At 44.3% G+C, this 141,658-nt stretch overlaps 5 protein-coding genes and 1 long non-coding RNA gene across 10 annotated transcripts; 4 read left to right on the top strand and 2 right to left on the bottom strand.

Annotated features, from left to right (window-relative positions):
- Positions 1–7,293: 7,293 nt before the first annotated feature.
- Positions 7,294–38,335, top strand: CSRNP1 (cysteine and serine rich nuclear protein 1). Its single transcript, XM_033165546.1, has 5 exons — positions 7,294–7,460; positions 27,693–27,900; positions 34,634–34,893; positions 36,039–36,335; positions 37,082–38,335. The coding sequence occupies exons 2-5, from the start codon at positions 27,717–27,719 to the stop codon at positions 38,129–38,131; spliced, it is 1,791 nt and encodes a 596-aa protein (XP_033021437.1). The 5' UTR covers positions 7,294–7,460; positions 27,693–27,716; the 3' UTR covers positions 38,132–38,335.
- A 14,554-nt stretch (positions 38,336–52,889) lies between these two features.
- Positions 52,890–84,488, bottom strand: TTC21A (tetratricopeptide repeat domain 21A). 3 transcript variants are annotated; one of them, XM_033165230.1, is made up of 29 exons: positions 84,254–84,488; positions 83,068–83,197; positions 82,615–82,728; positions 81,926–82,092; positions 79,366–79,488; positions 77,843–78,000; positions 76,762–76,846; positions 76,276–76,374; positions 75,761–75,956; positions 74,537–74,634; positions 73,171–73,368; positions 72,151–72,280; positions 70,654–70,823; positions 69,488–69,700; positions 67,703–67,941; positions 65,807–65,879; positions 65,432–65,542; positions 63,835–63,973; positions 63,077–63,183; positions 62,545–62,733; positions 61,774–61,884; positions 59,199–59,280; positions 58,765–58,915; positions 57,464–57,628; positions 56,377–56,572; positions 55,588–55,812; positions 55,327–55,447; positions 53,544–53,611; positions 52,890–53,065 (listed from the first exon to the last, which is right to left on the bottom strand). In XM_033165230.1, the coding sequence occupies exons 1-29, from the start codon at positions 84,278–84,280 to the stop codon at positions 52,988–52,990; spliced, it is 3,963 nt and encodes a 1,320-aa protein (XP_033021121.1). In that variant the 5' UTR covers positions 84,281–84,488; the 3' UTR covers positions 52,890–52,987. The 3 variants fall into 3 exon arrangements, with proteins under 3 accessions (XP_033021121.1, XP_033021119.1, XP_033021120.1); XM_033165228.1 differs by having other exon boundaries at positions 70,654–70,811; positions 84,254–84,366; XM_033165229.1 differs by lacking the exons at positions 81,926–82,092; positions 83,068–83,197; positions 84,254–84,488 and having other exon boundaries at positions 82,615–82,720.
- Positions 53,555–56,049, top strand: LOC117055603. The gene is made up of 2 exons (XR_004427656.1): positions 53,555–53,631; positions 55,899–56,049. It is a non-coding gene; the product is annotated as an uncharacterized LOC117055603 (long non-coding RNA).
- A 143-nt stretch (positions 84,489–84,631) lies between the features above and the next one.
- On the top strand, positions 84,632–98,917 carry GORASP1 (golgi reassembly stacking protein 1). The gene is made up of 9 exons (XM_033165234.1): positions 84,632–84,796; positions 89,445–89,525; positions 91,358–91,561; positions 92,193–92,279; positions 93,494–93,624; positions 95,240–95,384; positions 95,828–95,963; positions 96,519–96,668; positions 97,457–98,917. Exons 1-9 carry the CDS (start codon positions 84,734–84,736, stop codon positions 97,726–97,728), a joined length of 1,269 nt encoding a protein of 422 aa, XP_033021125.1. The 5' UTR covers positions 84,632–84,733; the 3' UTR covers positions 97,729–98,917.
- A 1,501-nt stretch (positions 98,918–100,418) lies between these two features.
- Positions 100,419–129,490, bottom strand: WDR48 (WD repeat domain 48). Of its 2 annotated transcripts, XM_033165231.1 has the most exons (19): positions 129,347–129,490; positions 121,612–121,752; positions 120,531–120,609; positions 118,788–118,870; positions 118,396–118,525; positions 117,274–117,362; positions 115,532–115,633; positions 114,864–115,088; positions 113,575–113,649; positions 112,935–113,037; positions 112,208–112,305; positions 110,894–111,001; positions 109,104–109,200; positions 108,057–108,152; positions 106,957–107,062; positions 105,014–105,101; positions 104,304–104,380; positions 103,996–104,188; positions 100,419–102,665 (listed from the first exon to the last, which is right to left on the bottom strand). In XM_033165231.1, exons 1-19 carry the CDS (start codon positions 129,392–129,394, stop codon positions 102,570–102,572), a joined length of 2,034 nt encoding a protein of 677 aa, XP_033021122.1. In that variant the 5' UTR covers positions 129,395–129,490; the 3' UTR covers positions 100,419–102,569. The 2 variants fall into 2 exon arrangements, with proteins under 2 accessions (XP_033021122.1, XP_033021123.1); XM_033165232.1 differs by lacking the exons at positions 100,419–102,665; positions 103,996–104,188; positions 104,304–104,380; positions 105,014–105,101 and adding an exon at positions 106,350–106,468.
- A 5,942-nt stretch (positions 129,491–135,432) lies between these two features.
- Positions 135,433–140,784, top strand: LOC117055689 (sodium channel protein type 5 subunit alpha-like). Of its 2 annotated transcripts, XR_004427666.1 has the most exons (3): positions 135,433–135,978; positions 138,393–138,668; positions 140,599–140,784. XR_004427666.1 is itself a non-coding variant. In XM_033165419.1 (2 exons), the coding sequence occupies exons 1-2, from the start codon at positions 138,402–138,404 to the stop codon at positions 140,746–140,748; spliced, it is 417 nt and encodes a 138-aa protein (XP_033021310.1). In that variant the 5' UTR covers positions 138,300–138,401; the 3' UTR covers positions 140,749–140,784. The 2 variants fall into 2 exon arrangements, 1 of the variants encoding a protein (XP_033021310.1); XM_033165419.1 differs by lacking the exon at positions 135,433–135,978 and having other exon boundaries at positions 138,300–138,668.
- The last annotated feature ends 874 nt before the right edge of the window (positions 140,785–141,658 follow it).

Genomic DNA, 141,658 nt, shown 5'->3' with positions numbered 1-141,658 from the left:
ACAATAGTGTACTTTTGTTATGTTTTTCTTTTGTTCTGTTTTAAAGATGCAAAAACAATAAAGAAATTTAAAAAAAAAAGAATGCTGGACTATAAACTGGGAGAACAGGTTTCAAATCCCCCATCAGTTGTGAAGGCTATTGGGTGACCTTGGGCTAATCTCTGACTCTCAGCCTAACCTACCTCTCAGGGTTGTTGTGTGCATAAAACAGGCAGGGGGCGAGACATATCTGCCGTACTGAGCTCCTTGGAGGAAAGGTAGGGTATACATGAAATAATAAAATAAATAATAATAACTCTGATGGGGTGGAAGAAGAGGGCGGGCAGGAAAGAGTGTGGTGGTGGGGGTGGGGGTAAAATAATGTTGCAGCCCCTGGGTCGCAGGTTAGGCAACCTGTGCTATGCACCGGTGGTTATTCTCAGCAAATATGCATGGGGCTGAGTGGTCTGTATAGATGCGGTCTTGCAAAACTTGTTTCTCTGGAGAGGACAGTGGGGCAAAAGATAAGGATGCAGATTAATAGATTTGCATCCCCTGTAACAGCAAAGCTGCTTTCAGCTCTGCCTCCCTCCAGCCTGAGACTGAATGGTCTCCCGCATGAAAGTAGGCCTCCCCATATCTAGGTGAACGTGCCAAGTAAGCACAAGGTAGCCTCGCACGAATTCTCATTCCGCCTGAGATTTGCAGGGTGGGCTGGGGAGACTGCGCCGGCTTAGCTGGATCCAACCAACCAGAAATGGGATTTTCCCTGTTGAGGTTGGTCGGGTTAGGGGGAGGAGGACCCTTTCCTTTGCCCTCTCTGCTGACCAGCCCCTATGTTGCCAAAGGTTTCTAAGCAGGAAAAAGTCAGAGCATACCTTAGATCCTATCTTGCATGCACTCACATGCATATTTGCCACCGGCCCAGCTGGAAAAGTTATTTAAAGACAAATCGGGAGTTTCCAAAGGCAGAGCAACTTGGACCTTCTTCACAGTTGCAGCACTGCAGACACCCACAAAGAGAAAAACGGCATCCGACCTCGCTGACTTGGACCATTTCAGAGCGCCAGACTGGCAGTCCACCAACAAAGGGGAATGCCTGGGAGAGATGAGCCCCACGGCCAACATCCTTTGCTTGAGGCTTAGGGGACACAGGGCTGGCCATTGACACAGCTCTGCCCACGCATGCACGCTGCGGAACCACTTGCCGCCACCGCTCCGTAGTGCGCATGCGTCACTACGTAGCGACGCCACTCCCTGGCCCGCCCCTCACCTCCGCCAGAAAAAGGAATGCGCGCGCCAAGCAGGTTTGCGAGCAAGCCGTCGGTATGCGCTTTTTACCTGGCGGCGGGGCTCGGCTTGGGCGTCGCAGGGGGGGGCGCCGAGTGTCACCCGCCCTCCAGGGTGTCACCGAGGGCGAACCGCCCCCAACACACACCCTTGCTCCGCCCCTGGCTCTGTCCTCCAACACTTTGCTCTATTTCCCCCACTCGCACCCTGGTCGGTGGTGCCTTGACAGCTGCTTCCCTCTGCCTAAGGACAGGGCCGTCCCATTCAATGTTTCTGAGCAGGAATCTGAACCCTATACAGTGGTACCTTGGTTCTCAAACGCTTTGGTACTCAAACAACTTGGAACCCAAAGACTGCAAACCCGGAAGTAAGTGTTTGCAAACTTTTTTTGGGAAGCCGAACATGCTCCGTTTTTAGTGCTGCACTGAGGTCTGTCTGTTTTTGCTATTTGTTTTGCGTTTTTGTTTTCGCGGCTCTTTTTTGTTTTTTTTTGTGACTGTGTGGAACCCAGTTCAGCTACTGATTGATTGATTGTGTGACTGCAGTACATTGTTTATTCCTTTCATTTTATGGATCAATGGTCTTGTTAGATACCGTAGTCAAATTCATGTTAAATTGCTGTTTTAAGGGTTGTTTATAAAAGTCTGGAACGAATTAATCCGTTTTGCATCACTTTCTATGGGAAAGCGTGCCTTGGTTTTGGAAAGCTTTGGTTTAGGAATGGACTTCTGCAACGGATTAAGTTTGAGAACCAAAGTACCACTGTATCGGGACAGCTTCTGAATGTGCTCTCAGGCTGCGTGTAGAATCATAGAATTGTAGAGAGGGAAGGGACAACGAGGGTCATCAAGTCCAACCCCCTGCACTGCAGGAATCTTATCGCCCAAAGAGGGACTCAAACCCACGCCCCGGAGATTAATAGCCAGTCATGCTCTACTGACTGAGCTAGGCTGGTGAACCCACGGCCGCTTTTGTGTGTTTCACTGTCCTTCCTTTCCCCCTCCCGCTCCCAACCATTCCTCTCGCCGATCGGCCTCAATTAAACTCGGGCTTCAGCAAATGTACATTAGCAAGCTGTGCCCGAGTGTAACGTACAGGCTGCACATAGCTTATCAATGAATCACTTTTTCCTGATGTACGTTTCCAAGGAAGCCACTTGGGAGAGGGTGAATGGGGAAGGAGCGGGCCGTGTGTGTATGTGTGTGTGTGTGTGCGCAGTGCAGTGCAGGGACTGCCTTGGCCCAAGTCCAGCGAGCTCACAAATGACGGCAAGAGGCGGCACGGTCTGTCCCGTTCACGCAACAGGTTGTTAAATAACAGTAATAATAAAGGCTAAGTGCCTCCTTTTGTCCCAAAACGGAGAGGGACTGGTTCCAGCTGGCAGAGCTGCAAAACCAGGATTGAACAAGATGTATCTACACACACACACACACACACTTGCTTTCCTCCTGCCCTCTTCCTTGCTCTTGTTATTTCTGTTTGGAAATCACACACACACACACACACACAGTTACTCCAGGAGCTTATTTGCAATGGAAGCTTTAAAAGGGATCCAGAGGACAAGGGGAAACCGTTTATGAGAAAAGGGGGGCTGTCCCAGGTTGTCACTATTTAGGGGTGGCACTGTTGTAGTTGGTTCAGGTCTAACGCAACAAACCCACTTCCCCAAAGATCAGATTTTTATTTTTATGATGAGGAAAGTGACATAACTGTCACCTCCCCTCCCAGAAAGTTTTCGGAGAGGCTGAAACTAGGGATTTCTAACCAGAACTTCCCAGCATCTTGGGTGATGTTTTTTACTGGCACTGAGATGAAGTGGCAGGGCCTCCTTGGTGCCTGTTTGTCAGGCTTCTTTTAAATGCATAGGCACAGGGAGATGAAAAATAGTTGGCAGGTTTAATTCTGTAAGGAGGCAGCTTTAACTGAGAGAGCTCTCGACAAACTGTCTTTCCTTGTCCCCTGCCTCTCCAGACGATTTATTTTATATACTGCACTGTTCTTTCCCTTTTGTAAGTTTACTCCAAATCCTGTAGCGTTGAAGGAAGTTCAGAACGTAAAAGTTGTAATGCGGCTGAAATAGCTAGTTACAGATTCCTGATCAAAGAACTTGAGATAGCTTTATAGCTTGAAAGTTATGCCTGTTTACTTAGAAGGGTGCTTCCAGACAAGGGCTTAACATTGCAAACAGCTTGCAAGTTTTTTATGGGTTGTTTTTTTTTTTAAACTTACTGCATTTTCGGCAGACGGTGTAAATCAGATTAAATGTGCAAAAAAGATGGGCTGGTATTTTGATGCCAATGATGTCAGATGCTGCAAAAACAAACAAACAAACAAGAACAAACCAAACTAAGTTATGTGCATGAGAAGCATTGAACCTAGGATAAACACTGAGTTCATTGGCGCTTATGCCAAGTAAGAATGTGTAAAAAGGTAAAGGGACCCCTGACCATTAGGTCCAGCCATGTCCAACTCTGGGTTTGCGCGGCGCTCATCTCACGTTACTGGCCGAGGGAGCCGGCATACAACTTCTGGGTCATGTGGCGAGCATGACAAAGCTGCTTCTTGCGAACCTGAGCAGTGCACGGAAATGACGTTTACCTTCCCGCCGGAGCGGTACCTATTTATCTACTTGCACTTTGACGTGCTTTCGAACTGCTAGGTGGGCAGGAGCTGGGACCGAGCAACGGGAGCTCACCCCATCGCGGGGATTCGAACCGCCGACCTTCTGATCAGCAAACCCTAGGCTCAAGTGGTTTAACCCACAGTGCCACCCACGTCCCAAGAATGTACATACCCACATTTATTCTGCATCCTATGTGCTCCCCTTAATGGTTTAGGTAGCTGTGTACTCACAAGACGTTAGACACAATCCATAACTACCCTGCAGCTTCTTGTGAAAAGCTGCATTTTGAGGCATCTTCCGCCCCCAAACCAGTTTTGATCTGAATTGAGAACGGCTCAAAGACACTGTTGTGGACAAACGGCGGGGGACTTAGATACACATCATACAGTGCTGATGTATACAACATCGTTGGCGTCCTGTTTTCATTGGCTTGAGCAATAAAATTTACATCTTAAAAAATGTGTACGGCAACTTGCAAAACACAGCAAAAACAACAACCACCTCACGGTGTTTTATGCCCGTAATGTTTGCAAGCCTAAGCACACAGAGGATCTTAGTGAGGTTGGGCAGTTGGCAAGTAAACCAGGGTGGCCTTTGGATAAAGGGGCACACTCTAATCCTATGAAGCATCCTTCTGGCGCTATCCAGATGTTTAGGACTACATGGGAGTTGCCACCCACAACATCTGGAAGGTGGCAGACCAGGGAAGGGCCCCGTGAAGTTTCACGTTCCAGTTCAACCAAAGTAACTCCTTTGGTGGTGGGGTTCTCTGCCGATGTGCCGGGCATAGTCCTCCAGAACCTGCACCGCCAGATCCATGTGAGGATAAAAAGAAAACGGTCATTCCCCGTTCTGTGTTTGAACACTGCATGTTTGTGCTGCGCAAGCATGATTAATCTTCCCTCCTAGCACAGGCTCCTCGATGCAAATTGCCCCCCAGAGCTGCAATTAGCCATGGAAGGGGAAAACATATTGGCACCATACAGGAAGGAGACTGTAAGTTTTCCTCTCCTCGGTTTATAGGAACTGGTGTGTGTGGTTTGAATCAGGAGAGTCAGCACTGGGAGAGAGAGATTCCTGGCTTGTTAATTTTTAAGCCGTGCTAAGAAGGCCTGGCCTGATCCAATCTGGAGTGCCTGAGGCACTGAGGTCCTGTGGGACGAGGGTGGAGCTGTGAGTTAAACCACAGAGCCTAGGGCTTGCCGATCAGAAGGTTGGGGGTTCGAATCCCCGCGATGGGGTGAGCTCCCGTTGCTCAGTCCCTGCTCCTGCCAACCTAGCAGTTCGAAAGCACATCAAAGTGCAAGTAGATAAATAGGTACCACTCCGGCGGGAAGGTAAACGGCATTTCCGTGCGCCGCTCTGGTTCGCCAGAAGCGGCTTTGTCATGCTGGCCACATGACCTGCAAGCTGTACGCCGGCTCCCTCGGCCAGTAAAGCGAGATGAGCGCCGCAACCCCAGAGTCGTCCGCAAGTGGACCTAAAGGTCAGGGGGCCCTTTACCTTTAAGAAGGCCTGGCCTGATCCAATCCGGAGTGCCTGAGGCTGCTGTTGACACAGGCAACTCACACAACACATCCAGTTCCGTCCTCCTTGGTACTGGGGCCAGATTCAGAATCCAGAGATTCACATGAAAAGAAAAAAGTTTATGTCAACGCAGCTAAACCTGAAAATGTATGCTTGAAAATGTAATCTTGGAAGCAAAAGGCTGAATTGGCCAGGTATTCCATGTGCTACGTGTGTAAATGGATGCCAGAGCAGACCTTCCCCTATATCACTAGAGATGAAATTATGCAGGGTAAATTGAAAAACATACGTGTGTGTGTGTATATATATAATATGCAGGCCCCAGATATGTGGACTACCTCAAAGCAGGGTTTTTTTTTAAAGGACAAAGGAGACAACAGGTTTGCCTTAAGCTTTGGAGATGAGGTAGGTGATCTTTATTTCCTGCGATATGGAATCATAGAATTGTAGAGTTGGAGGGGGCCACTAGGGTCATTTAGTCCAACCCCCTGCAATGCAGGAACCTTTTGTTCAATGTGGGGCTTGAACCCATGACCCTGAGATTATGAGACTCCTGATCTACCAACAGAGCTACCAACATAGCCTGGCTCAGCCTAGGCTAAAGGCAGGTAAAGTTAGCCACCAAAAAAAACACCCAGCTTTCTAGTTAACTGGCCCCTGGTTAACTGGTCAATGCTGTGCATATTTTCCTAGGAAGAAGCCCCAATGTTTGGACTTCTGTTCCTAGTAAACGGGCATAGGGCAAGGCCTATCACTGGCACCTGTGAGGCTTATGTGTGTTTGGTAGGAAAAGCCCCATCGCAGAAGGTGTAGATGACATCAACTACAACTCCCAGTGCCGAGCCGGGGTTGATGGGAGTCATAGTCCAAAAATACCTGGAGGGCACCAGGTTGGCTCAAAGGCAGCAAGCTGTAAAAAACAAACAAACCCAATGATTTTGTTAAAAACAAACAAATTTGTGTGTTTTTAATCCTTTAAAAAAAAAGAATAAAAATTATATAAGCATAGCCACGAAAAACCACTAAAGCACTACCCTATGCGTGTTTACACAGAAGCAAGTCCCACCGAGTTATATGACACTTGCTCTCAAATAAAATGCGTATATGGGCTCATGAACAAGAATTATCATCTGCCCAAAATGCTTGTTAACTCTCTGATGGGCTTCAGAGCTCTCCATTTGGAAGCTGGCTTGGGCTGAAACCAGTAAAACTTACTTCCGAGTAAACTCGATGCAACTCAGCCGAAAATGGAGTGGTGGTGGTGGGGATTTTGTAGGTACATCATCTGCTTATAACCCTCCCCGCCCCCTCCCATTCCCCTCCTGCAATCCCGTGCAAACGCTGCGTTTTACTCGAAAGTAAATCCCGCGAGCGCTGAGCACACCCAAACCTCGCCCAGCTTCGCAGCCAGTCAGCAACTCGGGCCGAAGCGCGCACGTGCGCACACGCAGCGGGCGCCTTCCCCAGTTCACGTGTGAATCCGCACACAGCAGCAGCAGCAGCAAGCAGCAGCAGGCGCCGCTCCACCAATCCGGGAGCTTTTTTCCCCGGGAGAAAAAAAAGGAGGGAGGCGACTGGGCTGCTCGTCTGCTCCTGCTCCTCCTCCTCCTCCCTGGCGCTGGGTTAGACAGGGGAAGGAAGGAGGGCGGGCGGGCCGGGAGGAAGCGGCGTGTGGGCTGGGAGCGGGCCGGGCTCCGGCTCGCTGTCTCTGGCTGAGGCTCCCTTGTCACCGCCTGCGTCAGAGCGCAGGAGTTTTCCACTGACGAAAAAGGGCAGCGCAGCAGCTGAGCCGGGAAGGAGGAGGAGCGACGGCGGCGGCAGAGCAGTTCAGCGCCAGGCACAGCCAGCCAGCCAGTCTCTCCGCAGCCTCGGACGCAGCAGCAGCCGCTGCCGCCGCCGCCGCCAGTCTCGACGGCGATGCAAGCCTGAGCGGCGCCGTCTCCTCCTCCTCCTCCTCCTCTTTCTCCAGCCGAGCCTCCTTCCTCCGAAGCCGGCTTGCCTTCCTTCCCCGCCGCCGTCCGAGGAGCCCCCAGCGGCGCCGGTGAGTGTCTGCTGCGTCCGCTCGGCTAGTCGCCGCCGTCGGGGCCCGCGCTGCGCTGCGCTCTCGGGGGTTAGAGCGCTGGCGGTGGGGTGAGGGGGACGCGGCGCCCCGAAGAAGGGTTGGGGGGGCGTGCTTGCGTGGCTGGGGGGCGTGTTCCCGCGGGGTAGGAACTTAGGGGCGAGGGGCGATAACGAGACTGGCGACTGCCCCCCACCCCGGCGGCTGCAGTCGTTGGATAAAGGGAGAGGGGGCGCTAGAGAGGCGGGAGTTGGGGCTCGTCCAGGTTGGATCGCGGGCGCGGAGGGTTTCGGTTCAGAGTGCCCGACAGGGGGCGCCCTGGAGAATGGGTGGAAGAGAGGGGCAGATTCATAGAGCGCCGGCCGGGACTCTCCGTTGGGTCTCGCTCGGGACCTCTGACTATGATGTATATGGGAGCAGTTCACGGCCAGGGTAGAAAATGAGGTTGATTTAAAGTGAAACGGAGTTAAGTCGGGTTTGGAAAAGCAGGCATCGGAGCGGGCGGAGGAGCGAGGGTCGTTGGGGAGGCGATGCCCACCCTCTAGGGGGCGCTGTAGAGCGGGCGAGGAATTCCGATGGTCGGAAGGGGGCGCGCAGTGTCCAAATGGTGCGCCGAGGCGCGTAGGTGGGTCTGGGGGTCGGAAAAGTGGCTCGCCTCTGGCTGTCACACCTCCGATCTTGTTAAGTGGGCGCTTCCGGAGGCATTTCTCCTTCTTAGGAGTAGAAACCGAGGCGTTGAGAAGATTCCGGACTCGTGCTGTGCTCACGTCGAGGTTCCTCGCCGTCCAGGCGCTGACTTCCCCCGGCTGGGGATCTGGGGAGCGCCTCTCCTTCCTTTCCCTTATTGTCTAGTGGCAGCCTGGATCGTATCCTGATTCCCACCCCCCCACCCCCGCCACCATCTTACTCCTCGCTTTTTCGTTTCCCTCCTTGCACCTGATCTCTGCCGAGGCGCCTGCGGTTTCGATTCCTGCCGCTCACGTTGATCTGGCCACCGTGTGTTTATTATAACCTCGACTCTTGCGAGCATCTGTTTAGGGAGCCAACCCCGCGCTTGCTTCCCACCATTCCCCCCCCCTTATCCCCCCCTTTAAGGTCCTGGAGTGATGGGTTGTAAAACAGTTCAAAAGAAGTTAATTGAGTTGCCCAAAATTCTCCAGCCCTGGGAGATAATGGATATTTGGCTCCTCGCTGGGCTATCTCTTAAGGGACTGGTAACATCTCTCCCTGGGGCGATCTTAGCAAAGAATGTGAGGCAGATTGTGTTCGACAGCAACAACCCAAAACAAGAATGCCTGATACTGTATTATAAAATGTGTTCTTTCTTGGTCTCAGCCTTCCTGGAACCAGAGAGAGAGACACTCCACCATTGTGGAAATAGCCCCCGCTTTTGGAAAACGTAACTAGTTTTGGAATTTTTGTTTTCCATGTTCTCAGGATTTTCTTTCTTACAGTTCCCCCCACCCCACCCAGGTTTGTTGTCATCAGTTCTTCCTCCTCCTCCTCCTCCTCATGTGTCATAGTTACGCTGGGGAAATACTGTGCTTTAGCAGGAGTTTGATGCCAGGGATGTGAGTCACACACACGGCAGCTTAAATATAGGTTCTTGGGGTTTTCTTTGAAACATCACAGTTGCTTGTCAATGGCATTGCATCAACGGCAGCCTGTCTGGTTTGCATCACTGAATAACGTAGTTGGAATTCAAAGCCTTGTCATAGCAGTGTTTTCCAAATGTCTCGCGATGGAGGCATGCACTCCCCCAAATTAAAACTGGACGCTCTGTGCTCACAAACACACTCGGAAGCTGAATCTTGTTCCCATGTAACCCCAACCCCCTTGCTGTTCAGCACAAGCCACTCCAGGGAATGTCTCTTGGCTCCAGGGCAAGCTTGGGGGCAGGCACTCATCCAGAGACACAGCAGGCAACCTCCTTCTGGGCATAGCTATCAACCTTCCCTTTTTTGCAGTGGGAAACGGCGCTGGAATAAGGGAATTTCCCGCAAAAAAAAAGGGAAAGTTGACGGCTATGCTTCTGGGGTTTTGTGGCCAATTCTACTACGCCTCTGTGTTGGGAGTGATTGAATGGTCTGAATGCACACGGTGCAGAGCCACAGTAGCATTTCTCCCCACCCCCATCATAGGCAAGGTCAGAACAGGACATCATTCAGTGATGCGGCAGGCAGACTCTTTTTGTGGGTGGCAAACCATATTCCTGCACTGCAGGGGGTTGGACTAGATGACCCCTGGGGTCCCTTCCAATTCTACAATTCTGTGGAAATTAACATTTCTTTTGCAGCATATTAGTACGCCCTGGCATATACGGTTCAGCAGACAGTAGGATTACGTCGCATCGGGTTCATATCCCCGGTCACAGTTGTTTCTTATGAAGTTACTTACCCTTTTGTCACAAACGCATATTGTTGTTGCAGCAAGGGAAAAACTCACACTTGAGCTGCGCACAGTCGCTTTTCAACTTGTAAGTAGATTGTGCGCAAGTTAAAATGTAGCTGCAAATGCTCGATCTTAGTTTTGCTGTTGGTGCTGCTGCTGCGACGGTCTGTTTTTCTCTGCTCTTCTCCTTTCGTGGTAGCTTGCAGAGTTTTGAGTTTGAGGCTGCGTACTTGCAAGGGCCCAAGTCCATTGAACTTGGAATAATGTAGCTCCTCGTAAATATGCATTGGGCTGGGCTGCCCAGCTGTCCTGAGGCATGCACTCGTTTCTTTTGTGATGTGCTAAGTGACTCATTTATGACTCCCATAGCATTTCTGCATCTCTGAGGACACATGACTCCTCCTGCCTGTCAGAGCTCTGCTCAGCCTGCAAGTTTGCATCCTTGGATGGGAGCAGAACCAGACAAAGAAGGCTGCCGCCGCCACCTCCTCCTTTTCTTGCTTCTGCATTTCTTGCTCTCCTAGACCAAGAAAGCAATAGCAGTTTCTGTTCCGGTTGCTGTTTGATGAAGGAGCCACAGGGAAGCTACAGCAACACCTACTGGTGCAAAGGCAGGACTGATCAGGAGGAGTTTTCTTGGTGAAACTCCTGTGGGTGGGAGACAGAGAGAGAGAGAGGCAGACTTGAGACCAGAGAAGGATGTGGGCTCATGTTTTTACTTGCCTTCTCAAAGCTAATAATAATAATAATAGTAATAATAATAATAATAATAGTAATAATAATAATCATGCTGTTCTGACAGTCCTGGAGGCCAAAAGTTGATATGGATGACATTTCGTGCTTTCTCTTGCAAGGATGGGGAGGGGGCAGGTTACCTGTGGAAGCTCCTGCTTCTGCCCCACTGCCAATTTTCCTGCACTGTAACTCTCAAAATCCCTAAACATGGTTAAAGGTAAAGGACACCTGGACGGTTAAGTCCTGTCAAAGGTAACTATGGGGTGCAGTGCTCATCTCGCTTTCAGTCTAAGGGAGCCGGTGTTTGTCCACAGACAGCTTTCCAGGTCACGTGGCCAGCAAGACTAAACTGCTTCTAGTGCAATGGAACACCGTGACAGAAGCCAGAGCGCATGGAAACGCCGTTTACCTTTCCGTCACAGCGGTACCTGTTTATCTACTTGCACTGGTATGCTTTCGAAATGCTAGGTTGGCAGGAGCTGGGACAGAGCAGCGGGAGCTCACCCTGTTGCATGGATTCGAACTGCTGACTTTCCGATCGGCAAGCCCAAGAGGCTCAGTGGTTTAGACCACAGCGCCATGAACAACATTTGGAGTTTCTATAGGTTCCTCTTTCTCTTTCTCAGTCTTTTTATTTTTGCATGTACATACCCCACCTGTCCTCCAAGGTGCGCTCAAGGTTAGCCTGCGTAGTTCCTCTCCCCATTTTATCCTCACAGCAACCCTGTGAGGTAGGCTAGTCTAAGAGACAGCGACTGGTCTCACCCAGTGAGCTTTGTGGCTGAGTGGGGATTTGAACCCTGGTGGTCTCCTGCGTCGTAGTCCAACACTCATAACTCAGCGGTTCCCAAACTTTCCCCCATCTGGGTCGCACTTTCAGATTTACAATTTGCTTGCGCCACACCAAATTTTTTATTTTATTGGAAAACAAACTAGGATTGTCCTGGATATCACTTGTTTCTCTTGCTCACCACACCCTTTGAGAACCACTGCTCTAACTGTTACACCACACTGTCTGTGTTACACCGAAGCAGCAGGAGCAGCCTGCGCAATGACTTGGTTTCCAGCACATCTTCCTCTTTTGCTTATTTTCAGTCCCAGCCGTTGCTTTAGTGTGGAAGCATTAATTTGCAATTATAAGGGGGGTTGTTTATTATTATTATTATTATTATTATTATTATTATTATTTTAAAGAAAGCTTTTTCTTTCCAAGTGCCCTCATCGCCCTCCCCACCGAGGAATATAATATGCTGGAGGAAAGAACGGTTAACACGGTTCCCTCTCGAGTTACGAGCGCACACCCTTTTGGCATCTGTTGCTGCAGAAAACAGATGTCTATGTCGGGACGACGGCATTGTCCGTTTGGCCCAATGGTGCACATACTATTGATGCCTACAGAGCTTTGGCAGGGGGGACTTAAGTTGGAGCAGCAAGCAGAAGATATTGATTATGTCTACTAGGGAATGAATCGTCTGTCGTTGTGCAGCCCAGTCAATTTGCAAAGCCTTTCACGAGCGCCTGCCCCTCACCACTCTGTCCTGTGAGGGCTGTTCCCATTTTACAGGGAGTAGAATAGAGGCTGAGATTGGATGGCAAAGTCTTGTAGACTGTCCACAGCAGAGGAGTGGAATCTCGAACCCAAGTCTGCCTCCGATCCAAGTTGCCCCCCCCTTCCCCGCAATCTCAGAGGACTCGCTATTTCTCTTGACATGGTTGTTGTTGGTGTGGTGGTTTAGAGCGCGATTGGAATGTTGCTCTTCCAGATCTCAGCCCAGCAATCAACTTGGAATCATCAAATCGTAGAGTTGGAAGGGGGGACCCCCGAGGGTCATCTAGTCCAACCCCCTGCAAGGCAGGGACCTCAGCTAAAGCATCCATGTCAGATGGCCATCCGACCTCTTCCTAAAATCCCTCCAGGGAAGGAGAGTCCACAACCACCTGAGGGAGTCTGTTCCACTGTCAAACAGCTCTTACTGTCACAAAATTCTTCCTGATGTTTAGTCGGAATCTCCTTTCTTGTAACTTTAAACCATTGGTGAGATATTTGAAAATGGCCATTAATTCTCCTCTCAGTCGCCTCTTTTCCAGGCTAAAGTTGCCCAGCTTCCTCAACAGTTCCTCATAAGGCTTGGTTTCCAGACCCTTGGATCATTTAGGTTGCCCGTTTTTGTAAACACTCCAGCTTGTCAACATCCTTCCTAAATTTTGGCGCTCAGAATTGGACACAGTATATTCCAGGTGCGGTCTGCCCAAGGCAGAATGGAGCAGAACTATTACTTCCCTTGATCTGGACACTATACTTCTGTTGATGCAACCCAGAAGAGCATTCGTGTTTTTGCTGCTGCATCACACTGTTGACTCATGTTAAGCTTGTGGTCCACCAAGACCCCTAGACCCTTTCCACATGTAATACTTGCAAGCCAGGTGGCCCCCAGGTGACCAACCCCCCCTGCTTTCTTACTTACAACCAATCAATCAGGGGATGGTCCTGCCTGCCTTTGGCTCCAGCTCCACCTCCAGTACTTTGGCCACCTCATGAGAGGAGAAGACTCCCTGGAAAAGACCCTGATGTTGGGAAAGATGGAGGGCACAAGGAGAAGGGGACGACAGAGGATGAGATGGTTGGACAGTGTTCTTGTAGCGACTGGCATGAGTTTGTCCAAACTGCGGGAAGCAGTGAAAGATAGGCGTGCCTGGCGTGCTCTGGTCCATGGGGTCACGAAGAGTCGGACACGACTGAACAACAACAACCACCTCCTGTGGGTCTCTGTGCGTTCTGCCCTACCAGGCCCAAATGAGCATTGAAGTAGTCAGAGCACCTCATTAGGATTATCTCGCCAACAGAACAACCCTGTGAGTTGCGCCAGTAGTAAGTGACATACCCCCTCAAGTGATTTTGTTGCTGTTTCACTTCTGTACTCCTTTATTATTTTAAAGGACAAATCTCAAAGCGCTTTACGACACATTGAACACCAAATGGAACAGTCCAGAACAAAACGAATTCAAGCTTGCAGGAAAATATTTCAGATCTTTCTCCAAGTCACTTTATGCTTTCCCCTGACATCCAGGGGAAATTCATATACAATGGTACCTCTAGTTGCGGACACGATCCGTTCCGGGGTGCCGTTTGCACCCCGAAAAGTCTGCAACTAGAGCAGCGCTTCTGTGCATGTGTGAAGTGTGTAGAATGCCTCTGCGCATACGGCGAAACCCGGAAGTATACATTTCCGGTATGCACTTCTGGGATTGCCGCGTTCGCAACCCGGAAAGCTGCAACGTGAAGCAAACACAAGTTAACGAGGTATGACTGGGGTCCCAATTGGACCCGTGCCTGTCTGATGTGTAACACTGCTTCCTGGGTTCATGACTCGATCTCTTCAAGCACCCCCATTGTAGCTTTCCTGTTCTACTCCATGCGTAAAAGTGTAGATCACCAAAAAAGAAATCGAGACCCAGTAGAAATGTCCATCGCCTTTTCCTGTAAATCTGTAGGGATCCAGGGATTGATTGCATGTATCTTCCGATGCAGATTCTCCTCCTCCTCCTTATATTCCACCTGCCCGATTGCTTTTCAGTTCTTTTTTTTCTGGAAGGAAAGTAATAATAATAATAATAATATTTATTATTTGTACCCCGCCCATCTGGCTGGATTTCCCCAGCCACTCTGGGCGGCTTCCAACAAAAATCAGATACAAAAATATCACACATTAAAAACTTCCCTAAAAAGGGCTGCCTTCAGGTATTTTCTGAATGTCAGGTAGTTGCTTATCTCCTTGACCTGTGATGGGAGGGCGTTCCACAGGGCGGGCGCCACTACTGAGAAGGCCCTCTGCCTGGTTCCCTGTAGCTCTGCTTCTCGCAGTGAGGGAACCGCCAGAAGGCCCTCGGCACTGGATCTCAGTAGCGAATCTCATTCAGATTCAGGGACTTGTAGAATGCAGTAAGTAGATGGCTAGACACCCCCAGTCTTACTGCATTATTAAGAACAGGAGGCCGACGCGTCAGAGGTAAAACAGAGTGTTCCCACCAGAGGACAAACAAGGTAACCGGCTCTGCATTATTCATCAGGTGTAATCAAATAGAGGATTTGCTTAGACACCGAGGGCAGTTTGTATCTTTTGTCTTCCGTACGCGAAGCTCCCCGCTTGAATTTGATTTAAAAGAATTAACAACCAAGTCACTTGCTTCTGCTGCCGGCATCTTTAACACGGCCGTTCGCCTTTATCAATAATGTTGAGGGTTGTTTCACGCAGGTGCCTGCAAACCACCGCCACGCCTTTCTCTGTGTAAACGGAAGCCTCTGGGTGATGGTAGTGGCTCCCGGGAGTTGCTGCGGGCACTCAGGTTGCTTCATAAATCCAGTGCAGGCGGAGAGATGAGTAGGCAAGAAGGGTGGCACTGGGGAAACTGCAGAGAGGGGTGGAGGGAGCCTGTCAGGCTGAGTGTTAGAACCAGGGGCTGCTCTATGTGTGAGCACCCTGGGGTGCCTGCGAACCGGCTCAGGAAATGCAGGCCGATCAAACTGTAGCCTGGGGGCTTTGTGTGCAGGGTAAGCACACAAGCAGGCACTCACTAGGTTTTGCAAAACATCTAGCTCTGTGTTGCCTGAAGGGCTTCATTTGGGAGCTTATGTTCCCACCCCCCTGCCCCCCCCACCCCCACCCCTTTGCTGCAGGGAAAACTGAGGTGTCTACATTTGCTGGAGCCATGAGTACCTGTTGCACGTGGCGGTTCTGCTGTTAAGCTTGATGCCTCTTAAGTCCTGCAGCAAGAAAAGCTGGATCCTGTGACCTGAATGAATTATGGAAATGAAAGCAAATTAGCATCGACACTCTTTGCATAATGCATTCTGCTTCAGTGATTCAAGAGGAGGGGTGGAGTGTTAAGAGAGTGAACCCTGTCGGCCAGAAATTCCTGAATAAAAACCCTTTCCTTTCTGAGATTTCACCAGGTACTGCTAGAAACTTCATTTCCTGTTTTGATGAAAGCTGGGGTTCCCAGGAAGTGGAATTCTGATCCTGAGGATAAACCAAAACCCTGGGCTTCCTTGCATAGGTCTACAGGGTCCCAAAGTGTTTTCTCAGTTTTTGTTTTTTTGCTGGATTTGGAAAGAGGAAGATTTATCCTAGTGACTGCGGCTGGTTGCAGGGAAAGCTTTGAGGTCTTGTAGAAAGATGTGCTGAGTGTTCCCAATGCAGAGAGCAAATTTTAAAATGGAATTAATGTCATATGGCATCTTAAGCTTGTTCTATGGTTGTAAGAACGTTTCAGGGGTTCTCCCTCCTTATTTTTGCATTGGCACAGCCTGCAACTAAGGTGTAGGGGGCTCCAAGAGAAAGAAGCAGTACGTTCCTTTGCTAAGTTACATATCTTGTTTACTGGTCACCTGGAAGTTTTCCAACCTCGCCACAGGCAACCAGAAGTCGTTTGTTGCTCCCACCTTCCTTCCTTCCTTCATTTCTTTTTTTGCAAAACTAGATAAGCAATTCCTGCCTTTTAAAAAACAAATTTGTGCACCCATACAGCTTAATATTCATATCAGTGTACTGGAAGAAGCAAAGATCACCAGTGCTGAAGCAATGATTCTTCAACATCAACTTTGTTGGGCTGGTCATGTTGTGCGGATGCCTGATAATCGTCTTCCAAAGCAACCACTCTATTCCGAACTTAAAAATGGAAAGCGTAATGCTGGTGGTCAACAAAAGAGGTTTAAAGACTGTCTCAAGGCAAATCTAAAAAAATGTAGTATAAGCACCAACAATTGTATAAGCCTGCGAGCGCTCCAATTGGAGAACAGCTTTTACCAAAGGTGTCATGGGCTTTGAAGACACTCAAACTCAGGACACAAGGGAGAAATGTGCTAAGAGGAAGGCACGCTTGGCAAATCCACACTGTGATCATCTCCCGCCCAGAAACCAATGTCCCCACTGTGGAAGGACATGTGGATCCAGAATTGGCCTCTACAGTCAGAGCCGTCTCATCCATTGGGGCTCGTGGCGCGGCGCACCAGGGCGCAATGGCCTGGAGGGCGCCTCCGCCCTCCAGCCCCGCTGGCAGCGCCTGCCGGCAGCACCCTCTGACTGCCCAGCGGAGCAGGGGAGCTGGCCGGCCACGCCACGCCCTCCGGGTGCTCGCGGAGCGCGAGCCGGGCGCCATCCTGCTGCGCGCGGGAACGTGAGCCGGCCGGCAGAGCACAAGAGTGCGAACCGCCCGCCCGCCCGGCGGAGCGCGAGCTGGCCAGCCGCGCCGCGCCCTCTGGGTGCTCGCGGAGCGCAAGCTGCCCGGCTGCGCGCGGGAGCGCGAGCCAGCTGCCCTCGCCTCCCGTCCCAGAAGCGCTGGATGGGCGTGCAGAGCCCCGCGCTGCTCCAGCGCCACGCCCCTCATCCCCCGCTCGCCCACCCCCCTCCCAAGGGGCGGCAAGTGCGGGAGGGAGGCGGCATGGCGGGGGCGCCGGAGGGATAGCCGCGCCAGGGCGGCAGATCCCCTTAAGATGGCTCTGTCTACAGTCACTTACGGACTCATTGTTAAAACCATGTTTATGGAAGACAATCTTTACTCGGCTACGAGTGATCGCCAAAGAAGAAGAAGAAGACGACGACTCCAGGTTATTTCCTCAAGAGCCCTGAGAGTAAGGTGGATGAGCTGAGTGTGTAACTGGTGAGGATTTGAACTTACTATTATTTGTTAAATTTATACCCCACTTATTCTCCAGGGAGCTCAAAGTGGCCTACAACTCTTTCCACTTCCCAGTCTAACCTGACAATAATCCTGTGGGGTATAAGCTAAGCTAAGAGCGGGTGACAGGCTCAAGGCGACCCAGTGAGTTTCATGGCCAAGTGGGAATATGAACCCTGCTCTCCCAGGTCCTAGTCTGGCACTCTAACCGCTACACCACACTGCTTCTCCTGCACCTGAACAGTAAGAGCTGTTTGACAATGGAATGGACTCCCTCGGAATGTGGTGGACTCTTCTTCCTTGGAGGTTTTTAAGCAGAGATTGGGTGGCCACCTGTCATGGATGATTTAGCTGAGGTTCCTGCGTTGCAGGGGGTTGGACTGGATGACCCTGGGGTTCCCTTCCAACTCTACAATTCTATGATTCTGTGAAATCCAGCACCTGGACCGCAACAGTACTCTGTCTCCCTTGCCTAGCCCTAACTGGGCACTTGCCATCTTCATTTGATCTAACGATGCTCAGATGATCGATGCGCCCCCCTTCCAAGTCGCCCGGCGTGGTCGTGTGACTCCCATTCGTCTCGGCAGGGCTTGTGCCAGGGAGCCTCTGCGAGGATTGCACCCTGTGTGACTCTGGGGCATGCGGCTGAATTACGGCCATGGACTGTTTTCTCTCGTGGTGCGTGTTCCCATCGTGGCTTCCTGGGCACTCGGTCAGTCTCCTTGGACAAAGCGCCTGCATTTTCTGGCGGGTGGGGTTGGTTGTCTCACCAGTCTCTTGCATGCAACTGATTCATGCTTTTTTTCTGGGATGTGAAACGTACGTGTGCTTCCTAGCCTTTGCTGTCCCGGGTCTATTTTTAGCAGCAGAGAGAGATTATGAAACCTTATAGTCGGCTTAAGTTAACAAAAAAAAAAAAAGTTTTAAAAAAAGAGGAACCGCTTGAAGGAGCGGGAATCCCAAATTACTGTTCCTTGAAATAAGGTTGCTGAGTCCCTTTCTTAAAGTCCTGTGTGCACAAAGGGGACTTCTTGAATCTCGCCTCTTCTGTGCAGTCATTTCTGGTGATTTCCCAATGTGGTGTCTACATGGGAAATCACAGGGTGAAGGTAGGAAAAAAGCAAGTTTACTGCTGTGGAAATCCCCCCCCCCACACTTTTCCCAGCACACACACACACATATACAAAGTATTGTATGAAGTAGCCTGGAATATTTTAAAGGAAAGCACCAGAATTATTCCGTCTCTCGACTTTTTATGTGTTGCTCCAGTGTGTATTTCAGGCCTGGAAAGAATATCTTACATTCACGGGCATCAGCTTCACATTTCTAGGTGTGCAAGCAGGCTGAGAACATTTAAAAAACCAAATACTTGGCATGACACACACACTGAATCATTGGTCTATGAATGTGACAAGAGAAGCTTTTCAGTATAACCTCTCCCCTGCTCACCTATGGTGAGTCTGTAGAACCTCCAGGTAACCAGGAAACGAAGCTTCTTTCTTTCTAATCGGAAAAGGGTGTCCTTTTTTGTGTGGGCTAAATTGCAAGGTTGGCAAAGATGGTCGCTGTGGGTCAAACCACAGAGCCTAGGGCTTGCTGATCGGAAGGTCGGCGTTTCGAATCCCCACAACGGGGTGACTTCCCGTTGCTCGGTCCCAGCTCCTGCCAAACTAGCAGTTCAAAAGCATGTCACGGTGCAAGTAGATAAATAGGTACCGCTCCGGCAGGAAGGTAAACGGCGTTTCCGTGCGCTCCTCTGGTTTGCCAGAAGCAGCTTTGTCATGCTGGCCACATGACCCGGAAGCTGTACGCCGGCTCCCTCAGCCAGTAACGCGAGCCCAGTGCCACAACTCCAGAGTCGGACACGCCTGGAAGTGCGTGCCTGAGGCTCCTTGGATCTGGACTGTTTCCGCACACAAGCAACACATCCTGTAGGATTCTACCCGTTGTATTTAACCTGTGCAATCGGAATGAATTTCAGGAACCAAAATCCTTTCTCTGTGCAGCCTGAGCAGGAGCAGTCACTGTTAAGAAAAAGAGGTTCGGAAAAGGCCAATATATATATGCGGACCGTCCCTGGATCAAGTGACTTTTCTTTAAGCTCTCAAAAGTTCTTCGCTGAACTAGCCAGATGTTTGAACTGAGAATCAATCACAGTCCATCATTTGAAAAATAAGACTTTATAGCCACCTTTCCCAAAAATGGCAACTAGGAATTCCGTTTTGGCAACTGCAACCTTGGTTTCACTTTAAGGAACCATTTGGTGCAGTGGTCAGTAACCTTTTTCAGCCGTGGGCCGTTCCACCGTCCCTCAGACCATTTTGGGGTGTGTGTGTGTGGAAATGAACAAATTCCTATGCCCCACAAATAACCCAGAGATGCATTTTAAATAAAAGGACACATTTGACTCAAGTAAAAACATGCCAATTCCCGGACCGTCCATGGGCCGGATTGAGAAGGCGATTGGGCCGCATCCGGCCCACGGGCCTTAGGTTGCCTACCCCTGATTTGGTGCCTAGTTTATATATCAGCTTCTACCATTGCAAGAGAATTCTCTTAATCCTCTGAACGTTTTCTTCGAGTGTGTTCTTGAAAGTGGTTCTCTTCCCTCCCCCCCCCCCGCCGCCTCACTTCAGGAAACTGCATGCTGTTATTTATGGCACCAGGGTCTGAAAATAACTCGCATGTAGGTGGGTGTTAACAGCCCAGAAGACTGGGGAGACGCGGGCGGGTGTTTTGGTGCCATCGACTCTCAGATCGCTTGTTTCTCAGAGTAGCACTCCACTGTAAATCATCTCTCTCTGCCTCTCTGCCCAATCTGAGCACCCACAGACTTGGCACCCGCTCTGCAGACGCGAAGCCAGCTTTTGGAGAAGGCTGCTGCAGGCTTGGTTGCAAAGGTTGCTCTGTAGCGTTTTGGCTCTCCTTTTTAAAACACCGGATCCCAGAGCCCTCTGGCCAAATGTCCTTGGCTTCACTTTTGGCAAACAATGACCTTTACCCAAATCAAGGCTGCCAGGCCTGGCAGGAGCTGAGCTTGAGAGGTGGGCAAGCAGCAACCTGGAGCTCAGGTGTTCTCTGGGGAGGGGGGAGGTGGGCCGACGTGGTTGCCCCGTGGTGAGGGGAAAGGCACTCTGCACGCGGCTCAGAGGCACCATTTTTCGGTTGCTCTGCGTGCTGCAGAAGCCCGAGCCCTTTCACGTCGAAACAGGTTTGGGGTTACGTGAGCTTAAAACCGATCTCCGTTGATGAAGCACTCTTTAGAGCAGTGTTAGAAACTCAGCGATAAATGAGCTAATTGCCTGATGGCACCTTAAACCTGCGTTGCGGTCGCCACAGTGGAAAGTCTAGATGCTGTGTTTCTTTTTACAATGGAATTTGTTGCTTGTTTCTATATCGCTTTATGTTTTAAAGGGGAAAAAATCTCAAAGCGGTGTACAATACATTAAAACAAATCCAGAATAAATTGTATTCAAGCTTCAAGGAAGGAAGTTCAGATCCTTCTCTTATTTTGCTTTCTCCATATTTATTTATTTACCTACTTAATTTATATAGCCGCCCCATAGGAAGCCAATGTGGGGTAGTGGTTAGAGTGTCGGACTAGGACCTGGGAGGTCAGGGTTCAAATCCCCACTCAGTCAGGAGACTCAAGGCCTCTTAGCCTATTTCACAGGGTCAAGCTGGAGCTTTGGCCTGATCCAGTGTGCAGCCAAGGTTTACGTTCGTCCCCAACCCCACATGAAGCAACCTGAGCGCAAGCTTCTTTCTAGCTTTTCTCAGCCTGGATGCTTAGAGAAGGCCGTAACTCGCCATAGGCGAGCAGCTGCTTATGCGCTTGTTCTGCAAGCTGCAGGGTTCTGTACTCCTCTTGACAGAATTGGAATTCACCTCTGGGGAAGTATGCTTTCTGTTCCCTAATTCTGCGGAAGGTGGCAAGGTGCGGGTTCAGGTGGTATTGTTGTGTTTTTGTGGCCTCAGGCTCCCCTGTGAAACTTTTATATCCTGTGTTATAGGGTACTTCCGCCTTCTGAGTGGCTTAAATGAATCAAACTTCCTTAGAGCTACCTTACTCCAAAGTTAACTTTGTTTTCACACCTCGGAGCAGGTTAGCAAGCTTGTCTCTCCCCTTTTAGCCCCATCTCTCTCTCCCCGCCCCCAATTCCTTCCTGCACGCTTCAGAGATTTCCAAGAGAGCTAGCGGTTTCTGCTCAGTGCCTCTCCCCACCCCCCCAAAAATATTTCCTTTTGTGTGCCACGACCTCCACCCCTCTTTTTTGAAAGCTGGATGTTCAGATCGGAGTGGAATGCACATCTGGGCTGAATATTTGTTAGAAAGTATTCCCAGGATAACGCCAAGTTGGCTGTGCCAAAGAGGAATTCCTGCGGGTTTGATCCGCTCCGTGATGTACTTTTTGTTAACGGGAAGAACAAAAAATGGGTTGTGGAGTGTCTCTTTTTGGTAAAAGAGATGAGTAACGGGAGCTGAAGCCCAGAACAAAATGTCAGTTTTTGGGCAATTTTGCAAGGGGAGATGAGATGCAAAAATCTATTTCTATGCAATACCATGCTCAGTCTTTTCCACCCCAGCCTGACCCGTTTCTACATTTTTTTAAAAAAAAAGACGAGTGTTTTCCAAATTTTTAATAACTGAAGAAACTTTTAGTTTGCTCTGAATTAAGATTGAAGGTGTTCGTGCGGCGATATCAAGCCACACCCTGCTCCAAGGTGGCCTGCTGAAATCGACGGACAGGCACATCTGTTTGGGGGTCTTCTCTGAATCATGATCAACATTGAGCATCACTGTTACGACTCCCAAATAATTTCGGTTTTAGAGCACCTTAAGAAGGGCCAGTAGTTTGTTTCGGTATGAGCAGCTGTTCTAGGTGTTTCTTCGGGTCCAATAGGATCATACTCTCACCTGTTGCAGGTGGAGGGAGGCAGAATTGCTGCCCCCACTCCGAGAGAGGCTGAGTGGGAAGCCAGAGCAGTAGATCATGCAGAGTGGCGACGGGCCACCTCCCCTGGAAGCAATTGCTTTCCACCCATGAGAGATGCGGTGCTCGTATAAATCCCATTTATGATCTCCTTTCCGAGAGCGGAAAATAAGAAATCATAGATCCGAAAGAGTTGGAAGGGATACAGAGGGTCATCTAGTCCAACCCCCCCTGCAATGCAGGAATCTTTTTATTCAAACCCCTGACCCTGAGAGTGTAGTTGTTGTTGTTACATGGTTTTATTCTTAAACCTGCCTTCATGGCCTGTGTGGAAATCTGGATTTTAGGCGTTAGATGCAGTGACCTTTTTGGGTATCAATTGCCTCCCATGTTTTGGTGCCCAAGTGATTTAGGAACCCTCTAAGCTTACAGGAGGGAATTTGGTTTGCTCCAATCTGGTTATTCCGGTTCAGATCTGACGCAACCGGTGCCTCGGGCCGATACATGGAATAGTCTTGTTGGACTTCAGCTCCCCCCACTGGCCCTGCTGGCTGAGACTAATAGGGGTTGTTGTGTCCCAGGAAGATCTGGAGGGGGGGGGCAGGTTCCAAGGATGGGGAGGGAGTAGCTAAACTACTCTTCCTTTCACATAATGTATGAAGTTGCCCTCTGGAAACTTTACCTGGGCACCGTTCCAGTTCAAACTAATAAAAGCAGGGGCTGGGGGAGACGAGACAATGGGATTGATGCCTTGAGGTGGGGAGAAAAATCTCACTAAAAGCCTTTTCCACATTAATTACGAACAAAGCATTGCCTGATCTGTGCATATGGTATCGACGGTGCAATAAAATTGTGGCGATCGCTTTTGGCCCTGCTGTAGGGGCTCCTTTCCCTCTTACCACCTCATTCCTTTTGGAGAGTTGATATTTTAAAACTCTTCTCTCCATCTTTTTTTTAAAAGCAATATTGCTAGCCTGGGCTCACGTACAGATGGCCCTGGGCCACCTGGAGGGATTGATAAGATGTGTCTGACCATGTGCAGAGTGCCCATCCCCGAGTAGCCTTAGTTCAGCATCATAGTTCTGAATTAAAGGGCATAGGTGGCAATCGTGGCTTGGGTAAAATAAGCTATCATATTCTTGAAGCCTGCCTTTATATGCAGAAACCTGGGCAAAGCAATGGACAGCCTGCTTCCCCATCTAGGATTCGCACAGTTGATCTGCCCAAGTAGCATTTTCTGGTAGCCCAATCGGGCCTTTGGTGAAACAGGGATAGCTAATATATCTAACCTTTTAAATGCTATGGGTACCCAGGGTCAGTGCCCTTTGGTTGAGGGCTTTTGAAGGCTTGAGTGGAACAGTTCTCCCTTGGGAGGTTGTGGACTCCCCGTCTCTGGAAGTTTTTAAGCAGAGGTTGGATGGCCACCTGTCATGGATGCTTTAGCTGAGTCTTCCCGCGTTTCAGGGGGTTGGACTAGATGACCCTCAGGGTTCCCTTCCAACTCTAAGGTCCTCTGATTCTATGTATCACATCGGTGGAGGGTGTGTGTGATGTTTCTGCAGGTGGCTTTGGGAGGCATCTTTCCCCTACGCAACACACACACGCAATTCCTTGCAAGTAGAATAGCAAGCAAGCAAGGGTGGTTAGAACCCGCCTCCTTGCTCTGCTAGATCCTTATTTCCACACACACCCCCAGTGGATTTAAATAAAATGTTAGCACCTTCTCATCCTCCTGCTTTTGCAATTTGTTATTATCTGCTTGTTTTAGTGTGGACGAACCAGTGCTTTTGATTCACCGGCTGAGTAATCGCCTAGCTGTGATGCTCAGGGTAAACAAGCAGCAAGTTCAGTGGAGTTTGAAGGGCTCGTGCGAAGAAGAGGAACGCTGGGGGGGGGGAGTCTTGTTAAGGCTTGGAGAGCTTGCTCACCCAGAAATCCTGGACCAGAGGAGCCTCCCTGGGTTCCTCCACACACACACCAGCAGGCGGCCGAGGCTTGTCGGGTGGCATTCCTGCAGCCATCCAAGGAAGTCCTTCCGCTCAAGGCTAGCCAGAGGCGTTCGGTGTTTCGTAAGGTGCTCGGTCACAGCTGTGAGGTTGCGTGCGGTCAGGCTGATAATGGCCACCAAGCAAATGCAGAATAGGTCTCAGCCGTAATGAATACTCAAAAGGTGTGAAGTGTCACTTTGTGGGTGGAGCTTGCCGTCGAAGTGGGTGGGGGGGCAAACTACGGCATGGAGACAGGCTGCCGCGCCTTCCCGGTGAACATTGTCCTCCGTTTTGCCTTTCAGCTGGTTTAGCGGACTCCAGCTCCCATCATCCATGGCCATCAGGCTGTGGGTGATGGGATTTGGAGTCCAGAAATATCGAAGGGAGCGATGGTTGAAGAAACTCCGGGGAAATGAAGTAGCCCACAGTGAAACAGATAATGTGAAAAGCCGGGGATGGAGCCAATGGTGTTCAGCGGGGTGAGGGTTTCTATTTAATATCCTGCCTGTTTAGGGTTCAAACTTTTGTGGCCAAAATTCGCCAGGCACATTTTGCACCTGGCTATCAACCATTTGCGAGTAAGTGAAGATGCCCTGGTGCCAGGATGGGGCTTGATGTCTCCGCCATCTGGAGGTGCATGCCTGGGGGTCCTTGGGTCTCTTGACCGTTTTCACACACCAGCAATACATCCTGTAGAATTCTACCTGTTATATTTCATTTGCACAATCAGAATGAATTTCCAGAACCAAAAAGTTGTAATGCATTCCATTTGGGTGACTGTTGAGGTGACCCTGGTTTAAGGACGGTTTAAAGGTAAAGGGACCCCTGACCATTAGGTCCAGTCGTGGACGACTCTGGGGTTGCGACGCTCATTTCACTTTACTGGCTGAGGGAGCCGGCGTACAGCTTCCGGGTCATGTGGCCAGCATGACTAAGCCGCTTCTGGCAAACCAGAGCAGCGCATGGAAACGCCGTTTACCTTCCCGCTGGAGCAGTACCTATTTATCTACTTGCACTTTGACGTGCTTTCAAACTGCTAGATTGGCAGGAGCAGGGACCGAGCAACGGGAGCTCACCCCATTGCGGGGATTCAGACCGCTGACCTTCTGATCGACAAGCCCTAGGCTCTGTGGTTTAACCCACAGCGGCACCTGCGTCCTAAGGACCATTTAGCACCTAGCTTATATACCTGACTTTCTAACACTGGCAAGCACAATCGGGTGGCACTTTGCGATACATGTTCCACTGCCCAGAAGTAAGGCTTTCATTGGTGTCGGGTGAATAGGCCTGGCATCAAAAGGTGCCCACTTTGGACATAAAATAGGGGTAAGTCAACGTGGTGCCCTCCAGATGGATAGCCAACCTTGCAGGTGGGTTGCCAAACTGTGGTCCTGCAGGAAGCTTGCTTTCCCTGCGAAGAGATGGATGAGAAACAGATTTCTTTTCCTTTTCTGACTGTAACGGATAGCAATACCAGTGACATGTCTGGGAAATGCAGTTGCAAACTTTGCTCATTTACCTTGTGAACCGTGAAGTTTAAAGTTTAAAGTGTTTGCCACAAGGGGCCAAGTCAGAGCGCTCTGGGGGCCGGATGTCACCTGTGGGCTGCCCTGCAGCAGACACCTTTGCGGAGGTGTCTGGTTGGAGGACGGAGATTGCATGCTTGCAAACTGCATGGGGAGCTGGGGAGGGGATGTTTTGAGCCAGAGATGAGGCTGGGCTTTTGCTTTGGGTGACAAATAAGCACCACGTTGATTCCTTGTTCGAGTCCCGCCCCCCCCTTTTCTTTCCCCCGTTTCTGTTGAGCTGGTACAATTTGCACAGGAACACTCTGTCTCCTCCGGTTCGCGGAACTTGTTCCAAAGGAGCTACAGGGCAGAAATCTCCAAAGGGGGTTGTGGGCTTTTGTTTGTTTGGACAGTTGGGAAAGAACGAAGAAAATGCAGCAATCCAAACACCGGCGGCGGTTGACTTTCGGGGGCCTTCGCCCTGTTGTTCCAACACTGCTTTCCCCAACCGGGCGCCCTTCAGATGCTCTGCGCTACGGCGCCCATTGTATGGGAGTTGTAGTCCAGCACATATGAAGGGCGCCTGGTTGGGAAAAACTGTTGGAATGGGAAGCAAATAAGGTTTATAATCCAGAGTGGATCCATGGCAAATATTCCCACCCCCTGCATATTCTGCCGTGGTCTGTTGCCGTGCTTGGGTGTTTTGTGTTTTTCCAGCACATGAGAGGCTGGATTTTCCCACCGGGGACCTGCTCCTGGCTGCCTTCCCTGCAGAGTGGCTTTGTTTAATTAGCATGAGCTAATGCCGCAGCCGGCGTAGCGAGGGGCTGCATTAAAGGCACAGCCCCCCCCCCCGCAAGCGAGGCGATGGTCTTCCTTACGGAGGAACATGATGTGCTCGGATTCACGTTCTGGCTTTGTTTTCCTCCCGACTTTTGCGAGTCTCGTCTTTGGCTACAGGAACGCTCAGCTTGTCGACAGCAATTAGACAGGAGCCAGTTTGGCTAGTTCCGTGCGCCACAAGGCGGGTGTGTATGTGCGGCTTTCTGCTTTATTGAACATCTGCCCCCCCCACTCCGTACCCTAGTTGCGTGGCCATTTTGAAACCGTAGTCTAGGCCTCAAAATTGACTCGGGACGTGTGTCCTTTGGGGCACACACACCCCTAGCAGACCAGCCCTCTGGATCCTGGCTCCTACCGGTGTTTCATGTTTTCATAGAACCGCAGAGTCGGAAGGGACCTCAAGGGTCATCCAGTCCAACCCCCTGCAGTGCAGGAATCGCAGCACTGCCTCCCCAGGGAAAGGGGTCCATTAATCTGCATTAGGGTAGAAATGGCTTATCTTCACTAGAGCTGGGCGATATCTGGTTTTCAACATTGCGATGCATCGCCGGATAAACATCACGATATACCGACACATCACAATGTCAGGAGCAAAGATGGAGCTATGTAGAGGCATTGGCTGGCTTCGCGGTTTCCCCCCGCATCGTGATTTTTGCCGGCGGCTGCCCTTGTGATTCCCAGCCCCCCCGCAGGAGGCATGGAGGGGAGAGCTGAGCTGGCAGAGTTGACAGGGTTTGCAGGAATCGGGAGATTACAGCCACTGGTATATTCAGAAGCATGCTGCCTCCAGACAGTGGAGTGACAACCTAGCCATCGTGGCCAGTAGCCACTGAGAGCCTAATTCTCCATGGGTTTGCCTAATCCTCTTTAAAGGCCACCCAGGTCGGTGGCCATCACTTCATGGGATGATGATGATGATGATGATGAAAGTTGGGAGTCCAACCGTGTCTGGCAGGCAGCAGTTGAAGGAAGTTTTGATTAGCTATAGCGCCATTGGAAAGGCTCACAGCAAACAGCGAGGCAGATTTCTGTCTGTCTCTCCTTTTCTCGCTGGGTTTTTTATTGCAGAGCCTCATCCCCAGTGACCCCAAACGATTGCGCATAGTCATTTCCCCCTTTCTTCCTCTGCTTTCTCTTCAGTTATATGAAAACCTCTCGCTAACCATGACGGGGGTGTTAAAAAGAAAATACAATGAACTGGAAGACGACGCCCCCTACTTCTCCTCATCTTCCTGCTCGCCTTTCTCTTCCTCCTCATCGGCGTCTTCAGGCTGGGACTCAGACGAGGAAAACTCACGAGGAGGAGGAGGCGTCAAGCCGAGCTCGGCCTTGAGTTCCGATTTCACTCGTAAGTATATTAGCTTCTTACGTTACACCTTCTCCTCCAAGGAGGTCGCGGCAGCCAAATGCAGTTCGGCTGCACGACGATGCTGCGAGGTAGGTTAGGCTGTGCTGGAAGCGGGCCACAAGGGTCATCTAGTCCAACCCCCCCTTGCAATGCGGGAATCTTTCGCCCAACGTGGGATTCGGAACACACGACTCTTGAGGTTAAGATTGAGTGTGCAAATGTCTGAGCTGCCCAAAGCCCATCCATTGAGCTTCGTGGCTAAAGTGGGGTTTGAACCTGGGGTCTCCCATGTTTCTTACTGAGCACTCTACCCACTACTCCACACTGCCTCTCTAATGTGGACTTTGCATTGGCCCAAAGTTCTTTGCTTCTCTTCTGGAGTCTGCCTATCGATGCCACTTTGGGAGCTCACAATATGTTTGCGGAAACCTGTGGGGATAGACTTGGGAATTACTTTACGAGTTGCCTGTTTACACACACGTGAAATGGAAATGGCTGAAGTGTTGGTGTCAAGCAGGTATGAAGGAGGAGGGGAGGGGGCAGAAGGTCAGCTTGAGAAGTCCTGGAAGAGCTTTGAAAATATTTGCTGCTCTTCATAGGAACACATTGCAGAGCAGTTCCCTACCCAAAGGTAAAGGTAAAGGGACCCCTGACCATTAGGTCCAGTCGCGGACGACTCTGGGGTTGCGGTGCTCATCTTGCTTTATTGGCCGAGGGAGCCGGCGTACAGCTTCTGGGTCATGTGGCCAGCATGACTAAGCCGCTTCTGGCGAACCAGAGTAGCGCACGGAAACGTTGTTTACCTTTCCGCCAGAGTGGTACCTATTTATCTACTTGCACTTTGACGTGCCTTCGAACTGCTAGGTTGGCAGGAGCAGGGACCGAGCAACAGGAGCTCACCCCGTCGTGGGGCTTCGAACCGCCAACCTTCTGATTGACAAGCCCTAGGCCCTGTGGTTTAATTCACAGCACCACCCGCATCCCTAACCAAAGGGAAGGGCAATTGAGTTTGCACAGTGAGTGAGAGAGAATCCTGTATTTTAAGAAATGCTTCTCATGCTGGGCTGGAGCAGAAAGCATGTTAATTCAAGTTAAGTGATTTAAAAATATATATGTTAAAACGAGCAATTAAATGTTGACAAATTAGCTTTAGGCACACACTTAAAAAAAAAAAAAGAATTAACTAGCTCATTGAATACAAGTGGAATTCAGTTATGGACATTCCAGTTTATTCAGCAAAATATCCAGTGTGCTAAATTAACATTTTCTGGCTGTCCTCGGCTGAGGCTCGCGGCATCCTTCCCCTCCTGCCACTCCTAATGGTTTCCAGTTTTGCATTTTTCACTAAACCTCTCCGCGGACTGCACCTACGTCCTGCAGAAATGCTCTCCGCTGCCCTCCCAATGAAAGGCAATCGTTTTAATCGGTAAATCTTGTACCAGACTGCTGGGACTGTTTTGCTTCTGAGGTCCACTTAGGCGACGCTTGCAAAACGGCTGCCGTCTCCCAAATGCCTTGGAAGTCTTGTAACAACAAAAGAGGCTTTCTTTTTTGTGTTCTGGCTTTTGTGCGGCAACAATGAACTTTCTGTGTTCTCCTCCTGGCTTGTTGGGGAAGTGGGGGGGGGGAAGCATTGCAAACAATTTGAAGGATGACCGCAAATGCTGAAGTCTTGATATTAACAAATATTTAACTTTATTTCTCTCTCTCTCTCGGTAATATGTGTTTATATATTTTGACATTACTGAGCAGAACTGAGAGAGACATGCCAACTGGCTGGCACGGGGGAGAAACCTTTGGATAAGCTGGCAGAAATCAAAGCGAGCTCTCTGGTGCACCACTCCAAGGGCTGGCTGATACGTTTTGCCTCCTAATGGGGCACTAGATGCGCAGAAGTCTCAGTGTGCCTGTATTGGTCACTGTCTCTTAACAGCTATCACCGGCACCTGAAGTGGAGAGCCCTCTTCTGGCCTTCATTCTTGCTCCCCATTGTTGGACAAGAAGTGCTTAGAAGCAAAAGGAAAAGGAAAACCGTCCACATCTGAACTGATTCCCAAAGCCATTTTCTTGAACATTTGGGGTTTTTTTTGGTAACTTTCCACATAACTTGTGAAGGTATCTCGCTTGCAGTGTTTAAATACAGACAGACAGACTTTTTTTAAAAAAAATAAATAAATCTTTGTTTTAAGTAGCATTTAAAGAAAAATACATTTTGGGGGTTGCAAAACTAGCTGTAGTTCAAATCGTGCAGGCATTGCACATAATCTCAGCTTCAGGAAGATCGCGGACACCTTGACTTTTTTTTTGCAAGTAGGATCAAGGTTATAGTACCTTAAATGATGACAGGCATGCTTTCTCTCCCTAGCAGAGCACCCTCGGTGGAGGTAGGAGGCGAGCTGAAAACTGGTCACTATAGATACTACATTTTTAATCCTCTGCCTGCAGATTCCTGAGCAGCTGTTGAGCTTCATTCCTCTCCCCTGAGAGGCCTGGGAGCCTCATTATTTAATATAAGGAAGAGTTGTGCCAATTTTTAAGTAAATGGATTCCAGATCGATCTGGCTAAGCCAGCACAGACGTGTCTCACGGATGCACTTAGATTGGTTTGACCCCTGCGTATCTCCATTTAATTGAATTCAGTAAATTGCCATCTTAAGCTAAACTGCTCCAAGCTAAGTATCGCGACATTATTCATAGCGGAGGGAGAGTCATTTTTGCGTGTGTTTTATTTATAGCAAAAAAAAAAAAAAACCCACAAAAAACCGAGCAAGCCCCTCGGAGACGGCTGTGAGCCCATCTTGGGCATTGAGAATCAGTGCAGGCAGGGTATTCCTGTGTTGGAAATGAGCAGCTCAAAACCGGGGAAGGAGTGTGAAGTTGTTGAATCTGCAGCCCATCTGCATAATTTGGCATCACAGGGTGAATTTGCATGCTATTTTGGAGCCACAGCAGGTGCCAGGCCACAGCTGGTGGCGACTACGCAGGGCTTCCTTTGCGATTGTCCTGGAATTTGCTGCCCCGGAGAAGGGAAAGCTCAATCCCAAAATGGCCAGAATGAGGTCGTACAGATGACGGACGATGGGAGTTTTTGAGTCTAGGATAATGTGGGGCACGGGTCGTATCCTGCCATGGCATTTGGGGGGGGGGGTGGGAGGGCAGGACGGGACATGACAAAGACGATATAAAACTTGCGGTCCCCAAACTTTGTATTAACTTTTTACAGGGATTTTTTTAAATCAGCGAGAGGGAGAACTGAGGCATATGCTAGCAGTTCGCCGAAAGGGTGATCCCACATTGTTAGTTTTTAACCTTATTAAATATATATCCTGCCTTTCCTCCAGGGAGCTCAAAGGCAGAATACACGATAATCTTCCCCACAAAAACCCTGTGAGGTAGGTTAGGCTGAGAGAAAGCAGCAACCGGCCTGAGGTCACCCAGCGAACTTTGCAGCCGAGTGGGGATTCGAACCCTGGTCTCCCAGCACCTAGCCCGGCACGCTAACCACTACACCACACTGGCTTTCAAGCACTTGCTCTGTGGTGCTCTTACCCAGAAGAGGGGTGTGTGTGTGTGGCTCAGTGACTTGCTGAGTGCAAGTTTAATGGGGGGGTAAGATTTGAACCCAGGTCACACAGTTACCTGGTGGCAGAGCTTTCTTTATTTCTGCAAGAAAACCCTGACGCGGTTGAGCTTTGCAACCGCTTGCCACCCCCTGTGAGAATCGCAGGCTGCATTTCTGCATCTCCGGGGGTTGGTTCCTCGCTGCTGACACACTTGCATGTTTGTGTGTACCTGGTGGGGGTTTATTTTTTTTGGGGGGGGGGTTTAAAGCCTCTTTTTCATTTGAAATTTGCATTAGGCGGAAGTACCTGATTGCACTGGTAAGGTTAAACATTAAACCTCCCCCCCCAAAAAAAAATACATAAAACGCTTTTAAGATAAACCAGGCACTTGAGCTAGCCATGTTTACATTGGGATCACCTGCCTATGAAGAGGAATGGCTCTGCAGCTGCTTTTAAATTAGCCCCTGGAGATTACGCTTGTAGATTTACAGTTCCTCCCAGCGGGCAGCAAAGGAAATGTCCTCAAAGCAGCTGTTTTGATGATCTTGTGTTCTCTCTCTCTCTCTCTCCCTGCCCCTCGCAAGAAGCTTCAGCAACAAAACTGTTTGGGTGCCTGGTGTGTTTCCTTTTTAAGTAAAGTGGGCGGATGGGGGGGGGGGAGAGAAATCTGGTCTGCAAAAAAAGCCCTCCCCGAATCCCTTGGCTTGACAGTGCGCAGATGGCGCGCTTAGACGGCCGGTGTAACGTGCAGTGAATATTTCATGTCCCTGGTTGCTGTCGGGGGGAAACACGTTTCCTTGAGAAAACTGTCACGAGCCCAGGAACGCGGTTGCGTCTTGCGGAATCGGCTGGCTGGCAGGACGGCGTGTGTGTGTGTGTGAGAGAGAGAGAGACGGCGCAAGTCTCCCGGCCGAAACGAGAGCCGACGCAAATGTGCAGCAGCGTATAGTACAGACCGGGGTGGGTGGGTGGGGAGGGACACAGTGTAATATTTCCACATGTGCCTGGGTCGGAGGCCAAAATTGGTCCGGCTTGCATTTAAAAGCTGAAGCTGCCGGATTTTGCACCTTCCGAAATAAGAGGCGAACCCAAACTCATCCGCCCTTCGAAATTTCCCTCTTCCTGAATTTGGCAGTGCGGTTCTCCGGCTGAGCAAAAATGCACACGTGCATAAATTTTACATCTATCGCAGAGGACATAGCTAAACAGAAAGGCCCTGCACACGGGGAAATGGCTTTGCAAAAACATGTGTGCAAGTTAGGAGGATAAAATACTGGTGGGTTTTCATGGAGGCTTGTTTGTTTTAAGAAAAACTGAAGTGGAAGTGTGGAGAGCTGAGCTTAAGATGGGGAAAAAACAAGAAACTGCAACGGTGATTGATAGCTTTGCCCTTCCTTCCCTAGTTGCAGCAGGGGCTGCTGCCGCCCCTAGAGGTGGGTAGAGCATTGCAGTCCAGACTGTTTGCAGAGATGTCCCCTGCTTTGTCTGACTTGCAGGCTGAGCTGGGTGACCTGAGGGGAGCTGTCTGCTCTCAGCACTTGCTGATCTACCTTGCAAGGTTGTTGCCAGGAAGATTTATTATTATTATTATTATTATTATTATTATTATTATTATTATTTTATTTATGTCCCGCCCTGCCAAACCGGGCTCAGGGCGGCTAACACCAATAAAATCACAACAAAAACATAAAACAATTCATTAAAATACAGATTAAAATACAATTTAAAATTTAATTTGGACTGCAGCCTCATTTTTAAATAGCCCACCAATCACACCAAAAGAATGAAACACCAGGGTTAAACTGAAACCAACCCAAAGGCCAGGTGGAACAGCTCCGTCTTGCAGGCCCTGCGGAAAGATGCCAAATCCCGCAGGGCCCTGGTCTCTTGTGACAGACCGTTCCACCAAGTCGGGGCCAGTACTGAGAAGGCCCCGGCCCTAGTTGAAGCCAACCTAGCATCCTTGTGGCTCAGGACCTCCAACAAATTATTATTTGAGGACCTTAAGGTCCTACCCGTGACATACCAGGAGAGGTGGTCCCTTAGGTAGGAGAGCATGAAAGGCTTTGGACCCTTAAAAGCACTATGAATAAGGGTGTCAAGAGGATGAAACAATTATATAACGGATGCCTGCTCTAGATGAGCTGTCTTTTCTTCTGTTTTAATTTTATGCATGGGTCTTTCAAGGCAGTTGGTTAACACTTTTTTTTAAAAAAAAAAAACCACTTTGAAAAATTAAGTAAAAAAAAGGAAAGCAAAAAACCCAGCACTTCATTTTTAATAAAAGGCAGTGCGGTTTAGTGGTTAAGAGTTTTGGACTAGCCCCAGCCAAACCTAGGTTTGAATCCTTATTGTAAGGGAAACAGTCCCCCCCCCCCCGTTTCCGTTATCGCCATCAGAAACTCTTCAACCCTCAACACTTGCACCGATGTCTAAGTGCAGTGACATCATAATATGCCTGAGCAGCTAGATTTCTGCTTGTGGGGAAATGGTTCCTTCTCCCACCCCCAACCTGTCTGTTTTTGGAGTCTTGTATTATTATTTATTATGATGATTTATTGAATTTATATACCGCTTTATGCTCGGAGGTCTCAGGCCGGTTCACAGAATAAAATCAAAATATAAAACCACAAAATACGTAATCAAAATAAAAACAACCCACTACCCTCCCCCCAAAAAACCCACATTTTAAAAGAGCATAGAACATCAAATCAGATCAACCAAAGGTCTGGTTAAAAAGGAACGTTTTTGCCTGGCACCTAAAGGTGTATTATGAAGGTGCCATGCGAACTTCCCTGGGGAGCCACTGCAGAGAAGGCCCCATTCTCAAGTTGCCACCCTCTGGACCTCTCAAGGAGGAGGCACACAAAGAAGGGCCTCAGAAGATGATCTTAGGGTCTGGGTAGGTTCATACGGAAAGAGGCAGTCCTTGAGGTATTGCGGTCCTGGAGACCTTTTGTTAAAAGACACTTCAGTGTTGTAAACTGTTTCCCGCTCTTGGTTTTCGAAAAGGCAGGTTTCTAGCCCCCAGTGGTGCAGATGGGAGAGTGAAGATGGAAACAGTAAAGATTCATTCTCTCTTGATACCCTGTTCTCGGTCATTGATGATGCCCTTGACCCATTGCGGCAAGCGCTCACCTCGCGGCTTCTTCTTCTTTCCTCTCTCCCAGCAACCTCCATCCTGAAGAAAAGCAAACGGTTGAAGCGCAACAATGTGGAGTTTGACCGGGTCACCGTCTTCTACTTCCAGCGCTGCCAGGGCTTCACCAGCGTGCCCAGCCGCGGGGGCTGCACCTTGGGCATGGTGAGCAAGCACGGCTTCTCCCGGGAGTTCACGCTGGCCGAGTTTTCCAAGGAGCAAGAGGCCGTCCGGCGGGAGAAGCTCAAGGAGCGGTTGAAAGAGGAGAAGCTGGAAGCCCTGAAGTGGAAAGTAAGTGGCGGGCATGCAGAAGGCTGCTCTGGGTTTAACACACAGAGGTGCCTCAAGACTCTATCCCCAGGAACCTCATCATTAATTTTTTAAAAGAAATTTTTTATTTGGGTTTTCAGATTAAAATTTTACAGTCACATATCCAACATACAACATAAAAACCAAGATTCCAAGGAACCTCTTGGACTTCCCTCCTCCCCTTCTGTGGGTCCTCCTGTTAATCATTTCCTCCTGCATCTCTTACGATAATCCAAATCTTTCCTCTCCCCATTGTATCCAAAATTCACCATTAAACTACAAGTGGTGTTCCAATCCTACTGACGATTTTAACTGTTTAGAATGGTCTTTAAGATAAGTTATAATTCTCCCCCCCCCCCCGTTCCTTGTTTAAATTTTGGTCTTCCTGATTTTTGATTCTTCCGGTCATTTTAGCTGTTTCGGCATAAGCCATCAGCTTTTGATCTGCCATTCTTCTCTGGTGGGGACTTTATCTTCTTTCCATCTCTGGGAAAGACTCCGTCAACTTGCCTCTCTTTGCTCCGCTCTCTTCATACCTCTTCTGGTTCTGGGAGACCAGCGGGGAGGGGGGGGGGAGCTGACTGCAGCAGGAGGGGGAGATTCCCTGGAGTCTTCAACAGCCGGCCTCCTCTCTTGTTTCCTGGCCCTCCTTCTTCCAGCCTCTGATTCTGGACTGCTCTTTGCCCCCACACTCTTCCTGCTCACTAAGCCCTGTTGCCTCTTCAGCTTCTGATAACACCACCTTCCAATCTTCTCCCTGTCGTCCCACCACCAGTCCCTTCTTCCCTTGGGGGTTCCCCAGCTCCCTCCAGCCTGTCCTTGACAGGTGGTTGGAGATGTGAAGTTCCTTCTCTGCTGGAAAGAGCAGGAGGCCAGCCTTCTTCAACCGGACATCTGCCAGGTGCAGTGAACTACAACCTGTGCTGGCCAGGGCTGATGGGAGTTGTAGTCCAAATCGCTTGAAGCGGCGGCTGGCTGAGGAAGGCTGGCCTAGACAATACTGCTCTAGACAGACGACCTGATCCAAGCAATGGTTGCTGATCATTGTTGCCTCGCCTATTAAGAAGGGATTTCTGATTTCCAGGTGGTGCTTCCGCTTCTAACACAAGTTTCCTTTCTCCAAACAGCTCACCATGAACGGTACGAAGGAGTCGGAGGAAGCCAACCAGCTCACCACAGAAGACATCTCTGACGATGACATTGACGCCGGCGCCACCGAGCTGGAAGATGGCTTCTTCCTCCAGCCGTATCCAGCCAAGAAGAGGCGGGCTCTGCTCAAGGCCATGGGCGTCAAGAAGATCGACAAGGAGGAGAAGAGGGAGCTCCATAGCATCCGCCTCTCCCGGGAAGACTGCGGCTGCGACTGCCAGGAGTTCTGCGACCCCGAGACGTGTAGCTGCAGCCTGGCGGGCATTAAATGTCAGGTGTGTGTGAGGAGGGGCCTTCTTGGCTGGGTTACTTGCAGGGAAGAGAGCTTATGGGACCCAGTGTGGGGAAAGCCCTGGGAGAAGCTGGTCTTCCGCTCCTTCTGGGCCTGAGAAGGAATGATAATAATAATGAATAATAATAATTTATTATTTATACCCCGTCCATGTGGCTGGGTTTCCCCAGCCACTCTGGGCGGCTCCCAACAGAATATTATAAACCTAAGGGATCTCAAAGCGGCTCACATTCTCCTTTCCCTTCCTCCCCCACAACAAACACTCTGTGAGGTGAGTGGGGCTGAGAGACTTCAGAGAAGTGTGACTAGCCCAAGGTCACCCAGCAGCTGCATGTGGAGGAGCGGAGACGCGAACCCGGTTCCCCAGATTACGAGTCTACCGCTCTTAACCACTACACCACACTGGCTCTCTTGATATCTAAAGGGAGAGTTTTTCACAGGGAGGGCGCCACTACCGAGAAGGCCCTCTGCCTGGTTCCCTGTAACCTCACTTCTCGCAGTGAGGGAACCGCCAGAAGAATAACAGCACAGCGCTATTAAAAGCCCTTTCCTTAATTTTTTGTTGTTGAATAAAACAAAGAAAAATGCATGTGTCGGACTTGACGGGCTAAAAGCAAACAGTTGAACCAGTTAATGAACAGGTCCTCGTTAGGTGTTTTTTTTTTAAATAAAAAATAAGGCTTAAAGGTAGAGGCCATGTGACTAACATCTAGTCCTTCTTCTCCCCAGATGGATCACACGTCATTTCCCTGCGGCTGCACAAAGGACGGCTGCGGCAACACAGAGGGCCGGATCGAGTTCAACCAAGCCCGGGTGCAGACGCACTTTATCCACACCATTATGAAGCTGGAGCTGGAGAAGAACCAGCCCAGCCCTGAGAGGAGCCCGGAGCCCGAGCCCCTCTTCCGGGACCGGCTGCACCCCTTTGGGTGCCCCGTGGGCAAGGCGGCGTTTGAGGAGAGGACGGTGCCCCTGGCGCCCGCCTTCCAGTTCAGCACGGACCTGGAGGCCGTCGGCGAGAACAGCTGCAGCAGCGACATGACCGACTCCTCGGCGTCGTCCAACCAGAGCGAGGACCTGGAGGAGCCCTACGAGGCCGCCCCCTCCGAGAAGTCGCAGTCGGACGTGGACGACGACGGCCTGGCCCGCATCCTCCACTTCAACGACTCCGACACGGAGGACGACGACAGCAGCGCCGCCAGCAACTGCCAGGACAACCTGAGCTCCTTCCACCCCACCGGCTTCTTCAGCGTGGACGTGGAGAACCAGTGCGCCACCGGGAAGTTTGGCCCTGGCCACCCCTTGAGCCATTCGGCGAACATCACGGGGTGTTTGGACGAGAACGCCAACCAGGGGGTGAGCTGTTTTCTCGAGGAAACTTCGCCCAGGGCAGCACAGGCTGGGGGAGTTCCTTCCTGTCCCCCCTCTTCTTCCTCCTCCACCGCCGCCGCCTCCTCAGTGGAGCAAGGCTCCAGGAGCTACATGGATCTGAGCCTCTCCTCGGACTCTCTGGATTTCTTCCAGTCCTTCTCGGACTACAACCTTGGACCTCTTTACAATTCTTTGAAGGAATACGAGAACCTGGACAACTTTTCGGCGCTGCAGCTCCAGTTGCCGAATTTCCCGAGCTTGCCCCAGCCTGGGGATCAGAGCCCGTGCTTTCTGGAGTCCCTCATTGGCCTGTCCGAATCTGTCCCAGAAACCCCGGCGCCTTTTACAGACAATCAGCTCCTAGAAGATGCCATTAAATCATCTCTCATGGAAACAGTGAAGGTTTAAATGCTTTTGTTTTTTGGAAAACCCGAGGAGGGGGGAAACACCCGCGAGAAACTGCCAACCCCTTGTGCATAAACACCCCTTCCCGGAAGAGAAGGAAATGCCACATCATATTTTGTTCCTTTTTTCCCAGATACTTTGGAGGAAAACAAAACAAACTGCAGCCGCAATCAGTTTTCTTGCTGTTTGTGCAAAAACTCTCAGCGTCGGGGTTTGGGGTGGGGGTGGGTGGTGGAAGACAATTTTTGCTAAACACAATTTACCTGCATTTTGTATTTTGGGGTGGGAGGCACGTAAGGGAGGGGCGGGGAAAGACCTCGTGAGAAATAACGTTGCTCGTCCACAAAGCACCTTCTGTGAACGTTTTCAAATGCTTGCGGACAATTTTCTCAAGCTACTTTGGGAAGTATAAGTATATATAATTATATTTATTGTGGGGGGTGGGGAGGGAATGATTTGCTGAAGAGTTTGCTCTTGCTTAAATGGGAAGAGGTTTACAAGGAAGCAGAATAAATGACACACACACACACACACACACTATAAAAACGTAATTCCCCCCCCTGCCCTCTATTTATTGCAAACCTCCACAGTTTTCAAGTAGCCTCCGAAGCTTGAACTGAGCGTCGAATCTTATTTAAATTAGTCATACCTCAGATGTATTATGTGTACAATCATTATTATTATTATTTTGCATAATATATCTGTATTTTATTTATTACCTGTTCATGCCTGGGTAGGACTGTGGTTTATCAAGGACCTGCAAATAGCCCAAGCCTGCCTCAGTGGGTCACTTTGTTCAGATAGTCCATTTCCCCCTCTGGGTTAAAACTCTGAGGAGGTGTTATACTTTCAAGGAGGTAAAACACAACCCCCCATCCCCTGCCATTCACATAAGCCCCATAACCACACTACAAACCATTCTGGGCTTCTAAGTGGAACTTCTGAGGACTTTTGTCATCTTGGGAGAGAGTTGAGAAGACTCCTTGGGAGATTCCCCAGCCCCTCTTCTTGGATCGGGGAAGGGAGAGCCTGTGGGTCTCCTGGATGTTGCCAGACTAGGACTCCCATCATTGCTGACTTGGGCGTGATGGGAACCAGGGAAGCTTCAGGAGTTATGGAGCTCCGTCTCTTCCTTAGTGGACCACAGAGGTTACTATTAGGAGGTTGGTTTTTTAAATCTGCGCAGTAGCTTTGCAGTGCAAGATAATTAATGGGGAAGTGGGGAGTGTCGTTGCCACAGGTGGTGCAAGTGAGAGGGTCTCTCTTTGGGCCACACACCTGTGGGGTAGGAAGAGGGCCTTTGAATTTCTGAGCATGCAGCACGTTGGCTGCTGCAGCTGAGCGTGAAAGACGCTCTCTGTGCATCAGTCCAGTGCTACGTTCCGCAGGACTCCAGCGTTTCATCCCAAGGTTGCATAACCATTTCGAAAAATGAAATCACAGCTCCATTCTTTTGTGTGCGATGTCCGTAATTCTGCCAGGGGCAATTATAAGGTGCCCGGGAACTATGAGGAGAGAGAGAGAGAATAGTATGAACTATTTAAAGGAGAGAGAGAGGAAAGGTTAAAATGGTGTGGTAAATTATTTTGTAATTTATTTAATGTCCTTAAGGATTTGGCCATGAGATTATTATTATTATTTTTTTTGATAGAACCAATCTGATCTATTACTATGCTGCCTGAATATATAGAGGAGCCAATTCTGGAGCTGCCAAGGTTGCAATTTTTTAGAGGAATGGAAAGAGCAAAAATTGCAAAAAAAGGGGGGGAGGGCAAAAGACTGTGCTTGCAAGCCTCAGGGTGCTTTGGGATATCTTTGGGGGTGTTAACCCACAATCTTTAGCCAGGCACTGCAGTTTCAGTACAGACTGCCCATGGCGCTCTTAGCAGGAGAAGGCAGAATCATCCAGATAAATTGTACACCTCTTCACCTCTAGTGAACTAGAATTCCACTTACTGGAACAGGTCAAGGATGGAGCTGCGCTGTGGTTTTATATATATATTTAAATAACTGGAATTCTTGCCTCTCCTGAGATTGTAAGACCTGCAGTTTGACTTCCCAGAGATGTACAAAGCACCCAGAATTCCTTCCAAGTGGGAACCTTTTGGTTGGAAAGACTTTGCCCCATCTGGTCTGTGCAAAGAGAGGGTCCCCCCCCTTTAACAAACCTGAGTGGTAAAGAGAAAATGTCTACAGAATAATCTGGCACCTAGTGCAAAGGGGTTATCCCACTGTGAGAAAACTTTAAACATCTGCTTAACTTTTTAAAACTATACATACGTATATATACACCGTTTTTTATTTAATTTGTGGGAGTCTTTTAAAATAAAATAAAAACCCTCGGCCTACTTTTTTTTAAAAAAAAATGCTTTGGCACATTTGGGGATGTTTTTTTGGTACTGCTTTTTCTATTTTTGTTTTCATTCTTTGGCACTAAAGCAACAATTTTTAGAACATTCCTGCGTTTCTTTGCATACGTCATTTTAAAATGAATGTTGGGAGATTGAGGGTGTTAGGAAACCCTCCTGCCTTCATGATCCTCCCCCCTCTAATTTATTCATTTGTTTGTTTTGTTTTCTTGGTGCCAACTTCCTGCTCCTTCTCACCCCAGGGTGCACTGATTTGTAAATAGATATATATTTTCCCCCCTTCTGTATCTTGTATAAAATGTTGCCTGTTCACCCCGTTTTCTTTTTAAAAGAAGAGAAAAGAGAGAAACCTGAAAAACAAAATTGGGTATTTATTGACACAATCTGTAATTATCTAATGTATTGATTGGAACTCTTTGGTTTCAACAACTTTGTTTGCTTTCTCTCAGTGTGTGTGTATATGTGTATACACACGTATACAGGTGAAACTCGAAAAATTAGAATATCGTGGAAAGGTTCGTTTCTTTCAGTAATTCAACTTAAAAGGTGAAACTAATATATGAGATAGACTCATGACATGCAAAGTGAGATATGCCAAGCCTTTATTTGTTATAATTGTGATGATTATGGCGTACAGCTGATGAGAACCCCAAATTAACAATTTCAACTTTGGGGTTTTCATCAGCTGTACGCCATAATCATCACATTTATAACAAATAAAGGCTTGACATATCTCACTTTGCATGTCATGAGTCTATCTCATATATTATAATCACAATTATAACAAACAAAGGCTTGACACATCTCACTTTGCATGTCATGAGTCTATCTCATATATTAAACCCCAGTAGCTAATAAAAACAATTGCTTACATAAGTGGACCTTTCCACGATATTCTAGTTTTTCGAGTTTCACCTGTATATAGTGCTTAACGGTGCCGAAAAAGGTACCAGTTTAAAATACTTTTATTTTTAACCCCCTTCCCCCAAATTTTCATTTGTAAGTAAAACGAAAAAAGAAAAAAAACATCCTTTGCCTACAAGCTGCTGTCTCTCATTTCATACAAGCAATATGAAGAAAATTTCATTACACTTTCAATAAAGCAAACTCTTTTTTTGGTTTGGAACATTTGGTGCGTGTGCTCCTTTTCGACGTGGGGGTGGGGAGAGAAGCGGGTTAGTGGAAATCTAAATCTCTGTCCGGCAAAAGGCCCAGCAGTGGTTGCCTTTCACAACTTGCCGTTCGGGGCTGCCAACTTCTGGGTTGTGTGTGGCCAGAATGGGGTACCCAAGGGCCTGTATAGAGTCCTTATGTAGGTTTTCTATTGGTAGGAGAAAATAACAGAGGCCAACCAGAGAACATTGAGAAGCAAAGCAGCCAGTAAGCCTGGTCTTTATTAAACTGTTTCAACAGGGTCCCCCCACTCCCGACCACCCCCCAAAACATACATACATACATCACAGAAAAGAGGTGGTCCCCAGCAGAAATTTGAGTGTGTTGCTTCTCTGCTGTCTGCCAGGATACCTGATAATGCCTTTTCTGGGTAGCCTGGCCATTCCTTTGAGAAGGTAAATACTTATGTAGTTCCTGAATCTCTTACGCATATTGATAGTGTGCTCAGCTTAACAGATACTTTCTAGACTGTATTTACAGGGAGCTGTAAGCCCCTACAGTCCAAAGACAATTGGAAAACTTTCCCCATTTCCTTCCTCCTTGCAGAGAAATATTTGAGGTCAACTTGGGAGAGTCAAAATGGCTTCAGGATTCTTCTGTACTATTTCAGACGAGGTTTATATACTTATGTATGTGTTTGCCTTGTACATTTACGAACAAGATAGATAGATAGATAGATAGATAGATAGACCTTAGAATTCCTATAACACTAGGACACAGAGTAGCTAGTGAGGAGGTCAAAAATCAGGCTGAATTGGACACCTCTTGCGACGAACCTCCCTGCCAACTACCCCTCTGTTACCAAGTGTATTACTTCTGAGGTGTTCAGGGTCACTTTTTCCATACACCCCACCTCGATCCTTGAGATCCGTCTGTGTGGATAATCCCCTTTTATCCTCCCCTTGAGTGAAACTCCAAGACACAAACTATCACCCTGCAGGTCAGTTTTGTCTTTTCCCTGCGTTCACCTCATGAGCATCCATATATCGCTGGACCAAATAAATGCCTCTTTTCTCTTGGCTCAACAAAAACAAATCTTATTTCAGAACATCGTGCTTCACGTATTTCGATAGTTCATCAGCTTAGTAGCATCTAACATATTAACTCTTTCAGTATAACCGACTAATCTTCATCCTATCCTAGCCTAACCACCACTATCCTGGCCCCACACCCCTCTTCTCCCTGTCTCCACACACACCCTCCCTCTTCTCCAACTGCCAAACCGGCTGGTCCCTCCTTTTAAACCGGGGATCGCCCCGCCCCCAAAGGATGAACTGTCCGTCAAAAATGAAGGTGGCTTAACTCTTTCGGCGCTGGGCTGTCATACATCCTCCATCTTAGGGCCAATCCGTCACACCTCTCTTGGGACTCTGGGTAGGTGGCGTTTGCTGCACAGGGAAATCACCGTCTTCCAAAATGGCTGGGGGGAGAGGCTGTCTGCTTGACGCCTCCTCGGACCTGCTGCATCCACTGTATGGGTGGATCTTGCCCGCAAGTCAATTGGGGCATAGGTATGGGGGCCGTGCCCTGCCAACCCTGCTGTATTCAGGAGAGTGACCTCCCTCTTGGCAAACTGACATAGGATTTACCACACAACCAGGCTGCTAGGAGCCTGCTCAGTGGGGGCACAGGCGAGGACCTTGCTATGGTTAATCAGCTGCCAAATTGGGGGCTGTCTTGCAGGTTTTTGCCTACCTCTTGGCGGCTGTCATAGCTTCTGTGGGGTTGTGGCACCTGATCCATGTCTGGGGCGACTTCCCAGCGCTGGGTGTATTTTAACCACGTTGCATCAGTACGCTGCATAGCCACGCCTCTCCAGGCTGTTTTAATGGGAGGTGCCGCATCACTGGCTTATTTTCGGGGAACGGCTTATATTTCGCAAACGCATAGAAATCCTGCTATGGCTTATTTTATGGCCATGTCTTATTTTAGGAGAAACACGGTAAATGCGTTGACATTGCTGCATCACAATACCTGATTTACAGATGGGAAAAACGCAGTAATTTTGAGCAGGTTTTCTTCTGGGCAATAAAACACTGGGTGAATCTGGACTAATATCGCCACCCCTTGAGCCCCTTATTGGTTACATTCACACGACACACTTAAAGCACATGCTTTCCCTCAATAATCCTGGGAACTGTAGTTTCTTAAGGGCGCTAGGAATTAGTAGCTCTGAAGGTATAGTTCCCATGGTTCTTAAGAGTATGTGCTTTAAATGTATGCTGTGTGCACAGCCTGCCTTTTTCTCCTTGTCCCTGTCATGGGCCAGGAGTCTGCTTCACCTGCTGAGCAGCAGCCTGAAAGAGCAGAAGGCGAAGTGACTCCACCTGCTGGTGATCAGCCTTCTTGCTCCCGAGGAGAACCAGCTGGCTCCAGCTTTCTTAAGCAGGGTTTCCAACCTCAGTCAGTTGCTGGAAACAACATTCATGTTCCTGGCCGGACCTTGCTGTTTCTTGCGACCTTGAACCCTCGGCTTTTTTGACCACCCCCCACCCCCCCGATCGTCTGACTACGTGAACTGAGATATTCCTGACCTTAGGACAGGACTGAACAACCAGCATAATCGCCCTGGGTAGGCACCAATATGTACTTCAGCTTCCACAGGCCAAACGCCACCTAAAAGCTGACTGAAGGTTCCTCCTTGGATAAATGTTTTGACAATTCGGGAGCTGGATTTGCCAGCCAGATTTTTGTCACAGCTCTGCCCTGTTGTGCGCCAGTTTTTGTGTGTGCAAAAAAAAACCCCAAAGAGCAGTGGAATTCAATACCCGAAGAGCCCTAGGCAGACAGCAGTTAAATTAGCAGAGGAGATTAGCATCGCAAAGTGTGTGGTGTTCTGCAAATAATCCAGTGCCCCAAAATTGAATTAGCGGTATACTCCAGCACCGGGTCATGCCTGTACAGTCATACCTCGCGTTACGATAGCTGCGGGTTGCATTTTTTCGAGTTACGAACGCAGCAAACCCGCAAGTGTTTACTTCTGGGTTTCACCACATGCTCAGAAGTGCTCCACGCAGGTCGCGCATGTGCAGAAGTGCGATATCGCCGCTCGGGTTGCAGACTTTTTGAGGTGCGAATGGCACCCTGGAATGGATTGTGTCCGCAACCCGAGGTACCACTGTATTTCAATGCAGGCTGCAGATTAAGAGGTTTTCTCCAAAAGGAAAGAGAAAAGGCAACTAGGGGCGGGTTTTGGAGAATGACCAGATGTAGAAGAGGGAAAGAAAGAGTGGGGGTTCCAGGATAGCCTGTGATGGCAGCGGGGTGGGGGTGGTTCAAATTGGAAAAAAACAAAACGAAGGATTTTCCGTGCAATGTGTAATGCATTTGTGGAATTTCCTGCCATTAAAAAGGTAAAGGTAAAGGGACCCCTGACCGTTAAATCCAGTCGCTGACGACTCTAGGGTTGCGGCGCTGGCAAAATCCATTCCATTTGACCCTTTTTAAAACCACACAATCTATGTGGAGTAGGTCGATCAACAGTGATTAGCCATGACTGATAAGAGAGCCAGGGTTCGAATCCCCATTTGGCCATGAAGCTCACTGGGTGGCCTTGGTCCAGTCGCTGCCTCTCAGCCTAAACTACCTCACAGGGTTGTTGTTGGTCTCCTTGGAGGAAAAGGTGGGGTATCAATTTAAAAACGTAAAGGAAACCTCCCTGTCGAAACACAGCATTATCTCCGTATACCAGGTGCTGGAGATGTGAGAGAGGAGAGTCCAGCTGTGCACTGTTGGAAACAGGATGCTAGGCTAGACAGATCTTTGGGACTGTACTCCAAAGAGTCTAGCCATAGTCTAGCCATCATCTCATTTGTGAGTGTGCTTTTGCCTAACAGAGAAGTAGCTGGATTTGTTAAGCTCCTGTTCTCTCTCCCCCGCCCCCTAGCATTTTGTTCTGACAAGGAGGTTGAAGCTTCTTGAAAACAATCCAGTGGCTGAAATCATTTCTGGGTGGCCAGGCTCGGGGAACAGGCATTACTATTAACAGAGTCCCCCCTCCTCTCCTTCCCGCCTCCCCTTTATATAACGTATTAAACTTGCTGGCGCCTTCTGACAATTCACAGAATGCAGCATTCAGGTCTCTGCAGATTGATGCCATGCAGCAAACAGTAGGTGGCCAAGGAAAAAAGAGCGTCAGAGAGAGTTCACCCCCTACTTGGTGCCAGGAGAAAAAGAGGAAAGACACGCCTGCCCCTGCCCCACAATTAAATGCATGCTTTCCCAAGCACAATCTTGCAATCATATAACTTCAGAGTTAGAAGGCACACTCCCAAGTGTCATCTAGTCCAGTGTTTTTCAACCTTTTTTGGGCAAAGGCACACTTGTTTCATGAAAAAAATCACGAGGCACACCACCATTAGAAAATGTTAAAAAAATTAACTCTGTGCCTATATTGACTATATATAAAGTAATTTTCCCACGGCACACCAGGCAACATCTCACGGCACACTAGTGTGCCGCGGAACAGTGGTTGAAAAACACTGATCTAGTCTAACCATCTGGAAAGCAGGAATATATTAAGGGATGTGTTTGAGTAAAGTAATGGAGCACTTTATGTGTTGATAAGAGTATATCAGTAACGTGTTGTGTCTGATTGTGCTTCCTAGGTAGGGACAGGCGAACCTGTCAATTTTGGTTTCTCTGTGTTTCACATTTTTCTTTTTTTTTCTTTTTTTGAAGTTCAGTTCTCCAGCAGTTTGTGATTTTTTCTTTTAAAGTCCTCTTGGAAATTAGCATTTTAGTGCAAATTTCTCCCAATATACAGTTTTGCAAAGCAGATTTCCTTAATCTAATGCTTTTCTTCTTCTGTTTGCATGTTGTCTTCACCGATATACTGTATTGGCTTTTATGCACACTTTTGGTACCTATTGCTTGGCTAGAAAACTGCATTGCAAAATTATGAAATTGGGCAGATTTCAAAGGATGGATGTGTTTCAGTACATGTATTATTGTAGAAAGAGCAAATTAGAGAAGTTTCCCCTTAAAATATGAACTGATCTCATTTCCTCCTCCCTTCCTCTTGAAAGACTGGGTTACATTCTGTATGCCTGCCCCCCTCCAAGCAAAATTCCGCTGTCAAGATAACAATGCAGTTCTGCAATTAAGAATGCATCCTGCAAGTTGGCACTCTGGTTCATTTGAATAATTATTTCTGGCTGCATGATTTGATTGGCCTTTCAACCTGCTTTGTGTTAACACCTCTGTAGGGATGGCTGTATGTGGGCCACTTTCCCCCAACTTAAGTTTCAGAAAACAAGCAAACAAATTTCCTTGCTTTTTCTAGCAGGGTCTGAAATGGATTTTCCTTATCTATATGGACAAACTTGCTAGTGGCAATGTATGTTGTTGTTTTTAAATAAGTAAATCTATATTGTCACTTGTTCCAAAGGCGTTTCTAGGGTGTTTATTACCTAAGGAGCTGAATTTGAGTCCTCTGGGTGCCTTATTTCTACACATCACCTTAGGTGCTTCATCATGTTTCAGAGCCAAATAAAAGTGACAAGCAGTCTTTGCTCAATAAGGGGTTTATATAAAGCAAGGGCTGGCAGAGTAGGGATGGGACCGTGATCTGGCTCAGAGAAGGACTCAGGGGCCTGATTCACACCTGCATGTACCAGTACATATATACTAGATCACAGCATGCTGAAAATCACCCTTTTCAAATGATACATTGTGGAGGGGGGAGGGGCTGTGTTTGCTACATTTGAGCCCTTCCTAGCAGCTGGTGCTTTGCTCTCACTCTGAACTGGCTTTGTGCTACCATGACGTGTTCAGATCTGAATGGCTGTGGCCCGGAAACATCATCATGTCTGTAATGTGATTCCTGATCTGCTGCAGCAGTGAACAGGCCTAAGAACATGCAAGAATTTTTTATATTTTTTTATGCATGGGGGCAGGGATTCAGAGAATACTTTGTGCTTCTGAAGCCCCTTTCTTCTGTCTACCAGCTCCATCTGGTATGCAGGCTGAGATCCTATCTGCCTGCAGACTGTCTTGCCAGAGTGGTGCATGTTCTGGTTATCTCCCGCTTGGACTACTGCAATGGGCTCTACATGGGGCTATGATATATACTCAAAACCCTGCAGTGATTTCATGCTCTTTATTGCAGCTTGTACAACAGTGATTGAATTGCTCCCCAAATCTCAGGCTTTTATAGGCATTATTTACACAATGAGTTCCTTCTGATTGGCTGATTCTGCTTCCCTCCCGGAGCCTGATTGGTCTTTTCCTGCAGGCAAATCAGTTGTTGCATTCTACGATCCTACCAGCCTAATAGGCTGATTAACTTCCTCCAGCAGCCTGATTAGTCTTCTCCTGCAAGCCAACCAGTTGTTGCATTTTAGGATCCTACCTGCCTATTGTTCTAGGATCCAAGCTTAGTATATAACAGGCTACCTTTGAAGGTGACCCAGAAACTACAACTAATCCAGAATGCGGCAGATAGACTGTTGACTGGGAGTGGCTGCCGAGACCACATAACACCGGTCCTGAAAGACCTACATTGGCTCCCAGTACGTTTCCGAGCACAATTCAAAGTGTTGGTGCTGACCTTTAAAGCCCTAAACGGCCTCGGCCCAGTATACCTGAAGGAGTGTCTCCACCCCCATTGTTCTGCCTGGACACCGAGGTCCAGCTCCGAGGGCCTTCTGGTGGTTCCCTCATTGCGAGAAGCGAAACTACAGGGAACCAGGCAGAGGGCCTTCTTGGTAGTGGCACCCGCCCTGTGCAATGCCCTCCCATCAGATGTCAAAGAAATAAACAACTATCAGACTTTTAGAAGACATCTGAAGGAAGCCCTGTTTAGGGAAGCTTTTAATACAGGATGAATTGTTGTATTTTAATATTCTGCTGGAAGCCGCACAGAGTGGGTGGGGTATATATTTTTTTTAAATTTATTATTATTATTATTATTATTTTCTCCAGGCTTTTTGGAAAGCTCAGAGAAGTTGTTCTCACAACAGCCCAGGAGTAAATCAGCCTGAGCAAGAACAACTGGACTGAATATCACCTAGTAAGCATCATGGCTGAGCAGAGTTTAAATGAAATAGGCGAGTCCAATAAAGGTCTGCTCAGGAGTAAGTGCCAAGTGGGTGTAGGATTCCAGCTTTAATTTAGATAGTCGTACCTTGGATCTCCTACGGTGCGTATGCAAATGAGATCCAAACCTTGGATCTCAAACAAATCGGCTCCCAAACGATCAAAACCTGGACGCAAGTGTCCCGGTTTTTGAATGATTTCTGGAAGCCAAACATCCGGCGCGGCTTCTGACTGGCTGCAGGATGGACTCCCGGAACGCATTCTGTTTGAGAACCAAAGTACGACTGTACTGTTATCTCATTAGATTGAGCTATATTAAGCAAGCACTGGTGCCAACACACATTCAGCTCATTTTGTGGGGTTGTTTTGGTAGAGTGTAACTTAACTTTGGGAGTTTCCATATACAGGATTGTATATGGTGGTGTCTGGGTTCCCCTCATCCTGATCACACTGTCTCCAGTCTCTATGGATTCTGGGGCTGAGTTTCAACAGGTGTGCAGATAGCTTTCATTTCCTTGGCTTTCACAGATAAGGGAAAGCTGTCAAACTTCAAACAGTTGAACTTCTGCCTGACACGTGGCCAATAAAGGCACTAGACAGAGAGCCCACTAGCCTCGCCTGCTCCCCAAGGCAACCATCCAACTTGGTTTAGAGAGCTGCAGGTATTTTTGCCATCCTTGCATCAGCTATGCGCCTCGTTGCTTGAAGTAACCATAGGAACAATTTATATTTGCTTCACCGTTGCTATGGTAATGCACTGGGCAACTCCCAGCTACACGCCCAACCTTCTGTAGCAGGGATTGTTAAAAAGTCCTACTCCTCCCGCAAACCATGAAGAAATCCATTTACCAATAACAGATGTCTGTCTCCCCCCCTCCGCCCCCCCTCTCAAGAACAAAGAGGTAAGGAAGAGCACGTCTTGTCCGACAGTGGATTAAATGTACAGGAATACATAATAAATGTACAGTACTTTAGGGATCTCCAGTGGCCTCTAACGGCCACAATAATGAAGTACACTGTGCTCTAGTATAAATAATATTAATTGCCAAAGAGCAACCAAGATCCTTATGCTGGGATAAAAAACTAAGGGTGCCTCCATGTGGATAATTCAGATGTCACAACTGGGGCATTGGAAAACTGTTTTTAATTTAGCAGACTTTTTCATTGAAATGGTAAATCCATTTTATTATTATTTTTTATTTTTTAATATGGTAAATCCATATTAAATGTGGGGGGGGGGGATACAGACTGTCATTTTGTTGCAGATGTCGCTGTGCTGACAGTGTAAAAGACTTGCATGCCTAAAGAGCACCGACTGCACCATGCACACCTGCCTGGCCTCTCCCCAGCAACTCCTCCTGTTCCCTGGTCAAACAGCTGTGTTTGCCTCTGGTCCTGCCCACTGCTGGCACACAGGACCTGGTAGGTTGCCCACTGGTAAATGTGACCAAGGGGCCAGAAAATGCTCCCTTGTTCCTGGCTTAAAATATTCAAGGTGATTCTGAAACCTTTGAGATGGGTTTACCCTCTAAAACTGCTGGACCACAACCACCTGTTTGCTAGGCCACTAAGCCATGACTTTAATCTAAATCTCTAGGCACATTCACTAGAGTTCAAGCTCTACTGCGATCAGGAGGTTCTTCAGGTCAGGAGGGGTGCAGACAGGAGCTCCCATTGATTCCTTCAAGGACACTACTGAGAGCACAGGGGGCATTGCGGCCTCACTTTTTAAAAAGATGGATATGAGGGTGTCCAGTAGACATCCTCTTAATCCATTTTGAACTGCCCAGTTACAAATTAGATTTGGGAGAGTCCACCTTTCACTAAATATTATCAATCCTGGGATAATATTTGGAAGCAGTGCAATGAATCCTCATTAGTCCAGTTCCCCGTCATTCCCAAACACACAGCAGTGGAGTAAAGTATAACTCAGTGTGGCACCTGGATATATCATTCAGTGCTGATGTTTCTATTTTGTTAAGATTTAAGGTGTACTTTTGTGTAGTGACATCTCCACCTAGTGGCACGAGTTGGAACGGGAACCCTTTTCTCACGCTACACAGACATTTGTGCATAACATCTTTGAAGCAATTTTAGTGGGTAAAAAAAACAAAATAGAAAAACTTTTTTGAGGTGTTCAATCCTTTTTTCAACTGCTCTCTTCCCACTCCAAACTGCCCTCAAGTGATTTTAGCTCCCATGAGCTTTAAAGTGTGTACTTGCCCTTGCAAGGGTATTTCTTTCTCTCCCTGCCTGACACATGGCTACTTCCCAAAGCAGATTTCTGAGTTTAAAGAGACATTGGGGTACTGTAGCATGTGGTCTGGCCTTGAGAAAGCCTGAAACTGTAAAGGTTCTGCGACTGGGATAAATGAAATCACTCAGACAAATGTGCAAAACCATGGAGAGACCTGGTCAGAATAGAGACATTGGATTATTATCTCATTATACAGGATAAAGCTATTTTTAGCCATCTCACCCCTTGCTTTTTCCTGTAAGACCAATTGCAGTCGTTAGGTGTGGTAAACCTGTTATCAGCCAATCACCCATTCCCACAACCCTTCTGAGTAATACCCCTCCCCACCCTCTCACTATATATAAGGGTCTGGTGACTCCTGTTTCAGTGTATCTGAAGAAGTGCATGCACATGAAACTTCAAACCAAGAACAAACTCAGTTGGTCTCTAAGGTGCTACTGGAAGGAATTTTTTATATTTTGTTTCAAAATGTTATCATGTTTGCATAATTTGTTGGGGTACATCTTTTATTGTGCACTCTAGAATTTCATTAAGAAGGAAATCTCTGACTTCCTGAATGGCAGGTTGGGCAACAGATCTAGGGGGGGGGAAGCAAATGGAAAAGGACTGGGACCTATGCTAATGCAAAGTTGTGCATGCTTACTTGGAAGTAAGGTACCTCAAGGCAAATCCACTTTTTAAAAAGCAGCTTCACTTTATGCAGTTTGGAAAGTGATGGCGAAATGCACTGAGAACTGTGGAATGAATTAATCATTAATTTGTTTTGTTGGTAAGGCCATTCCCTTAAGATTTTGTAACTGTCCGCCTAAAAGTGTGAATGTGATTAACAGGTGTCTGAAAATGCATGTATCTTACAGGTATGTTCATTGAAGAGATGGGATTGGCCACAGCCTCCTGTATTCTTCCTGACAAACATCAGTTGTTGTAGTGTAACTATGCAGAAGGGCCTTTGGTATGCTTGGACAAGTGAATTTTTCTGCTTTCCAAATGGCACCAGTGCTCAATTCTTAAAGACAGAAAGAAAAACAGCAAGAAAGCGGAGCTTAATTTAAGGGCTAAGAGCCTCCCACTGTAGGATTCCAATGGCCTTGCCTCAGGGTTTGGGGATCTGTAATCCCCTTTTATGTACAAACAACAACCTCTTGCAGCTTTGGGCCCCTAAAGCTGCCAACTGATTTCCTTTTTAACAGATGATGAGAGGATTGCTCATGCTGAAAATGAAGTTGAATGGCCACACTTGATATCAGTCATGACAAGTTTGAAAGCCAGGATCTAATGCCAAAGCATTTGTCCTCTTTGGCAGTGATGGTTATAATGTCAAGTCAATTCTTGGATACTCTAGTCAAAACAAAATAAAAAATAAAAAAAATTCCTTCCAGTAGCACCTTAGAGACCAACTACCGGTAAGGTTGTTCTTGGTATACTCTAGGAATAATCTAGACCAGGTTAAGCATTTTTACATCCCACCAATTTTAATCAGAAAGCTTAACTTTCTGAAGCTAACAGCAGTTGGAACTAAAAACACATTCATTTCCCCCCTTCTTTTTCATAGCTCCCAGTTTCAACACTATTCATAAATGGAAAAGTGGTCTGGTGAAAGGAGATTTAAATTGGAAGGATATCCATTCAAATTCAGGGCAAGGGAAGCAACTTTATAACCCCCCCCCAAAAAAAATGGTTTAGCTTTCTTCACACTGCACCATGTTAGCAACCTTGGCACCTGTTCCTAGGATTCTTCAGGGAAGTCATGTGTTTTAAATGTAAGGTGTGTATGGAGCATCAGCCAGCTCATTCAAACAAAAGTCACGGTTTGAATCCTAACTGGACAGGCTTATTTAGCAATTGTAGCTAAAGCCAATTTCCTTCCCAGTAAGCTACTTTGGCAAAGGGCTCCTGCAGCTTGTAATACTACCAATTAAGCTGCTTTAAACTGGACAAGACAACTTTATTGAAAATTATGGTGTTATGTTCAAACTCCACTGACAGAGTTTCAGATAGCGCAGGAGTGATGTAATCAACACTCTAAGGTTTAATTGCTGTTTGAGCCTTTTCCAAAATTTCTTCTCTAATTTTTGGATATTCTGGGCATGCCTTCAGAACCTTTAATAAACAAGAAAATGTTGTAAATAAATATATTAATACATTTTTAAAACTCTCTTAATATTAATCAACCACGGTTTGGCAGCTATCAAACTCTGCATCTGATCCAGGCTAATCTCCATGAAATCAACGGAGCAAGTTAGTCCTGACTTAAGTCTCACTGATATCAATGACAACTAAGTACAACTTACTAGATCCAGCCTTATGTTCCTAGGAACACAGAAGCTTGCAGTTTTTCTCAAAAAGATCAGGGAAGGCAGACTAGCTTCATTGAAACTCAAGTTTTCCGCAGCTATGTGAAACTGCAAGAAAGTGTTGGACATACCCTCCTCAGTTTTGTGGTGGGCAGAGGTTCCAGAGCAAAATCAGTGGGTTGCATGACTGCAAAAGCAAGGGCAATAGGGTGCCCTGAGAGTAAAAACTGAAAATGCTGGTCTATAGCAAACACTGTTTACAGATTTATGTTTGGAGAACTTACATCATGGCACACATCTATTGCTTCCACGTATCTCTTATCTTTTAGATAGTTGAAAGCAAGTTTAAATCCTACAGCAAGAGAGGAAAAGGTTAGTGTTCTGCTTAATATCAATTGCTAACTAAAAACAAAATAGTAAATGATGGATGCAGTGAAATAATTTTGTGGGAAGGGCAGGTAATGTTTTCAGTGCTTTTAAAAAATAATCTGAAGATACTTGTCATGCATAACATTAGAAAACTATACAATTACTAGTTAATGTTGCAATCCTATACACAGTTGGGAGCTGGGCTTTACTTCTACCTAGATATACACGGGATTGCACTGTAAGAATCATAAACCTGGCAAATTAAACAAGCAGAAACTAGATCAAAATGATATTTTATTAAACTGGAGAGTTATAAAATGCACTGTTCAATATGTATGGTGGTAACTGGTATAAGAAATAATATTACTGTTCTAATATTTTGCACCTGTACTTCTATTTCTGCTAGACTCAATTTTCCACAACTGGTTGAGAGCAATTTCACTGTTGGCAGTGTTAAAACTCAAGCATCACAATGTTAACAATTTTCTGCACAAAGGCCTCCAATGTGTACCAAGAGCTCCCACAACCCACAAGGGCTGTCCTATTTACTTCAATGGAAGCATAGCACTCTTGAAGTAATTGGGACAGCCATGTCATACAGGACCTTCTTCTATATAGTGGAAGCATGCATGGGGCTCTTGGTCACACAACACACAGATATATATACTTTCAAAATAATTACAACCAAATAATATTGGTGCACACACCCCGGTTCTCCATGCAGTGAGAAGTTGCAGGAGTGCAGCACTCACAAGAGATGGGTTTCTTTTGGAAATAGGCTACAGGAGGCTGGTGACAGTTGTAGCGTTTGTGTTTATTTACAAATATGCAGTCTGAGCATAAAAGGAGACATACCTTTAACAATCTGAGGGGTGTCCCAAAATCCACAGTTCTCATCTTAGATTTCTAGGGGAATAGCTTGCATCCTAAGATGCTTGCAGAGCTCAAGCTCTCTCTTCTTAGTCTTCCTTTCTCCAAAACTGCTCCAAAACACACACACACACACACACACACACTGAGGACATCATCCCCAGTCAAAGGGGATAGGTGGGAAGACATGCCCCCTTCCAGAACAATCCTGTGCAGTGGCCTCATTGACAGACACTAGCTGATCAACAATAAACTGCGATCAACCAGGATTCAGGATGTAGAAAACACCAGCTGAGACTGAGGAAAACCTAGTCCTCTTCCTGACTGTGCAGCAGTGTAGAAGAAGAAAAAGAAGAAGAGTTTGGATTTGATATCCCGCTTTTCACTACCCGAAGGAGTCTCAAAGCGGCTAACATTCTCCTTTCCCTCCCTCCCCCACAACAAACACTCTGTGAGGTGAGTGGGGCTGAGAGACTTCAGAGAAGTGTGACTAGCCCAAGGTCACCCAGCAGCTGCATGTGGAGGAGCGGAGACGCGAACCCGGTTCCCCAGATTACGAGTCTACCGCTCTTAACCACTACACCATACTGGCGAAGGTGCAAGTCCAAGGCTCACTATAGCTCTGTTCTGTCTGCACACATTTACCAGTAGCTACGCTTGCTGAATTCCCCCTTTCTACATACTATTTCAGGTGCAGGAACCCCGTCCTCCTTTGCATCTGGCTATCCTAACTCCAAGCACTCTCTGCAAAGGGAACTTTATAAATTCAATCCTAATTACCTCAGCATACAGAGATATAGAACCAAAGCAATAACTTTTTTTACATACCAACAGTAGGATTTGCTTGGTGACTATGTTTCCAAGCTAATTCATAATTGGTTGCAGCATCTTTGTAGGCCTTTTCCTTTTCTGCGATATATCCCAAGCATTCATAAGCTTTAGAGCACGACTTAAAAGGGGGGAAAAAATACAGTGCAAAAATAAATCACTCCTGGGCTGTTAGTATTTTCTTTAAGCATTTTTCCCCCTCTAAGAGCACAATCCAGTGGGAAGCGCTTCTGCCACTATAATAGACTCCCAGCCTCTTACCTTATTGTGCCTCAAGCAGCGCTTCACTAGCTCAATTGCACAGTCAAACTTCCCACATGCAGTGTAGCTGTCTGCCAACAAAATCCAGCACTTCTCTAAGTCTTCAGCTTCTGTCAAACTCCATTTTGCTTTCATCAAGCGCTTGAGCTGGTTCCTGGCTTTGAGTGGCTGCTTAAGAAGCATGTATGCCTGAGACACTGCTAAAACGGCTGAAACGCTGTCCCTCTGATTTAGATATATAAAATGACAAGTTTTGTTTTTAAAATGAACAATTCGAGCTAACTGTCATCACTTTTCTTTTATAATTACAGATCATTTTGCATATGAACTCTATGAAGTAAGAGAACACCAGTGTCTTGGCCTTCTAACAGCGAGGAGCCTACCAGACTATGGGTAGCAACAGATTATGCATCCCGTCTGAATAAACTGAAGATTTCGGTGCATTATGTAAATGGGCATAAAGTGGTGGTGGTCAGAAAATATACCGTATGTTCGGGGGGGAAATACAAAGTTGCTGCCTCACGCAAAAGAAACTGCATGGTGTAGCTTGTCATTTTACAGCAGCCTTCCCCAACCTGAGGCCCTTAGGGATTATGGGAATTGTAGTCTAACTCCCATAATCCCTAAGGAGTCTCATCTTTGAGATAGCAATATACTACAATTCTGGTGTCAAACATCCAAAGAATACCCAGTGCTTTTTTTTTTTTTTACTGGTAGCCAGCAGCTACTACCATGAATATAAATGTCCTCTCCAAGCTGCTTACCACTCATGGAAGAAACTGCCTTTACCTCATTTTGGCACATTTCGGTAAATACTTTCAGGGCCTTCTCCACATTATGTGTCTCTCTCGTGGCCATTAAGCAGTAGCTCTGTAACATCTCTACTTGATTCTGCCCTTCTTGTGAGTGAGGATAAAACTCCTTGAGAAGCTTCTCGGCTGTACGTATGCCATGTTGTTCAGATTCTTTCTTTTCCTTCAGATTACTAGCAAGAAGAAAACAGTTTCTGTTTCCTAGGCTACCAAAGACCTTCTCTTTATAAGAATAGTGTGACCATTATCTGATTTAGATTAAAGCATTTACATACACCTATATCCTAATCCAGGGAACTGCTATGAGTTCAGCAGAAGGCTACATACAAGTTGCTTCCTCCCTCTCCCAGTATTCTGTTACATCTGTTCATCTACAAATGAAATGCATGCAAAAAAGGGACACTTGGAAGGTGGAGGAAGCCCTAAAGAGGCTGGAGGTGCAACGGGCTTTGTTTAAGCTGCTCAGCATCCCCACCTAACAGTTAGTTGCAGGTTGTGCAACAGCAACAGCCACTTTCCCGCACAACCTCCAGCTGACCCCAGCAGAGACGTAGGAAGGGGGTGCGGTGGAAGCGGTCCACCCCGAGTGTCATGACTGAGGGGGGTGACAAAATGGCAGACAAGTGGGCAGCACACCTCATGCCCAGCAGCAGCAGCAGCTCTTCTGACCCGGCTGCGGAGAGCAGGTGAGTAAGCAGCAGCTTCTCCACCCCTCTCCTACCCTGAACTGTGGGGTGTGGAAGGGCACCCTCCGTTCCCTTGCCCCCCTTGGGAGCACCCTCCGTTCCCTTTCCACCCTGGGCAGCTTGGACATAGGCTCCGCCGCTGGGCCCCCGTTTCAATTCTAGTTTTGGATATTTTTGAATACAGTATTTTTGGTATGGATTGAAGAGGGAATGACAGGGCTTTTAAAGGGTGTTTAGAGGGTGCTCCCTACTTTACGTGATTTTACTTAAGTGCACAGCGGTCCAGAATGGAATCCCTGTGTAAACAAGGGGATGCCTGTACTTCAAGTTGACTTTAAGAATGGGATTTTTATATTCTGTTACAGGACTTTCCCTTACCTAGTATCCATGGTATTCTGGTTTCCTAAAGTCTCTCTGCCTATTATGTCATTATCAGGATTTAGGCATATCTGAATCATATGGCCAAGGGCTTTCTGGCCCCAGTCACTATCCTTACGTGCTTTGTTGAAGAACTTCAGTGCCTGATTGGGCTGCATCATGTGCCTGTTTGTGGGGAGAAAGTATTGAAGACCTAGGTGAAATGTGAGACCCTTGAAATATCAGTCTTGTTAACAAGCATATATCCACATATTCTTCTTCCCTGCCAAATCCAATCTAAGAGCTGTGATGGCCTCAATTCAATAAAGAGTAAAGTGTGCTTAAGCTGCAAGCAGTCATAGGACTCAGATGCACTTAATTCTGTGTTGAACTGGCCAGAAGAGGCAGGAAATTTCCTATTGCGGGACCATGAGAAAAAAAGGAGATAGACTTTATTTAAGCCAAAGGAAATTCTAGGCACAACAAATCCAGTGTGTGCAATTGAAAAGTTTGTAAAAGTACAGTAAGAGCGGTCAAATTCTCAAGCATACTTCCTAGAACAAGTGGGGAAACAAAGTAGCTCACTAGTTTGAAAAAACAAAAAGGATATGTTTATTAAGGAGACTGTACAATGAGTCTCCTCGGTTTATTTGTGCAGAGCTATTGCACAGGATTTAAGGACCGTATCAGATGAGGCATAAGAGATTCATGGTTAGGAACTTTCACAATAGAAACATTAACAAAAACATAGCAGTTGTAAGGACCTGGAACTGGAACCACAGCACAACTTTTTAGAAAACAAAACACCTTTCTACCTGTACTATTTTTCTGATTCAAACCACCCCTCCCAGCTCACAGGTAAGGATATTTCTAGACTGGTTTGAGGGTTTGGCAATCCTTAAGCATGCAATTTTTTCATAGCTTCCACAAGACAGCCGTTGGGCCTCTAAACACTGGCCATTCTTCCAATTTAATCCAGATTTATCCATTAAGTTTTTTATTTAACCAAACTTGTTGCCAACTACCCATTTGCAAAATCATGACTCATTTGCATTCTTAAGCCCATGTGTGGAAGCAACCTATGTTTTCACTAACAGAAAGAGTACAAATAGCAACTTGGAAATGGAGAGTACTTGCAGTGCAGAACAGCACAAGAGGAAAGAGCCACTAAATTGTCTCCCACAGTGCTATGGTTATGTTCCAAATTCCCTTCTCTCCAGTAGCTTCTAAGCAGCGACAGATCTTTATCATGGATCACCCTCATCATTTCTGGTTGGGCCCTTGGTCTGTGAATCTCATTAGTACTGGTTTCTATGATTTACCAGCAATAAAGTCCCATGCAGTAGTTATAACCGGGATCCAAAGCTGTTCGAGGTGATTTTCTCTTGGCCAGTTCAAAAAAGTGTGTTGCTTCATCAAGTTTACCACTTCTTCTCAGTAAATCAATCAAATTCTCCATGACTAAGAAGTTATCTAAAAAGCACACAATTTTAAAAATATATATTTCCAACTAATTTCATAGATAATTTGTTCACCTATAAGAGTCTGAAAGAAGCAAGCAACACTCTTCTGTTGAGAAATGAAGAAACAAACAAATCTGCATTTTGTCATGCACCCATCCAGACACACAGACGCACACATACTCTCTCATCAAAATGCTCCTGGTTTTACTGTATTTATCTCATGAGATGCTTTAGAGGCCCTTTTTATGCCTCCCCCCCAAAAAAACCCCCAGTATATAAATGCTACAAAATACCTGGAGATTTCTCCAGAACTTTCCGGTACAGATTTATAGCTTCTTCGTATGCCTCTTTTCTGAACATAAGGTTGGCCATCATCTAGAAAAAGAACAGCTATTTCACACTCAGACCAAATGGTATCAATGCTTCAGAAAGAGCCAGATTTATGACTTTTCACAAGTCATAAATATGTTTATGAAAATCCAGCCTTCCAAGATGGAGATGGAACAATGAGGACACTTAATCTTAGCCCTGCGCTAGTATCAGGGTGATTCAAGGGATTGAGGGATGATTCAAATGTGATCAATTTCTTACATGGACAGCACTTCTCAACTGCAAAACAAGTGAAATCAATACACATTCATGTGTGACACGTTCCACTGCTTATATACATATTTCACTGCTTATAGTATGCATGCACAACATACCCAGGAAAATATGAATGTTGTCACAAAACATGAAATAACTCAGTTGGTTAGAGCAGTGCTCAAAATGCCAAGGTTGCAGGTTTTGTCCCCATGAGGCAGTTGCGTGTCGAGACCCCAAAGCCGCCCTCCCGGGAATGAAATAAAAACACCAGGACACAGAATATAAGGTTAATGTGATTGGGTAAAAATTTGGCCACAACTTTATTGGTTACAGCATGTGAGCGGTATTGGCTTAGGCATTGAGTGGACCTGACTATATCTGACTCCTGCCCGCAGAGCAGGAAGTCCAGTAAGGGTAAACCACTGATAAGGGGAGCCCCGTCGATTCAGACCAACTCGAGTTCCCCTTGGGTTCCAATGGGGTCGTGGCATGGCCCTAGCCCCGCCCCGGGCTTCGGACAAGATCCCACACCCCCGGATTCCTTTAACGGACTACCCTTAAGCTTGGAGGGGCAGGCGATGGCCCGGCCTCCCCTCCCCCAACATTAGGTCACTCAATGCCTAACCGCCACCTTACAAAGTTGTGACGATTGCTAAGTGGTAGGCGAAAACCAAATGGCCCAGCCAATCTGCCAAGTGGAAAAATTCCTACCAGGCCCCCGACAAGGGCAGGCGACCAACCGAAGTCCAAAGCAAGGCCATAGGGTGAAACCTGCCTACAGGGAAGGGAGGGAGGGTGGGAGATCCGAGGAAGCGAGCCGAAAGGAGGTCTCTCGGCTCGCGCCTCTCCTTTTGAAAGGGAGCCCCCGGCCACGCCCCCAGCCGGCTGATTGGCCGGTTGCCTGCTGACGCGGCCGGGGACTCCTCCGAGCAGCGAGGGACAAAGTCCCCCGCCCACAGGAAGTGTGGAGAGCGGCTCTGCGGTCCACCGCAACTCCTCCCCACGAGGAGGTGGAGCGGATTTGCGTGTCGAGACCCCAAAGCCGCCCTCCCGGGAATGAAATAAAAACACCAGGACACAGAATATAAGGTTAATGTGATTGGGTAAAAATTTGGCCACAACTTTATTGGTTACAGCATGTGAGCGGTATTGGCTTAGGCATTGAGTGGACCTGACTATATCTGACTCCTGCCCGCAGAGCAGGAAGTCCAGTAAGGGTAAACCACTGATAAGGGGAGCCCCGTCGATTCAGACCAACTCGAGTTCCCCTTGGGTTCCAATGGGGTCGTGGCATGGCCCTAGCCCCGCCCCGGGCTTCGGACAAGATCCCACACCCCCGGATTCCTTTAACGGAGGTCTCTCGGCTCGCGCCTCTCCTTTTGAAAGGGAGCCCCCGGCCACGCCCCCAGCCGGCTGATTGGCCGGTTGCCTGCTGACGCGGCCGGGGACTCCTCCGAGCAGCGAGGGACAAAGTCCCCCGCCCACAGGAAGTGTGGAGAGCGGCTCTGCGGTCCACCGCAACTCCTCCCCACGAGGAGGTGGAGCGGATCTGCATATTTGGTTGGACTAGATGATACACAGGGTCCCTACAAGTCTATGATTCTATGTGGTTTGTATTTTTCTTCCAACACATGCACTATCAAAGTAAGTAGTTCATCGTGTTTACAAAGGCCCTAAGCATATGTGTGACAGACTTGACCATGATTATTTATGCTTATCTGTATGCATTGATTTCTTCCTCCCCGCTCATCGCCCTTATGATCTGAAAGTGTATTTCTGTAACTCCATCTGCAATCCCCATCCTTAGCTGCTGAATGGCAACCCACCAATAGGTCTTCTCTGACCCACCATTTTCATACATGAGGGACAATACAAAATCAAATTAAATATCTCTTTAGGCAGTGATTTTCTTTAGTGGTTCCCTGCACTGTTAAAGGCCTTTTCCCAAAGCAAACTCTGACATAAAATAACTCCTCCTGCTCTTTAAAGCACCTGTAATAGATGCATGAGGTTCAGTATCCAGGAAGGAGAAGCACTGTTTGGTATTTGAAAGACATTACTATGTTTGAGCATGCTCTGTGTCACTAATATGTTAGTCAAAATTGTGCAGTTTAAGACCGATGTGGATCTTTTTATTCCTTCCACACAGCTGCATAGGTGTGTAGAAACAGTTGGGCTTTACTTCAGAAGCTTTTCAAAACCCCTCCTACCTGGTGGCTCAATAAAGATATACAGTACACCACCAAAGGTTAAGTTTAGTGGAAGGCAGAATAACAGTGTTACCATTGTTCCAATTTCATTGCTCTCATCATCTTGAAGCAGGAGATTACAGTAATGCTCACACTGCTCTGTATCTTCTTGCATCAAATACAGCTGAGCTAATTCCAACATTATCTGAAAATAAAATGGAAAAGTATTTTAAGCAGCAATTGATCTTTGGTAATGATCATTTTAGTACTGATAATTGTGGCAGATGTTTGTAGTCCTCATTCCATAGAACTCACTCCCTGTCTATGAAATGGGTTTTTTAAATAAAAAAATTAAGGGCAGATAACTGGTGATCAGTGTCAGTGGGCCTCAGCATGCCAGTATCAGCCCATTTGCCAATGCCCCCAACATCTGACACTCTCTGGGTGGTTACTGGAAGGACTGGACCAGACTGCAGGGTCCTGGACTTGGGTCTGAAGGCTTAGGCCTCACTGTTTAGAATTTGCACCTTCAGTCCTATGTAATCCAATTTTCCCTGTTTGATCCACTAACATGTTTTGAATACACACAATAGGACTTGGTTGTAAATTGCTTTGAGTTGCCTTTGGCAAGAAAAAGCAACCAATACATTTAACAAATAACAAGATGAATCCTAGTCTCTTTGAAAGTTGAGGCATAGATAAGCCGTGTTAAATGATCTGGAGCATGCAGAATGAAATGAAAAAAGCATTTGTTTATTGCAATAATCCCAACAACCAGAAAGGCTAGGTACGCAATGTTTTACTCAACCTTAGTACAGACATTCCTTTGCATTCCTTTCAGTTGGAGACTGAAGATCATGTTTACCTTACTATCAGTTGGTACGCAGGATAGAGCTTCCGTGTAGTACTTCAAAGCTTTTTCATATTCCTTCTCTGCTTGGTAGAACTTGGCAAACTGTACACAGATCATTGACAACACCTGTTTCTGGGAAGGAATCAATTCAGGCTGCTCTACACGGACACGCTTCAGTATCCTTTGCTGGGTGTCATATGCCTTAAAAATGAAAAAATATACCAAGTGAAGGCATTGAGGGGTGTACCCATCCTAGCATCTTTATAAGATATTGTATACAAGAATGAGGACTGCTGAATAAGCCTTCTATTTAATGCTTTGTACTATGTACTTCCTTCCAGTTGGTCTACTTCTGTATCTGAAGTATACTATAAGTTACACAGTCTTAAGCAGTATTACAATTAGTTAATTAGTGTAAAAAGTTACCACTTACTTCAATATTGGGTTAAAAACCCAAGTCTATTTATTATTTATATTTATTTCAGTAACCACTTTAGAATCATCCCCAGGAGTACATGAGGCTTATACAACATTGGTTTTCTACCGTGTTCAGAGTATCCAGAACAACTTCTCCTCTTTTAGTTGTCTCACAAATCTTTGCTAGTAACATAAGGTTCCTAACATCCTTCTTCATTGATGGCAAATCGTCAACTGCAAAATTAAACAAAGCAATCATTATTTTATACTGGTATGGTGTTTAGACCATCAGTAAAACACTGGCTATGATTTTCCACAGTGCAAAAGTTTAATGACCAACAATACTCCTGGTTAGAAAGAAAAACATTTTACTGGAATTGTTATGGTTTAAGGGCCAGACAAGAATTTTGTACAGATGTGCTGAAAGAACTGGTGAGACCTTAGGAAGCTGAACTGATATTGCCTTGGAACATAGGAGCCAACTCCTAGGGGGTGAAGGGTCTTTGCCCCCCAATAAAATATTTGAGGGGGCTGCCCCCACAGTTGATGGGCATTGCCATTCAAATGGTGTGTTCTCTCTAGAGGATACTTGCATCGTTAGCATTTGACTGGTGTCGGGCATACCCAAAAAGGAGTAATACCACACACAGTGGCATGAATTATTATTCATCCCTTGTGGAACAAGTGTCAACACACTGCTCTGCAAACAGTAGGATTGTTTAATATCTGGTCATAAACAAGTGGCCAACCAGGATCTTTCAATGTGACAGCACTAGGGTGTCATTTCGCTGAGGCTGTTCCTCTACAAATGTCTAGGCATGCAGAAAATACCGGTATGTTTATGCTTTAAGTCAAGATAAGATTCCATGAAGAGAGAAATGTTACCAGAGTCATGATCTAGTGCTTGGTTTAGAACTTTCTCTGCTTTGCCAAATTTTTTGAGCTTCAACAGGAGATCGGCAAGATCATGGCACAAGAAGTCCTGCTCACTCATCTTTAGAGCAACTTCGTAGTAATTGACAGCCTGAAATAAATCAGTACATGTGAACAGATTAACTTCAACTATGAGTTACAAATGAAACACATATTTTGTGTTATTTGCAAGTCTTAGAGCTGTGCTATACAACCAGGAAAAGTGCTGCTCATACTGGTTTGTACCATTCTGCTGCAGATTTAATGCTCTCCAATGTAAGAAAAACTTCCTGCATGGGGGAAAAATAGTACCAAGGAGAGGGCTAGGCTAAAATACCGTATTTTTCGCTCCATAAGACGCACTTTTTTCCTCCTGAAAAGTAAGGGGAAATACCTGTGCGTCTTATGGAGCGAATGGTGGTCCCTGGAGCTGAATTGCCCAGGGGCCAAAAGCAGATTGTGCTTTTTATTTTACAAAGAGAAAAGGGAGTGTTGAAAGGACCCCGCTCAGCAGCTGATCAGCAAGAGATCGGGAGAGAGATAAGAGTCCCGGCTCCCTTTTAGCCCCGCCCTCCTTTGTTGAATGTGCTGCAGAGGGAGGTTGTTTGTTTCCCCAGGACATGTGACTGGCTGATTAGATTATCTGTCTACAAACAGTAGAAATGGCTCCCTTTCCTTAAGATTTTTTCAGAAATGTGAGTTAAACCCCATAAAAATGGGGCTTTTCCTCTTTGCTTTTCCCCCTTTGCAAAAGGAGCTTTGCTTTCCCCCCTTTGCAAAAAAAGCTGCAAAACCTTTATCTGATCCTAAAAAAAAACCCAGGGCTTTTCCCTTTGCAAAAAAAGCTGCAAAACCTTTAGCTGATCCTTAAAAAAAGGCCTTTTGCCTTTGCAAAAACAGCTGCAAAACCTTTAGCTGATCCTAAAAAAAAAACCCAGGGCTTTCCCCTTGGCAAAAAAGCTGCAAAACCTTTAGCTGATCCTTAAAAAAAAGGCCTTTTGCCTTTGCAAAAACAGCTGCAAAACTTTTAGCTGATCCTCAAAAAAACAACAACAACAAAACCAGGGCTTTTAGAGGAAGAAAACCAGAAAAATAATTTTTTTTCTTGTTTCCTCCTCTAAAAATGAGGTGCGCCCTATGGTCCGGTGCGTCCTATGGAGCGACAAATACGGTACATCTCCCTGATAGTATTTTAAATGGGAAAGCATTCAAACACACAGCCACCAACCACTAGCCTGATGTGACATAGCCCAGTAAGAGCTATACCAAATTTTTCTGTTTGTGTAGCTTAGATCCATTTTTTCCTTTATTTTGAAACTGAGTAGACATCCCCATTTGTTTCCTGGGATACACATACATAGTTGAATCAATGTATAAATTCCTTATTTGGCACCTTGGAACTCTGAAACCAAGCAGACTGATCCCAGGCCATGCCTCAAAATACACATCTGAATACAGACCCCTGTAAAAACTCTATTTGTTAGACAGATCAAGAGAAGACAGCAGGCTGTTTGCTTCCCTGGCTTGGACCCGAACAATTTTTAGCAAAAGGAACCATCTATTTCTCAACCTTGTTATATTGATGGGTGGACACAAAGGCTTTGCCAATTTTCCTTGCTACTGTTGCATCCAAAGGATTCTTCTTCTGAGCTGCTTCATAAACTTCCAAAGCTTTCTCAGGCTATAATAAGTGACAGAAAAATTGCAGTTATTTTTGTAATATTAATATAGTTATTTTTGGAGTTTTTTGTTTGGTGTTCTTCAGTGATGAGTACCTTGATCCTATGCATGTTAACTTGCAAATCAGGCCTACTGACTTCAACAGGTGTAACTGTCAAGTAAAAATGCACATGACTATAGTCTAAGTTTCAATTTCATTTGGGAGTTGGGGTAGCATTTTAGTTTTTTTAGGTATAAAATTTGCATTTTATCACAGTACACTAACCTCTTGAATATTCATGTAGGCATCCCCCAAGAGAAGGCTTGTATGAGGACTTGGCATATTTTCACACAACTCACTAGATAAAAAAATGGAATGTCATTTAAGAAATGACAAACAGACTTAGTATACACAAGATTTTAGAGCTTCAGACTTTTAAATTGGCACAGCAGCCTTAACTGTAATAGTCCCTAAAATGGATACAGCTACAGATCATGAACCCCCAAACAACACCAGAATAAAGCTAGTGAAATTACCCTTCAAACATAACCTGTGTTTGCAGGATCAGATATATGCGAGGTCACTTTGCACCACATCCTGAGGACTGGTGCTCCACTTATAGTACCGGTACATTAAAGCCTCATTCTTACATGCATATGCCTAATTCCACTTCTCTACACCTGATGACTGTCTACTGAATATGACTCTGGGGGAAAGAGGAAGTGTGCATGCACACAAAAGCTCATACCAAGAACAAACTTAGTTGGTTTTTAAGGTGCTACTGGAAGGAATTTTTTATTTTGTTTCGTCTGGGGTAAAGTGTTATGTTTAAGGTCATACAAAAATGATCAAACGGCTGCAGCACCTCCCCTTTGGGATGTTCCAACATTTGGGGCTTTGTAGTTTTTTTGGCACCAGCTTTAAAACATTCTTGTTTTGAGAAGTCTACTCAGATGCTAACAAAGTTGAGGTGAATTTTAAACGGCTTTAGTATTTTCACTTTTTATACATTTTAGTATATTTTTCTTTATTTTATTGTTTTACCTTTTTGTAAACTGCTTTGAGTGTGTGTGTGTGTGTGTGTGTGTGTGTTTATTTACAATCAAGCAGTGTATAAAGTTTATAAAATAAAATAAAAAATGATAGAGGGGTATAAAATTACACATGGTTGGGGAAAGTAGGTAGAGATAATTTTTTCTTCCTCTTTAATAATACTGGAACCAGTGGTCATCCAATAAAGTAAGATATTGTAAGAGTAAAAAAGCACATATTCCTGTTTCCCGAGTGCTAAGAGCTCCTAGCAATGCTGCTGAATCAGAAGAATTGTAATGAATCCAAATAAGAACTCTGGCCAAAGTTTTAACAAAAAAACATGCGTTTACTCATAAGTAATTCCAAACGTATTATCAATTCTGTAAAGAATTACAGTCTTAAACAACAATAGTTTCATATGAAAGTTTTCTTTAAAGTCTTTTAGAGATGGCTGTCAGGGCTTCTCCAATGCGTGTCAGGTGTAAACCAGGGAGACCAGGACAGATGGGGGCTTTCCTCCCCAATACATTGTTGTGTTAGGAATAGAGGTTTGCCTGAAGAACAGATAGTTTTTCCTCTTCATCACACATATTCTCCAACATTTCTCCGCTGAAAAGAGCGATGTCTCATTCCATAATGATAATTTTACTATTTGTACCCAAACCATCTGACTGGATGTCCTAAGGAAAAGCAGGACATCCGGGATCAAATCAGAAACTGGGATGGCTTCTCTAAATTAGGACGTCTCTGGAAAATAGGGAGACTTGGAGGGTCTGCATCACAGTGTTGTACTTGGAGAAGGAAAATCTGTCCTCCCAACACAGTGGTTTGATGGGGAAGAATCGCCCCCTGCTACACTACTGTTTGAAAGAAGGATGAAGCTGTGGGGCTGTCTGAGTGCATGTGGTCTGTATGTGTGTTGTACACACAAGAAAGTGTGTGTTAGCCATGCCCACCACTGGCATGTGATCCTCAGAGAAGTGGCTGACTTTGCAGGCCTTGCACTGCAAAGGTTAGGCACCTCTGTTCTAAAAGGTTCTGATAGTCTCTCAAATAATCCTTGCTCTAATGCTCTGGATTCATTCCTGCCCCTCAAGCAAAATATGAAAAAGAATACTTGCAAAAAGCAAAATTAACTTGAAACATTACCAATAGCATCCAATATACAGTCTCTTATCCTTTCGGACTTGAAGGTATATCTGAGCCATTTTTTCCTTAACCTCAGTGTAATATGGCTGGCATGGTGTGACATTCCTCAGCATAGTTAGGGCTGAATCAACTTCCCCTTTGCTGAGAGCCAAATCTACATTAGCAACCATTACACGGGTTTCTTCTGATGTCCCATTAAATTCAATAATGGCATCTTGCATTATCTTAGTAGCTTCATGCTAGAATGTTAAAACAATACATGGAAATGTTTCAAAAACTTAAATGCTACATAGAAAAGGTAATGCTACTGCTGCTAATAATAATAATTGGAATTAACATTTATATAGCAGTTTTCAAACACTCCAAACCCTCCATATACATTAATCTCAGTCAACTTTATAACAGCTCTGTAAAGCAGATCAGTATTACTATCACCATATTGCAGAGAACTGAAGCTGAGAGTGGTTTTATGAGTGAGTTCATGAAAGGCAAAATTTGAACTGGAGACTTCCTGGTTCAAACCTCAGCTTTTACCTATTATTTTTATCATTGTATTCCTTATATGCTTTTCCCTAATACAAGGCAAATTACTGATCTATTTGAGTTCTATGAGCAAAGGCCGAGGGCCTTCTGGAGGTTCCCTCATTGCGAGAAGTGAGGTTACGGGGAACCAGATAGAGGGCCTTCTCGGTAGTGGCGCCTGCCCTGTGGAACGCCGTCCCATCAGATGACAAGGAAATAAGCCGCTATCCTATTTTTAAAAGACATCTGAAGGCAGCCCTGTTTCGGGAAGTTTTTAATAGTTAATGCTGTATCGTTTTTAACACTCGATTGGGAGCCGCCCAGAGTGGCTGGGGAAACTCAGCCAGATGGGCGGGGTATAAATAATAAATGATTATGTTATTATTATTATCAAATATTCAGAAAGAAATCATTTGACTCCCTTGCATGATGGTGGACTCTCCTTCATTGGAGGTTTTTAAGCAGAGGTTGGATGGCCACCTGTCATGGATGCTTTAGTTAAGATTCCTGCATTGTAAAGGTAAAGGAACCCTGACCGTTAGGGTCCAGGTACAGATGACTCTGGGGATGTGGCGCTCATCTCACTTTACTGGCCGAAGGAGCCGGTGTACAGCTTCCGGGTCATGACTAAGCCACTTCTGGCAAACCAGAGCAGCACACGGAAACGGCGTTTACCTTCCCGCTGAGCAGTACCTACCGGTATTTATCTACTTGCACTTCATGCTTTTGAACTGCTAGGTTGGCATGAGCTGGGACCGAGCAATGGGAGCTCACCCCGCCGCGGGGATTCGAACCACCAACCTTCTGATCGGCAAGCCCTAGGCTCTGTGGTTTAACCCACAGCGCCACCCACGTCCCGGATTGCAATCTGCAATTCTATAGTTCTATCTAAATTTCTGCCTTTTGAAATGGGAATTCCAAAAGACAGTGGTACAATGGGCTGCCTGGCACAAGTCCTCCCCATTCTGTCCTGAATCTGCTACTAGTGAATAAGTTCAGGACAGAGAAGCCCCATTAGGTTTTGAATAAAACTGCAGGATCTGATTCATCCTCTTGTAGAAATCATTTCCAATAATCTTCCCTTCAAAGAACATAAGAACATCTGAAGTTATGTAATTGCTAGTTTCTCTAGTTTATTTTTGACCAGTTTACTTTTAAATTGAGTGAGTTCATCAGATTTGCTCTTTACCCCAGAGGGTTTTGCTTCCTTTAAAAATATAAGACATTGCATTTACTGAGCAGATAATATATAGAACTTCTTACCAGTTCCCCATTGAATCGAAGAGCTTCAGCAAGTTCCAGATAGATGGAGACTTGTTCACTTATAACTATACGGGGGCCCTGGCCTTTCTTAGCTTCCCCTTTCATTTGTGGTAAACTGATAAGCATTTTTAAGACTTTTATGGCTTCAGGATATTCCCCAGCTTTATTCAGTGCTCTAGCCCTGATGAAGTGATACCACGGAGAATCACGAAGCTGCCCAAAATATGAAAAAAGTGACATTAGTAAGAACATCCAATGCAAACCTCATCCTGAAATATTAGTCTTCAAATGCCTCAGTGGGTTTGTGTTAGGGATGGTGAAGTGGTTTTGCTTGCAGTGACTGTCAGGGTTTTTTTTTCTATACTGGCAGTGCTTTTAAACAAACAAAAAATGTTTAGGGGTATTCACATTCCACCTGAGACTTAGGAAACACTGTGACAGGAAATGAGACCGCCATCGGGGTTAGCTACCCAGAGTGGCCGGGTATTATTATTATTAATAAATAATAATAATAAATAATAATAATAATAGTTGTTGTTGTTGTTATAGCATTTGTTACAATATGGTGTAGTAAGTTACTCCTATGATCAACATTTGATTTAAACTCTTTGCTAACTGGGTACTGCTGAAATGTGAATTCTCTTCAACTTGGTGTCATTGTTGAAGTGATTATGTTAGTCATCAACAACCCCCCCCCCAAAAAAAATCATTGTTTAACAGTTGATCTTCCTCTCACATTTTTGCCCCCTGAGTTAAAATGGGAATCTCATGTATATAAGATTTGCAATAACATTATTACATTATTACATTATTATAACATTATAATAGCCAATTTTCCTAGCATTGTGTTTATACTCATTATTGATTTTGTTTTTTTAATGTTGTTAATGTTTTTAATGATCGGAGAACAGGACAACACTGAAAACAGTGGAATACAAAGAGTTGGCAACGATGCTTTTGTGAAAGGGAGTGAATTATAATTCCAGAATACAGTGCCTAAACTACCTGTCCTGTTTTTTGCACGTGTGCTGGTCACATGCATGTAGAGTAAAAAGGAAAAAGCTTGTAAGCTTGGTACTCACAAGCAGACCCACAGGCAAGGCCAGAGTATAGGGGAAGACTGCTCTTACAAACATTTACATTGTTCCTTTTGGGCTCCATCTTACCTGAAAATTGTAGCTGACTCCTATTTCAAGTGAATGGACACATTCTTTGATGTTTCCTTGAGAGAGGTGGATCTGGGCCATAAGAAGATTGGCATCTGTTGATGTCGGATCCAATTCTAAACAACGCTGCAGAGTACCCTGAGCAGTTTCTAGTTCTCCTGCAAAATAGCCTAACATGTTGTTTTGCTCTCAACATGCCATTTTTTTTACAAAAACCATGTTATACTTAATCTTATGCAGGCCTTCCTGAGCAAGCACAACAGTTTACTAACTTAATCCCATGCTATTCAGTGTTCTTAAGGTGAAGACAGATGGAATATTTTGGGAGCAGTAATGAACAATGGTGATTATAATATGTACTGTTTCATCTCCTGAGATCTGAAAACTTGGTTCTCCATGTCTGTAGTGTAGCATTTTCAGTTTGAACTAGAGTAAAAACAACCGTGAAAGGTGTATTGGTAGCTTAGTTCCTATTATATCACCAACCAACTCCTGGAGCAGTTTTGCAACTGTTTTATAAACATTTACAGGTTTTGTTTTTAATAAAGCAAAGGATAAGTTTTTAAACAAATATACACATTTTTTTAAAAAAGTAGACAGCTTGCTCAAAAGCATGAGGGAGCATGACTGATGGGTGAACAAGCATCTTATATAGGAAGCCGCTGTACATCCAATCAGATCAATGGTCCATCTAGCTCAGTACTGTCTACACCAGGCTTCCTCAACCTCGGCCTCCAGATCTTTTGAGACTACAATTCCCATCATCCCTGACCTCTGGTCCTGCTAGCTAGGGATCATGGGAGTTGTAGGCCAAAAACATCTGGAGGGCCAAGGTTGAGGAAACCTGGTCTACACTAACTGGCAGCAGCTCTTCAGAGTTTAAGACAGAGTTTCCCCCTCAGGTATTGAACCTGAGACCTTATGCATGCAAAGCAGATGTTCTACCACTGGTAGCTACAGTCCTTACCCAAATGGCACACATAAATACCAGATTAGCTGGAATGACATGCAAATTACAAAGATGGGTTCACACCCTGAGTGTTCTTTTAAATACTGTATTCTTCATATTTATTGTTCGTGAGATTTGTGCTATCCCCCCTCCAGTAGTGCAAGGTGAGCTGTGAGCTCTCAGTTGGGAACTGGACCAACCCCTCATTTTTAATGTGGTTTTGTTCTCTTGGGGATTGCAAAATATAGTGTATAGCTCTGACTCTTCCCCTTTGTCTTTGATCTTTGTATCCTCAAGTCAAGGATCAGAACCATTATTGCTTCTTAGCTTAATAAGAAGCTTGGACTTTTTAATTCAGTTGCAGTTAAATTGTTTTAAACTGTAATATTGTGTCTTAATTGCTGTAACCCACCCCAGGAACTTAAGGTGAAGGGCGGGAAACAACAATAATAGTCAAAAGCTCATTCCCTGCAAGCAACTCCCAGCAATCTAAAATCCAGAAACATTTTTTACTTTTTTCTTGAGTAGACACTCAGAACTCAATTTACCTGATAAATATTTAACCTGTGCCATTAGATAAAGAGGCTCAATCATTCCAGGGGTGGCTTTCACAAGTGGATTCAAAATTATAGTTACTTGCTTAAGAAGTGAAGATAAAACCTGACCTGGTAACCGAGGCTACAGAGAGAAAGTGAAATTGCATTATTTTCCAGAAAAATAAAATACAGGGTAAAATTAATGTATTTGGTAAACAATCCCCAAGTCTAGCACAGGGGTCATGCTACTTATGAACTTCAATCTGCCTACCCATTGCACAAGATTCCTATGAACATATCTGAGTGCTTATGGGAACATTTATATAGTTCCTGCTGCTGCTATCAGTAATTGTTATGTAGTGATTTATTATGAGTTATTGTATTGTCATTTTTAAAGGGCAGTGCCTTTTTATAGATTCTTTTTAGCTTTATTTTTGTTGTAAACCACCCTGTGGTTTGTGAGAAGGGTAGCATATAAAAAATCTAAGTAAATAATTATGGGCACCCCACAACTGCTTGGGCGAAGTGAGGAGAAACAGCAAGGCAGCTGGAATGTAGCCAGCAAAGAAAACAGAAATCTCACAAGCATCAGACTTGGAAAGTTGCAGTTTTTATCTTCTGCTTACTGAGAGAAGTGGTGCTTCTGTGAATCCTAGCACAGTCTGCCAGCCTCGTGCTGGTAAATAGAGAGAGGTTACAGTGCTCATGGTCAGGATTTTGGTTGTTGTGGGACTGAGGAAGATACCGGTATCTTTGCAAGTGCCTGCCTCTCCCAGCTCCACAAATAACTCTGCTCTGGTACAGTCTACATTTGTAGTGTTTGTACATTCTTGCTTTGCACAGCATCCTGAAATGGTTTTACATTACTGACACTAACAGGATGGCACCCCACACAATCACATCCTACTTCAAACACTAAGTCTCCAGCTCTCTCTTCACAAGCAAATCCATCATGTAAAAGGCTGCCACCTTTCAACCCCCAATAAATCCTACTATTTAGCAAAATGGAGAGTGAAAAACTCAAGTTTCTACCTGCTTGGGACAGAAGACCAAATATTCTTTCACAATTTCAATCATAAACATGGGATTCAGCTTTTCATAGTATTCGATGCTTAGAGGAAGTCCATGTAAAGCAGAACAATGAAGTTCTGCAGCTTCGTTGAGAAAGGCACAGGCAGCCTGATCATTGTTTTTCCTTGAAGCAATCACACCTTGAAGATAAGCTAGAAGCTGTGAGAAAACAGCACACAAAAATTTTAATGGATAAGAGATTTATTTTAAGATCAACCCAAAGTTTCCCTTTAGATAATCTATTAGAATCAGTGTAGAACTGCAGATGTACAAATAAAATAGGTTTTGGGAACTGGGAGGGCAAGATCATCTCCCTCCTACTTCATGTGTGGAGAGGACCCAACCCTTCTCTTTCTGGCTTAGGTTGATGTGTGGCCATCATTAGCTCAGGCTGAATTTTATCTCAGAAAGCACCTAAACTTGCTTTGTTGAACTAGTTTCAGTCATGGTCCTCAGAATGAATTTAGAAGCATCCCTGTGTTCTTCTGATCAAAGTTGGCAAAGACTGTAGAGGGAAATAATACACTTTCCCAGTCCTTAGAAGCTAATATGTTTTACATCCACACAATCATATATGGCGAAGTCATACAAAAGTGCTAAACAGCAAATATACTTAAGGATTTGTCATTATGCACATAAATGCATTTACTGTACAGCAGCCTACAGTGCCACCTAAGATGCAGAAATTATTGTGTGACAAGAGTACAATTTGAGGGATTGCAAAGCAGGCATTGTATCCATCCAAAAATAGCAGAGAATGTCTTTGCCACTAAATGCTATGGGGAAGTTGCAACTCTAATAATGTACTGGGAAGACTAGCTGAGTGGCATATTTTCTCTAAAAGAAGCCAGTGATGAGAACAAGATCATTCCCTGCCCCACCAATTAGGGTATTGTAGCATTTCTTTACAATGCTACAATACCCTAATTCCCCGAAGAGGTGCGGGGAACAACTGCAGTACTAAATAGTTATACACATGATCTCCCCTATGGTAGGACTTCTGAGCACAGCCATCAAGAATGGAGCTGAAATGCAATAGAACTACTTCTACCTAATAAAACTGGTGACCTGAGGTAGGTGGGGATTAACATGACCAGTGGCATTCTTTGACTAAATTCATCCCATGGTCTGCTAGCTGCCGACCCTTCTGAAATTTTTGGAGCCCAGCAACACTAAGCAGGGTGGAAAATACAGTAGAAGATAGACTGCAGTGACCACCGCTTGAAGAAACACACAATTACATGGGGTTGGTCAGGCGTTCACCTGCATTTGACAATTCATGGTAAGCGTATACATAAGAAATCAAAGGAAATAAGTGTAATCTAACTGAAGATTTTCCCGTGGACTGCTGAACTTCCTTTAGAAACTCCAGTTGATTCTCTGCTTCTTCTATTTTCCCTCCAAGCACCTGGCACCATATAGATCCTGAAAAGTAATTATCAGCAATAAATTACATGTTCCTAAGTATGATTAAATGTACTTTGAATTACAACCACAAATGTTAAATTGTAAATCACTAAGGGGATGAGGGGTCATATTGGGAAAGGATCGTGAATTTGAGTAGGGCAGAGCTGTGGCCTCGCACCCAATGCTACCTTAAAGTGCAGCAGCTTCTCTTTGCAGTGTCGCAGTTAAAATAGCACCTTACAATTGGACTTAATTCTAATTTTGTCCCCATCCTCCTACCTGCTGAGTTAGACGAGAGCAACACTGGGACTAAGAAGCAGGAAACTGACAGCCAGTCAGTTCAACTTGCTGGATTTGTTGGAAGAAAGAAAGTAGGCAGGAGGCGGTAGGCTGAGGGGAGGCTGAGGTTGGTGGGGCAGAGCCATATTTGCTCTAACAGACCAGCCTCCAGTGCAGTTCACTAATCTTATTAACTGTCTGGGCAGTCTTGAGCTAGAATTTGTTGCCAATTTACATATTACTGCCTATAACAGCTGGGCAGGTCTGAGCTAGAAGTTGCAGCCAAATTACATATTACTAGCTTCAAGTCACATGTCCCTGACTGGATGAATCACACTCTTTATACACACTAAGCTCTTCATTAAATGCTACACTCTCATTCCAGCCTTTCTCCATCAAAACTATAAAGTGAGAAACTTCTCAGGAGAGATTGCTATGTTCCTAACAAGACAGTCTATGTCTAAGATCATAAATCTTTCTGGGCAGTGGATCTTCTTTGCACAGTGGGTGAGCAAATGCATAACCTCATCTGCCACCAGCATGCACATAATGTAGCATCTGATGTGAAAAATCTTCATGTAAGACTGTATGCATAAGGGGACAAAGTGGTTCTTATGTCCCCCTTTTTTGAGGGGGAGAATTATCAGGCCAACACACATATGGCCCCACACACTGAGCATCCCATCAGATGTCACTATTTTATATAGTAGATGACAGATGTGTATCCACTCCTCCAGAGTCCAGGTAACTCCATGAACCAGACCTAAAAGTGACTTGAGGTTGGTCCAAAGGTTTTTATTTTATTAGGTTAAAGAAAGACAGATACTAAATTAAACTAAACTTTAAAAAATTCTTAACAGCCTACCTGTCATTGAATCTGCAGTGTTTTCATTCAACTCTGAGGCTTTTGCATACCATTCAGACGCTTCCTTCCAGCTCCCTTGAAGGATTAGCAGATATCCTAACTCATTTGCATAATGTGCATTACTAGATATTAGGTTGCTACCTGAGTCTTTAACAAACTCATACACTTCCCGGAGGATATCTTGATTCCTTCCGCACTAAACGGAACATAATTTAAAGGACAAAAAAATAATGTCATGCTCATGAAGAACATATATGATCAAAAATGCCATGTGGTGGGATGGAAGTATTGAAAATGCATTATTACATTTGTTCGTTATGTGGGGGGGGGGACGACTAAGCATTATCAATTTATACAGCTAGCTAGTAAATTAAGATTTCCTCACACATTTGTAAGACTTTCCCTGGGGGGGGGGGTGCATCCACAATATCAAATGGGGAAGGCACCAAAGATAGGAAAGAAAACAAATTATTGCTAAGGAAGATAGGTCATAGTAATGGTAAACATGCCCTTACCAGTCTGCTTATTACAAGGATTTTTTCAAGGTGGAGTTCGGATCTTTGGGGCTCCTTCAACTCCAAAGCAACAATAAATTCTCTAAGCATTTGCAGTGCCTGCATTAAAAAGTTTAATATTTTAAAATCAGAGACACTGCCACTTATTTTATATCTAATACACTGAATGGCATAACAAGTAGTGAGTTAGCCAAAGGTGAAAAACTATGTACACGTTTTAAACATAAGAGTTAGGTACTTGATTTTAAAAACAAAATCTGGGATTTTGAGTCCAATTCTTCACATTACGCTACATATTAGTATCTATGAAGCAAACATATCCTCAAGTATAGATATGCTTAATATAAAGAGTACAAAAAGACAGCATTACTAATGATAAGCTACCTATCACATCATTGTGGGCAAAGAGCACCATGAAGGCGTTTGTTTTAAAATTCTAGGACACCAATTTTATATTCCAAATGTAAAAAAATATATAATGCTCACCAAAACTTTATTCCCAGTAACAGCAAGATGATTTACAACCATGTATTGGAGTCCATCTATATCATGTGGATCCTTGCTTAGGATTCTTAAACAAGAATTTGTTCAAAAGTATTGGAAAGAAAAGTAAATTATAGCATAATGACTTATTTATGCTATTTTAATTTCAATTATGCCTATTATTGAAAGAAAGAAAATCTATTATTAATTAAAAGCTACATACTTATTGCAAGAGTCACACTCAGATAAAGGAGAAAACAAGTTTAAGGTTTAGAAAGACAGAATTTATCTCATAATTTTAAAAGACAAATTAGAGAGTGGGAAAGATTCTTTTAGGGGGGGAAAATGGATTTTGTGACTTATCAACACCTGCTGAAAGTGGAAAGAGTTAGAAGACTTAGGAGCACCCGGAAGGCAATGTTAGCTGAAGCACAGAACACAGTAGCCAACACAGTCTGTAATTGTGCAGGTACTGGGGACACCTACTGGACATTATGTTGAACATCCATAAGAATTATGAATGTATTTTAAATAACCACTTTACTGTATAGGGAAAGAACAAAAGGTCAATGGAGGAGCACAAGCTTTGCATGTAAAACATTCCAGGTTCAATCTCTGACATCTTTAGGACTAGGAAAGACTCCTGTCTTCCCAAACTGCTGCCCTCCAGATGCTTTAACTGACAGCTCTCATCATCCCTGACCACTGCCATCTTTCCTATTAGCCAAAGACTTGGAGAAGCAGATATGTCTCCTGTTGCCAGCCATGGAGATCCTGAGACTCCCTGGTGAAGCTGCTTCCAGAGGATTCTCCAGAAGAGCCCTCAGGGTGGGTTCCAGCCTGAGTACCAGCAGATAAGCCCCTGGTGGAGTCTAAGGGAAACATCAAGCCACCCACCATCCCTCAAAAGGGCAGGTGCCTAAAGATTCATACCCAGGCTGCAGGGTCACAACCAAATTCCCCATGCTAGTCAGTAATACAGGACTCATAGTGAGAGGCAACTTCCTATATAGAGGTTGGCCAACCTGCTTACAAATGAAATGGCACGTCTCAATTTCTTCCATTGCTGAAAATTATCTCCTACCGTTTACTTTCTTCTGCAGTTTGCTCCCAGTCCTGTGATGCTAAATGTAGTCTCATCTTGATGACAATGGCTGGTGTAAATAAAGGGAAAGTAACTACTAACTGGCTAATTATTTCCAGAGCTCCAGAGTAATTCTGTTGCACCATGAAATATTTTGCCTATAGAAAGTGGGAAGGGGGGCAAGGAGAGAAAAAATACATATCATTTGAAATAGGCAATTGAGTGGATGTATGCCACCACAGTCAACACAAGATATATACCACTTTCTGTGGCCAGTTCATAATGGAGTCACATCACATTCACCTATCCTGGATTTTGCCAGCAAAATCAATCCAATACAGTTTTGTAGTGAGAAGGCAGCTGCCCAGTGAGAGATGCCTATGGCAGAAGTTTCCTTTAAAAAAAACAAGTATGGAGTACACATGCTGTCACCACTGCAGCAAATAAGATGTGGACTTTCAGTCAATCACATTTTATTCTTTTAAAGAATACTGGAATTGTTTTTAAGAGGTTTTAAAAATGTGTTTGTTTTATCACTTATTTGCCATCCTGGGCTCCTATGGGCAGGGTATTAATAACAATAATGGCAGTCCATTTTTTCATCATGGCATTATCAAATGATATTTTTAGAACTAGATGGGTTATTTTGTTGGTATGTTAGCTTGTATGTTCCTGGGTTAAAAATTGATATGTTTTAACTGGTTTTACTGTGAGAGTTTATAAATTTATATTTGTACGTGGTTCTAAACCATTTTAAGAGGCAACTTTGCTTAAAGAGCAATCTAAAAGTCTTTTAAATAAACAAGTACATATATAATCAAATGACATTTGGAAATAATAATAATAATAATAATACCTTTATTGTCGATGTACAACCTGTGTACATCTTTGTTCTACTCAGACCAAACCTCCTAAATTTGGCTTTGTAGGATATATCCAGGCAATCTGACATAGAGTTAGTGACACATATGACCACTGATTTCAATGGGCTTCAAGTGCATCTAGCTCTGCATAGGATCAAGTTAAAGGATTTTGGAGGTGGATTTACAATACCCCAAGCAGGGCCGTCTTAAGCATATCCAGCGCTGTGATGCAAAGCTCCCTCCGGCGGCACCCCACCCTGGTTCCCAGAGTTTTTTAGGGAGGACGGCACTGCCGACGGGGCTGGAGGAGGCGGGCAGTGGCTGGAGGGTGGCTCCTCCGGCAGGGAAGAGGCAGAGGATGGACGTGGCGCCTCCCAGCTCAGCGTGGCCACAGCAGAAAGACACTCCAGGTGTGGTGCTGCTTCGGTGTGGCATGGCGGAGGCAGGTGAGGGCGGCAAGCTGATGCCGGGAGGCACTGCGTCCAGCCTCCGCCTCTTCCCTGGCGCCCTCCAGAACTTGGCGCCCCGGCGCCCCACGCCACTATGGGTAAGATGCCCCTGACCCCAAGGTTTCAGCCTCCAGGGATATAGTTCTAACCACTTGGTTATCCTCTCTAAAAGGAGAGAGAATGATAGCAAAGCTAAAAGTAAATTATCTACCTTTCCCATCATCCCAAATATTTCTGTATTGTCTTGAATCCCTTCATCCAAGTATTTTATAGCCTTCTTAGCAGCATGAGCTTTGTCACTGGTAACATATATCCATCCTTTCAAAACTAGTCCCTGCAGAGGTGGAAAAAACAAACACCTCCTCAGCCAAGTAATGAAACTCTTCAATTACAGCATTAGTATGCCAATAGAATGCCAATTTAATAGTTCACATACAATTACTTTTTCAGATACAAAAGTTAAACGCAATTATAAACCAAATATATAAGAAACCTTAGGACACTGGTATTTTCTGATAAAATGTAACTAAGAACAAATACCATCCTTCTGCCAAGACAATTCACATTCTGCTGTTTCTCCACCACCAACAGCTGAGCAAGAAGAGTGTGATACACGTTTGGAACACACCGATAATTAAGGTTGTAGGTTTTGTATTAAAAAGTTCTCCCTCTCCCAGAACCCAGAACTAAGATTTGAGAAGCTCTTGGAGCCAGAGACCACAAGACTCATTAGGACTTATCTTTGAATGATTCCAGGAAGCAATCTTTGAAGAACACCGTACTGTGAAGATCTCTACTGAAGCAGCAGCAAAGCTTTCATTCCCCCACATTACCAACCCCTGTACTTGCTTCCCTTCCAGCATCCTCAGATCCAAAGGATACTTTCTAGAATTTTCCTGCATCCTGCTGTCTTAGAATTATGGAATTGTATAGTTGGAAGGGACCCTGAGGGTCATCTAGTTCAACCCCTGCAATGCTGGAATCTCGGCTTAAAGCATCCACAACAGATGGTCATCCAACCTCTGCTTAAAAACCACCAATTGAGGAATGTCTGTTCCGAGAGAGTCTGTTCCAGTCAAATAATGGTTACCTCTGAATATGGTCTGGCAAAGGTGATACCCTTTCTGCACTATGAGCCATACAAGGATCTGAGAACAGGGCCTGACAACCTACTGAGAAGTTAGTTGGCTGTATACTGGTACATCATAACAAAATAGTCACATCACTTTTAAAGTATTGAAATGTTTTTTTTTTTAATTTCTTTTACATTGCAGTCCTATGAATCCATAATTCAGTTCCACATAGTTCAATGGGGCTTACTTCCAGATAAGTGTGTACAGCACACTTTTTTGGGCTGTTGGGGCTACATGGATGTGCCAGAGCCAGTGGTGGAACAAGCCATTCAAACTCACATATAATTGTGGTGTGGAGGAAGGAGCACAGGAAATAACTTTCCCCATGCTGCTTCCTCATCACAACTGCACCCCTAGCACAGCTGTTTGGTTGGCTGAGAGTTATGCAATTTATATGAGGGATAACTGTGGCAGACTAGGCGGGATTTGGCAGAGACAACAGCTTGGGAATTTGGACGGGATTGAAGGCCTATGAGGGCGACAGGCAGGTTGTTGATTATCCATATGTGGTATAGAGGATTGCAGACTATAAACATTTGGTGATAAATTACTCTTATTTAACTTGTACAGGTAACAAAATCTCACTACAGTACACAGAAGCAAATCCACAACTATATACAAAGTGCCCTGTTGGATCAGATCAAGGGTTCCTCTGAAGTAGCTTTCTGGGCTAGTCAAAAACACTGGGAAGTCGATAAGCAACTGCATTCACCTCCTGTATGTTTATTTAGCTTTTACAGCTGGGTGATAACCATTGATAAATGGTAAACTCCATGAATTTCCCCAACCCTTTTCAAAGCTAAGTAGAAGAAGGGGTGCTTTCATTAAACAAACAAAACCAATTTAATTTGCTTTTGCACCAAAGTAGAGAAATCCACTTTGTTAGATTTGGCTTCATCATTTTTGGTCCAATCATAAGCTGTCTAGTGAATCTAGGGTGTTGATAGTTAAGAATTTTTAAGAATGAAGGACCTGGTATTAAAACATGGAAGTGTCAAGTTGTTATCCTCTTCTGCACACTTACCAGGGAGTGTGCATTTAATTCACTGGTAATTACTGCTGTGTATACGTTTATAAGATAATGCAGTTTATCAACTGATTCACATTGATGTGAAAGAACAGGTCTGATTTCATAATAAGCAATGAGAAACAGTGAAGATTAGGTAGTACCCTGGCCCTAGTCCAGAAGGCTGATCACATATATTTCAACTGACTTCCTCAACTGAACAAACAGATGGTTGGCACTGTCAGCTTTGCCAGCACTGAACATCTGTCACAGTGGGAAGGGTGAAGATGTCTAAAGAGTCACTCTCTGGCCTTCCTGAAACAGAAGTGCTGACAGTTTGGTGCTGTCAGAACTGACAGTGTTTACCATCTGTTTGGTAGTCAGTACACATTCCTGGGTGACTATGCATACAACCTTGAGTGCTGGGTGCAGATATCTCCCTGCTCCCAGCTCCTTTTTGTGTGCTTGAGTCCTTCTGATCCAAAAGGGCAATGCATGAAGAAGGCTGTCTTTGAACAAGGATGACACTTGCAAGGTTATAACTATGCTTTTCCGGCTTACATTCTATGGAGTATTGAATAGGTTTGGCACATTTCAGTGTTCAGTGAACAGCCTAATCCACTCCACTTTACCTCTCTTGCTCCATTAGACACTTTCAGCATTCTGTCAACATACTCCTTTGCTTTATCATTTTTATTCATGAGCCACAGAAACATTCCAGCATAATACAATGCATTACTTCCGGCAGTCTTCCGCACTTCCTTTAATTTGGTTTCCAAGTCCAAAACAGCAGAAGTATCTGAAAGTAAACAGGACGGGTGGTATTATATGCTACTCTTGTTATCCACTTGTCTGGTTTTCACGTATCACACAAGATAGGCCAACAAAGAAGCTCCTAGGGCTGATTCAAGGAAAACAATTTGGGGACGAAAGTTACATCATAAAGTGTGTAAGGTATGAAATACTTATAGAATTGCAGGTCTTTTTTCATGTTATGTTCTAAACGAGAATTGCATTTGAAACTGATGGAACTTATAAAGCTCTAGGTCTTGGTTGTTATTCCCAAAGTGTAGTTAATTTTAAGTGTAACTAGCAAAACTGTGCACTGAAGTTTTCCAGTTATCTCCTGGACTCTGTGTCTTCTGCCAACCTTCCATACTCAAGATACTCTCATACCCTCTTCTTGATTTATTTTTTACATTACCCCCACCCTCAATTTTCGTTTGATTGATTTTAATACTATTATTGGAAACACCATATTTCTCATTTCTGGCAACTAGTGATGAATGGCACAAAATGTATTTAATAGCACAGAACTTACCAACGTTTTCACATCTTTTGTGTGCATAAATGAGACCCAGGAGGCAACATAAGGAAACATCTACATGGCGCTTCCGGGCATTCTCTAGTAGTACAATGCCTTCTTGAATTCGGCCTGCAAGGATGTAATACAATTGACTCATGGGAGTGCCAGATTTTTAGGTGGGTTATCAGAATGGTAAAACAATACCAGAGATATACGCAAGCACAGTGCAGTTTCTGTTTTCACTTCCACACCACAATCTGGGGTCAGTTCCTAACGTGAAACTTAGTGTTTCCTAGCCTTTTATGTGCTCAGGTTTCATCTTTTTTTAAAGTTTCCAGTTCTCAGGTTACCTCAATATGCAGAACTCAGATGCATTTTAAAAACATCATTTAGCTCAACTAGGCTTTCACACTGTATTTTGTTTTTAGAAAGATGTACTTTCAAAGTTTATTGATTTAAAGTATTTACCAAGAAGCAATGTTCCAAAACCCTTGAAAAACAGCAGCACTGGATCATTAGCATGTTTTGCCAGTTCAATGTTTGTCACTTGAACAACATAGCTGAAGTATTTTTCTTGAAGATAGTACAGAATTTTAGCCTTGAGGGGGAGAGAAAATCATTACTTGCTTGTTTATTATGCATTTCATAAAAATTATATCCTAGTTTTGTAAAATTCCTCAAAGCAGTTTAGAAAAAGAATAAAACAATATTATTAGTAAACAAATAAAGCTTTCAAAAAAATTAAAACCAGCAATAAACTAAAAACACATCAGCATTCTAGATAACTGGGCAGGCTTAACCAAACAAATATGTTTAGTATGTGCTGAAGAGTACAGTGAAGGAACCTGCCCAGTATCAATAGGCAGGGAGTTCCAACGTGTAGGTGCAGCCACACTGATTTATTACAGATGTGGAATGGGTATTATGTGGCACCTGTAACAGTGCTAGTTCCCCAGACTGTAGCGGTTTAGAAGGCAAATATAAGGCGATCTCACAGCTAACAGGTCTCAGGTTATAAAGGGCTTTGTATACTAATAGTCCTGACCCTGTAGCAAATTGACAAGGAGTGCAGATCTTCCAGCACAAATGTTATACACTGGTAAGGTCTCACTCCTTTCAGCAATCGCACTGCAGTATTCCATACTTACTGCAGCTTCAGGTTCATTATTATTATTAATTGAATTTATATACTGCCCTATACCCGGGTCTCATGGTTGGTCTCTGCTTGAATCCAAGGTATAGGAGGAGCAAGACCTTTCTGTCGCAGGATCAGGTTGTATATGTGTGCCAATAAACAGTGTATATCATAAAGACACCGCAATCTCCGCTGCCCCACAGGCCAAGGAACCCAGACCCTGGGTAATCGTCTTGGACCGCTGGAATCTCGCCCCGCTCAGGTGGGGATGCTCAACACAAGATACAGGGCAGCGCATGGTGCACGCAGTGCTCCCTCTCCGCTTTATCTTCACAACAACCTTGTGAGGTAGGCAAGGCACAGCAAAGGAGGGGACGGAGCGGGCGAAATCCCGCGTAAGAACAGTCTACAGGAAAGGCAGGAGTTTAAACCTCCCACGAATTAATTACGGGGGCCTGGCACCAGCCACAGCCAAGCCATGAGGCGGATTCTCTCCCTTTGGGAAGGGAAAGGGAGTACCAAGGCCTGAGGGTCTTCGTCAGCCATGGCCGCCGACAGCAACCGCCTGGGCAACGTTCGAAACGCCAACCGCCACACCGGCACGCGCCGCCTTCCCTTCTCAAGACGAACACCTCGAGCAGCCAACCGCCGCCCGGCGTGCGTGGTGACCTTCGGCCACGCCCCTTCCCGCTCCCCGTTGCTAAGCCGCGTCTCGCCCTCCGGATCCTCCTCGTCATCTTTCTCGAGGCGCGAAGATCCCGCCTCCTTGTGGTACTACTGGTAGCCTGTCCGCGCTGGCCGTCACGTGGAGGGGACGCACTCAGCCTATAGAGCGCGAGCGCGTCGGCTGCTCTGTGGTCAGCTGCGTCCCTCCGCCAACCTCCTTCCCTCTCTGCGCATGCTCAGTCGGCGCTGCAGCGTTGGAACTTGGCAGCGGCGGCTGAGGGAGGATGAGGATGGCGTCGCCGGTGTCGCCTCCGAGCTCCTGAGGTGGCCCTCATGGGGCTGGGCTCCAGCTCCGAAGTCCCCGACGGGGGCTCCGAGGGATATCATGTGCACGGGGTAAGGGCGGGCGAGCTCCCCGGACGCGGTCGCTGAAGCAGCTGGAGGAGGAAAGAAAGCGCAGCTCGGCTTATATTCGTGACGGGGCGTTCGCCTTCCTCCTTCCATTTGTTGTCATTCAGTATTAGTGCCTTATCCCACGGAGCTCGCAGGCTCCGTCGGCGGTTTGTTACGGCCAGGTGGAACCTCCGCACGCAGAGGCAGTCTATCTGAGCGCCAGCGTCATAAGCGGAATCCTGCTGGAAAAGATCCTCCGAGGCCCGTGGATTCCAGTATTCGACCTCTCACAGTGGCCAACCAGATGCCCAAAAGCGCACAGGGCAGGCGGGCAGCACCCCTCTCCCACTGTTGCTCTCTTTCTTTCTTTCTTTTCCTTATCCTTTCTGTGCTTACTAAGGTGGAGGCTTCATGTAGCCATTGTGGTTGGTAACCATTGGCAGATGAATCCTCTTGAGCGCTCCCACCCACCCACCCACTAACCCTGTAAAGTCATCAGCCATAGCTGTCTCTTGTAATGGTGAAATTGTTTACTGATTTCCATTATTTATAGGCTGGCCTATAACATAAAAAAGGTCTGGCTCACGCAATAAAAGCAATGCAGTAATTGCACTAAAAATAGAATAAGTGCAACATTAAAGCATTCCCCAATTAAGATGGCCATGCATTCCTTAAATTCCATGTGAATTCCACACATATTGTCTTGTGTAAAATAAATGTGTTACCTCCAAAAATTGATGGATGTATCTTGAGTTGTGAGAAGTGTTAGAAACTGAGATATGAAAGCTAGGAGCTAAGTGGCACCTTAAACCTAGGTTATGGGCGCAACAACGGAATGTCAGCGCACTTTTTATAACTAGAATACAAAGCTGGAAATGAATGAGCTGCAGCTAAAATCTTACGTTCATTTTTCACATGGGCTAGTCCTCATTTGACGACTGCAAACAACAAAGCCACGCTTCCCCTGCCCCCCCCCCAATATTCTTAAGAGGGTCTTTTATCCAGTACTCAGAGAATGTCTGGAAGTGGGGGGGGGGGCAGAAAAAGGTCCTCCTTCCCTTCCACTCTGCAGTTTTAATCTGAAATCTTAGGCGCAGTACTGCGCCCATAGAGCTCAAAAACTGCTTGCGCTAATGAAATTCCTTGTCGCAAAATGCGCCTAGAACAATGGGAGTTTTGAACGCTGATTGTGAGAGAGTGAAGCTAACTGATCTCTGTTAAACTTTCTCCACACCGTGCTTGATTCCTCTGTCGACGCCATTTAAAACAGTATCATACCACTTTAAAAGAGTCATGGCTTCCCTCAAAGAATATTGAGAACTGTAGTCAGCTGAGAAGATCAAGAGAGTTGTTAGGAGGCCCTTATTACCCTCACAGAGGTGCAATTCCCAGAGTGGTTTAACAATCATTCCTTCTCCATACTGACCTCTTGAATTACATGCTTGATTCATTTTCATCATCATGTCATCTTAATGCTGTGGTTTTGGGTTATGGTGGGGGAAAGTGTGCTGGATTAAAGAGAGCTTTGGTCATATTCAAATGGACAGTTTTTCAGTTTAAATGAAAACCTCATCCATTTAAAAAGAAGTTATAAGATACTTATTTATGGAGGGAGGGGTTTACCAGTTCTCAATGGTTATCAGCTGTAAAAGTGAAATGAAACCTCCATGTTCACAAAGGCTGAGAACATACAGCAGGGGTATACTTTTGCTTGTAGATGTCAGAGACATTTGACTGGCCTAGAATGCTACATCAGAGGAACTATATCAGATGATCAGGGCTATAAAGCCCTGTCAAGGTGGTTCACATCATTTAACAAAATAATACAATACAAACCTCATATAAAAACCAGCAGTACAGTAGAATGAAAGGGCAGCGGGAATAATAACAGAAATGATGGAGCCACCACTGTGAAGGCCCTCTGGTACCCACAGCCCTGAGAGATTTTATCATCAGGTCTGCAAGTGGGGCCTCTGTGGTCAATCTTAAGGCCAGGGCAGGCTCATATGGGTGCATATGATCCTTCCAGCTGCTTAGTGCTTAAAAAGTAACAGCTAGTACTGTGAATTTGAAGCACACTTTACCAACCCGTGCAGTTGGTAATTCATGTTAATGTGTAGAAATTATTGCACTGGATTGGTCTCCCCTTCCCCTTCCATCTGCTCAGTACTCATGCCCTGTGAATGTTCTAGAATGGTATACATTGTCTCTTCAAATATGTTCCTGTGGGAGAGAATGGTTAACAGGTCTAGCTTGGAATGAAGTGTGGTACACTCTGATTTGCCTGTTCTGTGCAGAAGTGATGAACTACAACTGCGTAATGTTCTGCTGCATTCTATTTTCTTTTTCAGGGAAAGCTGTGTAAATAAGGTCTCTCCCCAGGGCTGTGCATTTGCTGTTTATAGTCTTGTGGAATCTGTCTTCTGTTGCAGAACATGGCACACTGAGAATAGAAGCTTTCAGTAATCCTTAAACCAGTTCCTACTTTTTTTGTTTGTGGAGGGAACCTTGAAAAATTGGGGCTCAGACATATATGGGGGGGAGCCAGCGTGGTGTAGTTGTTAAGAGCGGTAGACTCGTAATCTGGGGGACCGGGTTCGCATCTCTGCTCCTCCACATGCAGCTGCTGGGTGACCTTGGGCTAGTCACACTTCTCTGGAGTCTCTCAGCCCCACTCACCTCACAGAGTGTTTGTTGTGGGAGAGGAAGGGAAAGGAGATTGTTAGCCGCTTTGAGACTCCTTCGGGTAGTGATAAATCGGGATATCAAATCCAAACTCTTCTTCTTCTTCTTCTTCTTCTTCTTCTTCTTCCACTGGTCAGTGGATGAAGTGCTATTTCCTTGTCCAGCACTCTCTCCCATAGTTAATTATCTTTGCCCTATGACACTCCTTGGCTCATAGCCTGACTATCCAGTTATGATGCTCTTTCCTCTTCTGTTTGTGTGCAAAAATCTTTGGTTCCTTTGGAAACCAAGAGCTCTGGAGAAAAATAAACTGTTAAAAATAACTTCATGCAGATGTGCACTGCATAATTCTAACAGAATGTATATTCCCAAAGGAGCTAAGCCTTGCCCCTGTGTTTTTTAAAAGTCTGCTGAAAACAGTGTTGCTTCAGTGGCCATTCTTAGAGTAAATTTTCTAAATGTGGGTGTTTATTGTGGGATTAGTGCTCCTCATGCGTGCAAGTTTTGCTTTTTGATTTGCAGTGTCCACACATTGTTGGTATCAAACTGCCAACCTTTATTCCCCCATCACAGAGAAAATCTGGTATTAAAAAAAAAAAAAACCCCGTTGTTGCCAACAAGCCATTTGGAATATCTCTCCCTGTTTGGAAGCACTATATGCCTTGCCTTCCAGCTGCTTTTACTACTTCAAAATGGTACATTCTGATGCTTCTCTTACCATCACTGTACCTTAAAACAAAATTTGTAAGCCAGTTTGAACTAATGTTTAACATAGAAAAATGAAATATAAATACATACAATACATATAATAGAATGGGTTGGGCCACATTAATTTCACATAGGTCTTATTAAAATCAGTGATGGGTTGGTTGTGGCTTAAGTCCCATTGGTTTTAATGAGAATTAAATGCAACTAATGTGCAACTGGATCCAGCCTCTGTAGTGCTTAGCTATGCTTGTGGTTTTTTTCTGGTTCTTACACAGTCTTAGCAAATCACATTTGTACACGTTGTCATTCAGTAAATCTACCACAAACAGCTTCTGATTGTAGATGAATAATCTGAGAGCACAAGAACTACATTGTTTTATTGTTAAAGCTAAGCATGTCTTTCTACCTGACAGTTGGTGTCTGGCTGAGAAATTACTTGGGATCCCTTGTGTAAGCCACACTGTGCTTCCTGTAGGTGCAATAAATATTGATATTTCCTGGTTGCAGTTGGAAATAGGTGGGCTGTGCATTTCTTTGTAATTTCTGCCCAGCCCATTTGTGCAACAAAAGGCTTATATAGATAAAAGTTAATTGTGACGTATACCAGTCTGGTGCTCCCAACTTTGCCTGTAGAGCTTAAAAGCACATCCAGCATGGAGGCAGCAGCAGATTGGTATTTCCCAGTTGGTGTTTTGTACACAGCTTATACCTGGTCTGCTCTTTGAAGGAAGAGCTTAAAAGTTTCTTCCTGTGACTTGCACTGTCTCTCTGCTGTGTACTTTGTCTTCCATGGGTTTCCTCTTTGACTGTTGTGAAACTGCGTCTCTTAGATGCATGTTTTATTTTGGGAAGTGATGTAACTGAGCGGTGGAGCACCAGTTTCAATTCCCAATATCTCCAGGTAGTATTGGGAGAGACTCCTGTCTGACACCCTGTGGAGCCACTGGCCATCAGTGTAGTCAATACTGAGCTAGATGGACCAAAAGTCTGCATTTCAAAGTTCCTTTTGGCTTCTGTTTGGCTAGGGAGGAGAGGGGTTCTGAGCAATACATCTATCCTGTTTGTTAGGATGGTTGGCTGTGGTATTTTCTTTTTGCTCTAGGCCAGTATAACCTCTCCCAGCTGCCAAAAGACAGTTCATAAGCATGCTTGGTATGAATACTTTTTGCATTACATAATTTAGAAAATGTTTGCTTACACTGACTTTTCTTTTCTTTTCATTTGGTTCGTCTATATGTAAAACTCTGCCATTTTTCAGGTTCAGGAAAACTCCCCTGCTCAGCAGGCTGGACTGGAGCCGTTTTTTGATTTCATCCTCACAATAGGACACACCAGACTGGTAAGTAGCTAAACAAAAGTCATTGGTTGTTGTTTTTTTAATGCTGAGCTCTAACAGGTAAGTATGTTGATGATGTACTATAAATAAGTGCATCCCAAAGCATGACCTCAAGGCACATGAAGCTGCCACTTTTTCTGAAGCTAAGTAGGTCTGTTCAGTGCTTGGATGGCAGATTTCTGCCCCCCAAAAAACAACAACAACACAAAAGTATGACAGCATGTATGTTGCCTAGAACTCTGTGGTGGAAAAAAGTTGATGCGTAAGTGGAACTAATGAATTAATAAATTAAAACTAGGAGTCAGCAAGTAGAACTGCCCGATAGGCACAGACCACTTGGGAGATATGTGCTGTGGTTCTGCCCAGCTGCTCATGTTTCCTTCTTGGAAGGCCCTTCTAAAAAAACATAGAAGGACTCTACACTGTTGCAGGTTCATTTGCCTGGAAGTTTAGTCATAAGGGAGGCTGCCCTTATGCAGGGCTTGGTTGGTCATAGTACCTGTGACTCAGAATGGCAGAGTGTAAACTTGCAAGCAGGTCCTTCCCACTGATGGCCATGGAAGCATCTGAAATGGCTGGCTGTGAGTTCCTGTGTGAACAAAGGTTCCAGGTTTTTGACTAACTTGTGCGTCTGAGTTTGCATGAGAATAAGGGTAGTTCTGTGATTAAGTTTCTTTTTTTAAAAAAAAAAATCTGTTCGAGTAGCAGAATTCCATCCTTTACATATGTCTGTTTGTCTTGGAAGTTCTGATCGTGGATGTAACGGACAGGCCATATTGGGGTCTGGAAAGGAGATTTCTCCTGGTATCAGATATGTCCCAACCTCTCAAGCAAATGGCTGGGTACACTTGCTCAAGTTGGGATCTGTTTGTGCTGCAAACATCTCTAGTTCATCAGAGCTGGTGGGTGTGTTGCACTGTGGAGAGAAGGGAAGGAGGGTGTTGACCTGTTTCCATGTCACAAAACTAGTTTCCAACACTTGTTCAAATATCACCCTGTAAATAATTAACATATTTGAAGCTGCTTGGCCCACATACATTATGGCCACCAAATATACTTTGTTTCATTTGATAAAGGCATGGCAAATGGTGGTGTTTATTTTTTGCACGTTACTTTTATGACCTAACCATGCTTGATTAGAAGCAACTCCTGTTTATTTCAGAGGGATTTGCTTTGAAATAAGTACGTCTATTGTTAAATGTCCTAAATGCTGCATGACTAAAAGCTCACAAATGGGGTATAAAGGCCACAGCCCTCCTCCTGTTGTGGTCTCCAGAACCTGGTATTCAGAGGTACTGGCATATTGCCTTAGCTGTATGGAACCTCTGTTTTCAGTTGGGGCTGTTCATTTAAAAAGTGCTTTCCAATAAACTTAACAGAATTTATTGCTTCAAGAAGTGCTGTATTTATTTTTATTGCTGTTCTGCTCCTCCAGTGCATTCTCATGGAAAAGCAGGCAGGAGATTAATAAAATAAATTCATCTTAAGTTAGTGGCCATAGCACATCTTGTGGGTGGCAGTTCCATAAGGTATTAGGAAATATCCACTTTATGGAAGGCAAGTTGATACTTCAACCTCAATTTATGCAGCTACTGGCCTGTCCCTCCACATAGCCTCTGTGAATCTTTAAACAGGTTTCAGCCCTGTTTAGGGAAGTTTTTAATGTTTGATGTTTTATAGTGATTTTGCTATTCTGCTGGGAGCCACCCAGAGTGGTTGGGGAAACCACTTTAAAAATTATCAAAAAAAATTGTTTGTTGTTGGCCTAACAGTCTGTTGGCTACTGTCCAGAAGCAAACCTCTTATATTTCCTTTCCTTCCTTTCTTTTTTTGAGAACAAAGAAGGCGACATCTTAAAAGATCTGCTGAAAGCCAATGTTGAGAAGGCTGTGAAACTGGAGGTGTACAACATTAAAACGATGAAAGTGCGTGAAGTGGAGGTGGTCCCCAGCAACATGTGGGGAGGGCAGGGACTCCTGGGAGCCAGCGTGAGGTTCTGTAGCTTCCAAAGAGCCAATGAGCATGTGTGGCATGTGCTGGTAAGTAGGAAATGATGGTTGTGCATTGTCACTTCCTTACTCTGTCACTTTGAATTTGGGGTTTGCTTGTTTTATCCCAAGAAAGAATCCTTCAGCAAAGAGTTTTGTGGCACCTTAAAGACTAACCAGTTTTATTGTAGAATATAGTGTTAGCCTTTAAGGTGCCACAAGACTCTTTGCTGTTTTTTCTGCAACAGACTTAACATGGGAACCCCTTTGGTGAGCGGATTTTCAGATGGTCAGCTCTGGGCTTATTTTCTTCATCCCCCTCCCCTTTCATGGTGATATTTTTTGAATAAAGGCATCATTTGTCAAACTTCTTCTCCTGCAGGGAAACATTTCCACATTGACTTGTCTGCACATTGCAGAGCATTCTAGGGTGCACCAGATGGTGCCCATTTCCCTCCTCCCCAGGAAAAAGTGTTTTCCTAGCATGCACTCACCTCTGCCATGCTGGGTGGATCTGGTAACAGTGGACAACTTTCCTGGAATTGGTCTGCTATTATCTCTTATTGAGGATGAGCTTGCAAGGGTTTCTGGGAACATTGTTTGCAAACAACCAGATACAGGCTTTTTGCTGCTTGATTTGTTGACTGGATGTAGGTAACATAACTGATCAATGTCTCTCTAGGATGTGGAACCGGCTTCCCCAGCAGCGCTAGCTGGCCTGAAGCCGCACACTGATTATATTGTTGGATCGGATCAGATACTGCAGGAGGTAAAGTGAGTCATTAGTTGCACCATTGGCTGAATGGGGGGGGGGTGTTAAACAGTTTTCAGTGATTGCTGCTGCAATCTCATAGCCACTTACCCAGGAGAAAGCCCCATTTAATTCAGCTTCAGAGTAGATATGCCTATAATTGCACTATGATCATTGTAGCAAGTATTCCCCAGGCTTAAGCTATTCTACACATGCAGTCTCCTTTCCAGTTTCTTTGCTTTGGGACTAGATATAAATTTCTCTGTGCAAAATGTTTAGCTCCGTCTTTAAATATTCACCCACTCTTGTTCTCAAGGGTTGGGAAAGCTGAATGCAGAAATAAAGAGAAGAAAAGTTGGATCTATCTCTACAGATATTTCAGTTAGACCCAGGGTGGAGAATTGGCCCAACTCTGCATGCCGTTTTGACAGATGGTTGGGGCTGGGAGGGCAGCAAGGGAAAAGAGGAGCCAAATCGAAAAAGCACTGAATTCAAGTTGAGGTTGCAAAGGAAGGGTTCAGATTTAGTTACCAATCCTCCCATTTGAATTTGGCTTTGTCTGTCTTGCACTTGACGTCAGGTGACAGCATGGCTTGGCTGAAATGACTTGGGCTGGGGAGTTCTGCACTGCTGAGCTAAAGGTGTTTTGCACAGAGGATCGATGGCAGTAGTGGAGAGGTTTAAAACCAACAGTCCTATAAGGAGTTACATCCACTCCTGCTCAATACCATTTCATGGGTGATCTTCCTACTTTCGCCAAGCACCTGCTGCCCCCTCCTGCATTTGCACTTGCGGTTTCAAACCATCCTGCCCTACACAGAAGCAATGGTGGAACCTGTGGCCCTCTAGATGTTGAACTCCAACTACCATCAATCCTAACCTGCATGGTCAGTGGTCAGGGATGAGAATTGTAGTCCAGCAACAACTGAAGGGCCACAGATTCACCATTCTGGCTTTAACTGCTTCATATCTTGTCCTCTTTTCTGCCCTGTCCATAGCACATGGAAGTTTGGCTGATTAATGCAATGACCCGTTTCCTGCTGCTTTGTACTTTGGCAGCTACCTATAGGACACCTTGTGAAGGGGATAACCAAATAACATGCTGCTAATTCTAGCTAGTCATTCTTTGTCCTACACAGCAACAGGACACCTGGAAAGCAGGTAATGGCGGGCAGGGAGATGTTCTAGAGTGCAGCTGTTGGGTTGATGACAGTCTTCTATTTTTCTCTCAGTCAGAAGATTTTTTCTCACTGATTGAAACCCACGAGGGGAAGCCGTTGAAACTGATGGTCTATAACACAGAAGCTGATTCCTGTCGAGAGGTTTTTGTAACCCCCAATGGAGCCTGGGGTGGAGAAGGAAGGTATGGATTTGTGAGTGAGAGGATAGTCTGTTAATGAGGTCAAGGCTTACTTATCACAGTATGCTTTCCTGTACATTGGTGTGAAGATGTTTAGCCCCATGGGATCCAGTGTGGGAGAATTATGCACCCTAGAAAGCTATTACAGTTCCTGTGTTTTGTGTTATCACTGTTGAACACTTGCCTTGGCACCAACACAACACAGAAACAGCAGTTCTCACCCAGGGGGTTTATCTTCTTTGTGTTGATTGATGTGTTAGGGATGGAGCAGAGGAGGGTTAGCAGGCAGCCTAGAAACAAAATCTGAGGTGGTCGTGGTTCAATGAGAGATGGGGTGGCTGTTCAGAAATAAACCAGTGATAAAGGTGTGCAACCGAGGGGGCATATTTTCTTTACTGGTCACACCAACTGCACTCGGCCCCTGATCCCGACTGCCATATTTCCTTATGGTCCTTTGCATGTGGTTCAGGTGTGAGCCAATTCACATTGATACTAAGCCTCAAGCAGTGTGGAGGTACCTTTTGTGAAATACAGGTATGTTTGAACTAGGTGGGAGAAACTGCTCCTAATGGTCCCCCACTCCACCCCACCCCCTGCTTTTGAGCTAAGAGCCAAGAGGAAGTGCGCATACGCTGGATTTTGGAGTTTCTACCCCCCTCACCTACCTGTATTTTCCTGCAAGTTTAGGGCAGACTGTCTCTTTTTCCTATCCTGTTGCCATTCAGGCTTCAGTAAGTAGGGGACTCGGTTCATGAATATGTATTTTAGTCCTGTGTAAATGACCAAGGGGCAGCCTGGCCCTTTATAAACAATTCCAGTTTACTCAGCTTTCATTTCCTAGGTTACTGCAGTACACGAGCTGAGGGAAGTTTGTCATCCCACAAGGGAGTTGAGGAAATCTGGCAGTAATTTTAACACTAGATTCCAATTTTCCAAGGTAAACAGCACCTTTATTGGTTATGTGGCACTCATTCTATTGATTGGACAGAGCCACCTGTCAATCAGAACACACTGGGTCAAGAGTCTTTAAAACTGGAATGTTGCCAGCATTCCGTTGCTCCTCTGACCATCCACAATGCTATGCTACTTGGGAAGAGTCCTTTTTGTAAGTTGCTGCATTAGGATAGAGAGACTTGAAATGTTTCTTTCATGCAGCATTCTGCCGTTTCCCTTTTGACACCCTAAAACCTCAACAAAAAATCCTCTTGAAAGTGGCTGTTGAGGTCTGGTGTGACTGCTTACCAGACACAGTGCCTCCCTGCAATGCCTAGGTCTCTCTGGTGCCATGGTATTTATTTGTGCTGAGGAAAAAGTTGAGGAAAGCAAGCTTCCCTGCTTCCTGGGGGTGAGTGCGGACTGGAAGCTTCGTAACTAATATACATCACTTATAGCCTTAAGACTTGTCTCTGCCCCAAAGTTAAGAGGGACCAAGGAGGGCTGCACTCTCCAGTTTAGAGAGATAGGAGCTACACCTGTTCGCAGGGGAGGGAAATCTCTTGGGCTCTCCTTTACAACTTCTACTTGTGATCTGAGTCAAATAGGCTTCTGTCAGTTACTTTGAAAACAAAATTTTCAATGGTGCAAGCTTGTTTCTTCTTTTATTTACCTTCTTGTACAGTTTAGGGTGCGGCATTGGATATGGCTATTTGCACAGAATTCCAACACAGCCTTCTATACCAAAGAAAAAGACAGAAGCTGGTCCCCCTTCTCCTTTGCTCTTGGGAGACACACCTCCTGAACCACCAACCAATGGCTATACAGAGGTAGGCATTTCACAGATGACTGCAGGGTTTGTGGGTGCTGCTATTTTTAATATGCAAAGGGCAGGGCTCAGCTGCTGTAATACTCCCAGGAATTATCGGCAGCTCACATACCTTCTCTCCACCTACTCACTTTTGTTCCTTCCTCCAGAGGGCTATGACATGTCCCACTTACCTGCCTGGAAGCTAGGTTACATTCTTCTTGAGCATCTGTGGACACCATTGTGCAGGGTTTGCTGGGCTGATTGGCTTGCATTGCACTTCTGGGTCAGAGGGGAAAGCAGCCTTTCCTCCTTGGAAACTCTGCCCAGGGTGAGGTTATAATATAAGCCTCTGGCCCTCTAATGAGGTCATGTCATCTGCCCACTTTGTAGTTGCTTTGCTTAGTGATAATGAACGTGTTCCTTGTTCTGAAGCATGCAACTCTGTTTTATAAATTATTTCAGGCTCCTCTGTTAGCACCAAACCCCCAAAGCGAAGAACCTGCAAGCTTAGAGTACAGCACAGATCAAAGTGTAAATATGTATTCAGTAGAAAATTCTCTTCAGCCTCCTCCTCCTGTGCAGAGAGTCATGGATCCAGGTAATCTGTTCACCTGTGGACCTTTAGAGCATAAAAGTTGGGTGACTGGTTTTTATATGCAGGTTCATATGTGCAGAAATTCTGCAATGAAGAAGAGCTGTGTTGACTTTTGACTTTGAAGATTGTAGCCTGCTCATGGGGAGAGGAACAATGTAGGGCAATGATGGGAATACTAACTCGACTGTGGTGCTGTCCAACTCCTGCAGTAACAGGATCCTTCAGAATCTCACCTACCACTCCATGAGTCATAAGCCTACGAACAGAGATGGGTGGGGGGGGGGGTTAGGAATACCTTTGTCAAGGCACTTGTCAAAGTAAGAATGACTTCGTGCCGTGCTTCCAGAAGGGTCAGATAACACCTTCCACTGATTTCAGCATATTTGTATCAGGCTGTTCATGGCTAACAGAGGGGTAAGCAGAGGTCTCTTGGTGGCATTCTAAGTTACAAGTCATTTTGGTGGTAGCTAGGAACAGGAAAGAAATTTCACCTTTAAACAATTTATTTCTCTTGTAAATTATTGGCTGTACTTTTCTCTCTTCCCCATTGCTTTCCAGGTTTTATAGATATGTCTGGAGCTTCTTTTCCTGAATTAATTGACTTAGTGAAAACAGTCAAGGTGCCTTCCTCTGCTTCTTTCAACTTGCCAGACACTGTTGCAGCAACTGATAGCTTGGTATCTAACAACGGAATTGAGTCACACTTTGGTAAGCAAGCACTTTGGTAATTCAAACACAAACATCATTTACTTTAAATGTTTGTGCTTAAACACAAAAGATTGTAGCATTTACTACATGGGTCTTAGTAAAACTTGGCAATTTTTAGACTCCTTTATAGTGTTTATAATGAGAAAGTAAAGGTAAATAAGAAGTAGGCAAACCCACAACCAACTTATTGATTGTGTGATCAGCTTTAATACCTCCTTACTAAATTCTAGTTACTGACAATAATTTTTTTACAAAAATAAAGAATCTTCTGGCATTATAAAGACTAAGGACAATATGAAACATTAGTGTATTCAGGGTAGCCCTGTTGAAATCAGTGTTACAATTAGAAAAGGGAAAAAGGGTGCCTCTGAGCCTAGGGATTTGTTTTCAGTGCCAGGATCTAACTGAGTTGAATATTGTTTCATGCAAAAGTGCACTTCTGGTTCCTTTCTTCGTTCCAGCAGACTAATTTAGCTGAGAAATTTTTTGTTATAGTTAAAAATCTTGCTCTTCTACTGCAAGACACAGAGCAATCTACCAGTACATACCTGTACATCCTGATCTGCCCTCCTATTTTAAATAAGCTAGTTAAAATCTGATCTGTTTGTTGGGTAAGCATGGAAGAAGACACAATTGCTCATAATTTAGCAGGCTTAATTCTGGAGAGTACATGGTAGCTTAGTTACTGATTTCATGCTGCTTTCTTCAGTTACCTGCAGGAGCTTCATGTTTTGAGAATGACAGGCATTGTTTTTTTCTGTAATTAGATTTTGACTCCTGCTTTTCAGACCAGGCCTCTGTTCCAGTTTCAGAAGATTCAGTGTCTTATGCAGAGGGCTCAAGTTCTCAGCCAGAGTTGGATGAAACGCATTCAGGTTCTGCTTTGCCATCCCTTCCTGTGGATATCTGTGTAAATGCAACATCTAAAGCTGATGGTGGTGCTCAAGAAACACTTCTGCTTTTAGATGGGACTGAGAGCCTGCAAATGACCAAAGCCTTACAACCCGACAGTGAAGATGAAAAGACCAAGGAATTGACAGAAGAAACTGTACAGATCTAGTGCTAAAAGTGACAGCACTTGCTATTAGCTGTGAGGATATTGGTACCAGACAATAAGGCTTTTGATGCCCAGTGACATCCATTGTGTTGCTATATTACAGCAATGCTGCAAGAATTCAAGCTGTTTTCAGCGGCCTTGAGCCAGCCTGTCATTGTTTGATAGGTTTCAACATCTGCAACTACTGCTCAGCAATAACACTGATAATTTAACTTGGAATAAGTTCTTTAAAAAAGCTGTTTTGTGTGAAGAATTTGCTGTCTGCCCAAAAGGTAATAGCAAGACTTTTAGTTTTTTTTAAAAAATGCAGCTAGTAAGCACACAATGGCTTGATTTTAGCAGAACCTTTTAGCCCTCTTTCTAGGTTTCAATTTTAATTGTGACAACTGTTCACCTTGATTTTATATGTCAAAATATTTACTGTTAAAAATTCCCAAATAACGCTTTACAATTTGACTCTCTGGGCACCCATGTAGAAGAGGCTAATGTGTTTTCAACTTCCAAGGCTGTAATCCAGCACTTCCCTCTCTCCAGGTTACAGTACTTCCTTGCAGAAGAGGTGCTACAGTATTCTTAACACCATCCCTGGCACATGCAGGTGGGTTGGGATAGACCCCACAATCCTCCTCCTTTAGTCAATGCCACATTAAAGTTATCTGGGAGACAGGGAGGTGCATGCAGACCTCTCGACTATACACATGCCAAAGAGGTAGGAAATGAACCCAAACAGTTACTTTATTCTCCTATTGGGTACCTTACTTATTAGAAATCTCTCTTGAAAGAATAGTTTCAAGGTGAACGTAAGCAATTTATAGTTTTATACTTGGGGTTAGATGTGGCTGAAATATTTCTTCTGAGCCTCTGCAAATTAAAGGTGGTGATTCTAAACATGCATGCATGGTAAAATAATTGAATTTTAATTTTTGTTTTCAAATTAAGTGTGTTCTAATGACAGATATGTGTTGACTTGAGCAAATAAGCTAGTATCATGTAGGCCAGCACCCCTGATGGCGAGACTGTTGCTTTTCAGGGAAGCTGATTCCTCTCCTGAGCTCTGAACATGGCTTTATTCAATATGAATAACAGATGTTCTATATCACATTAGCTGTGTTGAATGGTATATTTCGAAATGGTTTTTGATTCTCTGCTTCTGTTTGTTGATGGTTAAAAATAAACCATTTTTGGAAAATAATTGTTAAAAGTACTCCCAGCAGAAGTGAAGTTGCCATTTTGGTCCTGCTTATTATTCACTAGCTCCTAGAATAATGTGCGATCCAAACTCTCGATCTGCCACAATAGGTGTCTTGATGTAGCTCTGCCAGAGCAAGTCCCCCACCCACTGTAACCTAAGTTGGTGCAAAGTCATCGCCCCCAAGGGAAATAACTAGGGCAAGGAGATACATCTATTCCAAACCCTTTTCAGGTCAGTCTCGTGACCTAGGGCCCAGTCCTCAAAACTCCCCCCCGCCACTCATCAGCCAGCAGTAACACCTTCCAAAGTGTTCTATTCAGAGTTTGGAATAGGAATAACAACTCCTGAGAGCCAGGATTATCTTGCACACCTTGTATTTCATGGATTCAGAGCTTGGAGAACTAGGCAAAGATATTTTAAAAAAAACCAACCAACACTGAGAACAAGAAGTAAACATTGGTACTAAAGTTCCTTCCCTATAGAGAGGAAGGGGATCCTGTGTGGGTTGTCAATGCTCACCTCTTGACTGGCAGGAAGCCAAATTTTTGAGCAGGTAGGTGGTATACCTGGTGGGCAAGGGTACACCCTTTGGCAGTTCAATTTGTGCTTAAGCAAGTAACTGAGTAGTCAGAAATAAGCAATAGAAAAGGAAGAGGAAGAAACGTTTAGCACACCAACAAATCCCTGGGGCCAAGTCCCAAGAGGCCCTAATGGTTGCTGTGTAAAGGTAGCACAGATGGAGAAGAAACCCTGGTATGGGCTTAGGAGTAGGAGGAGGAGATAGGGAAACTCGGGGAGGGGAGGTTGATCCTCAACTCTTATGTATCCAGTAGCCCCCCCCCCACAACAGTCACTTGGGAGGGGTTGGGTCCAGAACACTGTTGAGGCAGCTGTGCTCCTGGTGAAATGGGATGCCCAAAAGAGCCACTGACCCAGGGGGCCCTGGTAAAGAGTGACCTGCAGTTGAACTGGTGAGGGGGTTGCCCTGCCCACCAGGCATACCCCCTTGAAAGTTTGACTTCCTGCCACTGGAGAGCTTACCGCTGACAATCCACACAGGATCCTCTTCCTCCACTACTGAAGAACCAGGAAAAAATTAAATGGATGTTCCTCATTGTCGAGCTTAGTATTTGTCAACACAGACTAGCAGCAGCTCTCCTGAGATTGTTGGGTCTTTCCCAATCTCTGTAGAGATGCCAGAGATTGGACCTGGGACCTCCTGCCTGCATAGCTAGTGCTCAAACACACAGCCACAGTTGAAAAAAGCAGCACAGAGAAAACTTTGTAGCCATACTTGAGGACTAAGCAAAAATACTCTTAATATACATACATATCTGATACTGCAGTGCAGTCGATAGGGCAAGTGTGCAAAAGGTCCACGGTTGTTCTGTGCGCAAATGTTGGTTTCAGGAACTTTGAAGAGCTTTCTGGCAATACCTCTTTTCCGACCAGGGAATTTATGATCACATATTTAAAACAAAAATGACCAAAGCTGCTTAGGAATGTTAGCTAAAGTTTTTTATTATTATTTCTATACAATTGTTCAATACATGTTCATCCTTTTGGCATTACAGGCCCTCTGTCAACCTTTCCTGAAACTACGTTGCTGGGATTGTAGAAAATAAAAAGTTTAGAATCTTGGCTGATTTTTTAAAAACACACACAAAAGGGAGGGGAAGAGGGGAGAGTTGAAGTTAACTTTCAGTGAAGACATGGAGAGCACAAAATTGAAAATTAGGTCTATAAGAACAAAACCCCTCTCCCCCGATATCAATCAATTCTGGACAAATTTACAGTTGTTTAAACCAATGAATTTACCAACTTCACTAAAGTGTGCAGTGTAGCACAGATGTGGCAAACTAGATTGCTGTACACACAAATGGGATTTACAAATGGAAAATGATGTCAAGATGGGCACATGCAAACTTAATTCCTAACCAGACCTTGTTCAGAGCAGTGCTTCGTGTCATCTGGAGCACAAGCAACAATGGTTTAGGGACAACAAAGCTCACCTTTTTGTAACATGGCAGTTGCTTTGACAATCTGATGTGTATAAAAGCAAGTGCTCCATGGGGTACTTACCACCCGAAGACAAAAACTTGGGGAAATATCCCAAAGGTGCTGTGATGTTGCATTTTGTCTTTCTACCACAGTTGGCGTGGGAGGGTGGGGGGAAAGGACACACATAATCCCTGAAACACCCATAAAAGGAAGTATCAGGCTCTAGATATTTTCCTCTTGTTTGGTGCAACATTCATTTGTGGATAACTACCAGATGACATTGGGAAGTATTCACAGCATGCCACTGGCCTGCATGTTGTTCAATGTTAAGCAGCTCCCATGCTGCAAAAACAATGCTGGCATTAGGGCTTATGTTTTTCAACAGTGAAGCAAAACCAATATATTTTGCAGGCTATAGCTTACATCTAGCTGCCACCAATAAGGAAGAGAGGAGTGCTCATCTGCTAGCACGCAGGGACCTAACTTTACTATACTGCCTCTTTTAAAAAGGCACTTGTGCTTCTGTTTCAAATAAAAACCACTTTACAATATTTTGTTATCGGGATGTTTGTTTTCCAGTTGAACTTTGAATTCAAACTCAGCTTTTCTTGCCCAGAAGATCGAAGTGTTCCCCTGCTCCCGCTTACAATAAGTTAGATTCTACAAGAGTATGAGAATATGAAAAAGCTGTAAAATGTATTATTATTATTTTTAGAAATGGTTGAAAAGAAAAGCTAAGCTGTATACAGCTTGCAACATCAACAAAAACATCCAAAAAATGCATATAAAAACCATAGGAGGAAAATCTGCAACTCCTTTTCCCCCCATCATGACTATTAAGTTTCTAGAATACGCCATGATGTTAAAATGTAGACCACAATTACTTGGAATTGTGATCAATGAGCCACCTTAGGGGGAAAAACGGAACTACAGAAGTTACATTTTTAAAACTCTAGTTAAAGGGCTTGAAATATTCCATTATGATGCACTGCACCATTGTACTGACCCTATAATCTCACAATCTACTGATTTTTGCTCCGATCACAGCTGAAAGACAATCAACAAGCCTCAAGGGAGTTAGCCCTTTTGGCTTACATTACAGAGACTGTTCTACTCAACTGTACAATAGAGTTTTTTTCTCTAGGAAATCTGTCTCGAGAAGTGGCCAAAATTGACTCTTCATGAAAAAGTATGCACTGTATACATGGAATGTATTAACAAAGTACAGCACATGCAGTTTTTTACACGGTGAACAAGTTTAGCAACAGGGCTGAGAAACCTTTTTCACAACAAGCTTGAGCGGATGACGGTATGATAAACCTTGGAAATGAAAACCGAAATAAGAACCCCCACAGACAGCTGCACTGGATCACCTGGTCGCTGTACACCTCACAAAACAGGAACCACTCAAGGGCTTCTCATGCCACTCCCACTTGTACCTTGGTAAGGACAGGCTTTAGTTTTAGGTCATAGAGATTTGTCTATATTACAGATTTATTAGTCACTTCAATTCAAGTAGATTCTGTCCACACTGAGGCATTAGAAGTGTCAGATCTACCTTAGGGTTTCAGTTGGCTTCTAGAGCGCTACAGCTGGAACCAGGACAGGAAGCTCAAGTAAGTTAATAAACCGGTTGGGCCCGCCACTTGGCTCACGTCGACTTCTGGCGGTAGTGGAGAGTCAAGTCGCCACCACTCTTCCATATGAAGTGTTTGACGGTTCGAAGGTCCATATTTGGATCCAATACCTGTTCACACAAAACCAATTGGGGTTTTCCGTAAGACTCAGATCCCTCTTAAGTTTTTATTCCCTGACACATAAAGACATCCATTCTCTCCCTCCCGCCCCCTTACGCATCCCTCGGATGGTACACCTGTATGTACCTAGGCATACAAGCACAGGCCTCAGGATAGCTCAGATGATTAGAGTGGTGCTGATAACACCAAGGTTGCAGGTTCGATCTCCATAAGGGACAGCTGCATATTCTTGCCTTGCAGGGGGTTGGACTAGGTGATACTCGGGGGTCCCTTCCAGCTCTATGATTCTATATCCCACCATCTGTTATGAAAGAAGCAAATATCCATCCATGTGTCTCTCCTCTCAAGCATGCGTCTTTTCTTTCCCTGTCAGCCATTAGAAGGCTTGTGCTAGGACTGCAGCCCATATTTTGGCCACAGAAGCTCATTTTATGCACAAGAAATCCCCCAAATTCAGCAATCACCCAGGTACAAAGGCTGTTTGGCAAAAGCAACAACATCACCTTCCTTATGACAGGTTTTTCCTGTTCAGGCTGCCTATTTAGGCTACATTACGTGACCCAGAGGACATACAAAGGCATTCAGATTTCCAAGTCTGCTTTAAGGCAGCAAAGCACAAATTACTTTCTAATAGCCATCAATGAATGTAAACTTTTAAGACTCTTGGAGTAAAGTTCACACGTTATTCAAAATGGAACTTGCATCATAGCAGCCAAGAAAGGTGAACCATCATTTTTAAAGCACGCAACTAAATGAAAATACTTTGCAGTATGAGAAATGTTCTGACGGGGGCTGTCAAACACCACACCTTGTCTACTAACAACTTGTGTGAGACCGGGGATCTCTACTTGAGGACTTCAAAGCAGTTCTCTGAGTGCCTTTGGGACTCCAAATTAATTTTACAAGAGGGAATTTGCCGGGGAACCCCTTTTGGGGTCATTTCCTCCCACTCGATGGTTGAGGCTCTCTACTGCAAGAGGACATGCAAAGGGAGGTGTTGGTACCCACTGGAGAATCTTCTCCCACCCTGGAGCAGTGGATAATTTCAACCACTGGGAGACAACACAGTTATTCAAAACTGTTTTTGCTTGAGCCCATTTTTGAATTCTCAGAATGTGACAGGTTATGTGCTCCAATGCCACAAACACAACCCCGGCTTTTCTTCTTCTCCAAAATCATTTCATAGGACTTCAAGCCCCACCCCCACCCCCACCAGCCAACATAGCCTGCCATCCTTCCAAGGAACTCAGAATGGCATACAAAGTTGTGTCCACTCCACTGAATTCTTAAAACCACCAGAAAGGTAGGCAATGGGGATACCTGGTCCTGGCACAGAAGTTCAATTTTCTCTTCTGCTAAAACAGCAATGTCCTCCTCTTTTTCTTGTTCCCCGGCCTTTTCATTATTGGAAGAGCTAGTTGTCTGAGATTCATTGTCCAGATTTATTATCTTTTCATAAACATGCTCCATCACCTTCCTAACTTGCAACATATCACTGGCTGACAGTCGATCCCTGTGGAAACAAAGTGTTATCTGTAGTTGAGACACGAAGTCTTAGCTGATTGTGGCTCATTATTCCATGCTCCTGGAAACCAAGAGCAGTTTTGTAATTTATTTTATATACTTACTTCTTTAACGTTTTTGCTCCAGAAGAGGAATGAGGTTGGAGGTAGAAAGGAATCTTATTAAATTTTGGCATATTCTTCTATAAAATAAAAAAGTAGAAACTGTAACAAGCACAAATAACAAGCATGTAAATGTGTAACAAGCACATTTACTTACTCCTTAAATGATAAATTAATCTTCTCATTTGCATGAGTTTTTCTATGTCATTGTTCCGCAGCTTGTGTTTTTCTTTAAATAGCTAAAACTAAACGGTGTTTCACTGCCTTAGTTAGTCACAAGAGAAATTTCAGTAGCATTCCTGCCTGCTTAAGTGCAACTCAGCAAAAGAAATCATTCTGTTTACTTTTGGATAAGTAAACAACGAGAAATAAAATCACAACTAAAGCTGTAAATAAGACGGATCATTTTTAAACCTGCAAAATGCTCTCAGCATATTCCACGTACCTGAAACAGAAACATGGCCCTTAACAGCCAATTTTTTAATTTTATTTTTAATTAAGAGCAAAACTCTACACCAGTTTTGGTCTACAACTCCCACCAGACCCACTTGAGTTGTAGTCCAAAACATATTGAAGGTTTGAAAATCCAATAAATTCTCATTAAAAAACAAACAAACCAAAACATGTTGAAGGCACCAGCTTGGCGAAGGCTGCTCTAGATTCTCTCTCTCTCTCTCTTTCCTGCAAGTCTGGAATATTGAAGAGAAACTTACATCCACAGTGATGTCAATTACCCATTGTGGCACTGTTTCGTTAAGGAGCATGGATTCAGTCTCACCCCCGGAATCCCGACACAGCAACCTAATTGGAAAGAGTTTCAAAATGTGGTACATTGATAGATTAATGGGGGGTGGGAAAGAATCCTTTCAGATGTCATCTCTGCACAAAAACCAACAGCAAGCGTATGAAAACAAGGAAATACCACTGGAAGTAACAAGGTATATAGTCTGATAGACAAAGGCAAATGTGTTTTAAGATATACTGGGATGAATTTGTGCCCGTGGCGAGTGGCACATGTCCTGCATTGAATTATACTTGGGAACGCTTTAAGTTACATGTCTGAATTCGCTTCCTTAGCACAGGCAATTAAAATCCAGTCCAAAACTACCAACTGCCTCATCTTACTACAATACCTTGAAGGGACGTCAACTTTTAAGACAAAGGGCAAGGTTAAGTCTAATCATATATTTTCCTCCTTGGTCAGGAATGGGTTAACTCCTGTGGTATGTAAGAAGACAGCACATAAAATGTGGTATCAAGAAGAGAGGAAGGGTCCCACTCCACAGATTTTAATTTTTGGCTTCTTAGAGCCTATGGAATTCTTCAACTGGTAGCTTGCACCTAAAGTCCATCTGCATGGCTACATAGCAGTGTAAGAGATAAAACAAAAACCAACAGTTAAAGGTGAATAAGATACCCCCAGGAAGTCCTAAAATAAATAAGTAGCCAAGAAGGGCGTGCAAAAAAGAAAAGAAAAACACTTTGGGTATCATAAATGAAACAGTATTCTCCTATGAAAAATCCTTCAGTGGGACAGACTAGCTTTTGATCACAAAAACCGTAAGGGTAGCACTCTTTAAGAGAATAACCCCCCTTCTTCAATGCAGCAGAATGGACAGAGATGCTAGATGAATGGATAAAACATTGGCTCCCCTCTGCCTTCCTCTCCTTTCCTGATGAGATCCACCCCACTGGGATCTGGATCAAGTATTCTCATCTACTACCTTTACTAACTTTTGCTGGCTGGGAGCTCTCTGGAGCAATGAGCAAGCCCAGACCATCATATTAATTAGCCTTGCAGCTGAAAGCCAGTGACAACTTGCTTTCCTATTACTGTATGTCCTTTCATGGCTCCTGCTCCAGAGGGGGTGACCACTGAGAGGCAAACTATTTCCCGTGCCTCTCCTACTGCTTGGGGAGGGAATTAAAGGGTTCTCCCCACTGCACAAATTGTGCCGATCAGAAATAGTATTTCATTAGATAGAGGGAAAATTTGCTTCCTAGGAGGCTGCAAAACCGCTGATTTCCAATGAGGTGTCAAGAAGATTGGGGAGGGGAGAGTGGTTGGGGCCACTTCTTACCTCGTGAGGAATAGTCTGCCTTCTGACATGGGAGCACAGGAGGAGAACTCATTCTTGACTTCTTGTGTAGTGAGAAAGGGTGTGAGCCTTTGGGATGGCACCATGAACAATATCTTAATAAAGCGTTTAAACTCCTTGAGACAATTTATGAAAACATGCCTTGCTCCTTCACAGTTTATATGCAGAGAGAATAAATGACATTTGAAGAGAGGAAAGCGCCCTTGAAAATCAACTTGCTTTGGGTTTAAAAGGTAATGCTGCTTATTATATATTTTCTTAGTGGTCCTTACAACAACCCTGTGAACACAGATCCCCTATGGCAGATGAACAAGCAGAGGGGCTGACTGTCTGTGGCTTCCCTAAGGCCATCTAATGGCAGAGGTGAGATTGGAGTCACGGCACTGTCACTAAGTCGCACTATCAAAGAATTCAAGTTTCCTCATCATTTGCTTTAAGTTTTCCAAATCCTGTCACACGGTTTACAACTAATAAGCCAGCACCCTAAACACAAGACGGCAGACGTGCTCCCCTCTCCACCCCAACTTCCCCAGAATTCTTTTTCAGAATTTTTGTACCTAAACAAAGTGCGTCCTCCAGCTTCGCCAAAAATAACTGGCGTGTGCGGTGGCACTTGGAAGTATCCGTTTCCTTTCTGCACTCTGTTCTCCTGCTCGCCGTTCACTATTATAGGAAGGGGAGAAATGGACCACACAGTAATAAGACCATACAGTAATTCAATTCAAAACAAGCATGTTCCATTTTCATCACTGCAAGAGATTTTTTGAAATTTGTTTCATACTTTTTACTTTACAAGATTTATGCACCGCTTAAAGCCTCAAAGCAATCTACAGAAAGAACAAAACAAAATTATGAGCAAAAACAGTTAAAAACACCTAATTAAAACATTAAAATAAAACAAAATCAAGGATCGGCTAAAACCAGATTAGTACACGTCAACATATCTGGATAGACTTGCCTAAACATTTTTTTTAAAGCAGGAGCTGAAAGTACAGTGGTGCCTGTGTGGTGTCAAAAGGAAGGGAGTTCCAAAGTACAGGCTCTGCTACACTAAAAGACCAATTTCTTACAAAGGTGGAACAAGTATTACGTGGCACCTGCAACAAGTGTCAGTTCTGCAGAGTGAAGCAGTCAATTGGGTATATATAAGATAAACTGATCTCGCAAGTAAACTGGTCCAAGGGCTTTTATATACTAATAGTAAAACCTTGAACTGTAAGCAAATGGGCAGGACTCTGAGCGGATGTGTCATATGCTGGCAGGGTCTCACCCCTGTTAGCAATCATGCTGCAGCATTCTGCACTAGCGGCAGCTTCCGGATCAAGCACAAGGGAAGCCTCACATAGAACACAGTGCAGTAATCCAATCCTGAATTAACCATTGCACAAAAACTGCTGTGGCCAAGCTGTCATACCGGTTGCAGCTGTGAAAAGTGCCACTGGGGCTATCTAGGTCTCCAGCGACAAAGCTGGATCCAGCAGCATGAAAGCGACCGAGAACTGGCACCCATCCACCTTATCTCTTGCTAGTAGGATCAGATATGGATTATACTTCATATTTACGTATCAAAGCTTACTTATACGTACAGGAAGGCATTGCCAATACGTGAAGAGAAAGGAAAGTCTAACCTTTCCACACAGCACAAAGAAACACTCACCATGGTTCATCTCATTTTCTTCTTCATCCATAGGATTGATGTGGGTTCTAGGCCAAAACTCTAAGAGAGCTTGCAGTAAGAGCCCTCCCAGGTTCACTGCATTTTGTAACACAGAAGGGAAATAAAACAAGAATTTGTCACCAATATTTATAAAAGTTAGAAATGAAATTTTTGATAAAAAAATTAGCATGTTATTAGTATTAGTTACAGACATTTTTAAGGCTGCCATCCAAAGAACCATGCGGCTGGTTCCACATACCCACGGGGGCTGTTTTTGCCTTGTTTTTTATGGAAAGAAAAACAGCCCCTCTCAACATAAACCTCTCTGGAAACCGAGGGAACTTTCAAAAGCAGGTTTATGATACAGCACGGGACCTCGTAAGCACTGAGGTAGCTCTTTGGATCTGGACCTTAGTTCATCCTTTCTAACTGAAAGCTCAAAAGGAGCCTTCATTGAAGGGCACTTGTTGAAAACTGAAGTACTGATACTGCAAACTGGTTTGCCGGCAAGATCAGGGTAATGGCTTGCATCCAATGAAGTGCTAATTAACCCACTCCACCAGCGCAAGGATATATGCTTGTGCAACAGATTTTTCTTCTCCCTCCTCCCTACTAAATCTGTTCAGGGGGTTCCCCCAACCATCTGGAGCAGATTTGGGGAGGGCACTGGACGCACACAGGGTGGAAGAGGGGTGACGTGTAAATCCCTGAGCTTATGGAATGAGTTCATTGAATACCACCCAAAATTTCCAGTCCATGCAGAGGATGAGCTGGTGACAGTCTCACAGATTACACTTCTACAAGTAGTGCAGAATTGTGGACCAAGACGGGCTAGGCAATTTGAGCCTCGCAAGGGTTAAGTTTCCGAAGAAAACCAAGCCAACGCAAATTGCCACGGCAAGAAGTCTGAATTAAAAAGAAAAAAAACTCTCGAGCATTTGGCAGGGCATAGGGAGATCGCCAGATAGGTTTATATACACTTTTCAGAAACATGGTAAGGTACAATGAATTTTGTTGTTTAATGAAATAATGTCAACGCACACTCACATTTTGGATCAGAGCCATCTGGACTGCTAAACCCTGCATCTTTTGCTGAGACCCAAGCTGCAAAGCAGTCACTCTCATCTAAAGTAATTGTCAACATCTGTCAAAACAAGACCATTGGGAGGAATGCAGTATGAATACTGTATTAAGAACAAAACCTACATTCAAACCTACAGAAAACTTTGACAAGCACACTTTGATTATACAAGGATTACATGCAGATGACAACATCTGTCATCTCATCATTACATTAGTATCTGTGTATTAATTTTACAAGGCCATACAAGATCTATAAACAGTTGTTCGCTACATTTCCACAGTAATTAGTATTCATCAACATGCTAAATACAAATTCTCAAGCAAATGTGTGCCTCATTTTCAACTGCGCACAACTAAAGACAAGGCTTCAAACTCTAATGCTGCTGAAAATAAAAAAAAAACATGGGGATTAGTCATCCAATCCCTGCCAGAAGTGAGAGGGAAGATGATGGGAAGTGATGTCAAGCCTTGCTTTTGGCAAGGATCTTCCTCTGTAGCCCAGTTTAAACCCGAAAGAAAAATGGTATCATGATGAATGACAGGTGGTTTGATAAGGAAGTTTTGAGATTTAAAAAAATGCTTGTGTAAGGAATTTGGCACACCTTTTGGAACTAACAATGCAGACTCCAAAGAGGTACTTGACTATATTTAGTTACTTTCAAGAGAACTACCATCTCAAACCAAAGGCATATGACCAACGTGCTTCAAACCAACGCTCTTCCTCAGGGACTCTCTTGAACATCCGATTGCAAACTGGTATCTGCACACAACTACAACCTCTGCTTAATTTAAAACACACACATTTTTTTCTTGTGCACCTAGACATTTTGTCCCTTCCTCTTGGAGGAAACACATGTATACAATATGCATAATCCAATTTCATATATTTAATATTAAAACTGAAGTAACTGTCACATGCCATATTAGTTTTGAAAAAAGGAGAGCCTAGGAGCACATGATAAGAGATGTGGAACATTATGTATAGTTGGATTGGGAGAAGTTTTTCTCCCTCTCTCTAGAACTTGGGAACATCCAACTAAGCTGAATGCTGCAAGATTCAGGACAGACAGAAGACAGTACAGTCGTACCTTGGTTTTCAAACAGCTTAGTTCTCAAATGTTTTGGCTCCCGAACACTGCAAACCCGGAAGTGATTGTTCCAGTTTTGTGATCTATATTTAGAAGCCGAACGTCCAACGAGGCTTCCGCAGCTCCGATTGACTGCAGAAGCTTCACACTTTGGTTACCAAACGTTTTGGAAGTCAAACAGACTTCCGGAACGGATTCCCTTCGACTTCCAAGGTACGACTGTATTTCCTTCACAAAGCATACAGTTCAACTATGAAAGTCGCTCCTCCAGAGTGGCTTTAAAATATTCATGGAAGACAAGGCTATCACTACCACTAGCCATGGTGGCTATATTCCACCTCCACTATCAGCAGTGTGTCTCGGTATAGCAAATGCTGGGTATTACAAGAGGAGAGAGAGTTGATGTGCTCATGTCTTGCTTGCAGGCTTCCCAGGGGCACCCGGGTGGTGAATGCGAGAACAGTAAGCTAAACTACATGGGCCTTTGACCTTATCCAGTAGAAGTCCTTTTAAAAAGGTGCATAAGACCCTTGCCGAGCCTAATTAGGCCCACAGTCTCCTAAGCCCATTGCACCATGCAGGGCTGTTCTATAGCCTTGAGCTCCAAAGGAAAGATGAGATGTAAATCACCTCAACAACACTGAAATGAATTAAAGTGTGCCTTACCCCAGTTTTTAAGTCTACTGAAAACCAATTTGGCACGTAAACCATTTTAAACCTTTTCTTAATTTCTTCTTCAAAGTCCACTTTCCCAAGGTCTTCTACTTTACATGCCTGCATTTAAGACAACAACAACAAAAAAAAAAGGTTAAGCAGCACAGATGTACCACATATCATCAACAAACTTGCACTCCCTGGCAGAGAGTTCGTTTTGAATGCTCTCTCATGTTTATTATGGGTTGCATCCAATTGTGCCACTCAGACCAATGGCAAAGAGCTCCATTAGAGGAATGGGGAGGAAACATTTCTTCTACTCCCTTGCAGCCCTCTGAGTCCCCAAACCTTAGAGCAGGCACATGACCTACTTCCAAGAGACTGCAATCTACTCCCACGATAAATAAACTGGCAGTGATCTACCCACTGGATTGACCAAAGTTGTTGAGCTTTTTGGGGGAAGAAGAGCAATGGATCAAAATTCCTTTCCCCAACCCAAGTTCCCCCTGATAGTGCCGCCTTGCTGTCAGTTGAGTGATACAGATTGATACAACCACACATTTCCTATTTCTTTAAAATACCCAATGGGGCTTCAAGAAAAAGCAAGGGAAACTAGCCCTCTTAAAACACTCTAGCAGTTACGGTAAATTACTGCTATAAGAGGCATCACTACTGACCTTTCTCCAGGAACTTGCTCAGCAGTAATTTACTGCCTGATAGGTTGGAACAGTGGGGGTTTTTTTGAAGGAGAGAGGAAGAAATGTGCTCTTTAAGATAATTTAGAGCTTCTGTTTTTAAGCAAGGGATTAATGAGTTTATTGATTTAATCAGTAAGTACTTCTCTTTTTACAAAAGCTAATGGAGATCTATGAAGAAGCATGAACTATAAAAAATGGCCAAAAACCAGCTGTAAAAGATGTTCCCACCCCCAAACGGCCCTTTTGTTCTTCCAAAGCAGCACCTGGTGGATCCCATCCTAAAGGGGATCTACCAACCCAAGCTACACGGGAAACATGAATCCACTGTACAGTCATACCTCGGGTTGCGAACGCTTCGGGTTGCGTAATTTCAGGTTGCGTACTCCGCAAACCCGAAAATAAAGATTGCTGCACCACGCAGAGCATTTCACGCAGTCTGTGCATGCGCAGAAGCGTTCTGCGCAGTTCGCGCATGCGCAAAATGGACGCTCAGGTTGCGTGCTTTTTGGGGTGCGAATGGCACCCCGGAACAGATCAGGTACGTGACCCGAGGTACCACTGTATATGAAGAAGCAGTTAATATAAGATAACCTTATCACACATATTTGACCAGTCCCTTGGCACCTACCTTTAACACGTCCCAGTACGCCACATTGTTGTTTGTGTCTTTGGTTAATATGTGTCTTTTGTCATTGAGAATGTGGCACTGAATAATACTAGCACCCCCTAGGGAAAAAGAAAAAAGAATGGGAGAGGAAACCCAAGTAAATCAGACCATCCATGCAGATCTCTCAGTCTGTAGAAGTGTGTAACACAGAAAGACACACATAAAGCCTGTGTGGGAAAGGATCAGTTGAAAGAAAGAAAAAAGATGCAATTTTGAATTGTTTTTAATTTTTCATTACTCAGATGGAACAGGAATAATTAATATTCTGCATCTCTGGAAGCACCATGCAGAATTTTATATGGAGTGTGGGTGCAGTACCAGGTGCCTAGGCCTGGATTCCTGAATTGGCAAGTTTTTACTTTAAAGTGGTGGTGGTGGGGAGACACACAAAACAAAACAAAACAAGGTTCCCATCAGTCATAGTGAGAGATAGTTTCTGCCTGACAGGACCCAAATGTCAAAGAGCCGCACTTCTGTACTCTGCAGGACTCTCTAGCCCCCTTTGCTTAAGTCACAACCAATGTAGATGACAAAAGCCCTGATGCTTAAAGGAACAGATTGATCATTTACACAAGATTTTGCAGAAAGATTAAATCTGGATCAAGTACTGTTTATTTCTCTGCCCCATTGCTGCCCCTGCCAGCCCCAAAGCACTACTTTTAAGTAATTCCCCCAGTGTTAATCGCACCTTTAATAACTTGGTCAGGCTGTGTACAAAGGGGTGTGATTGGGTTGGTACAGTCGTTGTCATAGTCCCCTGAAGCTCTAAAGTTGTGAATTCCTTTCAAAGTCTAAAAAATAAAATAAAAATGAAAGCAAGGGGAGAAGAAGTAAAAGGATCATAATTAGATTCCACTACACAACATGCCCCCTTCTTCAAAGGATCTTTCTCCACCTTGGGGAAACTATTTGTACAGTTTCCATGATGGCCCTTGTGAAAAAACTACAAATATTCGGACAACACCGTGCCACAAGTAGAGGACCTGATGAATCAAGGTGCAAAACTGGTCCAGAAGGAGAAGCAGGAAGCTTCACTCATGCCACACTCTTCTATACAAAGTGCTTAAAGTAGAAGAGTCAGTAGGTAATATCTAATGTTAGTCAGCCTCAGAGTAGGCCACTTATTTAAATGGGTCTACTTGTGAGTTTGACCAACACTGGATATTGCCCAGTGATGGATGCATGTACATTTTGGTAGGGTGGAGAGAGTTCCATTTATAGATGAGGGATTCTACAACTTTGCTCAAGTGAGCTTCCCAAGATTATCAAGGATCAAATATGTGCAACTGGGCATATGTAAATTTACACAGGCTTAATTCATTTCTTACCCACTTATTCACAGACGATTTTGTTGTTGCAACCCAGAGTGCTGGAGGAGGGTCAGCTGATCGATCTAGCTCCATCTGAACAATCAAGAAATGAGAAGTGTTACATCATCTTTCTATTGGTGCACACCCATACAATATACAGTACACTCCTTTATACCAAGTGGAACATAGAATCATAGAATTTAAGTGCTGAAAGAGGCCACATGTTTCACTAGGAGTAAGAAGGAATAGAACCCAGGGCAGAACTAGGCTTCAGATTAAAATTAAATTAAAAAAAGCAACAGTTCCAGTACAATTGGCAAATTTGCTTTTGAAAATCAGGTGTCAGGTTTCTATATGCATAGTGTACAGATGCATTTAAAAACTGAATTTACAGATAAGATTTATCACAACACACAGTACTGTTCTAACACCTACTATATGTTCCTGCTTATCTTCCTCAGAATTGACAACCCATCTCACAGAGATAAAGGCTCCATCTCAGAGGGCGGCATGATATTTTTAAATAAAGCTTTACTTTCTCGATGCATTTTCTGAAGACTGAGCAGATTTCAGCAACCCTGTATTTCTAGTTTGGTTGTACACTGTCATTACTCTATGATGGTAAGTGGTTGAAGTATTGGGGAACACATCCAAAGGTTGGACTTGTTATTAAGTTACAGGAGTTAACATATCCAAATTTAGGAAAAAAAAGTCTATATTTAAGCCACAGCCATAGCAAAATTATTGATTTCAAAAAACAATATAAGTACTGTAAAACATTTGTCATAAAAAAATCCAGCACGTGTTTATGTTAAAAAAACGCCCAGTATTTATGTCTCATCTCCTTACAGATGCAAACAGCGAGGAAGGTCCCCATTTGTGGAATGCTCTCTCCAGAGAAGTTTGGTTGGCACGTTCATTATACACCTTTAGGTGGTGGGCGAAAACATTCCTCTTTAACCAGGCCTTTGGCTGATTAACATCCTCAACCCTTTTAAATGTGTTTGTGGGAGGGGGTGGGGGAAGAGGGGGGTTACTGTTTCGTTGTTCTTATTTTTATTATTTATTTTGTGCTTTTATGCTGTGGACTGCCTTGAGATCTATGGATGAAGGGCGGTATAAAAATTTAATAAGTAATCATAACTACACCCTCTCCACAAATGATGTCCCAAGTTGTATTATGCATTTCTACAATTGCCACCCAGGACAATCAAGCTGTATCTGATGGAAACAAAAGGAGGTTGCAGCTCTACCAATAGTAAGTTTTACCAAGATGTATATGGGGAAAAAACTGTTATGTATATTACCTTAAGGACAGGTGCCTTTTCATCACAAATGAGCACCCGAATATCGGGATTTCGTAGATCTGTACAGTATATCTTTCTGTCTCTTCCACCTGAATATACGTGAGTGAAGGCTTCATTGACTTGAAGTGCCCATACACCTTCATCATGGACTCTGTATGTAGCTATACATCTCTGCTGACCAAGGGACCAGAGTCTGATAGTCCCATCAGAGCTGCCAGAAAGACACTGTAACAAGAATGGTTGTTCAATTTAAAACAATTACATATCCAATAAAATAGTGAGTAAATGTTTAGCTCTCTAAAGTCAACATGCAAGTCCAGTTTTCCTTCCATTCAATCTGTTTCCCCTATAGAATGTTACAGTTTCATTTGACAACAGAAATAACACACACACAAAAAACTTATCCATGCCAAACAATTCTTTTTAAACCCGCCCCCCTCCAATTTTATCTTGTTGGTTCTAGCAAAGTATTTAATTACAGTTGATATTTGCTCAAATATGAAACAAAAATGCATTGTGTTTGTTTCAACACATTTCTTATTAAGAACTCAAAGCCGATCTTGTGGAATAAGCAATGCAAAGGGCTGAGAGGTTATTATTGCACCACAGAGAGAAATCTTCCCCATACAGCTAGTAGCCTTCACAGTAACGTGATATCAAATGCATACCTGTGTGCCATCTCTGTTCAACAGCAAAGCTTTAACATTGTCTGTGTGCCCCTTGAGTTTCATAAGCTTTGCACAGGTTCTTGGATCCCAAACCCTTAATACCTGTTGAGGGGAAAAAAACTGTGATATATTACAATAGTATTGTGATCCAAACTCATTTCCTAATTTTTAAAGGGCCTTCAAACTAAAGCCGATTCAATTTAGGTTTCTTGAATAGGCACCAGATTCTGTGACTCTTTTAGAAAGTACAGTGGTACCTCGGGTTACAGACGCTTCAGATTACAGACTCCGCTAACCCAGAAATAGTACCTTGGGTTAAGAACTTTGCTTCAGGATAAGAACAGAAATCGTGCTCTGGCGGCGCAGTGGCAGCAGGAGGCCCCATTAGCTAAAGTGGTGCTTCAGGTTAAGAACAGTTTCAGGTTAAGAACGGACCTCCGGAACGAATTAAGTTCTTAATCAGAGGTACCACTGTACAATGGCAGGCTCCCCACTACGCAAAGTAATAGCCTCACGATTCCCAATGCCTGGAAGGTAGGGGAGAGAAAGAATAGCTGGGTTCTGCTAAATGGCCTCCTACTATGACAGAGGTGGGGAACTTCAGGCCTGGGGACAGAATGTGGGTCTTTCAATATGCCACACCATCACGGGTCCAGCTCCATGCCCTATTCAATTGCTTTTGCCTTGCTTGAAAACAAGCTTGAACTATGATGATGTCTCCCGCTTGCCTAGATGGAAAGGTGGGTCGGCAGGTGTAGAAACCTCTGATAAGTGTGCCTGGAATGTCCATAGCTAAGAGTCACATCCAATGATCTGCACACCTTGGCCTCACCCACCACTGGCACGAGGCTCCCAGAAGGTCTCCCGCAATGGAATGGAATCCTATAGCTGAAAAGGGTTTCTTATCCTTAACTGGAGGCAGCAGGGGTCAGCAAGATGTCATCCTCAATAGTTTCTAAATAACTACTATTCTGTGGGTGTTTATATGTGTGTATGTGCACGTACATGTACAATGTTGGCATCCGTCTGTTTCGAGAGACAATGGAGTGCTCTTCCGGCAATGAAGTCAAACCGCTCTGTTAGCAGCACTGAAGTGAACTTCCCAAAAGGCAAGCCTGGGCAGTGTGCATGGAGGTCCTGGGCTGCCCAGATGACAAGACACCTCTCTAGGCCTGGCTGATGTGGTTCAAAGGAAAGCAGAGCAATACATTGGGCACAAGATTGGCTGCAGGAGTTGCCAGGTGTATAAGGTGTGTCCCACCACCTTAGGGACTCTGTTCTGGATTTCTGTAGAATGTACTCCTAAGACTTTTCTTCTCCCAAAGATATCCACAGACATGTTTTGGCGTGTGTGGGTGTGGGTGTGTAGGGATAACAATTGTACTGTAACTACTAAACTCCCTTCAGCCCATTATATTGGAGGAAGACTTTCAGAAGGAAGAGGACCAAGTCTAGGCACTTTGGCACCAGCATATGGGATAACGTTTTTCCAGCAGCTTAGTGGGATAAGGCTGTATTATAAACCCTCCAACTCCAATAAGTATCCTGTTGCGTTAGACAAAATGTCTGCCTAACAACATCAAGTGCAGTCTTCCCAGAGTATGGGAATGTTTAATAAAATAATTGTTCAGGACAGATATTCCTGTTCAGACATTGGACCACTGAAAGTTTTGGAAATTTATATAGAAGTTGTGTGCAATCTTTTCACCAAGTCAGCGTGTCTGTATTTGTGTCTTGCTTACCTTTTCAGTGGACCCTGATACAATTACTGTTCCCATCTGATTCATGGCAAGACTGTAGATAGAATCTTTGTTCCCACTGAGGGAAGAAGCTATTGAAAACAAATCAAACATCATTTTGGATGAATATTTCAAACCAGGAAAGAGCAAGAACTTGGAGTAACCAATTTAAGTAGTGTTCGCCATTAAGAATTTACATTTTGCTGCCACAATACATTTTTCAACCCATCATTTCCTCTCTTTATAATGGTCACACTATACTTTGAAATGCTCTATTGGGCTGCTGTTAGAGCAACGCAATATCCTCTGCAATGTGTTTTCACCATACTACAGAAGCAAAGTATATTAAGGGCTGTAATTTGAGGCAAACGTTTTAAAAATTCAATTCTCATCACACATGGTAAGATAGCTGAGAGCTACAAGTTTGTACCTTTACCCCAGTGGGAATACTAAGATCCCAACAGAGAACTTGATTTTCTCCCATGTAAGTAAATGGCTGACAGACACTACGACACACTGAAACAAGTGTATTTGACATTGTTACAAACTTTTCCATCCCACCCACTCTCAAGTGGCCTGGCATCTACTCAAACAGAAGCCCATGAAGACTATGTGTTTCTACAGCCAGAACCATTGTAGGCAACTTCTGTCCAGGTTCCAGGAATATATGGGTCCAGCTAGTGTCCCTGTCATTAATGGAAACACTGACTTGTATTTTATTTACTTCCTTCTATTTATATCTCATCTGTCTTGCATTATGGGACCCAGGGTGGAATACATGCCCTTCCTAGGCAGTCACCCATCCAGGTACTGACCAGACCCACTTAGCTTCACCTCATGCGTCTTCAGACCATATCCTTTTATGTCACTTAACTGATATTGTTAAGTTTAAAAACTGAATGCAGGCTGAAGTCATTTCTAACTGCCTGTTAAGGCTTACTATATCAATGTTGTTTCAGCAGTGAACTATTGCTCCAGAATATCTATACTCATCTGTTTTCAACCCATTCTCTCTACTAAAATCAGTTGTCCAAATCAGTTGTGGGGTTACAAAATATCCCCCTCCATGGGAGTAAAAAATGCTTTGCACAGATCAGCAGAAGCTTAAATCCTCTGGATACTTACTTGTGACAGTGTTATTTGAGGCAGTCAGTGCTGTTAGCGTATTTACATCCCAGAGGAATATCTGTCTGTCCAGCCCAGCTGATGCCACCAGTTCTTTATCTTTTGCATATGCCAAGGCTTTCACATAATCCTAAAATAAGTAAATGGGTATAACAAAAAGGCACTTTAGAACACTGGCACTACTGATTTGACAATTGCAGTGATTACCGTATTTTCCATCTATAAGACGCCCCCTATTTTGGAGGACTCAGATTTAAGAAAATGGTGCCGGCACTATCTGTGTATAAGATGCCCCCTAATTTTTTACATTATTTATTGGGGGGGGAACCCTAGTCTTATACACGGAAAAATGTGGTACTTATTATTTATGGCATTTCTATGCTTCCTGTTACCTTGTGGGTCCTTAGTGTTGACATGCAAAATCCCTTATGTGCATTCCATACTTTAACAGTAGTATCGGATGAAGCAGATATCACTACAAAGGGAAAAAAGTTACAACAGGTTATGTTTCTGTGGTAAGTAGCAAAGAGAATCTGTCCATCCTTCAAGAACTAGAATTTGTGTTTACTTGCAAGTACTGTATTTTTCACTCCATAAAACGCACTTTGTTCCTCCTAAAAATTAAGGGGAAATATCTGTGCGTCTTATGGAGCGAATGGTGGTCCCTGGAGCCGAATTGCCCAGGGGCCCAAAGCAGATAGTGCTTTTTATTTTACAAAGAGAAAAAGGGGTGTTGAAAGGACCCCGCTCAGCAGCTGATCAGCAAGAGATCGGGAGAGAGATAAGAGTCCTGGCTCCCTTTCAGCCCCGCCCTCCATTGTTGAATGTGCTGCAGAGGGAGGTTGTTTGTTTCCCCAGGACATGTGACTGGCTTAGATTATCTGTCTGCAAACAGTAGAAATGGCTCCCTTTCCTTAAGATTTTTTCAGAAATGTGAGTTAAACCCCATAAAAATGGGGCTTTTCCTCTTTGCTTTTTCCTCTTTGCAAAAGGAGCTTTGCTTTTCTCCCTTTGCAAAAAAGCTGCAAAACTTTTAGCTGATCCTCAAAAAAACCAGGGCTTTTCCCTTTGCAAAAAAGCTGCAAAACCTTTAGCTGATCCTCAAAATAACAGGGCTTTTCCCTTTGCAAAAAAGCTGCAAAACCTTTAGCTGATCCTCAAAAAAACAGGGCTTTTCCCTTTGCAAAAAAAGCTGCAAAACTTTTAGCTGATCCTCAGAAAAACAGGGCTTTGCAAAAAAGCTGCAAAACGTTTAGCTGATCCTCAAAATAACAGGGCTTTTCCCTTTGCAAAAAAGCTGCAAAACCTTTAGCTGATCCTCAAAAAAACAGGGCTTTTCCCTTTGCAAAAAAAGCTGCAAAACTTTTAGCTGATCCTCAAAAAAACAGGGCTTTTAGAAGAGGAAAACCAGAAAAATATTTTTCCCCCTTGTTTCCTCCTCTAAAAATGAGGTGCGCCCTATGGTCCGGTGCACCCTATGGAGCGAAAAATACGGTAACTCATATGAAATGATACAAGAGCTGGTATATTCACAGCTCTGGAACTCCCTCTGGTGGGACCCACAAGACCACCTCCCATCATAGCACCTGGTGCCAGCTAAACAAGTGCCAGGTATTTTCCTAATGATTTTTAATTAATTTCCTATGATATTTCTGCCATTTCATCATTAATGTTTTACTTCGCTATACAGTGGTGCCCCACTAGACGAATGCCTCGCTAGACGAAAAACTCGCTAGACGAAAAGCATTCGCTAGCGAAAGGCTGTCTCGCAAGACGAATTTTCCTATGGGCTTGCGTCGCAAGACGAATTCCCCCCCCCCCCCCGTCAAACCGCTATTCTCCCGTTGGTGCTTCGCAAGATGAAAAATTCGCTATACGACAGCACTCGCAGAACAAATTATTTTCGTCTTGCGAGGCACCACTGTATTTGTGATAAGCGGCTTTTGGAAACTACAGTACTTCAGTTCTTTTGTAAAGCAGGAGTCTATAAACCTACTAAGGTACTTCACAAGGTTGTTGTAAGATTACTTAGACAGTGCATGTCTTTGAGAACACAGAAAAACACCATATAAATTAGGATTTACCAATATACATGTAACTCAAAAGAGTCATCTAGTGTTTTAAAAGGCACTTACACGTCTTGCCATTGCAGCAGAGTACAATATCATTCACCCAGTCTGTATGATGTTCCATAGATGCTATATAAGGGTCTTGCTAGAATAATAATAAAAGAACATTGTGAGTCCTTGCTCCTGTTTCATGGGGCCATTTTTGCTGTGTTCAGAGCAACTTTTATTTTAAATTTAAAATACAAAAGAAAGAAGAGCAGCAATTAAACACTAAATCAAAGCAAGAACCATAACTTTGATCTCAAGATTACTAGACTAAGGAAAATAATTAATATGATCTAGCACCAGCAGATTTCAGTGACAAATTTGCTTTCAAACATTTCATTTTCTCTTGCTCAGGCATAGAAAAATAGCTTGTATGTTATTACTGTATTCCAGATTCTTAAACAAAAACAAAACCATTCTGACAGGGTGGGGGTGGTCAGAGGAATTATTTTAACAGCATAATTGAGTTAGTGAATCTCACTCAGGATGCTCAAGAAAGAAGCCAGAATTTAGCTCTCAACAAACCACTCTAATTATTTTTAAAAGCTATGTGCTAAAACTCCAGAGAATGAGAACACCTTTTGGATTTGAAGGGAACTGCTCTTTTCAGTATTAGTCAGCATCACCTCCCCAAGTCCTTTGGTCTCTTCACTTTCTGGATGGGACTAGACTAACTCACTATTAGCCAGGTACCAGGAGTTTGGTAAGACCACAGCAGATAACAGGAAAGTAAGGAATGAGGCAATGGGTCACTCAACCAGTTTCAGAAATAGGACAGCAATAGTGGAAACTTGTCAACGTACCTGTACTTTGAGAATTTTAGTTGCAAGCCACTTTGGGACCCAAAATTGGTTGAAAGGGGGGATATAAATACAAACAAGGGAATTTCGTTTTACACCAAATTAGGAAAATGTTATTGTGACTGTGCTTTCTTGTCGGAAAAAAATGAAGATGCTAATGTATAAAATACTTGGTAAGAATGATTTGCAGTGTTTGCCGATACAACACAAGAGTGGCCTTTAACAGTGTAAGATACTCTTCATTGGCTGCATCTAACATTCTAAGCCTATCTTTTAAAGCAAAGCTTCTGTGTTTGGTTTACCTTGTGCTGGTTGACGCTCCATATCCTGATGATGGAGTCTCGGCCTGCTGTAAAAAGTCTGTTTAGCGCTGGGTCCAGCTGCAGTGCATTTACCCCATTTCGATTGTACTTCTCCACCTCATCTCTAATTACATAGGAGACCTAAGATGTGTTGACAGAAATCCAATTAAAGCATTAAGGAGCCTCAGATAGAAGTATTTTGTTTTGCCCACTCATTTTCAACAAAACTTTCCATTAATTTTAAAAAAAATCATAATTAGGAACACATCAACATCCAATGCACCATACACAAACAACTAAGATATTAGAGAAACAGGAGACAGAGAGCCTTTGCCCCAAGTCCATTAAATAATGCTGGAAGAGGGAGGAAAGATTATTCCTCATCTTTCTGTTATTTATGGAAATGACATAATGGAGCAAGAAAAATGCATGTGTAGTTGACAACAGCGAACACATTATATTTAAACAGAGTTAGCAAATGTTGACTGGTTTTGCACTACTATATGATCACACTGCTCAGCTCTTCAGAGTGGGAGAACTGCATACACCAAGGGGGGTAGACTTCAAGCTTGTGGGATCTACCATGTCTTTTCAGTAGAATCCAAGGTCCATTAATTTGATCCAGCTGCAAAATAGTGACCTAGCCAAGTGGATATAAGTAAAGAATTAAGGGCCACAATGTGTCCTGGAATTTGCAAGCAGTCCCAGAACTAAGCTCTCAAATCCTTTCACAAAAATATCCACACCTGGTTTCCGGTGAAGCTTTCTTTTTCAGCAATCTATCTTAGCAGTGGTTTTCAACCAGTGTGCAGTGGCACACTGGGTGCCTTGAATGATAGTCAGGGGTGCCACAGGCAACACTGGCCTCTGTCCCTCTTTCCTTCCCTCCCTCCTCTGATGCCCTCTCTGCCTCCCAAAGGCTTGCACAGCTGTTTGTTGCAGCAGTCCTGGCTACAAGCTCCCCAGGAAAATAGTGCCTCTGGGGCTGGCCAGGGGGTGCTTCCCAGACCCCTGTATGGCAGTGTGAGGAGGCACCTCTCTTTTGGGCAGAGGGGGGCAGTTCAGAGACCAGAGGCGGCAGCTGCGGCTGCCCAGAGGACTCCCAAACAGAGGAGGCTGAGGGGAAACGCCACAAGGGAGGGTGTTTGAAAAAGGGTGAGAGGCTGCCAGAATGTAGTTGGTCAAGGGAGCCATGGACTCAAAAAAGTTGAAAACCTTTGGCTTATGGAGATGTTTTTCTGTTGTTACTAGGGTTAGACAAACCAGTAGGTGCTGATCTACCTTACTGTCACCCTTGGCGTATAACAACAGTGATAACTAGACTAAGACACTCCTTTAGAACAGCTTATAAAAAGCAGATTGATAGTGGAATCTTATGCACATAGAGGATCACAACTTGGAAGGTTGTAATCCTTCAATGAACCTTCTTCACTGAAGGTTTTTAAGCAGAGGTTGGATGGTCATCTGTCATGGATACTTTGGCTGAGATTCCTGCATTGCAGGAGGTTGCACTGGATGACCCTTAAGGTCCCTTCCATCTTTGCAATTCTATGAGTCTATGTCAATTCCACTCACAAAAGCTAGCTCATTGTTTTCCACAAGAAACTGAGCATTCATGTCAGGTCTATAACTTAAATGCTAAATGTACTACTTACAGATATTAGGAATAATCAACCCCCAAAATTGAGTCAAGAGCACTAATTTTAGCCCAATGACAGCATGATTTCAAGCATCAAAAGATGCTTGTGTGTGTGTTTTCCCCTCTGGAAAATTATACAATTTATCACTTTTGTGCAGTAAAAACAGCTTACCTCTGCAGGAGTTAGATTTCAAAGGATGATTTGGCATTTTGCAAGCAGATGGTACTGATACATATAATATGTCGTTCACACAAAGTTGTACACTAAGTTTTGCAATTCATATGCCTGAAGTATTCCATACCAGTATAGAAAACAGATTATTGCTATCCAGGATTAAAAATTGCAAACTCTACTCCTTTCAGCTTTGAGAACAGGCAATAAAAGATATGCTATTCATCAGAATCTTGACGAGTGCCTCTCAGTTCAACTTTCATGGAAGCAAAGGCACACAGGGGGATGAGAACCAGGAGACAGAAGGGCTCACTAGCACAGTGATATTCTCAAATAGAAAACTGCATCTAGGTTTTATGTAGCATAGGTCAACAAGAAGTATGGCTCATGAGCGTTTTTTGCTTGGGGCTCAGACAGGTAAGTGAACAATCCCCTATGAGAATATTATCTGTTACTAGAATCCATCCACCCAAATATTGCCCATAGTTGTATACAAGGATGAAGAAGAAAAGACATTTCTGCACATTCATCAAGACTGTGTTAACTGAAACGTCTAACCACAGAAAGAAAGACATTTGGCTGGGTTTTTTTTTTTAATAACCAATTGCTAGCTAAGGGCTCCTACAGCATGGTCTGGAGGCACACGAGGCAGCTACCTTGCCGAAGCAAAGATAGGGTGGGTCTGATTGACACCTGGATGGAAGACTATGTAGGAATCCCATGAATGCTACTTTGAGTTCCATGACTGAAGAAAGGTGGGCTATACATTGAATATCAATCAATCATTGGGGCCAGTTCACTAAAGCCTTTTCGGTTACCCAGTAGGCAATTTAATTCAATAAATGATATTAATCCTAGCCCACCATTTGAAGTTAACCATTGTTGTTAAGAAGCCACACAGAGAATACCAACATTATAAAGGGCACTTCACCGCCCACAAGTACAAAGTAGTACTGCTAATTCTGAAAGGAAACAGTTTGGGAATATAAGTAGCAGCAAGAATGACCATGCTATGCAACTGCAACTACAACACTGGTTCCACCGTGTGGGTGCAATGATAATCTCATGCAATTTGAGAGAGGTTGAAGTCTCAATTCAATTGCCTGTCTCCCCTCTAACGACTGGGAGACGCCTTCTTCATGGAAGGCCATGTGTACTGCAGCAGGGATGGAAAACCTGCTCCCATCAGCCTATTTTCTACTGCACTTTGTTGGCTTCTATTTGTATTTTAAATTGTTGTTATCCACTCTGATATAATTTATAATGATACAGATTGTCTAATTTTCCTCTCTCCTTGCCACCTAAAAATATGGGAGAAAGGGGGTGGCAGACAGAAAAAAATGAATGCCACAACCTCTATGAGCTCCACCCTGACCAGCATGCAACCTTTTAAAGCAATATGGTATGGCACATGAAAGGTTCCTCACTCGTGCTCTCTAGGTTTACCTGTCTCAAGAAACGTCAAAACAAAAAGGATCATGGGGCATTAGGCAGGTCATCACAAGCATCTGTTTGCTTTGATCACAGTTGAAGATATGTGCCCTTTTGGTCTGTATCCTACCATTATTTAATTCCTATTCTATTTATTATACCTTTCTTTTCCATCTTTCTTCCAAGGAGCTCAAGGTGATGTAGATGCTTCCCCCGCCCTCATTCTATTCTCACAATATCCTTGTGACATAGGTTAGGCTGAGAGAGGGTGACCCAGGCAGCTTTATGGCCAAGCAGGGATTTGAACCTTGTCTTCCAGGTCCTAGTCCAACACTCTTAACCACTACACCATGTGGGCTCTTATTGAAGGAAATGCAAATGATCTAAATCTTAACCATTTCACACAATTTCCAAAATCTAAAATTTGCTGATGGATTTAGCAATTATGTTTTATAGTTACAATTACTACTATAATGGTGTATTCCATAATAGGGAAAGAAGCCATTAAGCCCCAATTACTTCAGCATAAGTGTCTGAGAATTGTAGCAAATTGCTGCTGCTGAGAATATGCATCAGTAATGTGCAATTTTCTTATTATTGAGACCTTACGTCACCTGCTCATTTAAGGATTATGAGAAAGATATTTTAAATACATTCCTGTATTATCTAAAGCTTTGGTTAGTAATCAGGTCTGCCAGAGTGCTACAAAAACCGGCTACAGTAAGACCAGACTCCAAATGCCACACTACTACTTCAATTCCTCTAGCATGTGTAGATGGTTCTGGAGAGAGGCAAGAATTTATCTCATTTGTCCTGCGGTATAGAAAAGGAAGGAAACAGTATGTCTCCTGCAATTTCTCATATGACAACGAAATGCAAGAAGAAAAGAAATTTTAAAAGAATTTCACTATATTGTTTAAAAATATTAATAAAAAATATGCTAAGTACTTCAAAAGCAGAATACAGTCCAAACTGTGTCCACAGCTGGTTAAAGACAACAAAGTAGAAGAAGGAGATTGCAGAGAAGCCAAATGATTTGCATCTGTATTCACAGCTGAAGGTAGGGCACCTATGCCTGATCTGACATTCTTAGGGAGTTTAAAGAAGTGACAATTATTAAACTCTAGGCTTTATCAACAAATGAAAAAGTAAGATATCATGAGTTCATCTGAGAGTTCTTAAAGAGCTGAAATGTAAAACTGCTGATCTTTTAACAAAATATGCAACCTGTCCCTAAGATGGTTTCAGTGCCTGATCACTGGGAAATGGCTAACATACCAGTAACTACTTTTAAAGCTGTTTTTATATATGCTGTAAGCCACCCAGAGTAGCTGGGGCAACCCAGCCAGATGGGCGGAGTATAAATATTTATTATTATTAGGAACCACACTTAGCATGGTATGTACAATTCAGGAGCTGAACTTATAGAGGTAGAAAAGGGCAACCAAAATGCTGCAGCAACTCCATTATAATTAATTAATGTACTACTTATATGCCAAAATGGCTTTGAAGTGGTTTACAAACATCAAATCAATGCATTATGAAAATATACAATGCTATTAAAACACCCTTAATTAAAATATATAATACAACAGTTTAGAAACATAACAATTAAAACATTTAAAAATCAGTTAAAACAATAAATTCACAATTAAAAACAGGTGCATTTTCAGGAGCTGGTGGAATGTCAACACTGATGGTGCCTCTTGTATTTCAGCAGCGTGGGCATTCCAAACACAGTTGCTACCAATGAGAAAGCCCATCTCTATGTTACCACAAGCCAATGATAATCAGGTCATGGCAAAACTAACTGGGCTCCATTAGCCGTTCTCCTTATGTGCAACCTCTCATGACTCAGGTTTAATGGAAAAGCAAAGCTGACATCAGCATACTGATGACACTGTGACCCAAACCTCCTGATGACTGCTCCCAATGGATTCATATGGATGTTAAAAAGCTTTGGGGGCAGAGGTTACAATGTTGGGGTGAGTTTTGGATTTAGAAAAAAGGGTTTATTAAAAAAAAATCATTCTTCCCTTCCTGTCATAACACTACACTGTAGAACCATGATGGCTCAGGACCTCAATACCTCAAGGACCGCCTCTTCCCATATGAACCTACCCAGTCCCTGAGATCATCTTCTGAGGCCCTCCTTCGTGTGCCTCCTCCTCAAGCATTCCAGAGGGTAGCAACACGAGAATGGGCCTTCTCTGCAGTGGCTCCCTGTCTATGGAATGCTCTCCGCAGGGAAGTTCACCTGGTGCCTTCATTACATACCTTTAGGCGCCAGGCAAAAATGTTCCTTTTAAACCAGGCCTTTGGTTTATCTGATTTACATCCTATACCCATTTTAAATGTGTGTGTGTTTTTGAGGGGCTATTGGGTTATTGCTTTTGGTTACATTTTATATGTTGTGGTCTTGTGAACCGCCTTGAGACATGCAGGTATAGGGCGGTGTATAAGTGAATGAACGAACGAACGAATGAATGAATAATAACAATAATAGCAGAGGTCATCCAATAAAGCTGAATGGTGAGAGATTAAGGATGGGCAAAGGGAAGTACTTCTTGATACAACATATAGTCAAACTATGGAATTTGCTGCTACAATATGTGGTGATGGAAATTAACTTGGACAGCTTTAAAAGGCAAGAGGCAAAGGAACACATCCTTCTATATCAAGGCATTTCAGTTTCTAAAAACCTCATTGTCATATAGGCAACTGGATTCCATATTGTGATGTCACTATGCTGTTGGAAGGATGCCAGATAACTGAGCCAGTCATGGCCAATTGTTATCAGCTATTGTGCTGCATGGCAGTAAGGATTTGAACCCAGTTCTCCCTGATCCTAGCCTAGCCCATTACCATTACACCACACGGGCCTGCTACATAAACTTTTCAATAATGAGGAAATAATTGACAGATATGAACAGAGATAAGTTGAGGGTATCTGTGGAGAATCCACCCCACAAAACTCTAATTGTTAAGTTTAGATGTGGGATACATTATCGTCACAGAAACATTGTTAAAATACCTTTTAACCCCCTTGTGGGGCTTAAAAATCTATTCACACTAAAATTTTATTTTTCCTCTATTCCAAACTCCTAGAATAAAAAGCAACTCAGAAGAGTGGGAAGATAAACCATGGAAACTGATCATTGCCAGCAATTTTTATGTACATAACCACGTTCTTGAGCCTCTTTGTGAAGAACATTCAAAATTCAACAAGCAGAGTTCCCCTTACATGAGAAGTCTAGCCAGAGTGGATCAACAAGGCCCACAGCCCACATTAGCCAGTCTCTGTTTCCATCTGCTACAGAGATGTCTGGAACCTAGACTATTATCCCCAACACATATACTTAGGAAGCTGCCATTAATAATCACATTATTTGTCCATTTAACTTGGTATTGTCCAAACTGAATGGATTTCCCTAGTCCCACCTGGAGATGGTGAGAACTGAGCACAGAACCTTTTGCACGCACACCAGATGCTCTACCACTGCTGAGCAACAGTCTTTTCCCCAAGCTACAACATTTCCCCTCTGTGTAGATTTTAATTGTAAGTCATCTCTGAGGAACAAATCTTGGCCAAAAAGTACGGTGAGCACAGACAAACACATAAACACTACTCAAAAGGAGATAGTAGACATTAGTGGTAGAATTCCAAACTGTAGCCTCAAACTGCCAGCAGTAAAGATCACACTTTTCAATGCTCTCACAATTAAAGCACTACCTTCATGTAATGTTTAATTAACATTTAACTTTCACCTCTACTCCAAGGAGCCCTGGGACATGTACATGGTTCTACTCACCCCCCACTTTATGTCACAACAACCCTGTGAGGCAGGTTCGACAGGGACACAGTGACTGCCCCAAAGCCACCCAGTGAGTTCTATGCCCAAGTTAAGATCTGACCTTGGATCGTCCCAGCACTAGCTACTACACCCACACGGGCCCTAAACCTATTCGCTACGGTGTGTGGAGAAGGTGTTTGGACTTTGGTGTTTTTAACACCGGGGGCGCAGCTGGCGGAAACCGCGCGCTGAAATACTAACACCCACAGGCAGAGAGCCCTGAAGCGGTAAAGACCAAAAGCATCACAATCTCGTTATTTCCGACGCGCGGGACAAGACGATGACCACGACGCTAAGCACTTAGCAAAGGGGTTCCCCAAAACAGCGTCTTCCGTTCTCTTCCGCCGTTAAAGCGTCAGCAGCTGAGGACGGGGAGGAGAAAGCCAGGGTCTTGCGGCAATTTCTCTAGTTCCCAGAGTATCTTTCCCAAGCTGAGGCCGCTCCGCCCTTCATCCCTCCCCCACCCGGCTTCTTCCCGCGCTTCCTCCAACCCGTCCCCTTCCTCATCCCGGCCCACGCGTTTATCGCCGTTTTCCCCGGCCTTTCTCCCTCCAGCGAGGCCCCGGGGCCCCCGCGCTCTCCTCCTCCGCCCTTCGGCCAAGCCTCCCCCTCCAACCGGCGTTGCTTCACTCCCTTTACCTGCACTTTCCGCCGCCCCGCCGTGTTCTGTCGGTGATGAGCCGCCATCTTGCATGTTGACACTCTGTCGTCACGTCCGAGCAGGGGGTGGACAGGGAAAAGAGAGGTTGGGGGCGCCCCGGAAGTCCCGCCTCAGGAGGCTCCTCCTACTGCTGTTGCTGTTGCTGCTGCTACTGCTGCAGCCGCACCCCTTTCAAATCTCGAACAGCGAGGCGAGTCACAGGAGGGGAAGGGACGAAGGACGTTAGTGGAAGGGGCGTGGCTTGCGCGGTTGCCATGGCAGCCGTTATTGTGAGGGATGGCGGCGAACCGGGCGAAGAGCGAGGGGTACTTGGTCTCGCGAGATTTGCGGGGGCTGGTCTAATCAGTAGGGAGAGAAGGTGACAGTTGGAAACGTTGCTCGCGCTGCTCCTTCTCTCTGCCCCACCCCCACCGAGATGATAAAAGGGCGCGAGGTTCGGCTGTGTGGTACCTCACTCAGTCAGAGCTCGGCTTTCCCGGGCTTTCTCATGTTTGCCCGCATCAGGCGTATCACATTCCGTTCCCTGTTCCCCACACGTTATGGTTATTCACTTGTATGTTGCTGGGTGCATTGATTTTTTTTGGTGTATTAATCGCCCAGCCCCATGCAATACAAGCGCCCCTAACAATAAAGTTAAATTGATCTTATCGAAGTTCCCTCGCCGTTTCATTATTTGAGTACCCAAAGGTCAGCACAAAGTCACCATAGAATGACCCCCCAAGATTATTGCCCTTTGCTGACTGTATTATCATTATTGCAGCAATTATTAAGTCACTTTTTACAGTGGGCACCAAAACAGTTCAAAGAAACCACAAGATAGATACAGAATATGGCTAATTGTACACTGCTTCGCAAACCAGCCATGAAAGTGTTCTGGATCCATTTTGCCAACTTGAAAGAAATACAACAGTTTAAAATTGGGGCACGGGGGTAGAAGAACCATGACAAAGCAAAATATATAAAACTAGTGCTTTAAACCCATTAAATTAACGGGCGCTAGAACATTCCTTCCGGTGTCTCTTCTGTCGCTCTCAGGGGCGTAGCAAGGGAGGGGCGGGGGGCCCCGGGCAGCGCCCCTGCTGGGGGTGACACATCGGGGGGCGGCCCCGCCTCCTGGGCTTTTTTTTACTTTAATTTTTTTTAAAAAAAATTCTTTTTAGTCTATTTTCAGCACTGCCGAGGTGGAGCCGCAGGGGCGGCCAGCGAGGAGGGGTAGCTCCGCTGCTGGCTGGCTTGCGGAGCCAGGGCATGGAGAGGGGCGGGCCAGCGAGGAGGGACACCCCTCCTCGCTGGCCTGTCCCTCTCCCTGCCCCGACTTGCGCTCCACCAAGGGAGCCCGGGCGGCGGATTCGGGAGTCTTTGCAGCACCCCTTCGTGCAGCGGCTGCTCACGAATCCGCCGCCCGACACCCCCAGCTCCACCCGTCATGACGCACGCACCGCAATGCCCCGCCCCCCCAGGGGTGCCTCTTGGCTTCCCGCCCCCGGAAGCCAAGGGGCTAAGAACGCCCCTGGTCGCTCTCTCTCCTCCGCCGCTTCGCTTCCGCCCGTGCTCCCTCGGCTACCTTCCGGTCTTCCGCCCAGCTGCGCTCGCTCCCGCCATGGGTCCCCCCGGCTCCCTCGCCGAACGGCCTTTCCGTTCCGCCCGCCGGCTCCCTCTCAGCCTTGCCCGCCATGCTTCGTGGCTGGGCCGCCCCCAGGAAAGAGCCGCCTGGGGGTTTCTGCTCAATCCCTCGGAGATCCTGTGGCCCCTGCGCTCCCTTGCTCCCACCTGGGAGGCGCCATAGTTGCTCTCAGGGTCGCTGAGCGGCACACTGCCCTCCAAGTCCCAACGGCTGTCCGTGGGGCACATGCGCAGTAGCGCAATCCCACGGACACAGGGACTGGACACAGAGACACTTGCACTTTATTGGTGTAGATGATCACCCAGCAGCACTTTAAGAAGGACCAAATGACGAGCAACACCATAAGAGGCAACGTTAATTAACCAAAGGCCAAAGCAAATATAGGTCTTAGCCCTGCATCCAAAAACTGACAAATATGGAGCCAAGCATGTCTTCCTGGAAACAGCATTCAACAAGTGGAGCAGCCACAGAAAATGCCACCTTCCACACATCCCTCAGGTGGGGCATGCCGAGAAGGGCCTCTGATGAAAACTGCAGGGTCGGTGTTTGTTCATGGGGTGGGAGAGGCAGTCCTTGAGGTATTGTGGTCCTGTGTATGGTGTATCGAGAAGCAACCCAATGCAGGGCAGGGGAGGGAGACAGTCTTGTGGCATCTTAAAGACTAAAGGGCTGCCAACATAATGCCCACAAGGTCCCCTTCCTTCAACGAAGTGCAGCTTATCAGAAGCACTGCGTTGTAGCCAAGGCTGCAGTGTGTGCTTGGTTGTCGGATACCCACAACGGTTTCTCCAATCTGCAAGTGGGCTCCAGGAGATTGCCCACCCCCAGTTACTTTTGGTATAACCTTTCACAAACCTTCCACCAGATGCAAAGTTGAGGTATTATAAAAGTTAAGGTATTATAATAGGGTGGCTGGGTGGGATTGCAAGAGAGAAATGAAATATGCAAAGTGCAGAGCAATCATTACATTAGTATCAGTGGCCATTCACAAAACAGTTGTTACTGATAATACGGTACAGACATTCTGGTATTGGTAAGCTAACTGACACATGCAAATAAAAATATCTTTATGCTGATTCAAGAAATCGGAGATAGAATTGGATCATTTGGTGAACTATAATAAGCAGTTTCACATTGCATGCACTCTTTGAGGTTTCTTTGGGAATGATCACTCACTCCTAGTGTCCAGGGAGAATGAAATGCAATTTCTGATATTATTTGTGTAAAGGACTCGCCTGTTTTTGCCATGCAAAATGCGGAAAGGCGTTATTATGGCATATTTCACAATGGAAGAGGAGCAGCAGAATAAATCCCTGATTTGGATGACATCATTATGTCTCTACACCCACAGCAGGCACTGCAACCTTCTAACAGTTTGACTTCATCCCCAAAGGCGTATTCCTTCACTGTCTCCCAAGACAGATGTATGTCAACAATTAGATCCTGTAACAGTGTTGCCAAGAGATAGGCCGGAGTTGGACACAGCTTAGTAGAAGAAGATTTTGCATACAATAAATTGCTAATGAAAAGGCCTCTTGCACCCTACCTCACCCCATTTAACCCTGCATAGAGACCACGAAAAGGACTTAATCCAGTGTTTTTCAACCTTTTTTGGGCAAAGGCACACTTGTTTCATGAAAAAAATCACGAGGCACACCACCATTAGAAAATGTTAAAAAAATTAACTCTGTGCCTATATTGACTATATATAAAGTAATTCTCTTGAATTTTTCAATTTTTCCCACGGCACACCAGGCAACATCTCGTGGCACACTAGTGTGCCGCGGAACAGTGGTTGAAAAACACTGGCTTAATCTACTGATTTTAAGGCATCTACTGATCTTAAGGCATGGGCAAAAGGGCATTGTTGCACCTTGCTCACTAGAAAGAGAGTTACACAAGCAAATTACACTTCTGCTGTGGCACAAAAATAGGTTAATCATTAACACCTTTTTTGGTAATCATTGTTTATAATACCCCATAGTTAGTTTTTTTTTAATAGTCATGTTTACATTTCTGTAGCATGGCCGTGGTTAATTTGATGTTTAGAACATAAGCCATGGTCTGAATGGGCACAAAGAGATTGCAAGGATTATTGTGTTGTGCAAATTTTCCCATTTATTAAGTACGTATTTGTCCATTTAAAAGACCAAAGAATACTTTAATGCATATTTGTCTTAAAATACAGCTTTAATGTGTACTTGTCTTAAAAGCTGTTCACATCCTGTTATTCTCTAAACAGGCATTTAAAATATACACCCATCTTGCATCTTTGTATGATACAATAGAAGAAACAGGAACCACTTTTTATGCTGAAACATACTTTATCAATTATAGTGTAGATAAGAGTCAGAGTATATCATCAGCTTATGCTGGCCATAAATGCCAGCAAACATTTGCGAGCATTATGGGGGAAACAACAGCTGTGTATGAAAAGCTGTGTTCTCTGTTCCCAACATGTTTAGAAACAAACTCTCAAGGAATGTGGTATTTACCATTTCTGTCCATATAGATCACCATATTTTTTAATTAATATGTTGAAGTCAAATTAGTAGACAAGATTATGACTAAAATAATAAGTGTAACAGTATAATAATAAAAATAAACAGTGTAAACTTTTAAATAACCATCTTATATATATATTGGTTCTCTTTCCCCCTTCTAGGTTCTATTCCAGGCTTCCTCAACCTCAGCCCTCCAGATGTTTTTGCCTACAACTCCCATGATCCCTAGCTAACAGGACCAGTGATCAGGGATGATGGGAATTGTAGTCTCAAAACATCTGGAGGGCCAAGGTTGAGGAAGCCTGTGAATTTAGGCCATGGAAAACCAAGCAGACAATTTAGTTGGGTCTGTTGCCTGCTTGTGGGAGGAAAAAGATAAATCAAGGGGATTGTTCTAAGGGAGAGAAAGAGAGTCTTTCAAGTACACAAAACCCTACCCAGTTTCTGTTGTTTTTTTCTTTTATATTTACCCCACGGTACTTAGTTGTGAGTAGCTACTATTGCACTGTATTAGCAACAAATAGCAAAGTATCAGGGAACCATAGTCTGCTAAGAACAAAAATAAAATAACAAAGTATAAACAGAACCATAGCCTGTAATTTTATTTTGGCTTTCAAATACATTGTGTCAGGCTACTGTGCTTGCTGAATGACCAGGAAAAAGTGCTCTAGCTTGCCCCTTTCCCTAGCAGGGGTTTATACACAAAATCAGCAGGTCCATGTTGTCATGTTATGGAGCTAAAAACAACTGAATAGGACAGCAACTGAGTCCTATTCAAGGGCTGGAGGCTATTCAATAAGACAAGAGTTGGGTGATTCAATATCCGTATAACAAATGATGTGTTTATTTTTTGGTAATTTTCTTAACAATTATATATATTGCAATCTTGCATTGTAATCCATGGTCTCAGTGGAATTTACATTTCGTTATGCGTGTATAGGATTGTGCAATTAGTCTATACAGTGCTGTTAATTGACAGTTGAATTGCTGTGTTCCAAGCCCAATGTAAGAAGAAAGGCTCTATAGACGCTTATGGGTATCTCCTGCCACGCATTCAGAACCACACTTACAAATGAGGAAAGGTTCTGCTCAGCTCTTTAAATCTCATCCTGCTACCTTCCTTCTATAGCATACAGATTAATCTCTATATACATATGTGATGGATTGGCCCTAGGGTGGAGGAGTTATTACCTCCTGGCTCAGAAGGAGTTAATCCACCTTCAACTTAACTGACAGCTCATCCTTTGGAGGCGGGTCGGTCCCCCCCCCCTTTAAAAGGAGGGAACAGCCGTTTTGACAGGGGAGAAGAGGGAGGGTGTGTGTGCGGAGACAGGGAAGAAGAAGGATGTGGGGCCAGGATAGTGGTGGTTTAGGTTAGGATTAGTTTAACATGAAACTATAGTTTGAAAGGTGTTTCTGTGTTATTACAACTAAGATTGTGAAAGCATGAATCTTTAAATCAACTATGTTCTCAAGAAAATAAAGTTCAGTTCTTTTTGGTGCCAAGGAGGAATCGTCATTATTGGTCCAGCAGGGTATCAAATCTCACAGAGGTGTGGACTCAAGAAAGGGCAAAACTTACCTGAGGAAAGGGAGGTGATAGTTTGTGTCCTAGAGTCACACAGAAAAGCGTTAGATGGTGAAAACCTAGAGTGCCACGAAGTTGCCAGAGTGTTGAGGCAAATCGAGACAGTGAGGATCCGAGCTGAGGGAGGCCCTTTACTGTAGGCAAGAGGTTGTCCATTTAAGTAACCCAGAGTATTGAGGATACCAGGCCACGAAAGCTGGAAAAAGACTCTCATTACTAATAAGTCCTTGAAGTAAGGGGGGTTTGTTTTGAGGCGAACAGAGTGGAGGGGGGTTGGTTTCACCCCTGTACCCTTTTGGACACAATTTTAGTAATTGAGGGGTGGGGTTCGTCGCAACATCCAAGAGATCTTTTAAAGCAAGAAAAGAAATATTCTATTAATATCGAAGTAGTTGGAATGGCACTGAAAATTAATGTTACATAATAGAAAATATTGGCTCACTAAGTACATATTTAAGAGACTGCAGGACAGATTGTTACCTAATTGCTCTTTTCCTTTGGTTCTGGTGAGCAAAACCTTTTTGTGTCATTAGCTTCACAGTATTTCAACAGATGAAATAACTTGTGCCTTTTAAAAGTTGATAATGTAGAATTACTACCATCTCCATTTACTTCCTCGTATTATTTTGTTTCCTGTATAATCTCTTGGGATCCAATTTATTTATCTCAAGCCAGAAAACATGCTCCTCCTCCTTCACATTCCCATTCCATCACAAGTCTGTACAAATTACAGTTTCAGCATAAGAGAAAGCAAGGAAGAAATTTCCAAAGAATAATGTGGAATCTGACAAAGTAAGGTGAACTGTTTGCTATTTTGGAAAAAGATCAACTTGGGGGAAAGTCTGTTATATTCTATTGAGATGAAGTGAATCTGATACTGTTACACAGAAAAATGTAAGTAATTGTGAATGAGAATGAACTGGAAAATGTGAGAAAATTACAGGAAACTGTTGAAAACTGTTGAAAATGTCTTCATTTTTTATTTCATAAAATTATGGTTATTTGTATCTGATAGGAATGCTGCTATTTTTTTAAAAAAGTTCTTGCTTAAGAAGAATTATGTAGAATTCTGAGAAGGCAGTATGAAGTTAAATATTGACACTTAAATATTGTGGTCAGGAATAAAACATCTGGGAAACATGCAACTGACTGTTCTGGTTTAATTGTGAAGGGTTTAGAGTTGTACTAAATTATTGCAGTAAGAAAGAGATGTGTTATTATGGTCCACCTGCTCTTCAGCACATATCCTTTTCCACCTCACCCCTATAGCTGGCAAAACACCCTGGCTTTCTTATGTTCAGCTGTAAACTCTAAGATTAAAGCTGAATCCATTGTATTGGTGGAGTACTAATGCATCTCTCTGCAAGCTGTCTTTTTCAAATATATTGCAAAAATATTTATTCTTGGTTTTTACTCAAAATTCTTTTATGTTTTGGGACTCATGTTTTATTTAGAAGCCTCTCTAAGAATCGGTGGCTGAAGCACACCTGTTCTGTTGTGTTTTTTAATGCATTTACTCTGAAGTATATTATTCTGTCCCCTATTTCTGAGTTGCCCCTTGATATGCACCTGAGGGGCAAAAGATAACAAGGAAGAAATCAAACCAGTTGGCTTGTAAGTGAAGATACCAACATGCCATTTCAAATAGAAAGGTGGCATGTCAACTCACAAGTGTGTTTTACATTTTCATGGGTGCCATGCTCCAACTTGCTGTTTTGAGTATTCATTATCAGTCTTGGTTTTCTGAAGTATCATTTAATTGTTTCACCTGAAAAAAAATTTTTTAGTTTACAGTAGGGTGGTTCAACACATGACCCGGGGGCCACATGCAGTCCTTGAGGCCATTTTTTGTGGCCCTCAGCAACCTTCAGGACTTCTTAAAATAGTTTGATCAGCTGCCCTTTTTTGTTGTTGCACATGCAAACAAACAGCGAAGGCATTTGTAATGTCTCCCTCAACTCAGTGGTGGAGGAAGGGAGCAGGGGGCAGTCCGCCCAAGGTGCCAGCTGGAGGGTGACATTGCCATGGGCAGGCGCCTCCCCCTTGGGACGTTCACTTGGGCGGGTGCCGCCCCATTGGAATGCACAGGCGGGTGCCTCCCCCTTGGGAAGCTCACACGTGCGATGTGCCATGCACCCCGCGTGCGATGTGCCATGCCCCCGCCGCCCCAGGTACTGAAGCCCCTTCCTCCGCGACTCCCTCAACCCCTGGGAGGCCAAATGGGCTATCCCTCCCTGCCTCTAACATTGCCTGGAGCTGCTCTGTGTATATATAGGCAGCAACAAAATAATCATAGCAATAATAATGTATTAATGCAAGAGAGGTATGCCCCCCCCCCCGCAGGCATGGGAAGGTCAGGTGGTACCCGGTGCGGAAAATTTCTTGTCAACCCCCCCATTGACCACCCCCCTCCTGCAAAAATGGTTTTACGTTATTTCATATTTTCTTACAAAGGAATAATAACAAGTAATAATAATAAAAACCTTTTATTTATATCCCGCCCTCCCCGGCCAAAGTCGGGCTCATGGTGGATAACACCAGATACATAACATTGGTATAAAATAAAACAATAATTGAATTACCTCCTAAAAACCTCTCAAAGTCTAATTAGATGGCTTTCCACAGGGTTAGGGTTGGGAACAGTAAGTGTTCTCTGAACTGAAATTTCAGCCTTCATGACATAGGAAAACAGCCAAGTGAACAGCTATTTTGGTGGAGGAGGGTCAAGATATTAACCGATATGCATGAAATTTCATATATAGCTATATAATCCCTAGTATAGTAAGATAAGACCTTCGGAGCAGGCATTAAAAAAAAAATTCAAAAAAAAAATCCCAAAAAATTTCAATTTTTTTTCCTTCAAAAAAACAATTTCCTTGCTAATTTGTCACCTCCTCCATTATGGAACCCGGGGCAGCCCGCCCCCCCCCCCCGCCCCCCTTGCTACGCCCCTGGTTTTGAGTCACTTTAAGCTGGGAGTTGATCTAGCTAAGTCATATTCAGAGTAGGCACTTTTATGTTAATGGACTTGTTACTAAAGTTCTGAACTGGCCTAATCCAGACATCTTTTGTTATTATATAAATATGCAAGTGAAATGGGAATGGATTGGAAAAAGTGGCATGTACATTTTAGAAATAAATAATTTGAACCACTCTAATGTATTGTGGGGACCATTAAATATTCTTTATCATGTGTGCAGTTTTGCCGATACCTTGGTATGAACTGACCCTCCCAAACCTTCTGTTATTATGGGACTTTTACAATCTGTGTTATTCCTTTTGTAATCAGAATATTTGTTTGTTCCCAGTGCAAAAAGATGCCCAATTTTTCTTTTTCAACGGCTAGTAATTTCCTTCGGTTTACTCCTGAGACCTTGGATCAAATTAAAAAGAGAATTGCTGAGAAGGAAGCAAAGCATGCCAAGGCCACAGAGGAGGGCAATAGTCAAGAGCAAGAAGAAAATATTCGACCACAGCTTGATCTGAAAGTTTTTAAAAAGCTACCTATTCTATATGGAAAACCCCCTCCTTGGCTCATTGGAGAACCACTGGAAGATGTTGACCCCTATTACAAAGATCGTGAGGTGATACAGTTTATTTAAAGTAAATTGTAAGGAGTTTTGTTACATGCGGCTTAGGACCCTCGTACCTAAGGGACCGCCTCTCCTGGTATGTCCTGTGTAGGACCTTAAGGTCCTCAAATAATAATCTTTTGGAGGTCCCAGGCAACAAAGATGCTAGGTTGGCCTCAACTAGGGCCAGGGCTTTCTCAGTATTGGCCCCGACTTGGTGGAACAGTCTGTCACAAGAGACCAGGGCCCTGCGGGATTTGGCATCTTTCCGCAGGGCCTGCAAGACGGAGCTGTTCCACCTGGCCTTTGGGTTGGTTTCTGTTTGATACGTATGCTTCATTCTTTTATTGGTGGGCTATTTGAAAATGAGACTGCAGTTTTAATTTTGAATTTTGAATTTGTATTTTAATCTGTATTTTAAATGGATTGTTTTTATGATTTTGCTGTGATTTTAATTAGTGTTAGCCGCCCTGAGCCCGGTTTTTGGCTGGGAAGGGCGGGGTATAAATTATTTATTTATTTATTTATTTATTTATTTATTTATTTATTTATTTATTATTATTATTAAATGTTTTTGTAAACCAAAAACAAAAATGCTGCAGTTTCTTCTTGTGTAGCAGTCAAAGTAGAAATTACAAATGAATTTCAGAACAGGTCTGAAAACATTAATTAATTTAATAAATTTGATCAAATCTTTAAGCATAGTATCTGGGATTTCAGCCTCCTGGGTGTCCCAGGGGCAATCTGCATGTTAGTTTAACCTTAGGTCCTTTTGTGTTCATGAACTATTTTAATTTTAATCTATAAGCTGTTATTGTATATTGTTTTAAATGTCTATTTCACTCTTGTGAAAGCAGTCTCAGTTGTGCTTCTGAACTGGTCTTTGACCGTAATAATAAATTATTACTATTACTATCCGAGATTTAATAATAAAAAGTCTATTCTTTGTTAACATTGCTATAAATGTTCATGCACATCTTGGACAAAATACCCATTTAAATGGTACCATGTACACATTAAAGCAGATCTGTGGACAGGAGCCTAAATGTTCAGTGTTAATTTTTCAGATAACAAGCTGTAGAAATGTGTACAGTTATTAACATTTAACTTTTAATTTTTATGGCACTTACATGCACTTCATTATGTTCAACATTACAACCAGTAGACCTAGGCAAAATATATTTTTCAGTGAACATACTATGAATAAGCATGCACAAGATCACAGTCGGAATGGTTTGTCGTGCATTTGAGATAAACTGCATACAAAATAATCTCTGCTGAAGTAGCACATTTTTATTAATTCATCAAATTAAGATTTTAATGGAGGCCATAAAATCAGTGTCTTTGTTATTGTGATAAAGCAGCATATTCATTTTATGCTGGATGAGATTGTGTACATTCTCCCATCTGGTACAAAATGAGGATGCAGTATCATCTTATTTCATTGGTAGCAGTGCCTGCTGTTTTTGTTTGCTATCAGCAAGCAGAAGTATATTCAACCCACTGGCCTCTTAATAAAAATAGAGGTAGAATCATTCTGTAACTTAAGCAAATGAATAAAACAGCAGTGCAACATCAAATTCCAAACTCCCATTATTTCTTTTGCAAATTAATTCCATGGCACAACCCTGATCTGAATCAGGGGCTGGTGCTTTATTTCATTGCAAAAAGCAGCAAACTGAGATCAAATCACTGATCTTTGTCATCCTTATGTGAATGGCTACCACTACCCAGTCTTTTATGCAGCTCCTTGTCATAATGATGGGTCTCCTGAGTGATGTATAAATCGAATGAGTTGTACTTCTGTGTTTGTCTACTTTCATCTCCAGTCCATCTTTCATCTCCAGTCAATCTTTATGAGGTTGCAGTGTGTTTATATTTGTAGACAATAGGTCTATCATGAGCATGTTATATTTTAAAAGCATTTCCATCTATTTTACAGACTTTTATGGTGCTATCAGCCAGGAACAGAATCTTTCGGTTTTCTGCCGCCAAAGCCTTGTTTTTTTTCAGTCCTTTCCATCCACTGAGAAGACTAGCTGTGAAAATTTTGATACACACATATCCTTCCAATGTGTTTCCTTCATTCTAAATCTCTTATACAGAATCACAGAGAACTGTTAGTTATATATATATATCAATATATATATATTTTGATACACACATATCCTTCCAATGTGTTTCCTTCATTCTAAATCTCTTATACAGAATCACAGAGAACTGTTAGTATATATATATGTGTGTGTGTGTGTGTGTGTGTGTGTGTGTGTGTGTGTAAGCCTTAATATATCTTTCTTAGGATTACAGAGAGTGAAAAGGTGTGTCCCAATAAAATAATATTACGTGGAGGTTTAGTGAGTGGGTTTTTCTTTATGTTCCATGGCTATCTGTTTGAATTTGAAATGAAGTTTCTTTTAGGTTAGATTAGCTAGTGACCATTGTGGTTAACTCCCACTCACTCACCCTCATTTTCTGTAATATTTGACTGGATTCACATGTTTTACTAATCATTTATTGTATTTTTAATATTTTGTTGGAAGCCGCCCAGAGTGGCTGGGCACAAATATTTATTTATTTATTTTTATTTTTATTCTTATCCTTATTCTTATTCTTTTTATCCTGTGTTCTGCAACTTTTTAAATTTAAGAGCATGATAGTAAGTAGCATTAATCACATTTATTTTGGTTACTCATATTTTACCACAAACTGTTGAATATTTATTTATTTATTTATTTATTTATTTATTTATTTATTTATTTATTTATTTTATATACCATCTTATACCTGGAGGTATACCCCTTACTTTTCAGTGGAACGCTATTTCCTTAACGCATAATGTACATTATTCATAGCATTCATAACATGTGTGGTTCTCGTTAACTGCATTTTTATGACTTTAAGCAAGCCTCCGAAAAATTTCTGTATTGCTGAGTAAGTATCACTCCACTTTTCATGTACAATATACTACGGTAATCTATGGATTTAATGAGAATCAACCCATT

The sequence above is a fragment of the Lacerta agilis genome, chromosome 12 (assembly GCF_009819535.1).
Source record: "Lacerta agilis isolate rLacAgi1 chromosome 12, rLacAgi1.pri, whole genome shotgun sequence".
NCBI classification, from domain to species: domain Eukaryota; kingdom Metazoa; phylum Chordata; class Lepidosauria; order Squamata; family Lacertidae; genus Lacerta; species Lacerta agilis.
Note: the sequence above shows the minus strand (reverse complement) of the source record. Positions and strands in the feature narration are given on the sequence as shown.

What these genes read in the sequence shown, in the direction of transcription:
- WDR48 (XM_033165231.1), bottom strand. Translation starts at nt 129,394, where the DNA reads ATGGCGGCTCATCACCGACAGAACACGGCGGGGCGGCGGAAAGTGCAG. An exon ending in CTCAAATAACACTGTCACAA is followed by an intron (nt 117,363 to 118,395) that starts GTAAGTATCCAG and finishes TGTTTTCAATAG; the next exon opens with CTTCTTCCCTCAGTGGGAAC. An exon ending in TAATTGACATCACTGTGGAT is followed by an intron (nt 104,381 to 105,013) that starts GTAAGTTTCTCT and finishes TTTATTTTATAG; the next exon opens with AAGAATATGCCAAAATTTAA.
- TTC21A (XM_033165230.1), bottom strand. Translation starts at nt 84,280, where the DNA reads ATGGCTGACGAAGACCCTCAGGCCTTG. An exon ending in ACGAAGACCCTCAGGCCTTG is followed by an intron (nt 83,198 to 84,253) that starts GTACTCCCTTTC and finishes CTCCCCCTCAAG; the next exon opens with GCTAAAATTCTGTACTATCT. An exon ending in GAGTCAGCTACAATTTTCAG is followed by an intron (nt 69,701 to 70,653) that starts GTAAGATGGAGC and finishes TATTTTGGGCAG; the next exon opens with CTTCGTGATTCTCCGTGGTA.
- LOC117055689 (XM_033165419.1), top strand. Translation starts at nt 138,402, where the DNA reads ATGCCCAATTTTTCTTTTTCAACGGCTAGTAATTTCCTTCGGTTTACT. An exon ending in CCTATTACAAAGATCGTGAG is followed by an intron (nt 138,669 to 140,598) that starts GTGATACAGTTT and finishes TCTATTTTACAG; the next exon opens with ACTTTTATGGTGCTATCAGC.
- GORASP1 (XM_033165234.1), top strand. Translation starts at nt 84,734, where the DNA reads ATGGGGCTGGGCTCCAGCTCCGAAGTCCCCGACGGGGGCTCCGAGGGA. An exon ending in CGGATCAGATACTGCAGGAG is followed by an intron (nt 92,280 to 93,493) that starts GTAAAGTGAGTC and finishes TTTTTCTCTCAG; the next exon opens with TCAGAAGATTTTTTCTCACT. An exon ending in CAACCAATGGCTATACAGAG is followed by an intron (nt 95,385 to 95,827) that starts GTAGGCATTTCA and finishes AAATTATTTCAG; the next exon opens with GCTCCTCTGTTAGCACCAAA.
- CSRNP1 (XM_033165546.1), top strand. Translation starts at nt 27,717, where the DNA reads ATGACGGGGGTGTTAAAAAGAAAATACAATGAACTGGAAGACGACGCC. An exon ending in CTTGAGTTCCGATTTCACTC is followed by an intron (nt 27,901 to 34,633) that starts GTAAGTATATTA and finishes CCTCTCTCCCAG; the next exon opens with CAACCTCCATCCTGAAGAAA. An exon ending in TGGCGGGCATTAAATGTCAG is followed by an intron (nt 36,336 to 37,081) that starts GTGTGTGTGAGG and finishes TCTTCTCCCCAG; the next exon opens with ATGGATCACACGTCATTTCC.